We start from the raw sequence: 144,179 nt of genomic DNA on the forward strand, positions 1-144,179 counted from the left end.
TAATTTATAGGTTCAATGCCATCCCCATAAAGCTACCAATGACTTTCTTCACAGAATTGGAAAAAACTACTTTAAAGTTCATATGGAACCAAAAAAGAGCCCGCATTGCCAAGTTAATCCTAAGCCAAAAGAACAAAGCTGGAGGCATCACGCTACCTGACTTCAAACTATATATACTACAAGGCTGCAGTAACCAAAACAGCATGGTACTGGTACCAAAACAGAGATATAGACCAATGGAACAGAACAGAGCCCTCAGAAATAATGCCTCATATTTACAACCATCTGATCTTTGACAAACCTGACAAAAACAAGAAATGGGGAAAGGATTCCCTATTTAATAAATGGTGCTGGGAAAACTGGCTAGCCATATGTAGAAAGCTGAAACTGGATCCCTTCCTTACAGCTTATACAAAAATTAATTCAAGATGGATTAAACACTTAAATTGTAGACCTAAAACCATAAAAGCCCTAGAAGAAAACCTAGGCAATACCATTCAGGACATAGGCATGGGCAAGGACTTCATGTCTAAAACACTAAAAGCAATGGCAACAAAAGCCAAAATTGACAAATGGGATCTAATTAAACTCAAGAGCTTCTGCACAGCAAAAGAAACTACCATCAGAGTGAACAGGCAGCCCACAGAATGGGAGAAAATTTTTGCAATCTACTCATCTGACAAAGGGCTAATATCCAGAATCTACAATGAACTCCATCAAATTTACAAGAAAAAAGCAAACAACCCCATCAAAAAGTGGGCAAAGGATATGAACAGACACTTCTCAAAAGAAGACATTTATGCAGCCAAAAGACACATGAAAAAATGCTCATCATCACTGGCCATCAGAGTAATGCAAATCAAAACCACCACAATGAGATACCATCTCACACCAGTTAGAATGGCAATCATTAAAAAGTCAGGAAACAACAGGTGCTGGAGAGGATGTGGAGAAATAGGAACACTTTTACACTGTTGGTGGGACTGGAAACTCATTCAACCATTGTGGAAGCCAGTGTGGCCATTCCTCAGGGATCTAGAACTAGAAATACCATTTGACTCAGCCATCCCATTACTGGGTATATACCCAAAGGATTATAAATCATGCTGCTATAAAGACACATGCACATGTATGTTTATTGAGGCACTATTCACAATAGCAAAGACTTGGAACCAACTCAAATGTTCAACAATGATAGACTGGATTAAGAAAATGTGGCACATATACACCATGGAATACTATGGAGCCATAAAAAAGGATGAGTCCATGTCCTTTGTAGGGACATGGATGAAGCTGGAAACCATCTTTCTTAGCAAACTATCGCAAGGACAAAAAACCAAACACCACATGTTCTCACTCATAGGTGGAAATTGAACAATGAGAACACATGGACACAGGAAGGGGAACATCACACACCAGGGCCTGTTGTGGGGTGGGGGGAGCGGGGAGGGATAGCATTTGGAGATATACCTAATGTTAAATGACGAGTTAATGGGTGCAGCACACCAGCATGGCACATGCATACATATGTAACTAACCTGCACATTGTGCACATGTACTCTAAAACTTAAAGTATAATAAAAAAAAAAAAGAAACTTAAAATTTTTTTAAAACAATCGGCTGGGCCTGGTGGCTCATGCCTGTAATCCCAGCACTTTGGGAGGCCAAGGCAGATGGATTGCCTGAGCTCAGGAGTTCATGACCAGCCTGGGCAACATGGTGAAACCCCGTCTCTATTAAAATACAAAAAAATTTGCCTGGCATGGCAGCGTGCACCTGTAGTCACAGCTACTTGGCAGGCTGAGGCAGGAGAATCGCTTGAACTCAGGAGGCGGAGGTTGCAGTGAGCAGAGATCGTGCCACTGCACTCCAGCCTGGGTGACAGAGGGAAACTCTATCTCCAAAAAAAAAAAAATCTTGCACTTGCCCACAATTGTTCTGTGTTCAGCACGGTGAAGTTCTGTGTGTAGTTCCAAATTTCCTTCTATTTTCCTTCTGACCCAAGAACTTCCTTTAGCATGTTTTGCAGGACAAATGTGTTGACAGTGACTTTTCTCCCCATTTTTGTTTGTTTACCTGTTTGTGTAAACATGTTTATATCACCTTCATATAAAAAAATTGTTTGTGCTGATTAGAAAGTTCTGGGTTGCACAGATTCTGATGAGAAGTCTGATGGATGACTTCAAAATTATTCTTCTGTATGTAGTGTGTCTTCTTTTTCTGCCAGGGTGTTGTTGCTGGGGTTTGAATCAATCTTTTCAGTAGCTGAACTGGCCTTCAGTTGTGTTGTTGCTGTAGTTATTCTCAAAATAACACCATACTTCAAATTCAGGGTACATGATACCATTATGCAAATATCAATTGTATTTCTTCTTTATTTTCATTTTTAAAATTGGCAGAATAATTGTATATATATATACACATACATATATAAATATACATACATATATGTGTATATATGTATGTGTGTGTGTGTGTGTGTGTGTGTGTATATATATATATATATATGGGAGAAGTAGTGATATTTCCATACCTATGATGTATGGTGATCAAAGCAGAGTAATTAGCATATGGATTGTCTCAAACATTCATCATTTCTTTGTGTTGGGAATATTCAATGTCCTCCTAACTATTTGAAACTATATAATATATTATTTGTTTACTTTTTCAAGTCAGAGTCTCACTCTGTCACCCAGGCTGGAGTGCAGTGGCACGATCTCAGCTCACTGCAACCTCCGCTTCCCAAGCTCAAGCGATTCTCCTGTCTCAGGATCCCGAGTAGCTGGGATTACAGGCAACCACCACCACGCCTGGCTAATTTTTGTATTTTTAGTAGAGACGGTGTTTTGCCATGTCGACCAGGCTGGTCTCAAACTCCTGACCTCAGATGATCCGCCCGCCTCAGTCTCCCTAAGTGCTGGGATTACAGGTGTGAGCCACCATGCCCGGCCTATATAATATATTATCGTTCATTATAGTTATCCCACAATGCTGTGGAACACTATAACTTACTTCTCCTATCAAACTGTAATTTTGTATCCTTTAACAAATCTCTCTCTATCTCCACCACCCCTTACCCTTTCCAGCCTCTAGTATCCTCTGTTCTACTTTTTATTTCTATGAGATTAGCATTTTTTAGCTTCCACATATGAATGACAACATGTGGTGTTTAAGTCTCTGTTCCTGGCTTATTTCACTTAACATAAAGTCCTCCACTTCCACCCAAGATTGCTCAGAATGACAGAATTTCATTCTTTTTTAGGGCTGAAAAGTATTGCATTGTGTACGTGTACCACATTTTCTTCATCCGTTCATCTAGACTGATTCCATAGCATGGCTGTTGTGCATAGTGCTATAAACAATGTGGGAGTGCAGATGTCTCTTTGATATGCTGATTTCCTATCCCTTGAATAAATGCCCAGTAGTGGGATTGCTGGATCATATGGTGGTTCTATTGTAGTTTTTGGAGGAACCTCCCTTCTGTTCTCCATAGTGTCTCTACTAGTTTAAATTCTCACCAATAGGGTATGACAGTTCCCTTTTCTCTGCATCCTTGCCAGTGTTTGTTATTTTTTGTCTTTTTGAGAATAGGCATTCTAGCTGAGTGAGATTGCCAGCATTTGTTTGTTTGTTTGTTTGTTTTGTCTTTTTGATAACAGGTATTGTAACTGTGTGAGACGATAACTCATTGTGGTTTTACTGTTATTTCTTTTCTTTTCTGGAGACAGGGTCTCACTATGTTGCCCAGGCTGGTCTCGAAGTCCTGAGCTCAAGCAGTCCTCCTCCCTTGGCTTCCTAAGTAGCTGGGACTACAGGCCTGCTCCATCCCAGCCAGCTCTCATTGTGGTTTTGATTTGCATTTCCCTGATGATTAGCGATGCTGAACATTTTTTCATACATTTCTTGGCCATTTGTAGGTCTTCCTTTGAGAAACATCTATTCAGATAATTTCCCTATTTGAGCTTGGATGGGTTTTTTGGCTGTTGAGATGTTTGACTTCCTTGTATATCATGGTTATTAACACCCTGTCTAATGAATAGTTTGCAAATCTTTTCAATCTTTTGTAAATAAACATACGGGATTTTACTTTTTTAATTATATTTTTTGGAGACAGGATTGTGCTCTGTCACCCAGGTTGGAGTGCGGTGGCGCGATCAAGGCTCACTGCAGCCTCAACCTCCCAGGCCCAAACCTTCCTCCCACCTCAGCCTCCTGAGTACCTGGGATTCCAGGTGCTCACAACCCTGCCCAGCTCATTTTTAATTTTTTTTTGTAAAGACAGGGTCTCGCTATGTTGCCCAGACTGGTCTTGAACTCCTGGCCTCAACTGATCCTCCCACTTCAGCCTCTGAAGAGCTGGGATTACAGGAGTGAGCCATCGTGCCCAGCCTAAATATGGGATTTTAGGCATTAAGCAGGGACAGGTGTTTGGGTGAGCGTAGCTAAGAGCTGGGTTCTTCAGTCAGAGAGCATCCCACCAGGCATTGATTAAGCCCGGACTGTGTTCAGAGCGCTGGAGGAAATGCTGAAGATGCGACACTGGGCTCCTGTGGTCCTGCGGGAGTGCACGTCCACCAGGGAATCAGAGATGGGCCACTGAGTGTGTCCGCCAGGAGGATCAGGCCTACCGGCCAGGCCCACCTGGGCCTCAGTCCCCGAATTCCACAGCCTTACAGCTGTTTTCATCCATGAGCAAATAGCCCTGCCCTAGGGCTGGTCTAGAGGAGATGGGGCAGGGAGATGTCTGGGCTCCTTCCGTTTGCACAAAGCCCTGCAAGAAGCATGGATACCCTCATGTGCTGTCTCCTGTAAAGCAGAATCAGGCATTTAGAGGTAGGGAGTGGGGTCGGGGGGACGGGTCTCTCATGGCACAGGGAGGATAACTGGGGAGGGACAGCTGCACCCCTCAGTGTCAGCTCTTGGTCTGTGCCACGGATCCTCAGCACAGCACGGCCAGCTACTTCAGTCTCCACTTTAGCTGCCTCTGCTTCACTCCCTTGCGAAAGATCTGCAGGTGCCCTTCTGTTCAGGGCCACAGAGGGCAGAGAGAAGCCAGGTGGCCGCCGTGCCTCCTGAGTGCACTTGCCCAGGAGGCTGAAGCAGACTTGCTCAGGGCGGATGAAGAGGGTGTGGACAAGCAGTCCCAAGGTTGGGGGAAGCTTCCAGCACTTTCGTAAGCAGCACAGGTTCATGCTCTTATTCCACCGGGGCAGAGACACCCCTTCCCCACACCAGGACAGCAGCACCTCAGCAGGAGGGCAGCTGGGGCCTTAGGGGCACAGGGTTCCACCTCATGATGGCATGAACCCTCCAAGCCTAGAATGGATCCCCATTTTGATGGGTAAAGGGCTCCCCTGTGTGCCTGGGCCAGCTCCTGCCCTCCTGGATGTGGCCTAGGCCCAGAAACAGCCTCTGAGGGCAGAAACCGGGGTCTCCCTTTCACCTGGAAAACAAAAGGTTACTCGGCTGCCTGGGCCCGGGTCCTGAGATCGAGGCTAACTCCGTGAGGACAGAAGGTGTCCAGAAATGCTCTCCCTAATCCTCAATCCCTCCCCCACCTCATTGCTCCCTTTGTCTGTCTCTGTCTCCCTGTGTCTCCATGTCTGCCTCATGAGCCTGGGTGATCTCTTGCTGTGACTGCATCTGACACGTGTCCTGTACCAAGTGACTTTTTAGGTGTCTCCAAGGCAAGATGTCATTCTGCTGAGCTTTTTCAGGCTCTGTGCCCAGATTCTGAGGCCTCTGACCAATTTGGAGGGTAGCGTCCCAGGTCGGCAGGTCTCTGAGCTGTGGAGGGCTTGTGTCTGGGGTGACAGTCCTCTGGGCTGATCAGGGTTCTCTCCCAGCATGTGAGGTGTCTGATCTGCTTTAGGTATTGTGTCTAGAATGCAAGGCATGGGAGCAGTTCTGATTTCAGGAAGTAGGGTTTGAGCTCTCCCGAGTGTCTGTGTCAATGATAGGACACAATAGCGCCCCTTGGGGCTCCATATCCTAGGTTGTGAGAACACTGAGGTTATTCCAAACTCACGAAAGGTGTCTGATCCTTTTGGGGTCCTGCGTCCTGAGTGTGTCCTCCCTACCCGGTTATGAGTCTGCACCGCAGGGGTTGAGGCTGCTGACATGTTGAGGAGTTGCTGTGTCTCAGGTTGTAAACTCTGTGCTGTGTGGGAATGGTGTGTCCCACACTCTGAGGTCTCCTAGGTGTTTGTTGCAGGGAACATTGTGCCCAAGGCCTCTGTGTTCCCTGTCCCGGTCCCCTCAACTGTTTCTGTGTCCGCATCTCAGGGTGTGCGCACTATGGTTTTGTGGGCTTCTGGGTCCGGGCTGTGAGGTCCGTGAGGTAATCCGTTTTCTACATCACAGGTTCTAAAGTTGCTCACACGCACGTGGGTCTGAATTTTAGAATCTGATGTCTCTGAGCAGGTTTAGTGTCTGTGTCCTCCTTCACTGAGTTCTTGGAGGGGTCTGAGTTCTGCGAACTGTTCAGTGTTGTGTGTCCAGGGTTGAGGTCTCTGAGCTGCTTGTTCCTGGGTTGTTGTCTGGGTTTTCTATGTCATTGGGGTCTCTTGGGCTTTGTGACCCAGGCTGTGAGGTCCCTGAGGTATCTGAGAGTGTGTGTGTCCAGGATAGGACGTTTCAGAGCTGGTAGGAGATGTATGTTTTGGAGGGAGGCCTGTTCTGTCTTTGGTTCCGTGTTCCAGGGATTGAAACGTCTGAGCTCTTTGGGAGATCATCTCAAGCATGAGAGACACTGTCACATAGCAAAGTTCAGACATGAGTTGTTTGTGACCTTCTCCTGATATTTGGGTCTCACCCTGTACAGTCAGTGAGAGGTTGTCTCGAGTTGACTTTCCCAGACTCGTCCACTCCAGCCTGCCACAGCCACGCTTACTTATCTAGACCCCTGAGTTTACACGGCCAGCTTCCTTCACAGCTGCCCCTGGGGTTGGAGTCATGCGACTGCTTTGAGAGTCACAGGTCCCCCTCAGCACCACTTGTGGAGATCTCACTGTGCGGAGGAGTTTCTTCTGTGTCTCTGATAAAAGACACAGAGCAGGGACCCTCTCTCTCAGCGATGAACAGGACCTGCCCATGTGTTCCTGGGTCATGTGGTCTGTCTCCTGCAAGATGTCACTGACACCCAGAAAATAACCTGGACACAACATCCCTCTTGCAGCTCTCCCAGAACACATGCATCAAACCCGGGATCCCCTGTGCCCTGGTGGGATGGCAGGAGTCTCTAGCTGTTTGGATCATCTTCCCAAACCTTAACTTCACCTTTACATGATGAGGATCTACAGAGCGGCATCTCAGCCCTTTCCTGCAAATGCACGGTGCTTCTGAATGCAGAATTCGGGGCTAGGGAAGGGAGGGGACACAGGTAGATGCCATCTGTGGTCAGGGGGAGGTGTGGGCCCGAGACCGTCTCAGCTGAAATGTAGGAGTAATGGGCACAGACCATTCAAGAGAAATGTGTGTTGGGCTGAAGAAAGTAGAAACTACCTCCAGAGTATCTCCTCCATCTCTAAGACATGCACGGTTTAATTCTGTTATTTTGTGAGGCTCTTTGCACCATGACACAAGCATGCATAGAGGGCTCCATCATACAGGGGAGAACGAGACCCTGAATGGTCTCACAGTCTAGTGGGGGAGGCATATGTGTTCCTTCAGGCAACAAATATGTATGAAAGTCTTCTACGTGCCAGGCACTGCTTGAGGTGTAGGGATACCTCAGGGAACCAAATCAACAGAAATCCCTGCCCTGGATCTGACATTCCCCGAAGAGGACGTGGTAGGTGGCAGACAGTAAACCCTCCACAAGGGAATCTAGGAAACGTTAGAAGTTATGAACCAAAACGTACCCGAGACAGGTCTCAATCAATTTAGAAGTTTATTTTGCCAAGGTTAAGGACGTGCCCCTGACACAACCTCAGGAGGTCCTGACGAAACATCCCCAAGGTCGTCAGGGTACAGCTTCGCTTTATACACTTTAGGGAGACATAAGACATCAATCAATGCATGTATGACATACATTGATTCCTTCTGAAAAGGCGGGACAACTACAAGTTGGCGGGTGGTGGAGGGGCGGTGGGGTCTTACAGGTCATAAGTGGATTCAAAGATTTTCTGATTGGCAATTGCTTGAGTTTATCTAAAGACCTCCAATCCATAGGAGGGAGTGTCTGGGTTAAGATAAGGGGTTGTGGAGATCAAGGTTCTTATTATGCCAATGCCTGTCCCGAGGCAGCCGGCTTCAGAGAGAATAGACTGTAAGTATTTCTTATCAGACCTTAAAAGTTGCTGGACTCTTAGCTAATTCTCTCCTAGACCAGGAAAAAGACCTGGAAAGGGAAAGGGATTCTCTACAGAATGTAGACTTCCTCACAAGAGATGGCTTTGTAGGCCTATTTCAAAATGTGTCAAAGAAATGTATTGTTGGATGAAACACTTTGACTTCTTTCAGGGCCTATTTGTTATGTGATGCTATACTAGTCAGGCTGGAACTTGGTGTCTTATTGCCACAGTCTTAAGATCTCTCCCTTAACATAAATGCTGGTCAGTTGTGCCTGAATTCCATAGGGAGAAGGGTGTAATGACGCATGTCTGACCCACCCTTCCCATCATGGCCTGAACTACTTTTTCAGGCTAACTTTGGAAAAGCTTTGGCCGAGAGGAAGGGTCCATTCAGATGGTTGGGGAGTGGGGCTTAGAATTTTATTTTTAGTTTACAAAGATGATGGGGGCTGTGTTAAAAAGAAAAAATATACAGATCACGGTACAGGGATTGGGAATTGGGGGAGGCACTGGGTTAGCTGCAGGTAAATTATAACAGAGTGACTAGGGTAGGCTGGGTTGAGAAGGTGACAATTTGACAAAGATGTGAAGGGGGAGGAGTCAGTCAAGCAGATATCTGTGGTGAAGGCCTTCCAGACAGAGGGAGCAGTTGGAAAAAAGTCAGAGGCTGAGTCGTTCCAACATGGCGCAGATGCCACAAGGACACTAGCACACCAGCAGGAAGCTGAACAGAAGGCTGGAGGTGCCACGGTGACAAGGACGGGATCCTGTCAGGCCAGGTAAGCTTCTGCTCTGCCAGTGACACGGAAAGGGACAATGAAGGGCCACGGATACAGAAAGCATGTCTGTGCAGCCTGCAGAGTTCAGGTGAAGGAGGGACCCAGGCAGGAGCAGTCAGAACCAGGAGGGCTTAGGCAAGAGACAGGACAGGCAAAGGCACTGATGCAGCCCACCCAGACTTGACAGACGCGTTCATCCAGGTGTTCATGTCCTTGTCACTGTGGACATCTGTGTTGCAGCCACAGAACCACATACTCGATTAGGACGCCTGAACCCAATCAATAGTCGTTTTTCCCTACAGACCCTGGGGGAGGCGCACATGCACTTGCCCTAGGGTACTCTGACATTTTGGTAAACCCATCACTGCAGTCCCACTGGGAGGCCACATGGAGTAACATACTGGCCAAGACATATTTAAAAATTCTGGCAGGGTGCGGTGGCTCACGCCTGTAATCCCAGGACTTTGGGAGGGCAAGGCAGGCAGATCACTTGAGGTCAGGAGTTCAAGAACAGCCTGGCCAATATGGTGAAGCCCCATTTCTACTAAAAATCCAAAAAAAAAAAAAAAAAATCCCGGGTGCAGTGACGCACACCTGTAATGTAATCCCAGCTACTTGGGTGGCTGAGGCACAAGAATCACTTGATCCCAGGAGGTGGAGGATGCAGTGAGCTGAGATTGTGCCACTGTACTCCAGCCTGGGTGACAGAGCTAGTCTCTATCTAAAATAAACAAATAATTTTGTAGCCTCTTTTACTAGGAGTTCTGGAATTAGGGAAAAGAGGAAAGGTACAACCCTCCTCCCGAACTCCAGGGGAGGAGAATCTCATTGCACAGATGTCCTCTGTTCACTCGATTCTCCTGGAGCATTTCTAAGGCACACAGAGCTGCTACCATCATAGCCATTACTGACCAAGTACTCTGGGTGAAATTCCTTTATTAACTGAATAAACTTGTTCTGAAGTGCTGACCGGACACTCTGGGGACAGGGGGAGGTTTCGGCTGTATCCTTGCTGGCAGATGACCCCCACACTTGGGGGGTAAGGAGAGCCATGGCAGAATTCAACCCACGGTACCCTAGGAGTACACAGGAGACCACCCTACCCTCACCTGAGGGATGTGTGTGTGCAAGGGTTGGGTCAGGGCAGACTCTTCAGAAGAGGGGAGGTTTGTGCGGCAGGCACTTTGATTCTGCACAGCTTACAGTCCAGAGAGCCGAAGAACAAGAGGAACTAGATTCCCATTCTCAGTCTGTTGATTTCCACACCACATTTGGAGTCTGATCAACTCCACAGCTGTGTTGCAGCCGCTAACGCTGCCTCTGCTCTGTTTGCCTCTAGATTCTTCTTATCTGTTAAATAAAGTGAGGCTGATGGAGATGTAATTTAGGGCGGGGGTGGATTGCAAGTGTCTCTGTGATAGGGCAAAGCGCCTCCCGGTGGAGGCGCAGAAGCTAAACTCAACTGGTAGCTGTGAGGCAAGGGACGCCAGGGCAGCTCCTGTGGACTGTGTTAGAACTTTTCAGGGTGGCTTTGCCCTGCCAGGGGCCTGGATCTCACAGGGGGACGTCGTGTTAGGACCAAGCTGACTGTCCCATCACAGAATAATATCTGCAGCTCAGCATGGGGAGCATAAGCAAAGTACGTTGTCGTGAGTTTAAAGAGGCCTGGCTTTGGAGTCTGACAGAACCCGCGTGTGAGTCCCAGATCCAGCCTTTTCTGCCTCAGTGCCCTGACCTCTTTCAGCTTGGTTCCTTATCTGTAGATAGGAGTTTGATACTTACCTCTCTGGGTCTTTGGGAAATCAACACTGTACATGAGTAGCACACAGTAGGTCCTCAACAACCAGGCTCCAGGGAGAGCCATTCACACTGGGCCATGTTAGAGGCACATCAGTGTGCAGGCCAGCGTGCCAGGACAGTGGGAGTCCAGTCTACCCTCCAGCCAGGGTTTGGGCTTGGGCTGATGGTGGCAGGACCAGGGCCATTTCCATCTTTTCTCTTTTATTGTCCATATGTCCAAAGCAGACACTTCCATTCATATTCAGGTGTGCAATGCTAGGAGCTGAAATAACAGGCTGTAGTGAATGAAGCGAAGCCTCACAGTTCACTCTATGGCAGGAAGAACCAGCTGTGAGGCAGGTCCTCAGCCCACATCACTTCATGGTACTGAACCTGGGGCCACAATTCCAAACTCCATGTTCACACATGATGAGTCTATAGGAATGAAGGAGAGATCTATGTTGTGTATCTTTATTATTATGTTTTATTGTATATATTTAAGGTATAAAACATGTTGTTATACACACACACAGTGAAATAATTGCTACAGTCAGGCAAATGAACCTGTCACCTTCCTCAAGTTACCTTCCTGCATCCTATTTTTGCAAGTAAACTTTTCCTAAAAACCCTACTCTCACGTGACATTCCAGTTGGTTGGCCCATTGGGGGAATTTTCATGAATCTCCATCATGTGCTATTCAGTAAAAATATCAAACCCACTAAGCATGCCTTTTCATCCAGTTGCTCCCTAGGTAAAGTATAATTTGCTCTCCTTCACTTGAGAGCTGAAGGTAAGGAGCAATCAGGCAGCGGTTGATGGAGCAAGTGCAGGCCAGACAGAGGGAAGGGCGGTTGTGAGGCGGCAGACACGAGAGAGAGACAGCGAGAGAGCGAGCGTGCACGCTAGAGAGAGAGAGGCCTGGTAGTAGCTGGGGCCTGATACCCCTAATCCAGGAGGCTGGACTTTATCCTAAGGGCAGCTGGCAGCCCTAGTAGAATTTGAAAAGGTTTGACATGACCAGATTAGCAGTCAAGAAAGGTGCCCCACTCACTGGGACACAGAATGCGTGGGAAGGGGTCAAGACTGGCAGCAAGATGAGCTATGAATTGTTGGTGGTCATCGAGGAGGGAGATGAGGGTGACTGGACTAGGGAACTTCCTGTGGTGATGGAGAGGAGTCAGTGTCAAGGTCTCACTTAGAAAAACTTGGGAGGTCTAACTGGCCAGGCTCGGTCAACTGTGGGGGTGGTAAGAGGCAGCAATCAAGGATGGCTTTCAAGATCTTTGGCCCAAGCTGCTCGGTAGAGGGTGGTGCCTGTCACTGAGTCAGGCAGCACAGGAGGAGGGGCAGGCGTGCTGAGAGTGGGGATGGGTGCGTTCACTTTGGGACATGCTGAGCAGTACTTGCTATGGGACTCAACGACTTATGACTTGAAGACTTCGCAGAGCTGACCTAACCTCCCTGTGCTTACCGTGCCTCATCTGTAATAGGAGAATAAGAATAATTAGAACAAATAACTAATTAGTTTCATTTGTTGAGTCTAGGAGAATGTTCTCCTTTTATACTGCAGAGTGGTATTTTCTTGTCAGGTCTTCCCAGGTAAAATGGGAATGTCTCGACTTGCCCATACAGTGGCTTGATTTTACCTGTCTGCTTTGGGTATCACCACCATTCGGCATGTATTGCCAATACTAAACAAATAAGTAAATACATAAATTCAAAGTAACAGGTGTTTATTATCACGTGTGTGCTGTAATAGCCCATCAGCCTGTCCCTCAGACAAATAAACTCTCTTTAAATCTTCTAAACTTCCTCTTGAAGCCCACCTCTCCCTCCAGGGGCTGGGTAGGGCGTTTGGGACCCAGGATCTCTAACACTCTCTTCTCTGGGAAGCCATCTCCCACTGCCCAGGATGCTGGATGGGAGGTGAGTGCAACGGGCCTGTGGGGTTGTCAGTTGGCGGAAGAAATCTGTAGATCCAGGGAGAGAATCGAGCCACATGTGTGGATTTGGAAATGACAGTGTATGGCTGCACAGCACGAAGGGGATGAAGTCACAGACACCTGGATTTAAATCAAGACTCCACCATTTATTTCTTGTATGACTTTGGGGAGGTTACTTAATCTCTTTGTGGCTCAGTTACTTCATTTGTAAAATGAAATGATAATATTCTGGGAGAATGGTTCATGTTTCCTTCCTTCATAAACTGCTGTTCACGAGGCGGCTTCTTCCAGGGTTAAAAAGGAATCTACTATCCATGTATCTGCTAGGACAGACATTGTTGCGTGTCACTTGACTCCTGAAATACGCCACGGTAAAGAAATCTCTGTACACTTTCGTGTTCTGGGAAGTCACTGACCACACAGGACCAATTATTCTCCATGAGACTTAGATAAGGGATGCTGTCTGCCCACTCTGTGCCGTGACTCCCAGATGGCAGACACCACCAGTCCTTGTTCTTTTGTCTCATGAATGTGTTGTAACCAAGCGAGTTATAGAGAAACGCCACACTTTTGAGACAAATTAAGGGGACCTTTATTAGCTGGCGACCTACAGGCAGCTAACGCTCAAAATTCTCTCGGCCCCAAGGAAGGGGCTAGTTTTGTTTTTATACCGTGGTCTAAACAGGGGAGGGGGGAGTTTAGCTGAAGCAATTTTACAGAAGCAGAATAGGCAAAAAGTTAAAAAAAAAAAATTGGTTATAGAAGCAGTTACAAAAAAATAAACAGTTCCAGGTGCAGGGGCTTAAACTATGATTAAGAGATAAATGCAGGGGCTTTTAGGTACCTTCCACCGAGCACATTCCCGAGCTGTTGGTACAGCCTGCCTCAATATCTTACCAGCAGGTGTATTCTTGGATGTGCTTGGAGTCAGCTTGCACTAGTTATTCCCTTAAGGGGGATAAAGGGGGCTGCAAGTGAAGAAACTAAAATGGAGTCTGTCCGGCTCTCTCTGCTAGGAAAGAGTCACTCAGGTTAAAACAAGGTAGGGTATCACAAATGATTCACTTAGACGGGAAGTCTGTCCTCCTAAAAGTAGCTAGGCACAGAGAGAAACATTCCCTGTTCAGCTGGCTGAGACTTCCGCTGATTAAAAAAAAAAAAAAAACCCTGCCCCATAAATCTCCCCACTGAAACCGGTGTACTCCTTCCTATGAAAGTAAAAGACACCCCCGCCCCCCCCCGGTTACCCCAACAGTGTGATTTCCACTTCTGGGGCGCTCTCCCTAAGGCAGTAGCCTGAATAATTTCAATGTATTGGATTGTTTGGTTTCTGTCTTTACCAAGGTGCATTTATCATTCATGCAAAAACAGTAAAAAAAAAAAAAAAAAAGAAACAGCACGTGTCGGTTCTCAGCGGCGCGTCCTAGCTCAAAACTCCCAGCCAATCACAGGAGAAGTCGGCCGCCTCCCAACCCTCCAGCCCAGTTCCCACGTCCCTCGCCCGGGAAGTCACGTCCGCTACAGGGAGTGTCTTCCCATGGCCTCCGGAAGCATTCGGCAGTCCACAAGCCACGCTTCAGAGAAGCCGCTCCGGGAACGCCGCGGCACACCTCCGGAAGGGATGACCTCCACGCCTTTTCCCCTCGCAGTCCACCCGAGCGGCGTGGGTCGCGAGAAGCCACCCAACCGCTCCGTCTTCCGGCTCCGGCGGTCCGCGGCAGCCAATCAAAGGTTCAGTTTCTCAGCGGCGTCGCATCCCTGTGACGTGAGCACATCCTCGCCGACGCCCCCTTCCGCGCTGCGGCGCCTCTAGCCCGCCGGAGGGCGGCTCCTCTCGATGGTCTTAACCCTTCAATTACGAGCGGGCGGCGCTGCGTTTCCAGGGCAGAGGAAACGAGGCGCCGCGTTGGCGCTTGGACGGTGGGAACCGGCTCCGGAGCGAGAACGCGCGTGAGAGAGCCCGAGAGAGACGGAGAGCGAGCGAGCGCGCGGGAGAGACTGAGAGCGGGGGGGTGGGAGAGAGACTTCCAGAGAGACAGAGCGAGAGGCCGAGACCGAGGCTGTCCCTAGCACAGGCCAGGGTGTCTTGGGACTCGAATCCCTGGGTTGGGCTGGCCGGGAGTGGGGCTTTCGAAGGAAGCGGGTGATTTTCCACGTCGTCCATATCTCCCCGGTGTGGGAATGGCGGTCGTGCACTCTGGGGGTGGCGTTGTTCTCGTTCCCTACTTGGGGGTGGCCTTTTTCAGCGGAGAAAGAGGATGCCGCGGGCATTGGTAGCCGGCGGGACTACACTTGGGCTAGGATCAGTGTTCAGCGGGTTCAGAAATCACCGTGTCCTTGGCATCACCTCCCTCCCCACCTCCTCTCCCATCGCACAGCAGGAGACAGTGACTGGAGGGTTTTCAAGGAGGACTGCATTGCCCCTATTGAAACAAACCGTCCGACAAACCCTTTCTCCGACGTGTGACAGAGGGACGGTCGTAATGTGAAATACGACTAGACATGCGTTTAATGGGCGGTGTGATTGCTGCATTCGTGCGCAATGAATGGTCCAGGCCATTTGTGTCCAGTAGCCGCACAAACTGCAGGGTCTCATGTTTAGAGAAGGAGGGCCTCTCCGCCGTCCACCTTGCTGGAGTACAGGCGACCCTGGGCGGTAGCCCTCTCCGCCATCAGAAATGTGGTGCTCTGAGTAGCCACAGATTCCCATCTGCATTTCCAATACCATTTCCCTCTACTCACTGACCCGTTGGGTGCGTTGGATTTGTGCGTGGGTGTGAGGGTAGTTTGGTGTGTTTGCTTGCAAATGGAAAAGCGAATGGCCTTGGTTGGCTGAGCTTATCAGGGCACTAGCAGTGGAGAGAGAAAGGACTACTGTATTCTTAGGAGCAGAATCTCAACAACTTCCTATAAAACGGGCAGTGTGTCTTACCTGGAATGCTTTGGCATTTAATAAAATGTCCTGTGAATACTTTTCATAGGGAAGCACTGTTTTTACTGTTTCTGGTTGGACAGTGGTTACATTTCAAATCGTAGTTCAGAATTCGTGAAATACCCAAATTAAATCTCTACGTGGCAGTAATCCATTTTCTTTCCTTGGTGTGTGGTTGGAAGATTAATTTGAGATAAGTGTTCAGTTCTGGGCTGGGCAATCGTGCCGGGCACGGGAAATTCAGGTTCTTTAAGGGAAAGGCCTGATGTGCTAAAACGAAATCTATACCGTGTGTAGCCGCTTATGAGAATATGAAACTAAGGAGAGCCACAGGTAAGTATATGTCTATGAATGCGAATTAAAACGGGTGACAATATAAAGAGAGATTGGTGTCACAAATGGTGGAGTGACTTTTGTATTTCAGCAGACCTCAGTGAGAAATGGTCACCACCACTCCCTAGATGTGTGACCTTGAGTGAGTTGCTTAACCTCTCTGATCCTGTTACCTCATCTGCAACTGGGGATGAGAATATATATCATAGCATGCCCTGGGAGAAGCTGTTCCTGACCACCTGGGCTATGGTGATTTTGACTTCCTCTGTGTCAGAAGTACCCCCGTCTCATGCCTGCCATAGTTGTCTTTTTGTTTTGTTTTGTGATTTCAGATGGACTCACCCTGTCACCCAGGTTGGACTGCACTGGCCTCAACCTCCTGAGTTCAAGTGATCGTCCCACCTCAGCCTCCCCAGTAGCTGGGACCATAGCTGTGCAGCATCATGCCTGGCTAATTTTTTAAGTTTTTTGTTGAGATGGTGGTCTTGCCCTGTTGCTCAGGCTGGCCTCAAACTCCTGGGCTGAAGCAGTCCTCCCACCTCAGCCTCCCAAAGTGCTTGGATTAGAGGCGTGAGCCACCATTCCTGGCTCCTTGGACAATATTTTATTCCTCAGATTAAGACACGTCCTTGGGATGGGGCTGCATTGGATAATTCACCGAAGGCACCGCTGAATGGAGTGGGCCCTCAGTAAATACCTGGAGGAATGTGACCTGGCCAGTGAGGTTATTTTCTTTTGTAGGTGAAAGGTGTAGCAGTCACTCGGCCTACACCCACAGCATCGACCTTGTGAACCCAGCGACCTGACTGCCTTGGGTGAGTCTAGGCAAGCTCCATTCTCGCCAGAGCGGACTTGCTCCTTGTCTTCCTCTTGCTGCTCTGGCCACTCTTCTTGGTCCCTCCCCTGTTCCCCTCCCTGGACTCCCGGTTGTACTCCCGCTGCTTTTCTGTGTACTCACCTGCTGGGAGACCCCTGATGCCAGCACCACGCTTCACTGCTGTCTTCATTTTCTTCTTTCTTTCTTGAAAGTGGGCATTGCTGGCTTTACTGACTACCTGTTCTTTTGTTACAAAGCTGCTAAAAATTGTATCTCTTCCGCTCCAGACCCAGTAGGATAGAGATGATCTGTGTAGGCATCAAAAATGTAGAACATCTGCAAGTCATGTGTAGGACAGACTCTTTCCTCAATCTGTGTGGCGTTGCGTGGCTAGGAGTTAGATTCCTTTGCCATGACATGGCACAAGACTAGGAGCACGGTTTTCAGCACCCAGAGAACTTGCACAGACCTTAGACATTTTGCTGTAGGATTTTGCCACTTCTAGAAAAAAGTCCATGTGGCCGGGCGTGGTGGCTCACGCCTGTAATCTCAGCACTTTGGGAAGCCGACGTGGGCAGATCACAAGGTCAGGAGTTCGCGGCCAGCCTGGCCACCGTGGTGAAACCCTGTCTCTACTAAAAATACAAATGTGAGCCGGGTGTGGTGGCGGGTGCTTGTAATCCCAGCTACTCCGGAGGCTGAGGCAGGAGAATTGCTTTAAACCAGGAGACGGAGGTTGCAGTGAGCTGAGATCATGCCACTGCACTCCAGCCTGGGCGACACAGTGAGACTGTCTCAAAAAAAAAAAAAAAAAAAAGTCCATATTTAATTGGGATTATTAAATGAAATCTGTATCTTTAAACTGAAATAAATGCATTTTATTATCTCATATTATTGTGGAAGATTGAAAAAAGCATCACATGGGACTGGCTTAATTTTGAAAAGAAACACAAAGCTCTTCCTGGCGCTCATCTGCAGGGTGTAGTCTGGATTCACTTGCTTAGCTGTCCTCTTTCTCCTTCCGCACAGGAGAATTGAAGCGAATGAGAGTGGGGAGTGTGAGAGGTGCGTTTGGTGCGGCATTTCTGGCATGGGAACAGAACTGGCCAGGAGGAAGTGACGGTAAGGATTCGCAGCATTGCACCCGATCCCCGGGCAGCTGTGGACATGCGGGTCAGCCCCTAGGACTCTGCTGTCTGAACTCTTCCCTCAGGATTACTTTCTCGCTTAGGTATCAGGGGAGGCTGAACACCCAGAGAGGCAATGCCACCAGGGGTGTGTTCATCTGCAGTCAGGGAGACCTGGGAGGGAATTCTGTCCCTGAGTGGTTGTGTGATCTGAGGGAAGTTACTTGACCTCTCCATGCAGGAATTTCTGCCTTTGCAACGTGGGAAAATATGGATTCTGCAGGGTTGACTTGACATTCTCAGTGAGATGTTTATCACGGGCCCCACATCCTTCTTGTTTCATTTGATAGATATTTGTGAATGTCCACTGGGCTCAAGGCTCTGTGATGGGTGAACAAGACAAAGTCCCTGGCCTCTGTCAGCTCCTGGGCTAGTGGGTTGACAGAGAAATAACCATCTGTTGACAGCTGAGTGGGATTGGGGCTGGGACAGGGGAAATACAGGGCGTTTTAGGAGCTTGGAGAAGGCTTCCTGGGAGAAGTGCTATCTCAGCTGAGTCATGCAGGGTGAATGAGAGGTGAAAGTCTTGCCAAGGGCCATGGCAGTCCCAAACTACAGGCACCCATCACTATACCCGGCTAATTTTTATTTTTAGTAGAGATGGGGTTTCACCCCGGTGGCCAGGCTGCTCTCGAACTGCTGACCTCAAGTGATCCACCCGCCTCAGCCTCCCGAAGCAGGGATTACAGGCGTGAGCCACTGTGCCTAGCGTGATTGTAAATGTTAATCATGTCCACAAATACCTTCCCAGCAACAACTAGAGTAGCATTTGACCAAAAGGGACCAGGCACCAAGCCTGGCCGAGTTGACCGATAAAACCATCACAGTGAGGGATTGGTACCCAGAGACACCACCTCTCATGCTGAAGGTCTGACCGGTGAACTGTCTGGGTTCCCTGTCTCCAGTAGTCCTTCTCTCTCTTCGGTAGCTGCATGACATGATGCAGGAAACTTGAGGCTGTGGTGTTTCATGCAGAGATTTTTGATACAAGGTCTTTTACCTGGGGGCAAGTGCCTGTTGAAGAAATGACATTGGTGAGATGATGAAGGTAGGGAAGTCACATGTATTGCTGCAGCTGCTCCCCTCCGCACACACAACGGACTTCTCTAGGCCTCACTGTCCTTAATGCCTCTGTCAGGGATCATGAGCAACTCCATGGGTGTGGTTTGAGAATCTCTGGATGAACCTACACATAGGACGGTAAAATGTTTCATTTCACAAAATTGCTGGAGGGAGAAAGAGAGAAAAGAGAGCGATGACTATGCAGGCCAGTTGTCAGTTGATGTCTCCAGAATCTTCCTATTTCTTTTTTTTCTTTTTTTTTTGAGACAGAGTCTTGCTCCGTTGCCCAGACTGGAGTGCAGTGGTGCAATCTCGGCTTACTGCAACCTCCGCCTCCTGGGTTCAAGTGATTCTCCTGCCTCAACCTCTCTATTACCTGGGATTACAGGTGCCCACCACCACACCCAGCTAATTTTTTTGTATTTTCCGTAGAGATGGCGTTTCGCCATGTTGGCCAGGCTGGTCTCAAACCCCTGACCTCAGGTGATCTGCTTGCCTCGGCCTTCCAAAGTGCTGGGATTGCAGGCATGAGCCACCACACCCGGCTCACATTTCTTCTCATAAAAGTGTTTCTGGCTGGGAACAGTGGCTCACGCCTATAATCCCAGCACTCTGGGAGGCTGAGGCATGCAGATCATGTGGAGCTCAGGAGTTCCAGACCAGCCTAGGCAACATGGCAAAACCCCGTCTCTACAAAAAATACAAAAATTAGCCGGGCATGGTGGCTCACGCCTGTAGTGCAAGCTGCTCAGGCGTCTGAGACTGGAGGATCCCTTGAGCCCAGGAAGCAGAGGTTTCAATGAGCCGAGGTTTTGCCACTGCACACCAGACTAGGTAACAGAGCGAGTCCCTGCCTCAAACAAACAAACAAAACAACAAAAGAAACGTGGGGCGTGGGGGTCGTAAGGTCTTTTCTCTCTCTGAGAATTGGCTTTCTACATGTAGAAATAGATCCTGAGAGAGTCCTTGTGACACATGAGAATTGGCTGGGAGATAATTGGGTTAAGATCATTTTCCAAACGTTTCACACATTAACTGTTTGTGTCAGATAGTGGTGGCCCAAAGGATGTCAGGGAACTAACTCGTAGGAAAGATAGATTGCAATTTCTGAAAAGTTAAGAACTCTTTCTGGGATGTGTGTGTGTGTGTTTATATATGTTTGTGTTCAGTACATATTCAAACTGTTCCTGATACGGTTCTGTCTTTCTTGCCCCAGTGTGTGCTGATAGCCACGATTTGGTGAATAAACATTCAGAGGACCAGTATCCTCTGAAGAAAACTAGTGAATTCTTGGTTTCCACGTTTGTCAAAAGAATAGAGCCTGGGAGGCTGATCTAAAGTTTCCATTTAGCATTTAATGTCAATTTTTGGTTGCACTCATCCAAGATGTATTTATCAAAACAATACAGAGAGATACCCTTATCGCAAAATATGCCATTGGGTTTTTCCACTTAACCTACAGCAAGATTGACTTTTTTCCCTCAGGAGTACAGTTCTGTGAGCTTTGACACGGGCATACATTCTTGTCACCACCACCACAGTCGGGATCCAGAACAGTCCCATCACCCCAAGACACTCCCTGGAACTGCCGCACCATTGCGGTTACCTCTTCTTCATCCATCATCCCTGGTGTAAAGTGATCTGTTTCCTTCCCTCTAGTTTTGTCTTGGGGAGAGTGTTATGTCAATGACACCATACAGTTTGTGGCCTTGTGAGGCGGGCTTCCTTCTTTTGGCCCGATGAACATCTCGGATGAGTGTCAGATGCCTCTGTCACAGGCTGTTGTTTTTTCATGAAGGCAGTTTCACGGTGTGGAAGACCACAGGTGTTCAGCCATCCTTCTACTGAATGACATTTTCCTCTGTCCAGTGTGGGGCAGTTTCGCATCGAGCTGCTTTTACAATTCAGTGTGGGCTTTTTTGTGAACCTAAGTTTTCATTTCTCTAGGGTAGATACCCAGGAGTGGGATGGCTGGGTCCTATGGTAAACATCTGTTTGACTTACAAGAAACTGCCAAACTGCTTCTCAAAGTTGCTGTGCTATTTCGCCCTCCCAGCTGCAAAGTGTGAGAGTTCCAGTCACCCAACATGTTCTTGCTTGGCCTTGCCAGTCTCCATGGTGTTAATTTGCATTCCCCTAATGCTGAATGATGTTAAATATGGTTTCTTGCGCTCCCATTCAAGTCTTTCCCCCATTTTCTAGTTGGGGTGTTGATTTTCTTATTGTGGAGTTTTGAAAACGCACCATGTATTTTGGATATAAGATCTGTCAGGTTGGTGATTCTCAAACATTTCCTCCTAGTGGTGCAGCTTTGATTTTCATTCTCTGAACACACTGGCTCTTACACAGCCAAAGTTGTGTTGTATTGTATTGTGTTGTATTGTGTTGTATTGTATTGTATTGTATCATATCATCGTATCGTATCGTATCGTATCGTATCGTATCGTATCGTATCCTATTCTATTCTATTCTATCCTATTCTATTCTGTTCTATTTATTTATTTAGAGACAGGGGCTCGCTATGTCGCCCAGACTGGAGGGCAGTGGCTCGATCTCGGCTCACTGCAGCCTCTGCCTCCTGGGTCGAGCAATTCTCCTGCCTCAGCCTCCCCAGTAGCTGGGGACTACAGGTATGTGCCACCATGCCAGGTAATTTTTGTATTTTTTGGTAGAGACAGGGTTTCACCATGTTGGCCAGGCTGGTCTCGAACAACTGAACTCTAGTGATCTGCCCACCTTGGCCTCCCGAAGTGTTGGGATTACAGGCAGGAGCCACCACGCCCGGCCAGAGCCAGAGTTTTAAATTTTGCCAAACTCCTATCCATCCATCTTTCCTTTCCATGGATCATGCATCTCAGGTCATGTCCTAGCCTCCCCTCACAAAGATGTCCTCCTACGGTTTCTACCAAAAGTCATAGTATTGAACTTTGGCGTGTAGGTCTCTGAACCCTTTTTCCTTAATTGCGTGTAAAGGTTGAGGTTGAGGTGCATCTTTTTGCGTAAGGATAGGCCACCTCATGTATTGAAAAGCTTATCCCTTCTCCATTGGATTCCCTCTCACACCCATGTCAAAACTCATTGGACACATTTCTATGGATGGATTCATGGACTCTATTTTATTCCATGGATCTACTCGTCTACCCCTGTAAGCCAGCAATCTCGATTATTACAGCTTTAGAGCAAATCTGAAAATCTGATAATATCATCTCTCTAAAATACCTTCTGCTTTTTGAAACATCAGATATTCCACGTGAATTGTAGAATCTGCTTGTTTATGCATGCAAATGTCCCTCAAGGATTCTGATTGGCAGGCACTGCATTCATTCTACAGATCAAGTTGGGGACAATGGACTGTTAACTTTTTTGGGTCTTTAAATATGGGAACACATTGTTTCTCTCCATTTAACTAAATCTTCTTTGATTTTTTCATTACCGTTTAATAGTTATGGGCATACAGACCCCATCCACGTATTTTAGCTTTATACATAACCATTGCATTGTGTTTGTAGCTTTTGTAAAACAGTATTATTTCTTAAATTTAGGTTTCCAGTTACGCATAGGATTGTTTTCCGTGTGTTGAGTTTCTCTCCTGTATCGCTGCTAAGCTCTCATTAATGAGCACTAAGCTCTTATTAGCTCTGAGAGTCTGGGGGAGATACATTGGTTGTTTCATGTAGACGATCACAGGACCCATGAAAAGGAGTACTTTGGTTTCTTGCTTTCTCCGGTGTGTGCCGTGATTCTTCTGGCATTATAGCACTGACTGGGCCTCAGCGTGACGTTGAATAGCTGTGGTGAGAGTGGACGTCCTTGCCTGGTTCGCATCCTTAGGCAGAAAGCATCCAGTCGTTGACCATTAAGTGGCTTGTTAGTTGTAGGTTTGACTGTACACGCCCTTTTTCAGGTTGAGGAAGTTGTCTTGTGTTCCTAGTGTGCTAGAGCTTTTATATCACCAGTGGACTTTGAATCTTATCAAAGGGTTTTTCTGCATAGCTTGATGTGATCCTGTCATTTTTGTTCTTCATCTGATCTCTCAATCTGTGGGTTACATTGATTGATTTTCAGGTGTGGGAAGAACAACCCTTGCATTCCCGCTATAAAACCCACTTGATCGTGGCTTATTATTCTTCTCACATATTGCTCAATTCAAACTGCTAGGTTTTGTTGAATACTTTGGTGCCTGTACTAGGAAAGAATACTGGTCTGTCCTTTTCTTGGTATCCCTGCGGTGCTGGCCTCATAAAATCAGTGGGGCGCATTCCCTCTGCTTTGTTTCCTAGAAGAAGTTGTGTAAGTTGGTGATATTTCTTCATTAAACGTTTGGTAGACTTGGCCAGTGAAACTGTCTTGGCCCAGAGATCTTTTTGCAAATGTGTTTGCCTGTGAATTCAACTTCTTTAAAACATATAGGACTGTGCACACAGTTCAGTGTTTGAAATCCATCCTGTGTGAGTTTCCGTAGCTTGTGGTTTTCAAGTATGTGCTACATTTCCTCTGACCTGTGGAATGTGAATCTGTAGAGTTGCGTGTATTCTTACCATATTGACCCTTTTATGTTTTCTGGGTCTGGAGTGAAATCTCTTCTTGCATTCCTGATATTGGTAACTTGTTTCTTTGCCCTCTTTTTTCCCAGCCAGTCCTGCCACGGGTGTATCAATTTCATTGATCACTTCAAAGAACCAGCTTTTTTTTTTTTTTCTGGATTAATTGAATTCATCTATGTGTTTTTCTGTTTGAAGTCTCCTGGGGGTTTATGCTTCTGTTGTTTAGCAAAATAAATTCTTATCCACACTAGGAATTTGGAAACGATTTCCATAGGCATGAGCAGCCTTTTCGACTAGATGCAAACCCAGTGGTCAGGAAGGCGAACATACAAAAGGGTGTGTCCCCATGGTGCAAACGCTTACAGTTGAGTAAAAGTCTCCCTTGTGAGTGGATGAAAATGAACGCTCATGGGCAGAGCACCTGTGAGTCACACATTGATTATTCTACAAATGATGCTTGGGAAGGGGTTGGAAAATGTCAGCAGGGAATTGACATCGTCGAACTGCATTGCATCCTTTTGCACCCCGTGTCACGTGGATGCATTAATTGGTATCATTTCTAAATCCTTTATTAGATGGCATTAATATTCTAAGCTGGTGAGATGTATGATCTCACGTCATCCTCAGAAGAAGCCTAGGACAGGGTCTCTCTATAATCCCCATTCTACACACAGGAAGTGGAGGGACAGAGAGGTTGAGTAAGATGAATAATTCTGTGTCTTCTTGTCTTATCACCTTGCGTTGCAGTCTGGGTTCTGCCCGCACACATTCCTCGCCACCTTCTTGGTGTCTGAGAACCTCCAGCTTCACCTCCTTTTCTGGACCCGAGGGCCTGGCAGAGCTTCCAGCTGGGACCAGACCTCCATGGATCCACTCCAGAAACGGAATCCAGCATCGCCTTCCAAATCTTCCCCGATGACAGCTGCAGAGACTTCCCAGGAAGGTCCAGCGCCCTCTCAGCCTTCGTACTCAGAACAGCCGATGATGGGCCTCAGTAACCTGAGCCCCGGTCCTGGCCCCAGCCAGGCCGTGCCTCTCCCAGAGGGGCTGCTCCGCCAGCGGTACAGAGAGGAGAAGACCCTGGAAGAGCGGCGGTGGGAGAGGCTGGAGTTCCTTCAGAGGAAGAAAGCATTCCTGCGGCATGTGAGGAGGAGACACCGCGATCACATGGCCCCCTATGCTGTTGGGAGGGAAGCCAGAATCTCCCCGTTAGGTGACAGAAGTCAGAATCGATTCCGATGTGAATGTCGATACTGCCAGAGCCGCAGGCCGAATCTTTCTGGGATCCCTGGGGAGAGTAACAGGGCCCCACATCCCTCCTCCTGGGAGACGCTGGTGCAGGGCCTCAGTGGCTTGACTCTCAGCCTAGGCACCAACCAGCCCGGGCCTCTGCCTGAAGCGGCACTCCAGCCACAGGAGACAGAGGAGAAGCGCCAGCGAGAGAGGCAGCAGGAGAGCAAAATAATGTTTCAGAGGCTGCTCAAGCAGTGGTTAGAGGAAAACTGAGACGTGCACCCCCATGGGATGGAGACCCGAAGGGGCTCAGGCGGAGCCGCCGTGTTGGCAGCGCCTGGGTGTGGGCCCATTTTGGGGACCAAACAGCAAGCTGTGGTCGGATGAGTGCCAGGACCTGTGTACCGGGACACGTGGGAATCCTCCCAGCATGATGCTTGACCGACCCGAGGAAGGTCCTCATGTTTCGTGCCTGTCATTCTCGGATGGCTGTGAGGCATTCCTTGGCAAGGGACGCTGCGTACCAGCGGTACTCGCCGCATCTCACATGGCTCCTGTGATGCATGTTGTCGCTTTCCCACCCGGGATCTCCATCTCTCTTCCCTTCCTGCTGTCAGTAAGAGATCACATGTCTGTGTAGTGTGAATGCCTTGTCGCTGTCCTGTGCTTTTGCACCATTGAGTTGACTGCCTCTGAGAAGCAGCACTAGGCCTGTTGAAATGCAGTGTGCTGCCCTGAGATCCAGTTTCAAGAATGGGCAGGTAAACGCAGTGTGGGAAAGGAATGTGGAGTGAGAACTTGGTGGTTCACCGCTGTACTATTTGTGTAAATGTTTACGTATGTGATAAGCTACATGTATGTAAATGTTGCAATACCCCTAACAGTCGAGTAGTAGTCTCCCTTACAGGAATTTTTGACGGGGTTCCTCATCATCAATACCAAATAAATATATGTAGGAATGGAAAATGGGTGTAGAATTCAGGTTTGTTCCTCAGTATTGGTTTGTTTCTCATTAGATCTGAGCTGGTTACCTTGAAATCTCCCAGCAGGGTATCCGGGTTTATTGAGGGAAGCTCTGTGCTGTGGAGACTGGGAACGGGGGAGGGAGGGCACCAGAGAACACAGCCCAGTCACTGTTTGAGCCCTGCAGCGGGACCAGCATCGAGACCGGCGAGGCAGGGCCATGGCTTTGAAGAGAGGCTTCCTGTGCACAGGAGACGTGGAAGCAGAGTCCGCCGCCCACGGTGAGAGCCCTGCGTGTTGGTGCTGGTGCCCTGGCTTAGGGGCTGCGGCGCCATTGCTTGTTGTGTGGTGGGCCCGGGTGGGTGAAACTGAGCAGCAGTTTGCACCTGCTTTGTGAGAACCAGAGCATCCTTGGGTTCTTCCAACATCTTATTGGGATTTAGACATGTGTGTCTTTTAATTTCAGGAGGCACAAATGACTAAATCTACCTTTTTTTTTAACCTCTGCAGAATCCTGAGATGTGAACCCAGCCAGTACCCATGTGACTCCTCTGAACTGAAAACAAATTCTGCTTTGTGTCAGTCTGTTTTAGGTAGTCCCCAGAGCTGTCTTGCTGCAAAAGTCTACACATCTCCTGCCGACAGAAGTGGCTTGAAAACAGGTAAGTGTCTTGGATTCTGATGCTGAGATCTCATGAGAGAGTCGACAGTTGAACTGACCTAGCTCCAGGGGAGAAGGGAAAAAAAAGCAGGGCTATTCCTTCTTGAAACACAAAGGCCTAAATGGAGACCAGTGAATCCGGGAGGGTTTCAAAGGGGTTCGAGGCGTTGCCCTTTGGCTGATGTTTCCTAGGGTTCTGATGGTATTTTCCCCATTTCCATATGTCAGCTGCCTTCCTCCACTCCCACACACCCATCCTCTAGCAACATTTTCAGTTCCGCTTTATGAATTTCGAAAGCAGAACACCAGAGAAGTTAGGGAACTAGCCCACGGTGGCACAGGCAGTAAGAGGTAGAACTAGCACCCGAACCTAGGTAGGCTGGGATCGGAGCTGGCCCCCCTTCAGCAGTTCACCTCTGTGAAGGCTGTGGGTGAAGTGCCTAGAGCCGGGCTTTGGTGCTCATTTCATAGCTGGTAGCACCAAGTCTTGGTGAGATCCATTGCTGAATCCTCCACACAGTGCCGTGGGCCAGGTACAATCATCCCCACCTTGTGGAGAGTTTGTGCAGGTCCTAAAGTGGTGGCCAGAGATGCATGCCTTTGTCTCACTCCCCAACCACTCAGATGCTCTCTGCGGACCTTCTCAGTCAGCCCAGCAAGCACACCGGGTCCGTGCTGCCAGTGACAGTCATCATTTCAGCAATCATCAGGGTTTCCATTTTCTCACCTTGCCTGTCTCCCTTCTGGGCTACGTCGACTGTCGTGGTGGGGAGGTGAGGAGGAGTTGCAGAGGTAGCCCCGCTCCGGGGGATTGAGCGATTCATCAGGGAGAGAGATCCGACCCCATCTTAGTCTGTGTCCTTCCACTATATCATGAAATACAACAGGTTGGGTGCTCTGGACTGGATATGGTGTGTTTATCCCCACCAAGAGTCAGGTTGAAGTTGAATCCTCAGTGCTGCAGTGTTGGGAGGTGGGTCCTAGTGGGAGGTGTTTGGGTCGTGGTGGGGATCCCTCATGAATGAGTCAGTGTCCTGTGATGCCATCCTGCTGGGCTGAGTTCTTACTCTCACAGGTATGGATTAGTTCGCAGGAGAGTGGATTGTTCACAAGATTCTGGCCTCCCTCGATTCTCTCTCCCTTCCTTCTTTCCATGTGATCTCGTTGCACACGCCGGCTCCCCTTCCACTTTCCACCATGAGTTGAAGCAGCCCGAGGCCCTCACCAGATGCAGTTGCCCAAAAATGAATGTTTCAGCCACCAGAATTGTGAGCCAGATAAACCAACTTTTTCTTTTTAAAAGATTTATTTATTTTAATTTTTTTTAAGAGACCGGGTGATGCTCTGTTGCCGACGAGAGTGGAGTGGCACGATCATGGCTCACTACAGCCTTGAACTCAGGTGGGATCCTCCCACCTGAGCCTCCCAAGTAGCTCAAGGATGTACTGCCATGCCAGGCTGATTTTTAAATGTTTTGTAGAGATAGCGTCTGGCCGTGTTGCCCAGGCAGATCTCGAACTTCAGGCCTGAAGGTGTTCCTCCTACCTTGGCCTCCCAGAATGCTGGGATTAACAGGCATGAGCCACCGTGCCTGGCCTCCCATTTTCTTTAGAAATTACTGAGTCTCAGGTATTCTGTTATAGCAAAGCAAAATGGACCAAGACAGCTGGCAATTTGTAATGGAAACAAATTTATTTCTCGCGACCCTGGATGCTGAGAAGTCCAAAACAAAGGTACCAGTATCTGGTATCTGGCAAGAGTCTTCCTGGTATTTCCTCACGTGGCAAAAGGTGGAAGGACAAGCCGGGGAGAATGTTATGTCCTCACATAGCAGAAGAGGAAAAGAGAGAGCAAACCCACTTCTGCAAGCTCTTTTCATAGCAGCATTCATTCACGAGGGCTCTGCCGTGATGGCCTAAACACCTGCTGTTATTCCACACCTCCCAACACTGTTGCAGTGGGGATTCATTTCACTGTGAGTTTTGGAGGGAACACAAATATTGAAATGCTAGCAGATACGCATCGTTGTGTCAGAGAACAGGTGGTTGATCCCATGTGGTCCCAGTCTCAGGAGATGAAAGGAGTGAGAAGGATCTCAGTTGGAAAAAGCAGGCATCAGGGGCTTGCTCAGGGAGGTCACAGATGCACAGTGCCACAGGGTCTCCAGGAACAGACATGGAAGGTGGGTGGGTGGAGGTAACTGAGGCACTCGGCACACCCTCCACATCCTCACCTCCAGGTCTTTGTCCCTGTACCTGTGTATGGGGGGTGGATGGGACTTGGGGGTCATGCCTGAGACACCATACTATCCCAAGTTACAGACTAGGATCTGCAGTCCTGTGATGTCCACAGGTGTCCAGCATGCGACATTCTAGAGTAGAGACCAAACCAAAGGCACCAGCAGGCGAGAGAGGATTGGGACAGAGAAAGGTGCAAATGCAGTGATCACATGGGACATCTGAGTAGACCCGGAGAATGTAAGGAAATAGAAAGACTACATTAAAAATCTTCCCACTAGGGACAGTCTAGGCTCCACTGCCTCATTGGTGAAGGCTATCCAACATTTACAAAATACATAATGCCAACCCTTCACAGATTCTTTTAGACTATAGAGGAGGGAACATTTCCCAACTTATCCTTTGAAAATTGTATTACCCTGCTACTAAAGGCAGATAGAGGCTGGGCGTGGCGGCTCACGCCTATAATCCCAACATGTTGGGAGTCTGAGGTGGGCGTACCACCTGAGGTCAGGAGTTTGTGACCAGCCTGGCCAACATGGTGAAACCCCAACTCTGCTAAAAATACAAAAATTAGCTGAGTATACTGGTGGGCACCTGTATTCCCAGCTACTCGGGAGGCGGAGGCAGGAGAATTGCATGAACCTGGGAGGCAGAAGTTGCAGTGAGCCCAGAGCGCACCACTGCACTCCAGCCTGGGTGACAGAGCAAGACTTGTCTCAAAAACAATAATAAAATAATAATAATAATAATAGTGCCAGAGACAGCAGAAGAATACCATAAACCAATATCCGTCATGAATATGCGTGCAAAAATCCCCAACAAAATATTAACAAACCCCAATCCAGCGACACATACAGTGGGTTATGCAACATGACCAAGTGACATTTATTCTAGGAATGCAAGATTGGCTTAACATTCAAATTTCAGTCAAGGTAATCCACCCTGTTAATATAATAGAGGACAGGAACTATATCATCATCTTCATAGACAGAGAAAAGTATTTGACAATATCTGACACCCATTAGTGATAAAATCATGTCTACACAAAGACATGTGCTCAGATGTTCACTGCAGCATTTTGCAGGAAGGCCCCAGGGTGGAAACAAGCCAAATGTCTACCAATCAGTAAAGGGATAAAGAAGTGGTATATCCGTACAGCCGAATGTTACTGAGCCGTGACAAAGAACACACTACTGATGCACGTTTGAGCCTCCAAGACATTATGCTAATTGACAGATGTCAGACATAGAAGACCACTTATTGCACAAGTCAGTTTATAGGAAATGCCCAGAGAGGCAGCTCTAAAGAGAGAGAAAGGAGCTTGCTAGTTGCCTGGGTGGGCCTGGAGGTAAAGTAATGGGGATTGACTGCTGCTAGTGGGTACCAGCGATCTTTCTGGGGTGATGGAAGTATTCTGAAACTGGATAGTGGTGAGGGCTGCAAAACTGTGTAAATTTACTAAAACTCACTGTGTTATTCCCTTTAGGTACGTGAAGTTTGTGGCAAGCAAATTATACCTTAGTAAAGCCATTTAAAAAATGTAGTGCAAGTGTGACCGTAAGTCACGGAGGAAAGGGTATGCAGTCATTTTTTTCTACAACAGTAAGCAACATCCCCTCTCTTTCCCTGTTCCGCGTCCTGCCTACATGTCCTGCCTGGTCGCCTGGCTCCTCCACGTGCACTTGATGCTCCAGCCAGATAGACTGTGCACACCTGGGCAGAGGGAGTGCTGGTGAGTGCACATGTCTACGTGTGTGTCTGTGTGCGGTGTGCACGCGTTCCTGCACAGGCACCCTGTGGGTGCATGCACTAGTGACTGTCAATCCTCTGTCTGTGGGCTGGCTCCCATAATCCATGCTACGTCCTGAATTCCACTGCCGGTTTTTCTGTTCACCAATCTCAAGGACCTGGCTTCAGTTTCCCTGGTAACCAACCTCAGCCCTTAGCTTCAACCTCTGAGCACAGGAAGACAGCCAGAGTGGGGAGGGGTGTTGTCTCACCCACAGGGCCCCTGCCGGAGCTGAGCACCCCAATGGGATGAGTGGCAGCACGGTTACCAAGACAACAGAACTCTCGACCCCTTTCCACCTGCAAGGCTCTTCTCCCTCTCCTGGGCCTGCCGAGCATCAGGTCGGAAAGGTAAAGCTGTGGCATAACCACCCTCCTAAGTCCTTGAAATTGCTCTAGACGTGGCTGTAGAATAAATATGTCAAAAGATGCTCTTGAAAGAGAAGGCAACCCCTACCTTTTTTTTCCCAATTCATTAACTACAAACAAGGCTATGAAGTCCAAGGTTATATTTAAAAATCAGGGCAGGTGAAAGGGAGTGTGTGCTTATGTCTCTCAACGTCAGCTGTGCATCAGGTCTCTCGTGGAGCATTTGTCCAAGAGCAAATGCCGGACCCCATCCCCAGAGAGTCTGACTTAGCAGGTCTGGAATGTGGCCCCAGCATGAGTATCATTTTATAACTCCTCTTATGAAAGACGAGGTGGCAGCTGCAGAAACGGAACCATCCTCATAGGAAGTAAAGCATATCTGAAACACAAGGTCCCTCGCCAAAGGGAAAGCAGGACGTCTTTGCTCCCTGCTGTGCTGGCAGTTTCTAGGGCTAATAGATTTCCCGGGCTAAGGAAAGGTCAAAAACATTCAAAGTAATGTGAGTGCGTGTTTTACAGCTGACACTGTGCTCGCCTTCCTCTATATTCCTGAAATCAAAATTTTCACGTTAACATGCTGCATTTGCCAGTGAAATTTATTGTTGTTTCTAGTGAGGGTCTCCTATGCTCGAGTAATTTTCTTTTCTTTTTTTTTTTAACTTTCCACATACCCTCTTTTTTATTACTATTATTATTATTATTATTATTGTGTGTGTGTGTGTGTGTGTGTGATAAGAACACTTAGCCAAAAATCTACTCTTTTAGTAAATTTGAAGTATACAATACAGTGTTTTTAGCTATAGGCATTATGCTATGTAGTAGATCTCTAGAACTTCTTTATCTTACATGACTGAAACTTTGCAACTTTGACCATCAACCCTCCATTCCCTGCCCCAACCAGCCCCTGGCAACCACCATTCTACTCTCTGTTTATATAAGTTTAACTATTTTAGATTCCACATATAAGTGAGGTCGCACAGTATGTGTCTGGCATATTCACTTAGCATAATGTTCTCAAGGTCCATCCATGTTGTCACAAATGTCAGAATTTCCTTCTTTTTAAGGCTGAATAATATTCCATTGTATGTATATACCACATTTTCTTTATTCATCCATCAATGAACACTTAGGTTGTTTTTATATCTTGCTTATTATGAATAGTGCTGCAAAGAACATGGGGAGTATCTGGACTATCAATACCCAGAAGTGAGATTACTGGATCATATGGTAGTTATTTTCAAGGTGAGTAAAACACTGCATAGATACGTTCACGAGACATTGCACAATCATTCCTTGAATCTAGAGATGGCTCAGATTTGTATTAGCTGATGTGGATGAATCAGCTCCCAGGCTTACTTATTGTGTTGAGATGCATTTTTCACATGTTGTTATAATTAGTGATATCAGATTAATCCTTCTGCTTAAAGGGCCATATAGGACTAGGAAATGTACGATGAAAAATACAATTCAGCAGTCCCTTGTTTCATGTGGTGCACCCGTGGAGACCCACCTCCGCAAACTTCTCTTTTTTTTCTTCAGCTATTTCTTCTGAATATTAACCTCTGTGTCTCTAAATGATGGGCTCCTACTGCTATGTCCCGATTTAGGGATTTGGAGGTTATCTGCTGAGTTCTCGGAGGAGATGAGCATTTCGGTCTCTGAGATACATTACAGGGCCCGGGTCTGCTCTTTGGCCTTCCCTGTGGGGGCCACCCAAGCCAGGGTCTGGGCCTCCACTCGGATGCCTGTAGAGAGTCTCTGCCAATACAAAGCCTTCACGGGAGACTCTTTGCTCATCTGTGGCAATGTGGAGGTCATGGTTGGCTTTTTCCAGAGGCTTGCAGCAGAGTCACGGGGTGATCTGCAGCCAACCTGGCAGTATTCCTAGGTTCTGGGGTTCAGGAACTGAGTGGATGGCGGTGCCAACCCATGAGACAAGGGACACAGTTGGGGGTCATCCGCTGATTTGTTGGGCTTGTGGGATATCTGAGTGGACATGCTCCTGAAACCATGCCCTGTGGGGGCTCTGGGGCTCAGCTGGGATTTTCCTGGTGGAGTTCGTGATGCAGGAATCCATCAGCACACAAGCGGAGAAGGACGGAACCAAGTCTGGGTGGCCATGTGGGCACCCAGGGTCACCTACAGAATGAGGAGTGTCCAGGGCAAAGGTCGCAAGAGGGAGGAGGAGTCCTGCTGGGGGAGCACAGAGCAGTCTTGTGATGAGAGTGGTGGACCTATGGGGCTTGGAGTTGGGGTGATGGAAGGGGCTGGGTACATGGGGGCACTTGGTCTGGAGATTCACACCGAATGCCTGGTGTGAGGAGGTTTCTTTGCTTGGGACCATAGAAGCACGAGGAGCCATCAGAAGCCAGAAGAGGTTGTTCGTGTCTGTGGCCCTGGCCAGGATGGATTTCCAGCCTCTGTAAACCTAAGCCCTATCGTGAGAGTGGCCTCAAAGTGTTATCCCTCGTGGTGAGGAGGCTGTGCTTTTGGGCCCTTCAAGGGAGGATCAGAGAGACTTAGCCACAGGGTGACACAACAGAACTCCCCTGGGAGTTCTCCATGGGAGCTGCGAGGGGCCCCGTGTTCCAGTATTCTTTGCAAATGCAAGGAGAGCCCCGAGTCTGGAGGTTCAGATATCTTGCAGCGAGCCACCTGTACCAGGCCGCCATAAATAATGGTGGGGTATGTTCCCCAGTGAAGGAGCAGGTGCGATGCAAGAAAGATTCCGGCCATCACTACCTGGCCACAGCCCAGGTGCCATCAGGAACTGAAGGTCTTTGTCAAGGAAACTCGTCATTGCAAAGCTCCTTAAACTCTCTTTGGGCGGTGGGGGCGGGGGCGGTCTCCGGGTGTCTACCTGGGTGGTACCCCCTATAAGAAAAGGGGACCACATGAGGCATGAATGTGACAAGAGGAGAAGCACGCCCTTCCTCCAAATTGACCCCTTTAGAGATCCCAGGATGAGACACAAGGGCCCCGGGAACCTCTCTGGGTCTGGTTCCTGGTGTGCATTTGCCAGACTCTTCGGCCTCAGAGCGCTGCTGGGGCGTGAAGAAGTGCTGTAGAAGTCATGATTTTCTCAGCGTCAAGAGCCCAATCAGGATCTGGAAGTGGTGGAGTGGCCTCGGAGTTCCAGGTACTCGAGAGGCTGAGGTGGGAGGATGGCTTGAGCCGAGTTCAAGGCTGTAGTGATGTATGTTTGCACGACTGCACTCCAGCCTGGGTGACAGAGCAAGACCTTATATCAAAAAAAACAAAACCGAATCAGGCAATGCGTATATAAATGTTTTCTAAATCTTACAGCTCCACGTGAAGTAAGAGTGCTATTACTGATTTTGTTTTTGCTGCCTAACTGTGGCGGCTGCTTCTATTAGTAACCGAGTTCTATTATTAAATGAAAACACTCAATGGGGCCCAAGACAGCTGACTCGCCCCGGGGTGGAGAAGCGAGACCTGCCCAAAGGGCCATGCCAGTGCACTAGGGCGCATGGCGTCTGTGAGAAATGAGGAGGTTCTGCCTTGGAGAATGAGTTTCTGCCAGGATACAACAATGGGAGACAATTCTTGGGTCTGTCAGGAGCCACTGAAGTTCTCCCCTGTACCTTTCAACTCGGGAGGAAACTGGCATTATGTACATTTGAAAGAGATAGGAAGGAAAAAAGCCCTCCTTCTTTTAATAAGAAATTTTGGCTTGCTGCATTTGCTCCAGGCGTCATTCTCTGTCTGTAGAAACATTGTTTCACTCCACCCTCCAGGGCTCAGGTCCTGGGAAGTGGGGTCTATCTTAATAAAGAACACTGGAGCCCGGCATGGCTGGGGATGTCAATGATGGCCCTCAAGGAGGCCCTGCTCACCTCGGTGACACGCTCATTGGCTGCTCCACTCTCTCTGTGTGTCTGGTTTTCTCCTCTTTCTGTGCTCTGTTTGGGGAGGGTCTATTTATGGGGAGTTAATATCATCTCAGATGATTAAAGAAGAGGTGGCAGCCATGCACACTGGTACACACCAGTAATCCCAATCATTTGGGAGGCGGAGGCTGGAGGATGCTTGAGCCCAGGAGTTTGAGACCAGCCTGGGCAACATAATGAGACCTCATCTCTACAAAGAATAAAAACATTAGCCGGCTGTGGTCGTGCAAGATTGTACTCCCAGCTACTGGGGTGGTTGAGGTGGGAGGATCTCTTGAGCCCAGGAGTTTGACGCTGCAGTGAGCTACAATCATGCTACTGTACTCCATCCTAGGTGACAGAAAAAAAAAAAAAAAAAGAAAAGAAGGGGAAAAAAAACCCTTCTTTTTATGAGAATCTTTGGCTTACTGCTTTTTCTCTAGGCATCCTTTCCTGGCTCTCGACACATGTTTTGACTCCAAGCTCCATGGCTCAGGCCCTGGGAAATGGGGTCTGTCTTAATAAAGGACAGTAGAGCCTGGCCTTGCATGGGGAGGGGAACGACAGCTTCTCTCTTCTGTGTGTCTGTCAGATTCTTTGCTCTTTCTGTGTCCTGTTTTGGGAGTCTGCTTATGAGGGGTTAAAATTGTCCTGGGTTACAGTAGGGAAGACAAGTACGTCCCATTCCCTTGCTACTGTGGACTGATAAGACGGTGTGCGGAGGAGGAGTCGCAGGGAATGGTATGCAGAGAGCAACAAACTCACTCAAGCCCCTCACACCCCACAAGCACGCTGGCTTATTTATTCTCTCTGACTGATTTGACATTTGTCTTGCTTGTCCACCCTCTGGACTGGATAGTAAGGGGAAACAAACGCACTGGATTTTCGTCTAATCTGGTGTCATCTGATGCTGTCATGTAACCGGTCCATTTGTATAAATGCTCAATCTGTTTTGGCGAAAATGATCAGTCTCTTGGATTGCCACCCCACCTCCCTACTCTTGTCCAAGATGGGGAAGGGGCATATATGGCTTTTGAGTCTCCATGGTGATGTGGGAAGGGGCCTATGACATTGTCTGTTGGCTGCAGTGTCCTCGGTGGGTTCTGAGGGAAGGCTCACTCTTGTCCCCAGGTCCTGCTGGCGACGCTGCCCTGCTCACCCATGCGTGAGGCTGGCGTAACTTGCATTTTTGTCTCTCTCTCATCTTGATCAGGACCTTGTGCTCCCTGGCTGACTTGACCTCAGCCCACCTGTGCTGGCATCTAGCAGACCCTTCTGAGTCAGGGCCTCATGCTCTCCCCGACCCCTGACCAGTGCTGTCCACTCCACAGCCTCAGCTGCAGGGTCTCCTAGCCCCTATCTGGCTTATGCTTGCTTCATGGTAGCACCGCTGGGTTTTGAATCAGCCACTTCCACATTCCCCTCTCAGAGAATGTAGAGTGCTGAGGTCTCCCCAAACAGCAGGAACCAAGATCAGCTCTACAAAGTGAAACTCCTCAACTCCAGACATCCCTCTGCCCAAAGAGGCTACTGGGCCATTCTGCAAAACGAGCTCCAAATTTGCATGAGGTAAAACCCTCTTTTACTCGAAGCTTCTCTCCACTCCCTTGTCACACCTTCCTGCTCTGAGATGTCTGACTCTGTCACTGCCTCTGGGGACCTCCTACCCCCTGTGACCAGAACAGGACACCTTCTTTGGCTTGTCTTTCATGTTCACCTCAGACTTGCCCTGTTATATCCAGGTCAAGAAGGTCACAGTTGGGAATTTGTACTTGGTTCAGAACAACAGTAGAATATGTTTCCAAGGGCCTGAGCCATGGAGCTTGGATTCAAAAAAATGTGTCCAGAGCCAGGAAAGGACGCCTAGGGAAAAAGCAGTAAGCCAAAGGTTTACTGCTTCTTACTTATAAGAAGAAGGGGAGATTTTTCCCTCGTTTCTCTCTCTTTTTTTTTTTTTTTTTTTTTTTTTTTGAGACACCCTCTCGTTCTGTCACCAAGGCTGGACTATAGTGGCACAATCATAGCTCACTGCAGCCTCAAAATCCTGGTTTCAAGAGATCCTCCCACCTCAGCCACCCCAAAATACAGATTAGGGACAAAAGCCCTATTGAAGGGAGTTGAGGAGGCCGTGGCCTCAGAACTCCAGGCAGTTTTTGTTGAAGGGCAGCACATTCTGTGCCAGCAGCTGCTGAAGGACATGTGGGGAGAGGGTGGGTTTTTCCTCCTTTGCTTGTGGAGTGCTCCAACGTAGAGGGGGCAGTTGATGACTTTGAAGGGAGGAGGGATCATTGCAGGAGCAAAGCCCCTGAGAAGGTGGGAGGTATGGGATCCTGAGCTGAGGTGAGGAGCTGGCTTCAGTTAGGAGCACTGTATGCAGAAGGGCGGCAGAGAATGCCAGGGCAGGCACGGGTAGACCGGGCTTGGGAAGCCCTAAGAGTTCCCAGTGGATTGCTTCTGTCTTCTCGATGAATCCTTAGGGTAGGCCACTGAAATGGAAGAGGGTTCCTAGCATTGTTGGGGGGTATGTTAGCAATGGAGGTAGGATGACAGTGAAAGAGAGAAGCAATCTCTCTTGGTCATGGAGAAAGGTACAATAATTTGTAAGGCTTGTTAAGGTTTTTCTCATCAGTGCTCAGACAGGCAGGACGCCCGTGCATTCCTGCACATCGTGGAGGGGTGCGGTCTTTCTTGAGGCCCAGGGCATGACCGCTGGCAGAAGAGACTTAGGTGGGCAGGAGGAGACCCGTGAGGACGGAGAGGTTCTGGCGGTGGCCTGGTCAGCCCCTGGGGGCGCTGAGATCGCCAGGGAGGATCGGCGGATTAAGGGCTGCGGGGAAGACGGGGTGTGCCACGTGGGAAGCGTGTTCAAAGGCTGGCTGGATGGGAGGAGAATGGCTCTGGGACTGGCACAGGTCTCGAACGCGGGGCGGCTGGGCAGTCGTGTCCCTCAGCCGTCAGCTCCTAACCGCAGGGAAGGAAGCCTGCGGCGAACCCCGATGAGACGAGCCGACCTCCCCGGACTCCGACGCGCAGGCCCAGAGCTCGTCAATCCTAGGCCAGCCCCGCCCTCCGGACTGCGTTTTTCCGGCGGCGCAGGAACTTTCTGTCCGGATGCTATGGTTCCGAGGGCGGGACTAGTGGGGGTGTCTGGCGCCGCAGGAACTTATTGCGCAGTTGCTGTGGTTGCGAGGGCGGGACTAGGGGAGGCTTTTGTGTAGGGGTGAGTCCCTCTTCCCTGTTCGCCGGAGCCACCGCGGCCCGTTCCAGTCCCTTCTCTGTTCGTCGCTCTCCTTTCCTGCCGCAGTGGAGCTCTCAGGGCTTGGTGCCGAAAAGTAGTGGAGAAGATGGAATTTCCTCTGCGGTTGGTGGCGTTCGGTTTCTTTCGCCGGCAGGTGGCAGTGTTGCACTGTGGAGTGGCCCTGCTCGCCTCCCGCCCCGCCCTTCGCGAGCGAAAAAACGCTGCCCATCGTTTTCCGATGGAAGAGGCCGTTTTTTTTTTTTCCTCCTTCCCTGGCGTGTGAACCGGCTGGTCCTGGAGCCTGAGTTGCCACTGGGTGTCCCTCGCTGAAACTCAGCACTGGTGGACAAAGCCTTTTTGCTTTTCAAATCGGCCTGTCTCCCGCGGACCTGCCCGCGTCCCTTAGCAACCCTTATTCTGCTGCTCTGAATGGTCTTTCCCCCACGTCGTCCTGGAATCCGTTGGCCTTCATCACTGTATTCTTTCATTAGGTAGGGCGTTCAGCCTTGCTGGAGAACATGCGAGGCGAGATAACGCAGAATAAAGAAAACGAATCTTAGCCACCGTCCTATCACACAGCGGTGGCCATTCATTATGCTTTGTGAAATTTCTTCCTTAAGAGGGTTTTTCATCCATAAAGGTGCATTTTCCACATACTGACATTCCTACTTGCGTCACGACTTCAACATCCTTATTTTAAAACTCGGTTTCACATTTTTGAAAAACGGTTTTTGTGATTTTTGTCGTTTTGATTGAAATAATGCAAACGTTTTCTGGAATGTTCAGTGTTCCTGTAAAACTCCAGTGCACAATTCATTAACTCGTGATCCAAAGACAGCTGTCACCGTGTTCTCTTATGAGGGCAGGAGCTGTGGTCTGTGTGTGTGTGTTTCAGTCTTTTGTCCTCAGTACCTGCAACGACACTTAGAATTTACTGGGTGCCTAATAAACATTGTGAAATAAAGTATTTATATTTCCCGTCATTTTTGTTTATACGTGTAGAAACAATCTTTTCATAGCACTGAGAGATAAAATATAGTGAAGAAAACTATCCACAGTTCCATCAACGTGCCATCATCACTAATCATATTTTTTTATTTCCTTAGCGGTTTTCCATCTATAAAGGTACATTTTAAACATACTGAGATTGATGTTTGCGTCATTTCTTTCGAAAATTTTTAAACTATTCTATTTAGCATTAAGGTGTCCCACAAATTATTTCAAAAAGACTCGAAAATTTTTTATTCATGTCTTTTGCTAATACAATATGTAGTATAGAAGAGCAAAAAAAAAATTAACAATTAAGCTGGACAACAGAAATAACCCCTGACTCCCTATTTCAAAGGTTAATATCAGAAAGTGATCATTATAAGGACAGAAACTATATTTGTTTTGCTTTGTTTTTGCTCACGAATGTATTTTCAGCACATTACCAGAACAGTGCCTAGCTTTGTCTTGTCAATATAGACATTTGTTGAATACAAATACAAGTGTCTAATTTCTTCCAGGTGATTAAAAAAAAAATAGGCCAGGCGTCATGGCTTAGGCCTGTAATCCCAGCACTTTGGGAGGCCAAGGCAGGAGGATTGCTTGATCCCAGGATCAAGTTGGAGGCCAGCCTGGGCAACATAGTGAGATCCTGTCTCTACAAAACATAAACAATAAAATTGGCAGGCTGTGGTGGTGTGTACCTATAGTCCCAGCTTTTGGGAGCCACAGGGGGCTGAAGTGGGAGGGTCGCTTGAGCCCAGGAGGTCAAGGCTGCAGTGAGCCTTGATTGCACCACTGTACTCCAACCTGGGCCTTGTCTCAAAAAAAAAAAAAAGGTATCATTTCATAATACTTAGATCCTACTCTTTGAACAATTTCCTTCATGGTTTATTTTTTCTTTCCATTTTGCACTATTTCTGTGAGCAGTGACTGCCATGATTTTTTTAAAAGTTTTGCTGGCTCTTTTACACACTTCCCCAGTGTGTCTTTTATTCTTATACTGGGGGCAGGAAAGCATTCTGCAAGCCAGTGTGTAATATAGAGTCTGACAGACCAGGGACAACTGACTCCACATCTGTGTGCCTATTTCCACAAGTATAGATTAAGGGTGGTAACAGCATCTGCTTCAGGGGGTGGTGTTCATCATAAACAGCCCAACATGTTCTTGGCTTGGGTCCTGGCAGTTGTAGATGTCATACTACTGTTGTTGTGTCTAATATTTTCTATTACGTGTGTAGTAGGTACAGATTTTTTTTTTTTTTTTTTGGGACGGAGTCTCGCTCTGTCTCCCAGCCTGGAGTGCAGTGGCACGGTCTCGGCTCACTGCACCTCTGCCTCCCAGGTTCAAGCGATTCTTGTGCCTCACCCTCCTGAGTAGCTGGGATTACAGGCATGGGCCACCACGCCTGGCTGATTTTTGTCTTTTTAATAGAGACAGGGTTTCACAATGTTGACCAGGCTGGTCTCGAACTTCTGGCGTCAAACGATCCACCTGCCTCAACCTCCCAAAGTGTTAGGATTACAGGCGTGAGCCATGGCGCCCAACCGGATTTTTAAGCCAGATTTTTTTAGAGTGCATGTAGTAAAATCTAGTCTTGAAATTTAGTTATAGCTGCTATGTGTTCTTTCATTTTCCATTTTTGCCTTCTGGTAGAAAATGCACTCTACTAATCACTAGGGAAATTCATGCAAGGAAATGTGTAGGAGGAAAGCATATTGATACATTCCTCAAAGATATTCCCTCCATAAAATGTAAAGAATATTTTTGTACATATATATTTTTCACTATCTCTGATGATGATGATGATGATTATTATTATTATTATTCATGGAGTTTTGCTCTTGTTGCCCAGGCTGGAGTGCAATGGCGCAATCTCGGCTCACTGCAACCTCTGCCTCCTGGGTTCAAGCAATTCTCCTGCCTCAGCCTCCCGAGTACCTGGGATTACAGGTGCCCACCACCACGCCCAGCTAATTTTTGTATTTTTAGTAGAGACAGGATTTTACCATGTTGGCCAGGCTGGTCTCGAACTCCTGACCTCAGGTGATCCGCCTGCCTCGGCCTCCCAAAGTGCTGGGATTACAGGCGTGAGCCACTGCACCTGGCCACCCTGAGTTCCTTGATCTGCCTGAGCTCCTTGACCTGTATCATTTAGCACACCTTTTAGTAAGACCAGGAGATCCCTGAGCCTGGTTTGACAAGGCCACCATAAATGAGGATTTAGGTAACACTCCTAGAAATAACACCTGCTCTGCATATGTAGAAGCCCCAGAAATAGGATAGTGTCTTTTAAAGGCTATCCCTGAAGTTTACCCCCTCACAATTACTAGAGAACAATCCAATCCTGTTGACAAAGGTAGGATGAATCTGTCTCTAACTATAGAGACCAATTAGATACTACTATCAGGAATGCTAGAGGTTGGGCATTAACGCTGATGCCGCCAGGGAGTTCTCCACCTTTTTTGTTAATGGCCCTAAGCCTGAAATATCATCTGCTGTTCAGAAGCAGAAAATAGGTGGGCAGGTCATACCCATCCATGAGTTACAACACTTAGCTCAGTATTTTGAAGAAAGTATGATAAATGAGGAGAAAACTGCATGCACAGTCTTATGGCCCTCAACTTCACCTAAGGGAAACACAAGGGCCTCTACAAATACAACACAGCTAGACAAGCATGTGTGCCGATGCTGTGGTTTATAATTTTGGTATTCTACAGAAACAATAGGGTTTCCTACCTGCTGCTGGTACTTATATTAAGTATGGTGAGCAAGGTCGAGCTTTACTAGAAACCTTGCTCCAGGAATTGGCTGTAAGTGTGGTCAAAGCTCCTACTGGGAAATAAACCTGTGAAACAAAAGGAAAGTCCTTGACTGGTATGCTAAACAATTCGCTCTCATTCATATTCAGCAAACTAATGATGGTCTGGTTCCTCCAGACCACTTATTTATTTATTTATTATAATTTAAGTTCTGGGTTACATGTGCAGAACGTGCAGTTTTGTTACATAGGTATACACATGCTATGGTGGTTTGCTGCACCCATCAACCCATCACCTACATTAGGTATTTCTCCTAATGTTATCCCTCCTCTATCCCCCCACCCACCACAGGCCCTGGTGTGTGATGTTCCCCTCCCTGTGTCCATGTGTTCTCATTCTTCAGCTCCCACTTATGAGTGAGAATATGCGGTGTTTGGTTTTCTGATCTTGTGATAGTTTGCTGAGAATGATGGTTTCCAGCTTCATCCATGTCCCTGCAAAGGACACAAACTCATCCTTTTTTATGGCTGCATAGTATTCCATGGTGTATATGAGCCACGTTTTCTTAATCAAGTCTATCATTGATGGACATTTGGGTTGTTCCAAGTCTTTGCTATTGTGTATAGTGCCGCAATAAACATACGTGTGCACGTGTCTTTATAGCAGAATGATTTATAATCCTTCGGGTATATGCCCAGTAATGGGATTGCTGGGTCAAATGGTATTTCTAGTTCTAGATCCTTGAAGAATAGCCACACTGTCTTCCACAATGGTTGAACTAATTTACACTCCCACCAACAGTGTAAAAGCATTCCTATTTCTCCACATCCTCTCCAGCATCTGTTGTTTCCTGACTTTTTAATGATCGCTATTCTAACTGGCATGAGGTTAGAAAACCCATCGTGGTTTTGATTTGCATTTCTCTAATGACCAGTGATGATGAGCATTTTTTCATATGTCTGTTGGCTGCATAAATGTCTTCTTTTGAGAAGTGTCAGTTCATACCCTTTGACCATTTTTTTATGGGGTTGTTTTTTCTTGTAAATTTGTTTAAGTTCTTTGTAGATTCTGGATATTAGCCCTTTGTCAGATGGGTAGATTGCAAAAATTTTGTCCCATTCTGTAGGTTGCCTGTTCACTCTGATGATAGTTTCTTTTGCTGTGCAGAAGCTCTTTATTTTAATTAGATCCCATTTGTCAATTTTGGCTTTTGTTACCATTGCTTTTGATGTTTTAGTCATGAAGTCTTTGCCCATGCCTACATCCTAAATGGTATTGCCCAGGTTTTCTTCTAGGATTTTTATGGTCCTAGGTCTTACGTTTAAGTCTTTGATCCATCTTGTGTTAATTTTTGTATAAGGTGTAAGGAAGGGGTCCAGTTTCAGTTTTCTGCATATGGCTAGCCAGTTTTCCCAACATAATTTATTAAACAGGGAATGTTTTCCCCATTGCTTGTGTGTGTCAGGTTTGTCAAAGATCAGAGGTGGTAGATGTGTGGTAATATTTCTGAGGCCTCCGTTCTGTTCCATTGGTCTATATCTCTGTTCTGGTACCAGTACCATGCTGTTTTGGTTACTGTAGCCTTGTAGTAAAGTTTCAAGTCAGGTAGCGTGATGCCTCCAGCTTTGTTCTTCTTGCCCAGGATTGTCTTGGCTATGCGGGCTCTGTTTTGATTCCATATGAAGTTGAAAGTAGTTTTTTTCCAATTCTGTGAAGAAAGTCAGTGGTAGCTTGATGAGGATAGCATTGAATCTATAAATTACTTTGGGCAGTAAGGCCATTTTCACGATATTGATTCTTCCTATCCATGAGCATGGAATGTTTTTCCATTTGTTTGTGTCCTCTCTTATTTCCTTCAGCAGTGGTTTGTAGTTCTCCTTGAAGAGCCTCCAGACCACTTCTATGAAACCTTGGGAAAACTGCAGTCACAAGCATTCGATTCTATAAAAGAGATAAGGGAGAATGGCAGTTCCTCAAAAAATTAAACATAGAATTACCATATAATCCAGCAATCCCAGTTCTTGGTATATACCCAAAAGAACTGCAGTCAGGGACATGACCAGATATTTGTACACCCATTTTCATAGCAGCATTATTCTCAATAGCCAAAATGTGGAAGCAACCCAAGTGTCCATTGACAGATGAATAGATACACAAAATGTGGTATATAAATACAATGGAGTATTATTCAGCCTTAAAAAAGGAATGACATTCTGACACATGCTACAACATTAAAAAACCTTGAAGACATACTAACTGAAATAAGACAGTCACAAAGACAAACATTATATAATTTCACTTATATGAGGTATTTAGAGTAGTCACATTCATAGAGACAGGGAGTAGAATGGTAGTTGCCAGGGGCTGGAAGGAGGGGGAATATGGAGCTATGGTTCAGTGTGGACAGAGTTTCAGTTTTGCAAGATGAAAAGAGTTCTGGAGATGGATGGTGGTGGTGCCTGCAGAACAATGTGAATGTATTCAATGGAACTGAACTGTATACTTAAAAATGGTTAAAATAGTAAATTTTATGTTATGTATATTTTACCACAGTAAAATAAGATATTGGAAGAAACCCAATGTTCCCTCCTATCAGATGGGCAATGGAGATACCAAGACTGCTGTTTGGCCTCTCCAGTCTGAATTGGAGCTTGATGAAAAATTTGTAGGCTATGATCCATCACAGTAAACCTTGAAAACTCCTCTGGGCCAACACTGGTGGGGAATTTTATTTGAGTAGCAGATGATGTCCCCAGGGTATGTTCCACCTGCAATACTTTATAATCCTGGACAAACTGTAAATGTGGGACATGGACAGGAACCACAGCTCCAGGGACCTTTTGAAGATTTACAGATGGACTTTATATAACTCCCTGCATCACAAAACGTTTAATTTCCTTAATTCCCTTGCTCTAAGGCAACAGCTCTTACTATGACTTTTAAGAACATTAGAATTTGTACTTCCTATCTGGGGAATCTCTACTTACTCATTTTACTGAAATTATAATTAAGAAACTTTGTAAGGTGTTTCCTGTTAGCCAAAAATTATACTATCGCTACCAACTTGTATCCTCACTCTGCTATTTCTGTTTCCTCTCCTTGTTCTCCCCATTTCCTTCTCCCTTTCTCCTCTGCCCTTACTCAATACCTCAAATCTTTCTCATTTTCTTGCTCAGGCTTATGAAGCTAATGTCACCTATTGGCTCTGCTCACCTTTTCCTGTCAATTGTATTTTACAACTCCTCCATTTCCTACCCTGGAAGAAATCTCTCCACCAGTACGGCTGCCATTTGAGGCATATTCCCATACAAACTGGACCTCTGATGACTCTAAAAAAGGAACACACCCTACCCAGGATACGCACCAAAGGAGATGAACTTGTTTTTATCCAAAGGAAGTGTTTGTTTGTAATCATAAATTTGTGAGCCTAAGCTACTGCAAAGGAAACCGGCCAGGTTATTAGCCCAAATGAAGGCAGTGGGTATCTTGGGTTTAGCCCCAACATCAGCCGCACCTAGGAAAGTTACATGATAAATTGTGACAATTGTTTTTTTCCCCCCCCGGAGAATACCAAAGCAATTCATACTTTGTTGTGGGTTCACTGCCTTTTTTTTTTTAACCAGCCAATTGGATAGTCATGTTATCTTACCCATCTCTTTCTCCCTTTCTGATTATACATTTGCATAGAGTTATGACAACTTATCACCTTTTCAGAAGTAGAGTAAAACTCTCACTCCTAGACAAAACAATCCATTGTCAGGAGTGAGAACATCCCTCTGCAAAACAGCCATTCTCTCCAGGAAAACAACAGGAACTGTCTGAAGAAGCTAAAAGACTTGGAATGGTTTTAGATGTGTTCGCCCCCAACAGGGACAGGTCTCAGGTTGCAGGCTTTTCTGGCAATCCAGCTCTGTGGGTTACTGAAGAAGCTCAACCCAATGCCTGAGTTTTCCATGCTCTCATTCATGAAGCCAACCAAGTCACCAGTGATGTCACGAAAAATATTAACACAATCACTCAAGAAATGCAAGAACTCCAGAGGCTGTTGTCCATCATCAACTGGCATTAGCCATCATCCGGGCAGATCTAGGAGATGGATGCGCTTGTGCAGTTGTCAATGACGACTGCTGTACATATATCCCCCAACACCTTTCTGATGTCTTTTTGATGAATTGCCACCTAGTCCTGATCTCTGGGACCTCTGGGTTATCATTGGGTGGCTGAGAATATGACTTTTTCCCTTGAATATTCCCAACAGGGATACAGTCCTGGGGATGCACTGCTTTTCCAAGATATAGTGATAATTTTTCTTTTTATTCTCATAGGAATACTCCTCATGAAGTCTATCCAGTCACATCTAGTTAAGACCAGCAGCACTCTCCTGTCCAAATGGATGACCCATGTTACGACTAAGGAACAGAAGACCAAATAACAAACTGCTCCTCAGATCCATTATGGAGGCCTTCTTGGCTCAATTCCTGCATATGATATATCCTTATAATTTTGTTTTCTCTCCAAAAAAGAATATGCTGGCAATGAAAGGAGTTCATCTTGTCTAAGAGGAGGGACTGGAAAAATAATTTATTTTGAGATAGGGTCTCACTCTGTTGCCCAGGCTGGAGTGCAGTGGTGCAATCTCGGCTCACTGCAACCTCTGTCTCCTGGGTTCAAGCGATTCTTGTGCCTCAGCCTCCACAGTAGCTGGGACTACAGGCACGTGCCGCCACGCCTGGCCAATTTTTGTATTTTTAGTAGATACGGGGTTTCACCATGTTGGCCCAGCTGGTCTCGAACTCCTGATCTCAAGTGATCCTCCCACCTTGGCCTCCCAAAGTGCTGGGATTTGTTTTTAATTTTTAAAAATTAGCCAGGTTTTGCCAGGCACGGTGGCTCTCACCTGTAATCCCAGCACTTTGGGAGGCTGAGGCAGGTGGATCACGAGGTTAGGAGATCGAGACTATCCTGGCCAATATGGTGAAAACCTGTCTCTACTAAAAATACGAAAAAATGAGCTGGGTGTGGTGGCACGCACCTGTAATCCTAGCTACTCAGGAGGCTGACGGAGTAGAATCGCTTGAACCTGGGAGGCGGAGATTGCAGTGAGCCGAGATCGTGTCACTGCACTGCAGCCTGGTGACAGAGCGAGACTCCGTCTCAAAAAAAAAAAAAAAAAGCCAGGTATGATTCCAGCTACTTGGGAGGCTGAGGTGGGAGGATCTCTTGAGCTCAGGAGGTCGAGGCTGCAGTGAACCATTATTGCACCACTGCACTCCAGCCTGGGTGATAGAGACCCTGTCTCAAAAAAAAAACAAAAAACGGCAGGTACAGTGGCTCATGCCCCCCGTCTCTACTAAAATACAAAAGATTAGCTGGGCATGGTAGCGTGTGCCTGTAATCCCAGCTACTCGGGAGGTTGAGGCAGGAGAAATGCTTGAACCCAGGAGGCGGAGGTTGCAGTAAGCTGAGATCACCCCACTGCACTCCAGCCTGGGTGAGGGAGTGAGACTCCGTCTCAAAAAAAAGAAAAAAATAATATGAGGAAATCTGTCCCTTGAGTCATCATAGGGTTTACATTATACAAACATCTTTAGCATCATACACCTGAGCATTGATGTCTCTTTAAGTAGCAGTTTTCTCATCTGTTAAACAGGAATAATTATAGTAACCAATAACAAACTTCAAAGGTTTCTATGATCAATGAGACTAATAGTACATGTAAAGGACTCAGTATAGTACCCAACACATAGTATATGCTCAATAAATCTTATCCACATGATTTGAAATAGATAAGAATACAGTCTCTGGAATCATAATTTTAGGGAGAGTAAAGACTTTCTTTACATCTTTTTTTTCGAGACAAGGTCTCACTCTGTTGCCCAAGCTGGAGTGCCATGGTGTGATCACAGCTCACTGTAGCCTTAAACTACTGGGCTCAAGCAATCCTGCCACTTCAGCCTCAAGTAGCTGGAACCACACCTGGCTAATTTTAAAAAATTTTTTTTGTAGAGACGGGGTCCCTACATCTTTAAAATACAAACGAAGGGTGTCTGTGCCAAAATAATACAACCTAAGATGCCACTGGGAAACAAATATAGGAAAAACTGTGTTTTGCTGTTTGGAAAAGATATTGAAAAACTCACTAAATTGAAAAAAAGGACTGAAATTTCTATAGAGTTTAGTTTTCAGTGATGCTACAGTCTATGCTCTTATATGCCTATTATTATTATTATTATTATTACTATTTTGAGACAGAGTCTCTGTCACCCAGGCTGGAGTGCAGTGGTGCGATCTCGGTTCACTGCAACCTCTGCCGCCCGAGTTCAAGCGATTCTCCTGCCTCAGCCTCCCAAGTAGCTGGGATTACAGATGCCTGCCACAGCGCCTGGCTAATTATTTGTAGTTTTAGTTGAGACGGGGTTTCACCATCTTAGCCACGCTGGTCTTGAACTCCTGACCATGTGATCCACCTGCCTCTGCCTCCCAAATTGCTAGGATTACAGGCATGAGCCACCGTGCCCGGCCCTTATATAACTATTTAGTTAGGAAACAGGCTAATCTATTTAATGAGGCAGCAAAAATATATTAGCTTTAACAAAAGATAAAAGTTTATCTTCAAATAGTCTTGATTAAGCCAAGGGCCAGTAGAGTAACTTGACAGTGCTGGAGACCTAAGCAGAGCGATTGCTTGGTAGTAGCCGCTACTCCTATGGATAGCTGTACTTACTCATTTTCATAACTTCATTTCTGTCCAATCTTCCTTCATCTGTGGGTGACTAAGCACATAGGAAATCTTAGACTATCACGTAGACCAGTGGATTTCAGTTTTTGTTAAAGTAAAAGCATGTTTCTTGAAAAAAAAAATCCAATGCATAAGAGAAAAAAGAGGAGCTGTTGGGCTGCGAACAGGGGCACTCTCACCACACCCCTCCCTGGATGTTGCTGCAAGCCCAGAGAAGCAAAGTGACTCAGTCAAATAGGTAAGGCTGGCAGGGCAGGAACTATTAATAGAAAGGGACTTCTCTTGAGGCCTGGCCCAAGGCCCTGCATGAGGCCCTGTGAGAGGAAGTGAATATTAGTGAAGAACTTCTTGTCCAAATCAAACCGCAGCTTTAGGGTAAAGAAGCTATCTGCATAAATTAACTCCGATTATTTGTGTACAGTACTGTTTACGGTGAGCCCCCTCCCCCTTTTTGGAAAGAAGTATGTGATTTTTTTCAGTTATTTGAGGCATGCCTAAAGCAGCTTCACAAGTATTAGCTAGACATGGAGAAAGACCACTGCAGTCAGATGAGCCTTGGCTCACATATGGTGCTTCCAGTCAAGTGATGGTGTCCCTGACTCCAATGACACGTTGGGAATTAGGCCCCTAAGTTCATATTTAGTGCATTTTTCTTTATGCCCCCAGTACGTCATTACATGACTATATCAATGCAGCAAGCTAAGCTGACTGTAGCTTCTTACCACTGGGCCAGATAACCTTAGCATGCCATCCAGAATCTCAGTTCTATGAATTGACTTGATCTAGGGCAGTGTCCTGTGGAAGACAGCCAATATATTGAAAGCTGATTAAAACACAGAATAAAAGATCCGTCTCTATCAAGGCAATTCTAGGCTACAACTTACTCAGTTAAGCTTCAGTGAGATTATTATTTTTGGAGACGGAGTCTCACTCTTGCCCAGGCAGGAGTGCAGTGGTGTGATCTTGGCTCACTGCAACCTCCACCTCCTGGGTTCAAGCGATTCTCCTGCCTCAGCCCCCCGAGTAGCTGGGATTACAGGCGCACACCTCCACGCCCAGCTAATTTTGTATTTTTAGTAGAGACGGGGTTTCAACATGTTAGCCAGGCTGGTCTCAAACTCCCGACCTCAGGTGATCTGCCCACCTTGGCCTCCCAAAGTGCTGGGATTACAGGCGTGAGCCACTGCGCTGGCCGGCTTCAGTGAGATTTTTATGGAATTAAGGAGAGTGTTTTACATGCAAAGCCCTGAATTCTTTCCTGAATATCATAAACAAGTAAAATTATCTTCTGTAAGTGAATTGACCTGACTGATGCAAGACAAACATTTAAGAAATGTTAACGACAAAGGCAAATGCTCGCTACAAAATGTGAAACGAAAAAATCATGTAGAAAACCGGTGCTATATTATAATCCAGGGTTATGAAAAGATTAACTCTGCATATATAAGGAAAATTGACTGGAAATGTAAATATCAGTTTAATTCACAATGTTTATTAGGCACCTAGTAAATTCTAAGTAGTCTTCCAGGTGCTGAGGACAAAAGACTGGAACACACACATACCACAACTCCTACCCTCATAACACAGTGACAGCTGTCTTTGGATATCGAGTTAATGAATTGTGCACTCAAGTTTTACAGGAACTTTCAACGTTCCAGAAAACGTTTGCATTATTATTTCAATCAAAACCATGAAAGTTACAAAAAGAATTTTTCAAAAATGTGAAACCGAGTTTAAAAAGAAGGATGTTGAAGTCGCGACGGAAGTAGGAATCTCAGTATGTGGAAAATGCACCTTTATGGATGAAAAACCTTCTTAAGGAAATATCACAAAGCATAATGAATGGCCACCGCTGCGTGATGGGACGGTGGCTAAGATTCGTTTTCTTTATTCTGCGTTATCTCGCCTCCCAATGTTCTCCAGTGAGGCTGAACGCAGTCCCTAATGAAAGAATACATTGATGGGCCGGGCGGTGGCTCACGCTTGTAATCCCAGCACTTTAGGAGGCTGAGGCGGGCGGATCACCTGAGGTCAGGAGTTCGAGACTGGACTGGCCAACATGGTGAAACCTCGTCTGTACTAAAAATACAAAAATTAGCCGGGTGTGGTGGCGCCTGCCTATAATTTCAGCTACTCAAGAGGCTGAGGCAGGAGAATCCCTTGAACCCAGGAGGCGGAGGTTGCAGTGAGCCTCGCAACACTGCACCCCAACCTGGGCAACAAAGCGAGACTCCGTCTCAAAAAAAAAAAACGTTGATGAAGGTCCACAGGCGCCAGGACGGCGTGGGGGAAAAGAAGGATGAGACCAGGCCGGGCCCGGTGGCTCACGCCTGTAATCCCAGCACTTTGGGAGGCCGAGGCGGGTGGATCACGAGGTCAGGAGATTGAGACCATCCTGGCTAACAGGTGAAACCCCGTCTCTACTAAACAAAACACAAAAAATTAGCAAGGTGTGGTGGCGGGCGCCTGTAGTCCCAGCTATTCGGGAGGCTGAGGCAGGAGAATGGCGTGAACCCGGGAGGCGGACCTTGCAGTGAGCGGAGATCGCGCCACTGCACTCCAGCGTGGGCGACAGAGCGAGACTCTGTCTCCAAAAAAAAAAAAGACGAGAGCATTCAGCGCAGCAGAATGAGGGTTGCTAAAGGAAGAGGGCAGCCTCGCGGGAAACAGGCCGATTTGAAAACCAAAAAGGCTTTGTCCACAGGCTCTGAGTTTTAGCGAGGGGGCCCCTCAGAGGGCGGAATCTCAGCCTCCGGGACCTACGGGCGCAGACCCCAGGGAAGGGAAAAAAAAAAAAAAAAAGCCTCTTCTCTCGGAAAAGATTCGGCGGCCTTTTTTCGCTCGCGAAGGGCGGGGCGGGAGGCGAGCAGGGCGGCTCCATGGTGCAACATTGCCACCTGCCGGCCGCAAAAACCGAACGCCGCCAACTGCAGAGGAAATTCCATCTTCTCCTCTGCTTTTCGGCCCCGAGCCCGGCTGGGGCAGGCTAGCGGGAGGAGAACTACGACCGAGAAGGGAATGGTACGGGCCGCAATGGCTCCGGCGAACAGGGAAGAGGGACCCACCACTGCACAAAACTTCTAATCCTGCCCTCTCAATCACAGCAACCGCGCAGAAGTTCCTGCGGCGCCGGAACCCCCCCCCCCAGTCACGGCCTCGCAACCATAGCAACCGCGCTAGTCCCGTTCCCGCAACCACAGCAGCCGAGCAGGAAGTTCTTGCGGCGTCGGTAACCCCCACTTGTCACACCCTCGCAACCACAGCAACCGCGCAGGAAGTTCCTGTAGCGCCGGAAAACGCAACCCGTGGGGCGTTGCTGGCGTAGGATTGACGGGCTCTGGGACTGCGCTTCGGAGCCCGGGGAGATCGGCTCCTGTATCCTTCACGGGGTCCGCCAGGGCTTCCTTCCTTGCTGTTGGGAACTGACGGCTGAGGGACGCGACTGCCCCAGCCGCGCCACGTTCGAGACTTGTGTCAGTCACCAGGCCATTCTCCTCCTACCAAGCCAGGCGCTTTTTTTTTTTTTTTTTTTTGAGACGGAGTCTCGCTCTGTCGCCAAGGGTGGTGTGCAGTGGCGCGATCTCGGCTCACTGCAACCTCCGCCTCCCAGGCTCAGGCGATTCTCTTGCCTCAGCCTCACGCATAGCTGGGACTACAGGCACCCGCCACCATGCCCGGCTAATTTTTGTATTTTTAGTAGAGGCGGGGTTTCACCATATTGGCCAGGCTGGTATCGAACTTCTAACCGTGTGATCCCCCCGCCTCAGCCTCCCAAAGTGCCCAAGCCAGCCTTTGCACACACTTCCCACGTGACACACCCCCTGTACCCTCGCAGCCCTTACTCTATAAATCCTCTCTGGCGATCTCAACGCCCACCCCCGGGGCTGACCAGGCCACTGCCAGAACCCCTATGTCTTCAGGGGTCTCCTCCTGCCCACCTTCATGCCCTTGGCCTCAGGAAAGACTGCGCCCCTCCACGATGTGCAGTAAAGGATGGGCGCCCTGCCTCTCAGGAGCTGAGCACTGATGAGAAAAAATGCCTTACTTATTATTGTACCTTTCTCCATGACCAAGAGAGATTGCTTCTCTCTTTCACTGTCATCCTACCTCCATTGCTAACATACCCCCCAACAATGCTAGGAACCCTCTTCCATTTCAGTGGCCTACCCTAAGGATTCATCGAGAAGACAGAAGCAATCCACTGGGAACTCTTAGGGCTTCCCAAGCCCGGTCTACCCGTGCCTGCCCTGGCATTCTCTGCCGCCCTTCTGCATACAGTGCTCCTAACTGAAGCCAGCTCCTCACCTCAGCTCAGGATCCCATACCTCCCACCTTCTCAGGGGCTTTGCTCCTGCAATGATCCCTCCTCCCTTCAAAGTCATCAACTGCCCCCTCTACGTTGGAGCACTCCACAAGCAAAGGAGGAAAAACCCACCCTCTCCCCACATGTCCTTCAGCAGCTGCTGGCACAGAATGTGCTGCCCTTCAACAAAAACTGCCTGGAGTTCTGAGGCCACGGCCTCCTCAACTCCCTTCAATAGGGCTTTTGTCCCTAATCTGTATTTTGGGGTGGCTGAGGTGGGAGGATCTCTTGAAACCAGGATTTTGAGGCTGCAGTGAGCTATGATTGTGCCACTATAGTCCAGCCTTGGTGACAGAACGAGAGGGTGTCTCAAAAAAAAAAAAAAAAAAAAAAAAAAAAAAAAAAGAGAGAGAAACGAGGGAAAAATCTCCCCTTCTTCTTATAAGTAAGAAGCAGTAAACCTTTGGCTTACTGCTTTTTCCCTAGGCGTCCTTTCCTGGCTCTGGACACATTTTTTTGAATCCAAGCTCCATGGCTCAGGCCCTTGGAAACATATTCTACTGTTGTTCTGAACCAAGTACAAATTCCCAACTGTGACCTTCTTGACCTGGATATAACAGGGCAAGTCTGAGGTGAACATGAAAGACAAGCCAAAGAAGGTGTCCTGTTCTGGTCACAGGGGGTAGGAGGTCCCCAGAGGCAGTGACAGAGTCAGACATCTCAGAGCAGGAAGGTGTGACAAGGGAGTGGAGAGAAGCTTCGAGTAAAAGAGGGTTTTACCTCATGCAAATTTGGAGCTCGTTTTGCAGAATGGCCCAGTAGCCTCTTTGGGCAGAGGGATGTCTGGAGTTGAGGAGTTTCACTTTGTAGAGCTGATCTTGGTTCCTGCTGTTTGGGGAGACCTCAGCACTCTACATTCTCTGAGAGGGGAATGTGGAAGTGGCTGATTCAAAACCCAGCGGTGCTACCATGAAGCAAGCATAAGCCAGATAGGGGCTAGGAGACCCTGCAGCTGAGGCTGTGGAGTGGACAGCACTGGTCAGGGGTCGGGGAGAGCATGAGGCCCTGACTCAGAAGGGTCTGCTAGATGCCAGCACAGGTGGGCTGAGGTCAAGTCAGCCAGGGAGCACAAGGTCCTGATCAAGATGAGAGAGAGACAAAAATGCAAGTTACGCCAGCCTCACGCATGGGTGAGCAGGGCAGCGTCGCCAGCAGGACCTGGGGACAAGAGTGAGCCTTCCCTCAGAACCCACCGAGGACACTGCAGCCAACAGACAATGTCATAGGCCCCTTCCCACATCACCATGGAGACTCAAAAGCCATATATGCCCCTTCCCCATCTTGGACAAGAGTAGGGAGGTGGGGTGGCAATCCAAGAGACTGATCATTTTCGCCAAAACAGATTGAGCATTTATACAAATGGACCGGTTACATGACAGCATCAGATGACACCAGATTAGACGAAAATCCAGTGCGTTTGTTTCCCCTTACTATCCAGTCCAGAGGGTGGACAAGCAAGACAAATGTCAAATCAGTCAGAGAGAATAAATAAGCCAGCGTGCTTGTGGGGTGTGAGGGGCTTGAGTGAGTTTGTTGCTCTCTGCATACCATTCCCTGCGACTCCTCCTCCGCACACCGTCTTATCAGTCCACAGTAGCAAGGGAATGGGACGTACTTGTCTTCCCTACTGTAACCCAGGACAATTTTAACCCCTCATAAGCAGACTCCCAAAACAGGACACAGAAAGAGCAAAGAATCTGACAGACACACAGAAGAGAGAAGCTGTCGTTCCCCTCCCCATGCAAGGCCAGGCTCTACTGTCCTTTATTAAGACAGACCCCATTTCCCAGGGCCTGAGCCATGGAGCTTGGAGTCAAAACATGTGTCGAGAGCCAGGAAAGGATGCCTAGAGAAAAAGCAGTAAGCCAAAGATTCTCATAAAAAGAAGGGTTTTTTTTCCCCTTCTTTTCTTTTTTTTTTTTTTTTTCTGTCACCTAGGATGGAGTACAGTAGCATGATTGTAGCTCACTGCAGCGTCAAACTCCTGGGCTCAAGAGATCCTCCCACCTCAACCACCCCAGTAGCTGGGAGTACAATCTTGCACGACCACAGCCGGCTAATGTTTTTATTCTTTGTAGAGATGAGGTCTCATTATGTTGCCCAGGCTGGTCTCAAACTCCTGGGCTCAAGCATCCTCCAGCCTCCGCCTCCCAAATGATTGGGATTACTGGTGTGTACCAGTGTGCATGGCTGCCACCTCTTCTTTAATCATCTGAGATGATATTAACTCCCCATAAATAGACCCTCCCCAAACAGAGCACAGAAAGAGGAGAAAACCAGACACACAGAGAGAGTGGAGCAGCCAATGAGCGTGTCACCGAGGTGAGCAGGGCCTCCTTGAGGGCCATCATTGACATCCCCAGCCATGCCGGGCTCCAGTGTTCTTTATTAAGATAGACCCCACTTCCCAGGACCTGAGCCCTGGAGGGTGGAGTGAAACAATGTTTCTACAGACAGAGAATGACGCCTGGAGCAAATGCAGCAAGCCAAAATTTCTTATTAAAAGAAGGAGGGCTTTTTTCCTTCCTATCTCTTTCAAATGTACATAATGCCAGTTTCCTCCCGAGTTGAAAGGTACAGGGGAGAACTTCAGTGGCTCCTGACAGACCCAAGAATTGTCTCCCATTGTTGTATCCTGGCAGAAACTCATTCTCCAAGGCAGAACCTCCTCATTTCTCACAGACGCCATGCGCCCTAGTGCACTGGCATGGCCCTTTGGGCAGGTCTCGCTTCTCCACCCCGGGGCGAGTCAGCTGTCTTGGGCCCCATTGAGTGTTTTCATTTAATAATAGAACTCGGTTACTAATAGAAGCAGCCGCCACAGTTAGGCAGCAAAAACAAAATCAGTAATAGCACTCTTACTTCACGTGGAGCTGTAAGATTTAGAAAACATTTATATACGCATTGCCTGATTCGGTTTTGTTTTTTTTGATATAAGGTCTTGCTCTGTCACCCAGGCTGGAGTGCAGTCGTGCAAACATACATCACTACAGCCTTGAACTCGGCTCAAGCCATCCTCCCACCTCAGCCTCTCGAGTACCTGGAACTCCGAGGCCACTCCACCACTTCCAGATCCTGATTGGGCTCTTGACGCTGAGAAAATCATGACTTCTACAGCACTTCTTCACGCCCCAGCAGCGCTCTGAGGCCGAAGAGTCTGGCAAATGCACACCAGGAACCAGACCCAGAGAGGTTCCCGGGGCCCTTGTGTCTCATCCTGGGATCTCTAAAGGGGTCAATTTGGAGGAAGGGCGTGCTTCTCCTCTTGTCACATTCATGCCTCATGTGGTCCCCTTTTCTTATAGGGGGTACCACCCAGGTAGACACCCGGAGACCGCCCCCGCCCCCACCGCCCAAAGAGAGTTTAAGGAGCTTTGCAATGACGAGTTTCCTTGACAAAGACCTTCAGTTCCTGATGGCACCTGGGCTGTGGCCAGGTAGTGATGGCCGGAATCTTTCTTGCATCGCACCTGCTCCTTCACTGGGGAACATACCCCACCATTATTTATGGCGGCCTGGTACAGGTGGCTCGCTGCAAGATATCTGAACCTCCAGACTCGGGGCTCTCCTTGCATTTGCAAAGAATACTGGAACACGGGGCCCCTCGCAGCTCCCATGGAGAACTCCCAGGGGAGTTCTGTTGTGTCACCCTGTGGCTAAGTCTCTCTGATCCTCCCTTGAAGGGCCCAAAAGCACAGCCTCCTCACCACGAGGGATAACACTTTGAGGCCACTCTCACGATAGGGCTTAGGTTTACAGAGGCTGGAAATCCATCCTGGCCAGGGCCACAGACACGAACAACCTCTTCTGGCTTCTGATGGCTCCTCGTGCTTCTATGGTCCCAAGCAAAGAAACCTCCTCACACCAGGCATTCGGTGTGAATCTCCAGACCAAGTGCCCCCATGTACCCAGCCCCTTCCATCACCCCAACTCCAAGCCCCATAGGTCCACCACTCTCATCACAAGACTGCTCTGTGCTCCCCCAGCAGGACTCCTCCTCCCTCTTGCGACCTTTGCCCTGGACACTCCTCATTCTGTAGGTGACCCTGGGTGCCCACATGGCCACCCAGACTTGGTTCCGTCCTTCTCCGCTTGTGTGCTGATGGATTCCTGCATCACGAACTCCACCAGGAAAATCCCAGCTGAGCCCCAGAGCCCCCACAGGGCATGGTTTCAGGAGCATGTCCACTCAGATATCCCACAAGCCCAACAAATCAGCGGATGACCCCCAACTGTGTCCCTTGTCTCATGGGTTGGCACCGCCATCCACTCAGTTCCTGAACCCCAGAACCTAGGAATACTGCCAGGTTGGCTGCAGATCACCCCGTGACTCTGCTGCAAGCCTCTGGAAAAAGCCAACCATGACCTCCACATTGCCACAGATGAGCAAAGAGTCTCCCGTGAAGGCTTTGTATTGGCAGAGACTCTCTACAGGCATCCGAGTGGAGGCCCAGACCCTGGCTTGGGTGGCCCCCACAGGGAAGGCCAAAGAGCAGACCCGGGCCCTGTAATGTATCTCAGAGACCGAAATGCTCATCTCCTCCGAGAACTCAGCAGATAACCTCCAAATCCCTAAATCGGGACATAGCAGTAGGAGCCCATCATTTAGAGACACAGAGGTTAATATTCAGAAGAAATAGCTGAAGAAAAAAAAGAGAAGTTTGCGGAGGTGGGTCTCCACGGGTGCACCACATGAAACAAGGGACTGCTGAATTGTATTTTTCATCGTACATTTCCTAGTCCTATATGGCCCTTTAAGCAGAAGGATTAATCTGATATCACTAATTATAACAACATGTGAAAAATGCATCTCAACACAATAAGTAAGCCTGGGAGCTGATTCATCCACATCAGCTAATACAAATCTGAGCCATCTCTAGATTCAAGGAATGATTGTGCAATGTCTCGTGAACGTATCTATGCAGTGTTTTACTCACCTTGAAAATAACTACCATATGATCCAGTAATCTCACTTCTGGGTATTGATAGTCCAGATACTCCCCATGTTCTTTGCAGCACTATTCATAATAAGCAAGATATAAAAACAACCTAAGTGTTCATTGATGGATGAATAAAGAAAATGTGGTATATACATACAATGGAATATTATTCAGCCTTAAAAAGAAGGAAATTCTGACATTTGTGACAACATGGATGGACCTTGAGAACATTATGCTAAGTGAATATGCCAGACACATACTGTGCGACCTCACTTATATGTGGAATCTAAAATAGTTAAACTTATATAAACAGAGAGTAGAATGGTGGTTGCCAGGGGCTGGTTGGGGCAGGGAATGGAGGGTTGATGGTCAAAGTTGCAAAGTTTCAGTCATGTAAGATAAAGAAGTTCTAGAGATCTACTACATAGCATAATGCCTATAGCTAAAAACACTGTATTGTATACTTCAAATTTACTAAAAGAGTAGATTTTTGGCTAAGTGTTCTTATCACACACACACACACACACACACAATAATAATAATAATAATAATAGTAATAAAAAAGAGGGTATGTGGAAAGTTAAAAAAAAAAAGAAAAGAAAATTACTCGAGCATAGGAGACCCTCACTAGAAACAACAATAAATTTCACTGGCAAATGCAGCATGTTAACGTGAAAATTTTGATTTCAGGAATATAGAGGAAGGCGAGCACAGTGTCAGCTGTAAAACACGCACTCACATTACTTTGAATGTTTTTGACCTTTCCTTAGCCCGGGAAATCTATTAGCCCTAGAAACTGCCAGCACAGCAGGGAGCAAAGACGTCCTGCTTTCCCTTTGGCGAGGGACCTTGTGTTTCAGATATGCTTTACTTCCTATGAGGATGGTTCCGTTTCTGCAGCTGCCACCTCGTCTTTCATAAGAGGAGTTATAAAATGATACTCATGCTGGGGCCACATTCCAGACCTGCTAAGTCAGACTCTCTGGGGATGGGGTCCGGCATTTGCTCTTGGACAAATGCTCCACGAGAGACCTGATGCACAGCTGACGTTGAGAGACATAAGCACACACTCCCTTTCACCTGCCCTGATTTTTAAATATAACCTTGGACTTCATAGCCTTGTTTGTAGTTAATGAATTGGGAAAAAAAAGGTAGGGGTTGCCTTCTCTTTCAAGAGCATCTTTTGACATATTTATTCTACAGCCACGTCTAGAGCAATTTCAAGGACTTAGGAGGGTGGTTATGCCACAGCTTTACCTTTCCGACCTGATGCTCGGCAGGCCCAGGAGAGGGAGAAGAGCCTTGCAGGTGGAAAGGGGTCGAGAGTTCTGTTGTCTTGGTAACCGTGCTGCCACTCATCCCATTGGGGTGCTCAGCTCCGGCAGGGGCCCTGTGGGTGAGACAACACCCCTCCCCACTCTGGCTGTCTTCCTGTGCTCAGAGGTTGAAGCTAAGGGCTGAGGTTGGTTACCAGGGAAACTGAAGCCAGGTCCTTGAGATTGGTGAACAGAAAAACCGGCAGTGGAATTCAGGACGTAGCATGGATTATGGGAGCCAGCCCACAGACAGAGGATTGACAGTCACTAGTGCATGCACCCACAGGGTGCCTGTGCAGGAACGCGTGCACACCGCACACAGACACACACGTAGACATGTGCACTCACCAGCACTCCCTCTGCCCAGGTGTGCACAGTCTATCTGGCTGGAGCATCAAGTGCACGTGGAGGAGCCAGGCGACCAGGCAGGACATGTAGGCAGGACGCGGAACAGGGAAAGAGAGGGGATGTTGCTTACTGTTGTAGAAAAAAATGACTGCATACCCTTTCCTCCGTGACTTACGGTCACACTTGCACTACATTTTTTAAATGGCTTTACTAAGGTATAATTTGCTTGCCACAAACTTCACGTACCTAAAGGGAATAACACAGTGAGTTTTAGTAAATTTACACAGTTTTGCAGCCCTCACCACTATCCAGTTTCAGAATACTTCCATCACCCCAGAAAGATCGCTGGTACCCACTAGCAGCAGTCAATCCCCATTACTTTACCTCCAGGCCCACCCAGGCAACTAGCAAGCTCCTTTCTCTCTCTTTAGAGCTGCCTCTCTGGGCATTTCCTATAAACTGACTTGTGCAATAAGTGGTCTTCTATGTCTGACATCTGTCAATTAGCATAATGTCTTGGAGGCTCAAACGTGCATCAGTAGTGTGTTCTTTGTCACGGCTCAGTAACATTCGGCTGTACGGATATACCACTTCTTTATCCCTTTACTGATTGGTAGACATTTGGCTTGTTTCCACCCTGGGGCCTTCCTGCAAAATGCTGCAGTGAACATCTGAGCACATGTCTTTGTGTAGACATGATTTTATCACTAATGGGTGTCAGATATTGTCAAATACTTTTCTCTGTCTATGAAGATGATGATATAGTTCCTGTCCTCTATTATATTAACAGGGTGGATTACCTTGACTGAAATTTGAATGTTAAGCCAATCTTGCATTCCTAGAATAAATGTCACTTGGTCATGTTGCATAACCCACTGTATGTGTCGCTGGATTGGGGTTTGTTAATATTTTGTTGGGGATTTTTGCACGCATATTCATGACGGATATTGGTTTATGGTATTCTTCTGCTGTCTCTGGCACTATTATTATTATTATTATTTTATTATTGTTTTTGAGACAAGTCTTGCTCTGTCACCCAGGCTGGAGTGCAGTGGTGCGCTCTGGGCTCACTGCAACTTCTGCCTCCCAGGTTCATGCAATTCTCCTGCCTCCGCCTCCCGAGTAGCTGGGAATACAGGTGCCCACCAGTATACTCAGCTAATTTTTGTATTTTTAGCAGAGTTGGGGTTTCACCATGTTGGCCAGGCTGGTCACAAACTCCTGACCTCAGGTGGTACGCCCACCTCAGACTCCCAACATGTTGGGATTATAGGCGTGAGCCGCCACGCCCAGCCTCTATCTGCCTTTAGTAGCAGGGTAATACAATTTTCAAAGGATAAGTTGGGAAATGTTCCCTCCTCTATAGTCTAAAAGAATCTGTGAAGGGTTGGCATTATGTATTTTGTAAATGTTGGATAGCCTTCACCAATGAGGCAGTGGAGCCTAGACTGTCCCTAGTGGGAAGATTTTTAATGTAGTCTTTCTATTTCCTTACATTCTCCGGGTCTACTCAGATGTCCCATGTGATCACTGCATTTGCACCTTTCTCTGTCCCAATCCTCTCTCGCCTGCTGGTGCCTTTGGTTTGGTCTCTACTCTAGAATGTCGCATGCTGGACACCTGTGGACATCACAGGACTGCAGATCCTAGTCTGTAACTTGGGATAGTATGGTGTCTCAGGCATGACCCCCAAGTCCCATCCACCCCCCATACACAGGTACAGGGACAAAGACCTGGAGGTGAGGATGTGGAGGGTGTGCCGAGTGCCTCAGTTACCTCCACCCACCCACCTTCCATGTCTGTTCCTGGAGACCCTGTGGCACTGTGCATCTGTGACCTCCCTGAGCAAGCCCCTGATGCCTGCTTTTTCCAACTGAGATCCTTCTCACTCCTTTCATCTCCTGAGACTGGGACCACATGGGATCAACCACCTGTTCTCTGACACAACGATGCGTATCTGCTAGCATTTCAATATTTGTGTTCCCTCCAAAACTCACAGTGAAATGAATCCCCACTGCAACAGTGTTGGGAGGTGTGGAATAACAGCAGGTGTTTAGGCCATCACGGCAGAGCCCTCGTGAATGAATGCTGCTATGAAAAGAGCTTGCAGAAGTGGGTTTGCTCTCTCTTTTCCTCTTCTGCTATGTGAGGACATAACATTCTCCCCGGCTTGTCCTTCCACCTTTTGCCACGTGAGGAAATACCAGGAAGACTCTTGCCAGATACCAGATACTGGTACCTTTGTTTTGGACTTCTCAGCATCCAGGGTCGCGAGAAATAAATTTGTTTCCATTACAAATTGCCAGCTGTCTTGGTCCATTTTGCTTTGCTATAACAGAATACCTGAGACTCAGTAATTTCTAAAGAAAATGGGAGGCCAGGCACGGTGGCTCATGCCTGTTAATCCCAGCATTCTGGGAGGCCAAGGTAGGAGGAACACCTTCAGGCCTGAAGTTCGAGATCTGCCTGGGCAACACGGCCAGACGCTATCTCTACAAAACATTTAAAAATCAGCCTGGCATGGCAGTACATCCTTGAGCTACTTGGGAGGCTCAGGTGGGAGGATCCCACCTGAGTTCAAGGCTGTAGTGAGCCATGATCGTGCCACTCCACTCTCGTCGGCAACAGAGCATCACCCGGTCTCTTAAAAAAAATTAAAATAAATAAATCTTTTAAAAAGAAAAAGTTGGTTTATCTGGCTCACAATTCTGGTGGCTGAAACATTCATTTTTGGGCAACTGCATCTGGTGAGGGCCTCGGGCTGCTTCAACTCATGGTGGAAAGTGGAAGGGGAGCCGGCGTGTGCAACGAGATCACATGGAAAGAAGGAAGGGAGAGAGAATCGAGGGAGGCCAGAATCTTGTGAACAATCCACTCTCCTGCGAACTAATCCATACCTGTGAGAGTAAGAACTCAGCCCAGCAGGATGGCATCACAGGACACTGACTCATTCATGAGGGATCCCCACCACGACCCAAACACCTCCCACTAGGACCCACCTCCCAACACTGCAGCACTGAGGATTCAACTTCAACCTGACTCTTGGTGGGGATAAACACACCATATCCAGTCCAGAGCACCCAACCTGTTGTATTTCATGATATAGTGGAAGGACACAGACTAAGATGGGGTCGGATCTCTCTCCCTGATGAATCGCTCAATCCCCCGGAGCGGGGCTACCTCTGCAACTCCTCCTCACCTCCCCACCACGACAGTCGACGTAGCCCAGAAGGGAGACAGGCAAGGTGAGAAAATGGAAACCCTGATGATTGCTGAAATGATGACTGTCACTGGCAGCACGGACCCGGTGTGCTTGCTGGGCTGACTGAGAAGGTCCGCAGAGAGCATCTGAGTGGTTGGGGAGTGAGACAAAGGCATGCATCTCTGGCCACCACTTTAGGACCTGCACAAACTCTCCACAAGGTGGGGATGATTGTACCTGGCCCACGGCACTGTGTGGAGGATTCAGCAATGGATCTCACCAAGACTTGGTGCTACCAGCTATGAAATGAGCACCAAAGCCCGGCTCTAGGCACTTCACCCACAGCCTTCACAGAGGTGAACTGCTGAAGGGGGGCCAGCTCCGATCCCAGCCTACCTAGGTTCGGGTGCTAGTTCTACCTCTTACTGCCTGTGCCACCGTGGGCTAGTTCCCTAACTTCTCTGGTGTTCTGCTTTCGAAATTCATAAAGCGGAACTGAAAATGTTGCTAGAGGATGGGTGTGTGGGAGTGGAGGAAGGCAGCTGACATATGGAAATGGGGAAAATACCATCAGAACCCTAGGAAACATCAGCCAAAGGGCAACGCCTCGAACCCCTTTGAAACCCTCCCGGATTCACTGGTCTCCATTTAGGCCTTTGTGTTTCAAGAAGGAATAGCCCTGCTTTTTTTTCCCTTCTCCCCTGGAGCTAGGTCAGTTCAACTGTCGACTCTCTCATGAGATCTCAGCATCAGAATCCAAGACACTTACCTGTTTTCAAGCCACTTCTGTCGGCAGGAGATGTGTAGACTTTTGCAGCAAGACAGCTCTGGGGACTACCTAAAACAGACTGACACAAAGCAGAATTTGTTTTCAGTTCAGAGGAGTCACATGGGTACTGGCTGGGTTCACATCTCAGGATTCTGCAGAGGTTAAAAAAAAAGGTAGATTTAGTCATTTGTGCCTCCTGAAATTAAAAGACACACATGTCTAAATCCCAATAAGATGTTGGAAGAACCCAAGGATGCTCTGGTTCTCACAAAGCAGGTGCAAACTGCTGCTCAGTTTCACCCACCCGGGCCCACCACACAACAAGCAATGGCGCCGCAGCCCCTAAGCCAGGGCACCAGCACCAACACGCAGGGCTCTCACCGTGGGCGGCGGACTCTGCTTCCACGTCTCCTGTGCACAGGAAGCCTCTCTTCAAAGCCATGGCCCTGCCTCGCCGGTCTCGATGCTGGTCCCGCTGCAGGGCTCAAACAGTGACTGGGCTGTGTTCTCTGGTGCCCTCCCTCCCCCGTTCCCAGTCTCCACAGCACAGAGCTTCCCTCAATAAACCCGGATACCCTGCTGGGAGATTTCAAGGTAACCAGCTCAGATCTAATGAGAAACAAACCAATACTGAGGAACAAACCTGAATTCTACACCCATTTTCCATTCCTACATATATTTATTTGGTATTGATGATGAGGAACCCCGTCAAAAATTCCTGTAAGGGAGACTACTACTCGACTGTTAGGGGTATTGCAACATTTACATACATGTAGCTTATCACATACGTAAACATTTACACAAATAGTACAGCGGTGAACCACCAAGTTCTCACTCCACATTCCTTTCCCACACTGCGTTTACCTGCCCATTCTTGAAACTGGATCTCAGGGCAGCACACTGCATTTCAACAGGCCTAGTGCTGCTTCTCAGAGGCAGTCAACTCAATGGTGCAAAAGCACAGGACAGCGACAAGGCATTCACACTACACAGACATGTGATCTCTTACTGACAGCAGGAAGGGAAGAGAGATGGAGATCCCGGGTGGGAAAGCGACAACATGCATCACAGGAGCCATGTGAGATGCGGCGAGTACCGCTGGTACGCAGCGTCCCTTGCCAAGGAATGCCTCACAGCCATCCGAGAATGACAGGCACGAAACATGAGGACCTTCCTCGGGTCGGTCAAGCATCATGCTGGGAGGATTCCCACGTGTCCCGGTACACAGGTCCTGGCACTCATCCGACCACAGCTTGCTGTTTGGTCCCCAAAATGGGCCCACACCCAGGCGCTGCCAACACGGCGGCTCCGCCTGAGCCCCTTCGGGTCTCCATCCCATGGGGGTGCACGTCTCAGTTTTCCTCTAACCACTGCTTGAGCAGCCTCTGAAACATTATTTTGCTCTCCTGCTGCCTCTCTCGCTGGCGCTTCTCCTCTGTCTCCTGTGGCTGGAGTGCCGCTTCAGGCAGAGGCCCGGGCTGGTTGGTGCCTAGGCTGAGAGTCAAGCCACTGAGGCCCTGCACCAGCGTCTCCCAGGAGGAGGGATGTGGGGCCCTGTTACTCTCCCCAGGGATCCCAGAAAGATTCGGCCTGCGGCTCTGGCAGTATCGACATTCACATCGGAATCGATTCTGACTTCTGTCACCTAACGGGGAGATTCTGGCTTCCCTCCCAACAGCATAGGGGGCCATGTGATCGCGGTGTCTCCTCCTCACATGCCGCAGGAATGCTTTCTTCCTCTGAAGGAACTCCAGCCTCTCCCACCGCCGCTCTTCCAGGGTCTTCTCCTCTCTGTACCGCTGGCGGAGCAGCCCCTCTGGGAGAGGCACGGCCTGGCTGGGGCCAGGACCGGGGCTCAGGTTACTGAGGCCCATCATCGGCTGTTCTGAGTACGAAGGCTGAGAGGGCGCTGGACCTTCCTGGGAAGTCTCTGCAGCTGTCATCGGGGAAGATTTGGAAGGCGATGCTGGATTCCGTTTCTGGAGTGGATCCATGGAGGTCTGGTCCCAGCTGGAAGCTCCGCCAGGCCCTCGGGTCCAGAAAAGGAGGTGAAGCTGGAGGTTCTCAGACACCAAGAAGGTGGCGAGGAATGTGTGCGGGCAGAACCCAGACTGCAACGCAAGGTGATAAGACAAGAAGACACAGAATTATTCATCTTACTCAACCTCTCTGTCCCTCCACTTCCTGTGTGTAGAATGGGGATTATAGAGAGACCCTGTCCTAGGCTTCTTCTGAGGATGACGTGAGATCATACATCTCACCAGCTTAGAATATTAATGCCATCTAATAAAGGATTTAGAAATGATACCAATTAATGCATCCACGTGACACGGGGTGCAAAAGGATGCAATGCAGTTCGACGATGTCAATTCCCTGCTGACATTTTCCAACCCCTTCCCAAGCATCATTTGTAGAATAATCAATGTGTGACTCACAGGTGCTCTGCCCATGAGCGTTCATTTTCATCCACTCACAAGGGAGACTTTTACTCAACTGTAAGCGTTTGCACCATGGGGACACACCCTTTTGTATGTTCGCCTTCCTGACCACTGGGTTTGCATCTAGTCGAAAAGGCTGCTCATGCCTATGGAAATCGTTTCCAAATTCCTAGTGTGGATAAGAATTTATTTTGCTAAACAACAGAAGCATAAACCCCCAGGAGACTTCAAACAGAAAAACACATAGATGAATTCAATTAATCCAGAAAAAAAAAAAAAGCTGGTTCTTTGAAGTGATCAATGAAATTGATACACCCGTGGCAGGACTGGCTGGGAAAAAAGAGGGCAAAGAAACAAGTTACCAATATCAGGAATGCAAGAAGAGATTTCACTCCAGACCCAGAAAACATAAAAGGGTCAATATGGTAAGAATACACGCAACTCTACAGATTCACATTCCACAGGTCAGAGGAAATGTAGCACATACTTGAAAACCACAAGCTACGGAAACTCACACAGGATGGATTTCAAACACTGAACTGTGTGCACAGTCCTATATGTTTTAAAGAAGTTGAATTCACAGGCAAACACATTTGCAAAAAGATCTCTGGGCCAAGACAGTTTCACTGGCCAAGTCTACCAAACGTTTAATGAAGAAATATCACCAACTTACACAACTTCTTCTAGGAAACAAAGCAGAGGGAATGCGCCCCACTGATTTTATGAGGCCAGCACCGCAGGGATACCAAGAAAAGGACAGACCAGTATTCTTTCCTAGTACAGGCACCAAAGTATTCAACAAAACCTAGCAGTTTGAATTGAGCAATATGTGAGAAGAATAATAAGCCACGATCAAGTGGGTTTTATAGCGGGAATGCAAGGGTTGTTCTTCCCACACCTGAAAATCAATCAATGTAACCCACAGATTGAGAGATCAGATGAAGAACAAAAATGACAGGATCACATCAAGCTATGCAGAAAAACCCTTTGATAAGATTCAAAGTCCACTGGTGATATAAAAGCTCTAGCACACTAGGAACACAAGACAACTTCCTCAACCTGAAAAAGGGCGTGTACAGTCAAACCTACAACTAACAAGCCACTTAATGGTCAACGACTGGATGCTTTCTGCCTAAGGATGCGAACCAGGCAAGGACGTCCACTCTCACCACAGCTATTCAACGTCACGCTGAGGCCCAGTCAGTGCTATAATGCCAGAAGAATCACGGCACACACCGGAGAAAGCAAGAAACCAAAGTACTCCTTTTCATGGGTCCTGTGATCGTCTACATGAAACAACCAATGTATCTCCCCCAGACTCTCAGAGCTAATAAGAGCTTAGTGCTCATTAATGAGAGCTTAGCAGCGATACAGGAGAGAAACTCAACACACGGAAAACAATCCTATGCGTAACTGGAAACCTAAATTTAAGAAATAATACTGTTTTACAAAAGCTACAAACACAATGCAATGGTTATGTATAAAGCTAAAATACGTGGATGGGGTCTGTATGCCCATAACTATTAAACGGTAATGAAAAAATCAAAGAAGATTTAGTTAAATGGAGAGAAACAATGTGTTCCCATATTTAAAGACCCAAAAAAGTTAACAGTCCATTGTCCCCAACTTGATCTGTAGAATGAATGCAGTGCCTGCCAATCAGAATCCTTGAGGGACATTTGCATGCATAAACAAGCAGATTCTACAATTCACGTGGAATATCTGATGTTTCAAAAAGCAGAAGGTATTTTAGAGAGATGATATTATCAGATTTTCAGATTTGCTCTAAAGCTGTAATAATCGAGATTGCTGGCTTACAGGGGTAGACGAGTAGATCCATGGAATAAAATAGAGTCCATGAATCCATCCATAGAAATGTGTCCAATGAGTTTTGACATGGGTGTGAGAGGGAATCCAATGGAGAAGGGATAAGCTTTTCAATACATGAGGTGGCCTATCCTTACGCAAAAAGATGCACCTCAACCTCAACCTTTACACGCAATTAAGGAAAAAGGGTTCAGAGACCTACACGCCAAAGTTCAATACTATGACTTTTGGTAGAAACCGTAGGAGGACATCTTTGTGAGGGGAGGCTAGGACATGACCTGAGATGCATGATCCATGGAAAGGAAAGATGGATGGATAGGAGTTTGGCAAAATTTAAAACTCTGGCTCTGGCCGGGCGTGGTGGCTCCTGCCTGTAATCCCAACACTTCGGGAGGCCAAGGTGGGCAGATCACTAGAGTTCAGTTGTTCGAGACCAGCCTGGCCAACATGGTGAAACCCTGTCTCTACCAAAAAATACAAAAATTACCTGGCATGGTGGCACATACCTGTAGTCCCCAGCTACTGGGGAGGCTGAGGCAGGAGAATTGCTCGACCCAGGAGGCAGAGGCTGCAGTGAGCCGAGATCGAGCCACTGCCCTCCAGTCTGGGCGACATAGCGAGCCCCTGTCTCTAAATAAATAAATAGAACAGAATAGAATAGGATAGAATAGAATAGAATAGGATACGATACGATACGATACGATACGATACGATACGATACGATACGATGATATGATACAATACAATACAATACAACACAATACAACACAATACAATACAACACAACTTTGGCTGTGTAAGAGCCAGTGTGTTCAGAGAATGAAAATCAAAGCTGCACCACTAGGAGGAAATGTTTGAGAATCACCAACCTGACAGATCTTATATCCAAAATACATGGTGCGTTTTCAAAACTCCACAATAAGAAAATCAACACCCCAACTAGAAAATGGGGGAAAGACTTGAATGGGAGCGCAAGAAACCATATTTAACATCATTCAGCATTAGGGGAATGCAAATTAACACCATGGAGACTGGCAAGGCCAAGCAAGAACATGTTGGGTGACTGGAACTCTCACACTTTGCAGCTGGGAGGGCGAAATAGCACAGCAACTTTGAGAAGCAGTTTGGCAGTTTCTTGTAAGTCAAACAGATGTTTACCATAGGACCCAGCCATCCCACTCCTGGGTATCTACCCTAGAGAAATGAAAACTTAGGTTCACAAAAAAGCCCACACTGAATTGTAAAAGCAGCTCGATGCGAAACTGCCCCACACTGGACAGAGGAAAATGTCATTCAGTAGAAGGATGGCTGAACACCTGTGGTCTTCCACACCGTGAAACTGCCTTCATGAAAAAACAACAGCCTGTGACAGAGGCATCTGACACTCATCCGAGATGTTCATCGGGCCAAAAGAAGGAAGCCCGCCTCACAAGGCCACAAACTGTATGGTGTCATTGACATAACACTCTCCCCAAGACAAAACTAGAGGGAAGGAAACAGATCACTTTACACCAGGGATGATGGATGAAGAAGAGGTAACCGCAATGGTGCGGCAGTTCCAGGGAGTGTCTTGGGGTGATGGGACTGTTCTGGATCCCGACTGTGGTGGTGGTGACAAGAATGTATGCCCGTGTCAAAGCTCACAGAACTGTACTCCTGAGGGAAAAAAGTCAATCTTGCTGTAGGTTAAGTGGAAAAACCCAATGGCATATTTTGCGATAAGGGTATCTCTCTGTATTGTTTTGATAAATACATCTTGGATGAGTGCAACCAAAAATTGACATTAAATGCTAAATGGAAACTTTAGATCAGCCTCCCAGGCTCTATTCTTTTGACAAACGTGGAAACCAAGAATTCACTAGTTTTCTTCAGAGGATACTGGTCCTCTGAATGTTTATTCACCAAATCGTGGCTATCAGCACACACTGGGGCAAGAAAGACAGAACCGTATCAGGAACAGTTTGAATATGTACTGAACACAAACATATATAAACACACACACACACATCCCAGAAAGAGTTCTTAACTTTTCAGAAATTGCAATCTATCTTTCCTACGAGTTAGTTCCCTGACATCCTTTGGGCCACCACTATCTGACACAAACAGTTAATGTGTGAAACGTTTGGAAAATGATCTTAACCCAATTATCTCCCAGCCAATTCTCATGTGTCACAAGGACTCTCTCAGGATCTATTTCTACATGTAGAAAGCCAATTCTCAGAGAGAGAAAAGACCTTACGACCCCCACGCCCCACGTTTCTTTTGTTGTTTTGTTTGTTTGTTTGAGGCAGGGACTCGCTCTGTTACCTAGTCTGGTGTGCAGTGGCAAAACCTCGGCTCATTGAAACCTCTGCTTCCTGGGCTCAAGGGATCCTCCAGTCTCAGACGCCTGAGCAGCTTGCACTACAGGCGTGAGCCACCATGCCCGGCTAATTTTTGTATTTTTTGTAGAGACGGGGTTTTGCCATGTTGCCTAGGCTGGTCTGGAACTCCTGAGCTCCACATGATCTGCATGCCTCAGCCTCCCAGAGTGCTGGGATTATAGGCGTGAGCCACTGTTCCCAGCCAGAAACACTTTTATGAGAAGAAATGTGAGCCGGGTGTGGTGGCTCATGCCTGCAATCCCAGCACTTTGGAAGGCCGAGGCAAGCAGATCACCTGAGGTCAGGGGTTTGAGACCAGCCTGGCCAACATGGCGAAACGCCATCTCTACGGAAAATACAAAAAAATTAGCTGGGTGTGGTGGTGGGCACCTGTAATCCCAGGTAATAGAGAGGTTGAGGCAGGAGAATCACTTGAACCCAGGAGGCGGAGGTTGCAGTAAGCCGAGATTGCACCACTGCACTCCAGTCTGGGCAACGGAGCAAGACTCTGTCTCAAAAAAAAAAGAAAAAAAAGAAATAGGAAGATTCTGGAGACATCAACTGACAACTGGCCTGCATAGTCATCGCTCTCTTTTCTCTCTTTCTCCCTCCAGCAATTTTGTGAAATGAAACATTTTACCGTCCTATGTGTAGGTTCATCCAGAGATTCTCAAACCACACCCATGGAGTTGCTCATGATCCCTGACAGAGGCATTAAGGACAGTGAGGCCTAGAGAAGTCCGTTGTGTGTGCGGAGGGGAGCAGCTGCAGCAATACATGTGACTTCCCTACCTTCATCATCTCACCAATGTCATTTCTTCAACAGGCACTTGCCCCCAGGTAAAAGACCTTGTATCAAAAATCTCTGCATGAAACACCACAGCCTCAAGTTTCCTGCATCATGTCATGCAGCTACCGAAGAGAGAGAAGGACTACTGGAGACAGGGAACCCAGACAGTTCACCGGTCAGACCTTCAGCATGAGAGGTGGTGTCTCTGGGTACCAATCCCTCACTGTGATGGTTTTATCGGTCAACTCGGCCAGGCTTGGTGCCTGGTCCCTTTTGGTCAAATGCTACTCTAGTTGTTGCTGGGAAGGTATTTGTGGACATGATTAACATTTACAATCACGCTAGGCACAGTGGCTCACGCCTGTAATCCCTGCTTCGGGAGGCTGAGGCGGGTGGATCACTTGAGGTCAGCAGTTCGAGAGCAGCCTGGCCACCGGGGTGAAACCCCATCTCTACTAAAAATAAAAATTAGCCGGGTATAGTGATGGGTGCCTGTAGTTTGGGACTGCCATGGCCCTTGGCAAGACTTTCACCTCTCATTCACCCTGCATGACTCAGCTGAGATAGCACTTCTCCCAGGAAGCCTTCTCCAAGCTCCTAAAACGCCCTGTATTTCCCCTGTCCCAGCCCCAATCCCACTCAGCTGTCAACAGATGGTTATTTCTCTGTCAACCCACTAGCCCAGGAGCTGACAGAGGCCAGGGACTTTGTCTTGTTCACCCATCACAGAGCCTTGAGCCCAGTGGACATTCACAAATATCTATCAAATGAAACAAGAAGGATGTGGGGCCCGTGATAAACATCTCACTGAGAATGTCAAGTCAACCCTGCAGAATCCATATTTTCCCACGTTGCAAAGGCAGAAATTCCTGCATGGAGAGGTCAAGTAACTTCCCTCAGATCACACAACCACTCAGGGACAGAATTCCCTCCCAGGTCTCCCTGACTGCAGATGAACACACCCCTGGTGGCATTGCCTCTCTGGGTGTTCAGCCTCCCCTGATACCTAAGCGAGAAAGTAATCCTGAGGGAAGAGTTCAGACAGCAGAGTCCTAGGGGCTGACCCGCATGTCCACAGCTGCCCGGGGATCGGGTGCAATGCTGCGAATCCTTACCGTCACTTCCTCCTGGCCAGTTCTGTTCCCATGCCAGAAATGCCGCACCAAACGCACCTCTCACACTCCCCACTCTCATTCGCTTCAATTCTCCTGTGCGGAAGGAGAAAGAGGACAGCTAAGCAAGTGAATCCAGACTACACCCTGCAGATGAGCGCCAGGAAGAGCTTTGTGTTTCTTTTCAAAATTAAGCCAGTCCCATGTGATGCTTTTTTCAATCTTCCACAATAATATGAGATAATAAAATGCATTTATTTCAGTTTAAAGATACAGATTTCATTTAATAATCCCAATTAAATATGGACTTTTTTTTTTTTTTTTTTTGAGACAGTCTCACTGTGTCGCCCAGGCTGGAGTGCAGTGGCATGATCTCAGCTCACTGCAACCTCCGTCTCCTGGTTTAAAGCAATTCTCCTGCCTCAGCCTCCGGAGTAGCTGGGATTACAAGCACCCGCCACCACACCCGGCTCACATTTGTATTTTTAGTAGAGACAGGGTTTCACCACGGTGGCCAGGCTGGCCGCGAACTCCTGACCTTGTGATCTGCCCACGTCGGCTTCCCAAAGTGCTGAGATTACAGGCGTGAGCCACCACGCCCGGCCACATGGACTTTTTTCTAGAAGTGGCAAAATCCTACAGCAAAATGTCTAAGGTCTGTGCAAGTTCTCTGGGTGCTGAAAACCGTGCTCCTAGTCTTGTGCCATGTCATGGCAAAGGAATCTAACTCCTAGCCACGCAACGCCACACAGATTGAGGAAAGAGTCTGTCCTACACATGACTTGCAGATGTTCTACATTTTTGATGCCTACACAGATCATCTCTATCCTACTGGGTCTGGAGCGGAAGAGATACAATTTTTAGCAGCTTTGTAACAAAAGAACAGGTAGTCAGTAAAGCCAGCAATGCCCACTTTCAAGAAAGAAAGAAGAAAATGAAGACAGCAGTGAAGCGTGGTGCTGGCATCAGGGGTCTCCCAGCAGGTGAGTACACAGAAAAGCAGCGGGAGTACAACCGGGAGTCCAGGGAGGGGAACAGGGGAGGGACCAAGAAGAGTGGCCAGAGCAGCAAGAGGAAGACAAGGAGCAAGTCCGCTCTGGCGAGAATGGAGCTTGCCTAGACTCACCCAAGGCAGTCAGGTCGCTGGGTTCACAAGGTCGATGCTGTGGGTGTAGGCCGAGTGACTGCTACACCTTTCACCTACAAAAGAAAATAACCTCACTGGCCAGGTCACATTCCTCCAGGTATTTACTGAGGGCCCACTCCATTCAGCGGTGCCTTCGGTGAATTATCCAATGCAGCCCCATCCCAAGGACGTGTCTTAATCTGAGGAATAAAATATTGTCCAAGGAGCCAGGAATGGTGGCTCACGCCTCTAATCCAAGCACTTTGGGAGGCTGAGGTGGGAGGACTGCTTCAGCCCAGGAGTTTGAGGCCAGCCTGAGCAACAGGGCAAGACCACCATCTCAACAAAAAACTTAAAAAATTAGCCAGGCATGATGCTGCACAGCTATGGTCCCAGCTACTGGGGAGGCTGAGGTGGGACGATCACTTGAACTCAGGAGGTTGAGGCCAGTGCAGTCCAACCTGGGTGACAGGGTGAGTCCATCTGAAATCACAAAACAAAACAAAAAGACAACTATGGCAGGCATGAGACGGGGGTACTTCTGACACAGAGGAAGTCAAAATCACCATAGCCCAGGTGGTCAGGAACAGCTTCTCCCAGGGCATGCTATGATATATATTCTCATCCCCAGTTGCAGATGAGGTAACAGGATCAGAGAGGTTAAGCAACTCACTCAAGGTCACACATCTAGGGAGTGGTGGTGACCATTTCTCACTGAGGTCTGCTGAAATACAAAAGTCACTCCACCATTTGTGACACCAATCTCTCTTTATATTGTCACCCGTTTTAATTCGCATTCATAGACATATACTTACCTGTGGCTCTCCTTAGTTTCATATTCTCATAAGCGGCTACACACGGTATAGATTTCGTTTTAGCACATCAGGCCTTTCCCTTAAAGAACCTGAATTTCCCGTGCCCGGCACGATTGCCCAGCCCAGAACTGAACACTTATCTCAAATTAATCTTCCAACCACACACCAAGGAAAGAAAATGGATTACTGCCACGTAGAGATTTAATTTGGGTATTTCACGAATTCTGAACTACGATTTGAAATGTAACCACTGTCCAACCAGAAACAGTAAAAACAGTGCTTCCCTATGAAAAGTATTCACAGGACATTTTATTAAATGCCAAAGCATTCCAGGTAAGACACACTGCCCGTTTTATAGGAAGTTGTTGAGATTCTGCTCCTAAGAATACAGTAGTCCTTTCTCTCTCCACTGCTAGTGCCCTGATAAGCTCAGCCAACCAAGGCCATTCGCTTTTCCATTTGCAAGCAAACACACCAAACTACCCTCACACCCACGCACAAATCCAACGCACCCAACGGGTCAGTGAGTAGAGGGAAATGGTATTGGAAATGCAGATGGGAATCTGTGGCTACTCAGAGCACCACATTTCTGATGGCGGAGAGGGCTACCGCCCAGGGTCGCCTGTACTCCAGCAAGGTGGACGGCGGAGAGGCCCTCCTTCTCTAAACATGAGACCCTGCAGTTTGTGCGGCTACTGGACACAAATGGCCTGGACCATTCATTGCGCACGAATGCAGCAATCACACCGCCCATTAAACGCATGTCTAGTCGTATTTCACATTACGACCGTCCCTCTGTCACACGTCGGAGAAAGGGTTTGTCGGACGGTTTGTTTCAATAGGGGCAATGCAGTCCTCCTTGAAAACCCTCCAGTCACTGTCTCCTGCTGTGCGATGGGAGAGGAGGTGGGGAGGGAGGTGATGCCAAGGACACGGTGATTTCTGAACCCGCTGAACACTGATCCTAGCCCAAGTGTAGTCCCGCCGGCTACCAATGCCCGCGGCATCCTCTTTCTCCGCTGAAAAAGGCCACCCCCAAGTAGGGAACGAGAACAACGCCACCCCCAGAGTGCACGACCGCCATTCCCACACCGGGGAGATATGGACGACGTGGAAAATCACCCGCTTCCTTCGAAAGCCCCACTCCCGGCCAGCCCAACCCAGGGATTCGAGTCCCAAGACACCCTGGCCTGTGCTAGGGACAGCCTCGGTCTCGGCCTCTCGCTCTGTCTCTCTGGAAGTCTCTCTCCCACCCCCCCGCTCTCAGTCTCTCCCGCGCGCTCGCTCGCTCTCCGTCTCTCTCGGGCTCTCTCACGCGCGTTCTCGCTCCGGAGCCGGTTCCCACCGTCCAAGCGCCAACGCGGCGCCTCGTTTCCTCTGCCCTGGAAACGCAGCGCCGCCCGCTCGTAATTGAAGGGTTAAGACCATCGAGAGGAGCCGCCCTCCGGCGGGCTAGAGGCGCCGCAGCGCGGAAGGGGGCGTCGGCGAGGATGTGCTCACGTCACAGGGATGCGACGCCGCTGAGAAACTGAACCTTTGATTGGCTGCCGCGGACCGCCGGAGCCGGAAGACGGAGCGGTTGGGTGGCTTCTCGCGACCCACGCCGCTCGGGTGGACTGCGAGGGGAAAAGGCGTGGAGGTCATCCCTTCCGGAGGTGTGCCGCGGCGTTCCCGGAGCGGCTTCTCTGAAGCGTGGCTTGTGGACTGCCGAATGCTTCCGGAGGCCATGGGAAGACACTCCCTGTAGCGGACGTGACTTCCCGGGCGAGGGACGTGGGAACTGGGCTGGAGGGTTGGGAGGCGGCCGACTTCTCCTGTGATTGGCTGGGAGTTTTGAGCTAGGACGCGCCGCTGAGAACCGACACGTGCTGTTTCTTTTTTTTTTTTTTTTTTACTGTTTTTGCATGAATGATAAATGCACCTTGGTAAAGACAGAAACCAAACAATCCAATACATTGAAATTATTCAGGCTACTGCCTTAGGGAGAGCGCCCCAGAAGTGGAAATCACACTGTTGGGGTAACCGGGGGGGGGCGGGGGTGTCTTTTACTTTCATAGGAAGGAGTACACCGGTTTCAGTGGGGAGATTTATGGGGCAGGGTTTTTTTTTTTTTTTTAATCAGCGGAAGTCTCAGCCAGCTGAACAGGGAATGTTTCTCTCTGTGCCTAGCTACTTTTAGGAGGACAGACTTCCCGTCTAAGTGAATCATTTGTGATACCCTACCTTGTTTTAACCTGAGTGACTCTTTCCTAGCAGAGAGAGCCGGACAGACTCCATTTTAGTTTCTTCACTTGCAGCCCCCTTTATCCCCCTTAAGGGAATAACTAGTGCAAGCTGACTCCAAGCACATCCAAGAATACACCTGCTGGTAAGATATTGAGGCAGGCTGTACCAACAGCTCGGGAATGTGCTCGGTGGAAGGTACCTAAAAGCCCCTGCATTTATCTCTTAATCATAGTTTAAGCCCCTGCACCTGGAACTGTTTATTTTTTTGTAACTGCTTCTATAACCAATTTTTTTTTTTTAACTTTTTGCCTATTCTGCTTCTGTAAAATTGCTTCAGCTAAACTCCCCCCTCCCCTGTTTAGACCACGGTATAAAAACAAAACTAGCCCCTTCCTTGGGGCCGAGAGAATTTTGAGCGTTAGCTGCCTGTAGGTCGCCAGCTAATAAAGGTCCCCTTAATTTGTCTCAAAAGTGTGGCGTTTCTCTATAACTCGCTTGGTTACAACACATTCATGAGACAAAAGAACAAGGACTGGTGGTGTCTGCCATCTGGGAGTCACGGCACAGAGTGGGCAGACAGCATCCCTTATCTAAGTCTCATGGAGAATAATTGGTCCTGTGTGGTCAGTGACTTCCCAGAACACGAAAGTGTACAGAGATTTCTTTACCGTGGCGTATTTCAGGAGTCAAGTGACACGCAACAATGTCTGTCCTAGCAGATACATGGATAGTAGATTCCTTTTTAACCCTGGAAGAAGCCGCCTCGTGAACAGCAGTTTATGAAGGAAGGAAACATGAACCATTCTCCCAGAATATTATCATTTCATTTTACAAATGAAGTAACTGAGCCACAAAGAGATTAAGTAACCTCCCCAAAGTCATACAAGAAATAAATGGTGGAGTCTTGATTTAAATCCAGGTGTCTGTGACTTCATCCCCTTCGTGCTGTGCAGCCATACACTGTCATTTCCAAATCCACACATGTGGCTCGATTCTCTCCCTGGATCTACAGATTTCTTCCGCCAACTGACAACCCCACAGGCCCGTTGCACTCACCTCCCATCCAGCATCCTGGGCAGTGGGAGATGGCTTCCCAGAGAAGAGAGTGTTAGAGATCCTGGGTCCCAAACGCCCTACCCAGCCCCTGGAGGGAGAGGTGGGCTTCAAGAGGAAGTTTAGAAGATTTAAAGAGAGTTTATTTGTCTGAGGGACAGGCTGATGGGCTATTACAGCACACACGTGATAATAAACACCTGTTACTTTGAATTTATGTATTTACTTATTTGTTTAGTATTGGCAATACATGCCGAATGGTGGTGATACCCAAAGCAGACAGGTAAAATCAAGCCACTGTATGGGCAAGTCGAGACATTCCCATTTTACCTGGGAAGACCTGACAAGAAAATACCACTCTGCAGTATAAAAGGAGAACATTCTCCTAGACTCAACAAATGAAACTAATTAGTTATTTGTTCTAATTATTCTTATTCTCCTATTACAGATGAGGCACGGTAAGCACAGGGAGGTTAGGTCAGCTCTGCGAAGTCTTCAAGTCATAAGTCGTTGAGTCCCATAGCAAGTACTGCTCAGCATGTCCCAAAGTGAACGCACCCATCCCCACTCTCAGCACGCCTGCCCCTCCTCCTGTGCTGCCTGACTCAGTGACAGGCACCACCCTCTACCGAGCAGCTTGGGCCAAAGATCTTGAAAGCCATCCTTGATTGCTGCCTCTTACCACCCCCACAGTTGACCGAGCCTGGCCAGTTAGACCTCCCAAGTTTTTCTAAGTGAGACCTTGACACTGACTCCTCTCCATCACCACAGGAAGTTCCCTAGTCCAGTCACCCTCATCTCCCTCCTCGATGACCACCAACAATTCATAGCTCATCTTGCTGCCAGTCTTGACCCCTTCCCACGCATTCTGTGTCCCAGTGAGTGGGGCACCTTTCTTGACTGCTAATCTGGTCATGTCAAACCTTTTCAAATTCTACTAGGGCTGCCAGCTGCCCTTAGGATAAAGTCCAGCCTCCTGGATTAGGGGTATCAGGCCCCAGCTACTACCAGGCCTCTCTCTCTCTAGCGTGCACGCTCGCTCTCTCGCTGTCTCTCTCTCGTGTCTGCCGCCTCACAACCGCCCTTCCCTCTGTCTGGCCTGCACTTGCTCCATCAACCGCTGCCTGATTGCTCCTTACCTTCAGCTCTCAAGTGAAGGAGAGCAAATTATACTTTACCTAGGGAGCAACTGGATGAAAAGGCATGCTTAGTGGGTTTGATATTTTTACTGAATAGCACATGATGGAGATTCATGAAAATTCCCCCAATGGGCCAACCAACTGGAATGTCACGTGAGAGTAGGGTTTTTAGGAAAAGTTTACTTGCAAAAATAGGATGCAGGAAGGTAACTTGAGGAAGGTGACAGGTTCATTTGCCTGACTGTAGCAATTATTTCACTGTGTGTGTGTATAACAACATGTTTTATACCTTAAATATATACAATAAAACATAATAATAAAGATACACAACATAGATCTCTCCTTCATTCCTATAGACTCATCATGTGTGAACATGGAGTTTGGAATTGTGGCCCCAGGTTCAGTACCATGAAGTGATGTGGGCTGAGGACCTGCCTCACAGCTGGTTCTTCCTGCCATAGAGTGAACTGTGAGGCTTCGCTTCATTCACTACAGCCTGTTATTTCAGCTCCTAGCATTGCACACCTGAATATGAATGGAAGTGTCTGCTTTGGACATATGGACAATAAAAGAGAAAAGATGGAAATGGCCCTGGTCCTGCCACCATCAGCCCAAGCCCAAACCCTGGCTGGAGGGTAGACTGGACTCCCACTGTCCTGGCACGCTGGCCTGCACACTGATGTGCCTCTAACATGGCCCAGTGTGAATGGCTCTCCCTGGAGCCTGGTTGTTGAGGACCTACTGTGTGCTACTCATGTACAGTGTTGATTTCCCAAAGACCCAGAGAGGTAAGTATCAAACTCCTATCTACAGATAAGGAACCAAGCTGAAAGAGGTCAGGGCACTGAGGCAGAAAAGGCTGGATCTGGGACTCACACGCGGGTTCTGTCAGACTCCAAAGCCAGGCCTCTTTAAACTCACGACAACGTACTTTGCTTATGCTCCCCATGCTGAGCTGCAGATATTATTCTGTGATGGGACAGTCAGCTTGGTCCTAACACGACGTCCCCCTGTGAGATCCAGGCCCCTGGCAGGGCAAAGCCACCCTGAAAAGTTCTAACACAGTCCACAGGAGCTGCCCTGGCGTCCCTTGCCTCACAGCTACCAGTTGAGTTTAGCTTCTGCGCCTCCACCGGGAGGCGCTTTGCCCTATCACAGAGACACTTGCAATCCACCCCCGCCCTAAATTACATCTCCATCAGCCTCACTTTATTTAACAGATAAGAAGAATCTAGAGGCAAACAGAGCAGAGGCAGCGTTAGCGGCTGCAACACAGCTGTGGAGTTGATCAGACTCCAAATGTGGTGTGGAAATCAACAGACTGAGAATGGGAATCTAGTTCCTCTTGTTCTTCGGCTCTCTGGACTGTAAGCTGTGCAGAATCAAAGTGCCTGCCGCACAAACCTCCCCTCTTCTGAAGAGTCTGCCCTGACCCAACCCTTGCACACACACATCCCTCAGGTGAGGGTAGGGTGGTCTCCTGTGTACTCCTAGGGTACCGTGGGTTGAATTCTGCCATGGCTCTCCTTACCCCCCAAGTGTGGGGGTCATCTGCCAGCAAGGATACAGCCGAAACCTCCCCCTGTCCCCAGAGTGTCCGGTCAGCACTTCAGAACAAGTTTATTCAGTTAATAAAGGAATTTCACCCAGAGTACTTGGTCAGTAATGGCTATGATGGTAGCAGCTCTGTGTGCCTTAGAAATGCTCCAGGAGAATCGAGTGAACAGAGGACATCTGTGCAATGAGATTCTCCTCCCCTGGAGTTCGGGAGGAGGGTTGTACCTTTCCTCTTTTCCCTAATTCCAGAACTCCTAGTAAAAGAGGCTACAAAATTATTTGTTTATTTTAGATAGAGACTAGCTCTGTCACCCAGGCTGGAGTACAGTGGCACAATCTCAGCTCACTGCATCCTCCACCTCCTGGGATCAAGTGATTCTTGTGCCTCAGCCACCCAAGTAGCTGGGATTACATTACAGGTGTGCGTCACTGCACCCGGGATTTTTTTTTTTTTTTTTTGGATTTTTAGTAGAAATGGGGCTTCACCATATTGGCCAGGCTGTTCTTGAACTCCTGACCTCAAGTGATCTGCCTGCCTTGCCCTCCCAAAGTCCTGGGATTACAGGCGTGAGCCACCGCACCCTGCCAGAATTTTTAAATATGTCTTGGCCAGTATGTTACTCCATGTGGCCTCCCAGTGGGACTGCAGTGATGGGTTTACCAAAATGTCAGAGTACCCTAGGGCAAGTGCATGTGCGCCTCCCCCAGGGTCTGTAGGGAAAAACGACTATTGATTGGGTTCAGGCGTCCTAATCGAGTATGTGGTTCTGTGGCTGCAACACAGATGTCCACAGTGACAAGGACATGAACACCTGGATGAACGCGTCTGTCAAGTCTGGGTGGGCTGCATCAGTGCCTTTGCCTGTCCTGTCTCTTGCCTAAGCCCTCCTGGTTCTGACTGCTCCTGCCTGGGTCCCTCCTTCACCTGAACTCTGCAGGCTGCACAGACATGCTTTCTGTATCCGTGGCCCTTCATTGTCCCTTTCCGTGTCACTGGCAGAGCAGAAGCTTACCTGGCCTGACAGGATCCCGTCCTTGTCACCGTGGCACCTCCAGCCTTCTGTTCAGCTTCCTGCTGGTGTGCTAGTGTCCTTGTGGCATCTGCGCCATGTTGGAACGACTCAGCCTCTGACTTTTTTCCAACTGCTCCCTCTGTCTGGAAGGCCTTCACCACAGATATCTGCTTGACTGACTCCTCCCCCTTCACATCTTTGTCAAATTGTCACCTTCTCAACCCAGCCTACCCTAGTCACTCTGTTATAATTTACCTGCAGCTAACCCAGTGCCTCCCCCAATTCCCAATCCCTGTACCGTGATCTGTATATTTTTTCTTTTTAACACAGCCCCCATCATCTTTGTAAACTAAAAATAAAATTCTAAGCCCCACTCCCCAACCATCTGAATGGACCCTTCCTCTCGGCCAAAGCTTTTCCAAAGTTAGCCTGAAAAAGTAGTTCAGGCCATGATGGGAAGGGTGGGTCAGACATGCGTCATTACACCCTTCTCCCTATGGAATTCAGGCACAACTGACCAGCATTTATGTTAAGGGAGAGATCTTAAGACTGTGGCAATAAGACACCAAGTTCCAGCCTGACTAGTATAGCATCACATAACAAATAGGCCCTGAAAGAAGTCAAAGTGTTTCATCCAACAATACATTTCTTTGACACATTTTGAAATAGGCCTACAAAGCCATCTCTTGTGAGGAAGTCTACATTCTGTAGAGAATCCCTTTCCCTTTCCAGGTCTTTTTCCTGGTCTAGGAGAGAATTAGCTAAGAGTCCAGCAACTTTTAAGGTCTGATAAGAAATACTTACAGTCTATTCTCTCTGAAGCCGGCTGCCTCGGGACAGGCATTGGCATAATAAGAACCTTGATCTCCACAACCCCTTATCTTAACCCAGACACTCCCTCCTATGGATTGGAGGTCTTTAGATAAACTCAAGCAATTGCCAATCAGAAAATCTTTGAATCCACTTATGACCTGTAAGACCCCACCGCCCCTCCACCACCCGCCAACTTGTAGTTGTCCCGCCTTTTCAGAAGGAATCAATGTATGTCATACATGCATTGATTGATGTCTTATGTCTCCCTAAAGTGTATAAAGCGAAGCTGTACCCTGACGACCTTGGGGATGTTTCGTCAGGACCTCCTGAGGTTGTGTCAGGGGCACGTCCTTAACCTTGGCAAAATAAACTTCTAAATTGATTGAGACCTGTCTCGGGTACGTTTTGGTTCATAACTTCTAACGTTTCCTAGATTCCCTTGTGGAGGGTTTACTGTCTGCCACCTACCACGTCCTCTTCGGGGAATGTCAGATCCAGGGCAGGGATTTCTGTTGATTTGGTTCCCTGAGGTATCCCTACACCTCAAGCAGTGCCTGGCACGTAGAAGACTTTCATACATATTTGTTGCCTGAAGGAACACATATGCCTCCCCCACTAGACTGTGAGACCATTCAGGGTCTCGTTCTCCCCTGTATGATGGAGCCCTCTATGCATGCTTGTGTCATGGTGCAAAGAGCCTCACAAAATAACAGAATTAAACCGTGCATGTCTTAGAGATGGAGGAGATACTCTGGAGGTAGTTTCTACTTTCTTCAGCCCAACACACATTTCTCTTGAATGGTCTGTGCCCATTACTCCTACATTTCAGCTGAGACGGTCTCGGGCCCACACCTCCCCCTGACCACAGATGGCATCTACCTGTGTCCCCTCCCTTCCCTAGCCCCGAATTCTGCATTCAGAAGCACCGTGCATTTGCAGGAAAGGGCTGAGATGCCGCTCTGTAGATCCTCATCATGTAAAGGTGAAGTTAAGGTTTGGGAAGATGATCCAAACAGCTAGAGACTCCTGCCATCCCACCAGGGCACAGGGGATCCCGGGTTTGATGCATGTGTTCTGGGAGAGCTGCAAGAGGGATGTTGTGTCCAGGTTATTTTCTGGGTGTCAGTGACATCTTGCAGGAGACAGACCACATGACCCAGGAACACATGGGCAGGTCCTGTTCATCGCTGAGAGAGAGGGTCCCTGCTCTGTGTCTTTTATCAGAGACACAGAAGAAACTCCTCCGCACAGTGAGATCTCCACAAGTGGTGCTGAGGGGGACCTGTGACTCTCAAAGCAGTCGCATGACTCCAACCCCAGGGGCAGCTGTGAAGGAAGCTGGCCGTGTAAACTCAGGGGTCTAGATAAGTAAGCGTGGCTGTGGCAGGCTGGAGTGGACGAGTCTGGGAAAGTCAACTCGAGACAACCTCTCACTGACTGTACAGGGTGAGACCCAAATATCAGGAGAAGGTCACAAACAACTCATGTCTGAACTTTGCTATGTGACAGTGTCTCTCATGCTTGAGATGATCTCCCAAAGAGCTCAGACGTTTCAATCCCTGGAACACGGAACCAAAGACAGAACAGGCCTCCCTCCAAAACATACATCTCCTACCAGCTCTGAAACGTCCTATCCTGGACACACACACTCTCAGATACCTCAGGGACCTCACAGCCTGGGTCACAAAGCCCAAGAGACCCCAATGACATAGAAAACCCAGACAACAACCCAGGAACAAGCAGCTCAGAGACCTCAACCCTGGACACACAACACTGAACAGTTCGCAGAACTCAGACCCCTCCAAGAACTCAGTGAAGGAGGACACAGACACTAAACCTGCTCAGAGACATCAGATTCTAAAATTCAGACCCACGTGCGTGTGAGCAACTTTAGAACCTGTGATGTAGAAAACGGATTACCTCACGGACCTCACAGCCCGGACCCAGAAGCCCACAAAACCATAGTGCGCACACCCTGAGATGCGGACACAGAAACAGTTGAGGGGACCGGGACAGGGAACACAGAGGCCTTGGGCACAATGTTCCCTGCAACAAACACCTAGGAGACCTCAGAGTGTGGGACACACCATTCCCACACAGCACAGAGTTTACAACCTGAGACACAGCAACTCCTCAACATGTCAGCAGCCTCAACCCCTGCGGTGCAGACTCATAACCGGGTAGGGAGGACACACTCAGGACGCAGGACCCCAAAAGGATCAGACACCTTTCGTGAGTTTGGAATAACCTCAGTGTTCTCACAACCTAGGATATGGAGCCCCAAGGGGCGCTATTGTGTCCTATCATTGACACAGACACTCGGGAGAGCTCAAACCCTACTTCCTGAAATCAGAACTGCTCCCATGCCTTGCATTCTAGACACAATACCTAAAGCAGATCAGACACCTCACATGCTGGGAGAGAACCCTGATCAGCCCAGAGGACTGTCACCCCAGACACAAGCCCTCCACAGCTCAGAGACCTGCCGACCTGGGACGCTACCCTCCAAATTGGTCAGAGGCCTCAGAATCTGGGCACAGAGCCTGAAAAAGCTCAGCAGAATGACATCTTGCCTTGGAGACACCTAAAAAGTCACTTGGTACAGGACACGTGTCAGATGCAGTCACAGCAAGAGATCACCCAGGCTCATGAGGCAGACATGGAGACACAGGGAGACAGAGACAGACAAAGGGAGCAATGAGGTGGGGGAGGGATTGAGGATTAGGGAGAGCATTTCTGGACACCTTCTGTCCTCACGGAGTTAGCCTCGATCTCAGGACCCGGGCCCAGGCAGCCGAGTAACCTTTTGTTTTCCAGGTGAAAGGGAGACCCCGGTTTCTGCCCTCAGAGGCTGTTTCTGGGCCTAGGCCACATCCAGGAGGGCAGGAGCTGGCCCAGGCACACAGGGGAGCCCTTTACCCATCAAAATGGGGATCCATTCTAGGCTTGGAGGGTTCATGCCATCATGAGGTGGAACCCTGTGCCCCTAAGGCCCCAGCTGCCCTCCTGCTGAGGTGCTGCTGTCCTGGTGTGGGGAAGGGGTGTCTCTGCCCCGGTGGAATAAGAGCATGAACCTGTGCTGCTTACGAAAGTGCTGGAAGCTTCCCCCAACCTTGGGACTGCTTGTCCACACCCTCTTCATCCGCCCTGAGCAAGTCTGCTTCAGCCTCCTGGGCAAGTGCACTCAGGAGGCACGGCGGCCACCTGGCTTCTCTCTGCCCTCTGTGGCCCTGAACAGAAGGGCACCTGCAGATCTTTCGCAAGGGAGTGAAGCAGAGGCAGCTAAAGTGGAGACTGAAGTAGCTGGCCGTGCTGTGCTGAGGATCCGTGGCACAGACCAAGAGCTGACACTGAGGGGTGCTGCTGTCCCTCCCCAGTTATCCTCCCTGTGCCATGAGAGACCCGTCCCCCCGACCCCACTCCCTACCTCTAAATGCCTGATTCTGCTTTACAGGAGACAGCACATGAGGGTATCCATGCTTCTTGCAGGGCTTTGTGCAAACGGAAGGAGCCCAGACATCTCCCTGCCCCATCTCCTCTAGACCAGCCCTAGGGCAGGGCTATTTGCTCATGGATGAAAACAGCTGTAAGGCTGTGGAATTCGGGGACTGAGGCCCAGGTGGGCCTGGCCGGTAGGCCTGATCCTCCTGGCGGACACACTCAGTGGCCCATCTCTGATTCCCTGGTGGACGTGCACTCCCGCAGGACCATAGGAGCCCAGTGTCGCATCTTCAGCATTTCCTCCAGCGCTCTGAACACAGTCCGGGCTTAATCAATGCCTGGTGGGATGCTCTCTGACTGAAGAACCCAGCTCTTAGCTACGCTCACCCAAACACCTGTCCCTGCTTAATGCCTAAAATCCCATATTTAGGCTGGGCACGATGGCTCACTCCTGTAATCCCAGCTCTTCAGAGGCTGAAGTGGGAGGATCAGTTGAGGCCAGGAGTTCAAGACCAGTCTGGGCAACATAGCGAGACCCTGTCTTTACAAAAAAAATTAAAAATGAGCTGGGCAGGGTTGTGAGCACCTGGAATCCCAGGTACTCAGGAGGCTGAGGTGGGAGGAAGGTTTGGGCCTGGGAGGTTGAGGCTGCAGTGAGCCTTGATCGCGCCACCGCACTCCAACCTGGGTGACAGAGCACAATCCTGTCTCCAAAAAATATAATTAAAAAAGTAAAATCCCGTATGTTTATTTACAAAAGATTGAAAAGATTTGCAAACTATTCATTAGACAGGGTGTTAATAACCATGATATACAAGGAAGTCAAACATCTCAACAGCCAAAAAACCCATCCAAGCTCAAATAGGGAAATTATCTGAATAGATGTTTCTCAAAGGAAGACCTACAAATGGCCAAGAAATGTATGAAAAAATGTTCAGCATCGCTAATCATCAGGGAAATGCAAATCAAAACCACAATGAGAGCTGGCTGGGATGGAGCAGGCCTGTAGTCCCAGCTACTTAGGAAGCCAAGGGAGGAGGACTGCTTGAGCTCAGGACTTCGAGACCAGCCTGGGCAACATAGTGAGACCCTGTCTCCAGAAAAGAAAAGAAATAACAGTAAAACCACAATGAGTTATCGTCTCACACAGTTACAATACCTGTTATCAAAAAGACAAAACAAACAAACAAACAAACAAATGCTGGCAATCTCACTCAGCTAGAATGCCTATTCTCAAAAAGACAAAAAATAACAAACACTGGCAAGGATGCAGAGAAAAGGGAACTGTCATACCCTATTGGTGAGAATTTAAACTAGTAGAGACACTATGGAGAACAGAAGGGAGGTTCCTCCAAAAACTACAATAGAACCACCATATGATCCAGCAATCCCACTACTGGGCATTTATTCAAGGGATAGGAAATCAGCATATCAAAGAGACATCTGCACTCCCACATTGTTTATAGCACTATGCACAACAGCCATGCTATGGAATCAGTCTAGATGAACGGATGAAGAAAATGTGGTACACGTACACAATGCAATACTTTTCAGCCCTAAAAAAGAATGAAATTCTGTCATTCTGAGCAATCTTGGGTGGAAGTGGAGGACTTTATGTTAAGTGAAATAAGCCAGGAACAGAGACTTAAACACCACATGTTGTCATTCATATGTGGAAGCTAAAAAATGCTAATCTCATAGAAATAAAAAGTAGAACAGAGGATACTAGAGGCTGGAAAGGGTAAGGGGTGGTGGAGATAGAGAGAGATTTGTTAAAGGATACAAAATTACAGTTTGATAGGAGAAGTAAGTTATAGTGTTCCACAGCATTGTGGGATAACTATAATGAACGATAATATATTATATAGGCCGGGCATGGTGGCTCACACCTGTAATCCCAGCACTTAGGGAGACTGAGGCGGGCGGATCATCTGAGGTCAGGAGTTTGAGACCAGCCTGGTCGACATGGCAAAACACCGTCTCTACTAAAAATACAAAAATTAGCCAGGCGTGGTGGTGGTTGCCTGTAATCCCAGCTACTCGGGATCCTGAGACAGGAGAATCGCTTGAGCTTGGGAAGCGGAGGTTGCAGTGAGCTGAGATCGTGCCACTGCACTCCAGCCTGGGTGACAGAGTGAGACTCTGACTTGAAAAAGTAAACAAATAATATATTATATAGTTTCAAATAGTTAGGAGGACATTGAATATTCCCAACACAAAGAAATGATGAATGTTTGAGACAATCCATATGCTAATTACTCTGCTTTGATCACCATACATCATATGTATGGAAATATCACTACTTGTCCCATGTATATGTACAATTATTATGCCAATTTATAAAATAAAAACAAAGAAGTAATACAATTGATTTTTGCATACTGATATCTTGTACCCTGAATCTGAGGTATTGTGTTATATTGAAAATATCTACAGCTTTTAGACCAATATCCCTGATGAGCATTGATGCAAAAATCCTCAGTAAAATACTGGTAAACCAAATCCAGCAGCACATCAAAAAGCCTATCCACCATGATCAAGTGGGCTTCATCCCTGGGATGCAAGGCTGGTTTAACATACGAAAGTCAATAAATGTAATCCAGCATATAAACAGAACCAAACACAAAAACCACATGATTATCTCAATAGATGCAGAAAAGGCCTTTGACAAAATTCAACAGCCCTTCATGCTAAAAACTCTCAATAAATTAGGTATTGATGGGACGTATCTCAAAATAATAAGAGCTATTTATGACAAACCCACAGCCAATATCATACTGAATGGGCAAAACCTGGAAGCATTCCCTTTGAAAACTGGCACAAGACAGGGATGCCCTCTCTCACCACTCCTATTCAACATAGTGTTGGAAGTTCTGGCCAGGGCAACCAGGCAGGAGAAAGAAATACAGGGTATTCAATTAGGAAAAGAGGGAGTCAAATTGTCCCTGTTTGCAGATGACATGATTGTATATTTAGAAAACCCCATCGTCTCAGCCCAAAATCTCCTTAAGCTGATAAGCAACATCAGCAAAGTCTCAGGATACAAAAATCAATGTGCAAAAATCACAAGCATTCTTATACACCAATAGCAGACAGACAGAGAGCCAAATCATGAGTGAACTCCCATCCACAATTGCTTCAAAGAGAATAAAATATCTAGGAATCCAACTTACAAGGGATGTGAAGGACCTCTTCAAGGAGAACTACAAACCACTGCTCAATGAAATAAAAGAGGACACAAACAAATGGAAGAACATTCCATGCTCATGGATAGGAAGAGTCAATATCGTGAAAATGGCCATACTGCCCAAGGTAATTTATAGGTTCAATGCCATCCCCATCAAGCTACCAATGACTTTCTTCACAGAATTGGAAAAAACTACTTTAAAGTTCATATGGAACCAAAAAAGGGCCTGCATTGCCAAGACAACCCTAAGCCAAAAGAACAAATCTGGAGGCATCACGCTACCTGACTTCAAACTATATATACTACAAGGCTATAGTAACCAAAACAGCATGGTACTGGTACCAAAACAGAGATACAGACCAATGGAACAGAGCAGAGCCCTCAGAAATAATACCACACATCTACAACCATCTGATCTTTGACAAACCTGACAAAAACAAGAAATGGGGAAAGGATTCCCTATTGAATAAATGGTGCTGGGAAAACTGGCTAGCCATATGTAGAAAGCTGAAACTGGATCCCTTCCTTACACCTTATACAAAAATCAATTCAAGATGGATTAAAGCCTTAAACGTTAGACCTAAAACCATAAAAACCCTAGAAGAAAACCTAGGCATTACCATTCAGGACATAGGCATGGGCAAGGACTTCATGTCTAAAACACCAAGAGCAATGGCAACAAAAGCCAAAATTGACAAATGGGATCTAATTAAACTCAAGAGCTTCTGCACAGCAAAAGAAACTACCATCAGAGTGAACAGGCAACCTACAGAATGGGAGAAAATTTTTGCAATCTACTCATCTGACAAAGGGCTAATATCCAGAATCTACAAAGAACTCAAACAAATTTACAAGAAAAAAACAAACAACCCCATCAAAAAGTGGGCAAAGTCTTCTCAAAAGACTTCTCAAAAAGTCTTCTCAAAAGAAGACATTTAGGCAGCCATCAGAGAAATGCAAATCAAAACCACAATGAGATACCATCTCACACCAGTTAGAATGGCAATCATTAAAAAGTCAGGAAACAACAGGTGCTGGAGAGGATGTGGAGAAATAGGAACACTTTTACACTGTTGGTGGGACTGGAAACTAGTTCAACCATTGTGGAAGACAGTGTGGCGATTCCTCAAGGATCTACAACTAGAAATACCATTTGACCCAGCCATCCCATTACTGGGTATATACCCAAAGGATTATAAATCATGCTGCTATAAAGACACATGCACATGTATGTTTATTGTGGCACTATTCACAATAGCAAAGACTTGGAACCAACCAAAATGTCCATCAATGATAGATTGGATTAAGAAAATGTGGCACATATACACCATGGAATATTATGCAGCCATAAAAAAGGATGAGTTCATGTCCTTTGTAGGGACATGGATGAAGCTGGAAACCATCATTCTCCGCAAACTATCACAAGGACAAAAAACCAAACACCGCATGTTCTCACTCATAGGTAGGAATTGAACAATGAGAACACTTGGACACAGGAAGGGGAACATCACACACCGGGGCCTGTCATGGGGTGGGAGGGATAGCATTAGGAGATACACCTAATGTAAATGACGAGTTAATGCATGCAGCACACCAACATGGTGCATGTATACATATGTAACAAACCTGCATGTTGTGCACATGTACCCTAGAACTTAAAGTATAATAAATAAAAATTTAAAATTTTTAAAAAAATAAATTCACATTTATAGCTGCTGCTGCAAAAAAAAAGAAAGAAAATAACTACAGCAACAACACAACTGAAGTCCAGTTCAGCTACTGAAAAGATTGATTCAAACCCCAACACCAATGCTCTGGCAGAAAAAGAAAGGAAGACACACTACATACAGAGGAACAAATTTAAAGTCATCCATCAGACTTCTCATCAGAATCTGTGCAACCCAGAACTTTCTAATCAGCACAATTTTTTTAAATGAATGTGACATAAACATGTTTACACAAACAGGTAAACAAACAAAAATGGGGAGAAAAGTCACTGTCAACAGATTTGTCCTACAAAACATGTTAAAGGAAGTTCTTGGGTCAGAAGGAAAATAGAAGGAAATTTGGATCTACACACAGAACTTCACAGTACTGGACATGGAACAATTGTGGGAAAGTACAAGATTTTTTTTTTTGGAGACGGAGTTTCCGTCCGTCGCCCAGGCTGGAGTGCAGTGGCACGATCTCTGCTCACTGCAACCTCCGCCTTCCAGGTTCAAGGGATTCTCCTGCCTCAGCCTCCTAAGTAGCTGTGACTACAGGTGCACGCCGCCACGCCTGGCTAATTTTTTTGTGTTTTAGTAGAGACGGGGTTTCACCATGTTGCCCAGCCTGGTCATGAACTCCTGAGCTCAGGCAAACCACCCACCTCGACCTCCCAAAGTGCTGGGATTATAGGCATGAGCCACGGGGCCCGGCTGATTTTTTAAAAACTTTTGAAGTTTCTTATTTAGAAAAAAGGTCTCCCTATGTTGCCCAGGCTTCTCTCAAACCTCTGGGCTCAAGCAATCCTCCTGCCTCAGCCTCCCAAAGTGCCAGGATTACAGGCATGAGCCGCCATGCTCAGTCAAGACTTTTTTCTTGTAGCTAATCTCTTAATTTAAAAGAAAATTGACTGTCAAATAGTAACAATGTATTGTGGGGTTCTGACATAGGTAGACATATAATGTAAGACAACAATAGCAGAAAGCTGGGGAGAAAGGAAATGGAAGTATACAGCTGTAAGAGTCTCACAGTGTACATGAAGTGGTAGGACATTACTTGAAGTCTGGCAGGAATTTTTGCATTTTTTGTGTGGGATCAGTAGATTGACCATTATCCTACAATTTGACATAAACTCCATGAGGGCGGGGATGTGTCTTTTTTTATTGTATGTCCCAGACACTCAGCACAGTACCTAGAACATAGTTGGGGCCTGGCAAATGACTGTTCAACAAATTAAGTTTTTTTTTTTGAGACAGGGTCTCACTATATTGCCCAGGCTGGAGTGCAGTGCCCTGATCATGGCTCACTGCAACCTCCACCTCCTGGGCAGAGAAAAGTGACTTTATTTCAGACAGCCAGCAAGCCAAGACGATGATGGACTAATGTCCTATGGAGCCATCTTAAGGGGCATGAATCTCAAGCTTCTTTTTACAGGCAAGGGAGAATCAGGAAAGGGTGAGGTCAGGAGGAGAATGGTGACCACAGACATCTAGGTGTCAACGGGAGCCCAGGGAGGTTGCAAAACATCTTTGTCCTTGGTCAGGTCACAGTGCTCCCATAAACCTTTCACACAACATTGCTGCTTGTGTGTACACCCTTCTCATCTCCTCGGGGCTGGGCTCCGAAAGGGACTATTATCATCTTTGCTTTGAAGTTAAACCCTACACTAAATTCCTCCCATAGTTAGCTTGGCCTACGTGCGGGAATGAGCAAAGGCAGTTAGCTCCTCAGGTCAGAAGCAAGACAGAGCAAGCCCTGGTCGATTTCTCTCACAATTTCAGGTGCGCCCTCCCTCTCTGTTAAATACATGCACACACACACACACACACACACACACACACACACATTCCCTTGACACTGATTCAGATCAGTGGGCAGCTTCTGGGCAGCCACCTGACCTGCATTAGGAGGCTGAAGGGCACCAGAACTTTAGCTCGAGGGTGGCCTCAAAGCTTCCCGTGGCCTCAAAGGTGCCACGGCATGATGCACAGCCAGGCTGAAGAGCTTTCTGGGTCTGTGGGTGCTAAGAGCCAGGGGCCTTCATAGCTTTATGCGGGCAGTGCCCCCTTGTCACAGCTTTTGGCGAATCTTCAGAATGCTCATCAGTAGGTGCAGTCATTCCCGCACACACCTCAGGCCAGGGCAGCTTCTCACCACAGTAACGGAGCACGCCATTGTCTTAGCAGAAAAACAAACTTAGGAAACAGAAGCTTAGCCACTTGTGCACTAGTAATGTAATAGATCACACTGGCATTCACTCCCCCAATTCCTCTTTCAGGGAATGACCCAACCCAGCCCTGCTCATCCCAAACTAATGACCACAACAACCTATATGTGCCTCTCGCTTTGCACTGATGGCGTCACTGGGGGAGCGTTGAGTCTAACTATTGCACTATGTGTTTTCTCCGTTTCCCTGATCTGAAACTGTAGGCTTCCAGATACCAAGACAGGTGCCCCAGGCCAGTCTCTGAAGTGATGATGCTGCAGGTGGGCCGGGCCTTGACCTCAGCACAGCTCACCAGCAGCAGCGCCTTGCCAGGGCCATGTGCTGCCAAATTGCGCCACTGGAGCCGAAGGAGAGGAAAGGTCTAAGGAGACGTCATAAAGATCTCCATCTCGATAGCACAGCAGCCTCCTCTTATGGACATGCGGGTGTTTTGGTTTCTTTCAACATGTACCCACTGTGGCATTTTTCAGGATGCCTGGGGTCTTCAGCTAACCTTCCATCCACACCACCCTGCCTCCCCCACTGCCCCTCTCTACCCTACCCCAAACCTTCCTTCTGTTTGAAATGCTGCCCCCGAGGGTCACTGACTGGTTTGCCTCCTGATAAGGATATCAAAACACCTTTTACCCCTAATCCTCAAGATACCTAAAAGAATGAGTCTTCAGAACATCTATTTTAAAAATTATTGGCCAGGTGCGGTGGCTCACGCCTGTAATCCCAGCACTTTGGGAGGCTGAGTCGGGCGGATCATGAGGTCAGGAGTTCGAGACAAACCTGGCCAACATGGTGAAACCTGGTCTCTACTAAAAATACAAAAATTAGCCAGGCATAGTGGTGCATACCTGTAATGCCAGCTACTCGGGAGGCTGAGGCAGGAAAACTGCTTGAACCTGGGAAGCAGAGGTTACAGTGAACCAAGATCGTGCCACTGCACTCCAGCCCGGGCGACAGATCAGGACTCCATCTCAAAAAAAAAAATTATTAGAGAAACAGTGGCTGAGTAATAATAAGGAAGAAAACGCAAGTAAAACAGTGAAAGGAATGTTATTTCAAAATGATTGAGTTTCCCACTTAGAGAACAACACTTCAAATGTGGTGCATTCCCTTACAGGCTTTTTTCTATGCATGTTTTTTAAAATTATGAGATTGGAGAACAAGTAGTGTGTTTATAATACTGCATCTGTTGTTTTGTTTAATATTATACCAAAGCTATTTCCCATAATGACAGTGACAAGGATGCTGCTGCTAACATCCATGGTAGCAAACACATACAGAAAGCTTGATATGGAACAGAGATCATCTTTATGCTTTCCTGGTATTGACTCATCACCCTGTATTATCGAAATATGACTATATTTTTACATTATATAAATATGTATATATAATAAGTCACTTAGTGTGTTGCTAATGTTATCATCCCTTATTACAGAATAGGAAACTGAGACACATAGGTTAAGAGACTAAGGAACTTGCCAAAAGTCACATTGCCTGCAAGGGCAGGGACAGTAGAGTTTTCACGATGCCTGTGGCACTATATATATATATATATATATATATATATATATATATATATACACATACACACACACACATATATACATATACATATATACATATATACACACACACACATATATATATATATATATCTTGATACGTATATATATAAATGAAGAGAGAGAGTGCACTAAAAACATCTGGCCCAGAGTAAGTATCCAGAAGTATGAGTCTTTATTCTCACATCTCTGAACTTCTGCTTTCTGCTCTTCCCCATTATTCCTTGCCCCGTCTGCCCTAGACCTCTCTCCCTGCCCCGCACACCTTCACTTCCCCTCCACACTCCACTCTCTTCCCCCATTGCCCATTTCCTCTGACTCTGGATCTGAATAAATTGATACCATCTTCTCATGATTTAGCTCAGAAAATATTAGTACCATAAGTCTTTCATTAGATCAAAAATGAATTTACTTTTTTGAGACAGGGTCTCACTCCCATTGCCCAGGCCAGAGTGTAGTGGTATGATCATGGTTCACTGCAGCCTTGACTTCCTGGGCTCAAGTAATCCTCCCACCTCAGACCCCTGAGTAGCTGGGAATACAGGTATGAACCACCATGCCCAGCTTATTTTTTTATTCTTGTAGAGACAAGGTCTCACTATATTGCCCAGGATGATCTCGAACTCCTGGGCCCAAGCAATCCTCCTGCCTTGGCCTCCTAAGATTCTAGGATTATAGGTGTGAGCCATCATGCCTAGCCAACAATAAACATTAATGGTAGAAGTAATCAACACAAGATACAACAGACGAGGTGAATACTATACAAAAAATAAAATGCCACTAATAAAAATTCAACTGCTAATAGCTTCATATCTCCATCAGATTCAGATCTTCACAATTTGATGGAGGAGAGTTGGACTTAATAGAACTAATAGCAATAGAATAATCCATATGATAATAATTTTTGGCCTTTAAATTTCACTCTTTAAATTATTTCTAAAAATTTATATGCTTTTGTGCTATCATTATCCAGTGACCACTTGCTTGTCCAAGCATTATACAAGTTACATGAAGAGGTCACTAGAGTTCTAATTTCCTAGAGAAATTTCCATTCAAATTTTCCATACAAGCTCATGATGATGAAACTCCAGCATTGCATTTAGGCTCCACGATACCCTGTAAGGAAAGCTGAATATTCATTATGCTAATAAAATGTGCCCTCCCCCTGCCCCAAAGACTCAGACCTTGAGTCCCAGAAGAGCTGAAGAGATAATCTAAACATCATCCAAGGGGTCAAAAGTAGACTTGACATCTGTCTCTCCAGAACATGCCCCAGGGAAATGCGGGAGCAGCAACAATAACAGCTTAGAATTTATTGGAAACTGACCATATGCCAGGGACTGTCCAGACAACTGTACATGTCTTCACACAGTCAGTGCTCTAAACTGCCCCAAGAAGTAGATGACATTACTAGTAGTATTTCCATGGTACTAATGGAGAAAGGAAGCACAGAGATGTTAAGGAACTTTCTCAGTGTCACCAGCAGTGAGTGCTGGAACCAAGAGCCACGGGCATCGCGAAAACTCTACTGTGCTGCATATTAGTGCAATCAAGAGTAAGATCCAAAAGCTACTGCAAAATATTTAGAATTTTATAGCATGGGACTGCACAGGCAATAGATATTTGATTTCTTCAGAAATCTTTAAGAGATGGAGACTTGAAAGGACTGGTCTGGGTATCATTTGGAAACGGTGTCCTGAGTGTGTCATTACCATACCAGGCAGCATGTCAGTGTCGGTCTCCTCAGCTGAAGGTCTTGGGTTTGTACATCAGAGAACACACCAAACCTATCCCTTCCATACCTTCACAAAGGAGAAAGAAGCTGTGTCACTGGGAAAGGAGACTATTCTCCTGCTCTAGTATTGCTCAGACACGTTTCCATGAAAGTTAGAACCTAGGATCTTTTAAAAGTGCAGATTCCAGAACTCACACCCAGTGAGTCTCATGTAGTCCAAGGGAACTTTGCTGGCCAGCCTAGGGAACTTTCAGAAACCTTATTAAATCCCTTTGGTAGCAAGACTGTCTGCAATATACCCAGAAAAATATTCCCAGGACAGACATGAGGTTGAGAAGAGCAACCTCAGAGCAAAGTAACACAGGACAAGATGAGCGCAGTGTGAGACTCACCGTAAGGGTAGGGCAGAGGGACTTTTGAGAAGGCCTCACAACTCCTACTGGCCTTTCTCCTTGAAGGCCTCAGTTTATCTCAAATCCCTTCTCTTCATGGGCAGTGAATGAAGGGGTCCCAGTAAATGACCTTTTAGATCCCAAAATGGCATGGGCTCCTCTCAGGGACCACTGAACACATAGGATGGGAGGAGATGCAAGCTGTTGTCCCCCTCCCACCAGCCTTGGTTTCCTTCTTGCACCGTCATTTCCTTCAATGGGAGCCTAGAGCAATGTCAGGACTTAGGACCAATGTCTTCCCTTCACCAACAGACACCTGCCCCTCACCTAAGGAGTTCATCTCCCCTCTCCTCCCTCCAGCTGTCCTTCTCCTTCTCCCACAGCACACACCTGTCCCTGGCAGCCTGATGACCTAGCCTGGCCTGTTCCTCCTATGTCGCAGCCTGGAGAGGGCTGTCCTCGCTGAGAAGAAGGACACCAGTCCCAGGATCCCAGAGCCATGACTACCACAGAACCATCCTGAGCATCAATGTCCCATGGCAGTGGTTGACCTTTGAAATGAAGCTTCACCACACACCCCAGATGGCTCTGAAACACTTTCTTATCACAAGAAAGCAACACAGAGGAACAAGGTTCCCGCAACCCCTCCTGGGGAACATTGTGTCCTTCTCCATGTTACTGTGCTGTTTCCTCTGTACCGACTGCGACATTCCTAAACTTTTGATGTTATTAAGAAGTTCTAGGATTCTCCTTTTAAATCCTAAACTTGTGGTTTGTAGTCAGAATATCATCGCCCATTTTGGGGCATTTTGGAAATTTCCAAGGGCAGCTTTGGGTGTTCAAATGATTGGAAGCGGCTACTGGCATTTGTGGAGTGAAGGTTACAGGGAGGCAAACAACTTTTCCCAGAGTCTTAAATAAACTGGATTTTTTTCCATATATATCACTTCCCTGTAAACTGGGTGGCGGGGGCCGGGGCTTGTATGTTGCTTCACCTGGAAACTTACAAAGACTTATTGACTGCTTTAGAAATCACATCACTGCAGGGCATTCCATTCTTGGATTCCACTCTGACACAACATACCAGTATCAATTTGCTTTGTAGTACTGCATGCCTGGGGGAAACAATGAGGGGAATCCAACTTACCTACCAAAGGGATCATTTCCATGATAAGCTGTTAGTTGATGGGGAAAATCAAGCGGGAGATGTTGGTAGTGTGATCTCTCATTAGTTGGTGAACACACCGGCTATGCCCATTGCTGTTACTACACTGAACTTCTCTTTGCAGGTGTATTTCCCTCACCAGGCTCTGTGGTCTCTCCTGGAAGGTTGGAAACATGCCCAGTAGATCCCTGTGTCCTCAGGATGGGATAGAGGACCTCACAGACAGAAAGAGGGCAGGGAACACTTATGGAATTGTAGTGATCTCTACATGGTTGGATGACCAAACGCTGAGTCACAGTGATGAGCCCCATGGCTGGCAGTCTGCAGAGGGTGGGAGGAGAATGCCAGAGGCCTCTGCCTTAGGAGCCATGCAACAGAGTGAGACCAAAGTACTGATCTCAGCTATGCCCTTTAAGGGTCCCAGATGTAAGCAGCCTTTTGGTTAGGGTTCGTGTGTGTGTGTGTGTGTGTGTGTGTGTGTGTGTGTGTGTGTGTGTGTGTGTGTGTGTGTGTGTAGAGGGAGAGAGAGAGAGAGAGGCTGTGGGGGCTGGCAAGTCTAAATTGTGCAGAGCAGAATGTCAGGCTGGAGACCCAGGGAAGAGGCAATGTAGCTCGAATCCAAGGGCAGTCTCGAGGCAGAATTTTTTCTTCATGGGGGGATCCCAGTCTTTTTTTTTTTCTTTAAGACTTTCAAGTGATTGAATGAGGCCCAGCCACATCATGGAGTATAATTTGCATTACTCAAAGTCTACTGATTTTAATGTTAGTCTCATCTTAAAAAACACCTTCACAGAGACACCTAGTCTGGTGTTTCAACAAATACCTGTGTACTGTGGCCAAGCCAAGTTGACACATCAAGTTTACCATCACAGCCAACTAATACAAATCCCAGTAACCATGAAGGTCTATCTTAGAAAGGCAGGTGACTTCCTAACTAAGATTGTGTATGAACCTTTTTTTGTCCAGCCCAAGTCTCCATTTCAGGCTCAGCACCAATCTGGACAGGAAACTGAAGCTGACATGAATGCCTTCCAGGGATGAGGCAGTGATGGAATAGGGCGCACGTGCAAGTACAATCCCAGAAGGCACACGTGGTACCCCTGGACACCAAGACTTTACCCTTGTTAGGGCACCCCCAGCAGGACATACATTAGTCAGGCAGGAGCTGGCCAAGGCCCCCAGTGTGGCTTCCCACTGTGGGACTTTTCCCTCTAGGGTTCCTCGTCCATCCAAACAACTCATTTGTGTCCTTGGTTTCTGAGGGACTGACAGAAGGCAGTCAGTCCAGGTTCTGTTAACCATTGACACCAGTTCCTCCTCTTCACAAGCATGGATGACATCTGTAGATGTTCTGCATGGGATGCTCAGGAGCTGGGTTGCCCCTACTGTCCCCTAGTTGCAGCTCTGCCAGGTGCAATTGTGCACTCGGCAGTCAGTATGATTTCAACATACTCACAGAAATTTAGGAAGGCTGAATGAGGAGCTTTTTTTTTTTTCAGGAAAAGGGGAAGGTTTTCATGAACCATTTGAAAACCAGAGATCACTAATGTCCCCTCTCTCTGGCTTGACTCTTTCCACGTGTCAGGTTTTGTGTTTTCTTCATTGTTAGAAAACCAGTGTGTACTAATCTGAAATCAAAACTTTCCACTTCTTACAAATCAAAACTACAATGAGATATCATCTCAGTGGATCATGCCTGTAATCCCAGCACTTTGGAAGGCCTAGGAAGGAGGACTGCTTGAGGCCAAGAGTTCAAGACCAACCTGGCCAACATAGCAGAACCCATCTCAAAAAATAAATAAAATTTTTAAAAACTTATATTTTTAAAAGGCTGGGCATGGTGGCTCATGCCTGTAATCTCAGCACTTTGGAAGGCCAAGGTGGGTGGATCACTTGATGTCAGGAGTTCAAGACCAGCCTGGCCAACATGGTGAAACCCCATGTCTACTAAAAATACAAAAATTAGCTGGGCATGGTGATGAGCACCTGTAATCCCAGCTACTCGAGAGGCTGAGGTGGGAGAATCGCTTGAGCCTGGAAGGCGGAGGTTATAGTGAACCAAGATCAAGCCACTGCACTCCAGCCCGGGTGATAGAGTGAGACTCCATCTCAAAAATAAATAAATAAATAATTTTTAAAAAGAAAGTCAATTAATGTAAGTAACGATATATTAATCAGTTAAAGTAAAAAATAATAATCTCAATAGATACTATAAAGACACTCAATGTAATTCAATATATACTTTAAATAAAACCAAGTATCTCTTTAAAAAAAAGACCTTCCCATTTCTTTACTTATCATCTACTGTCCTCTAGATCTTTTCTCTGAAATGGTCATATGCAAGAGGGAAAAAAGAATTTTCAGAGAAAAAAATTTTAATAAATCAACCAATAATACACATCATGTTCAGAAACTGATCAGGATGAAATTCCAGATTTAAAAACAAATTTATGTAGGTTTGCATAACTTCTTATCCCTTTTGTCTCTATCATTTATTTCACGAGCAGGCTGGAAAAGTTCAATGCTTTGCTGGTGACAGCTCTGCATTGAATGGTCAAAGTGCCTTACCAAGGTGTGTACACCAGGAGGAAAGTTAGGGAAGCAAAGCCAGGCTATTAGTCCTTTGTTGTGTAGGAGCTGAGGGCTTTGGCCCTTTACAGGTTCACTGGAAATGACTAACATAAGGCAGATTGAGCCCAGGAATTAAAGACCAGCCTAGACAACACAGAGAAACTCCATCTCTACAAAAAGATAAGAAAATTAGCCTGGCATCCTGGCACATGCCTGTGATCTCAGGTACTCGTGAGGCTGAGATGGGAGGATTGCTTGAACCCAGAAGGTCGAGGCTACAGTGAGCCATGATTGCACCACTGCACTGCAGCCTAGGCAACAGAGTGAGACCCTGTCTCAAAATAAAAAAGAAAAAATATTTCCCCTCCAGCCTTCCCTGAAGGGGATGGTCCCTCTAGCATTTATTACATTATAAGTATATAGCATTTCACATCAATTTTATCATACATCCAGATGCAGCAGCCATAAAACAAAAAAAAGCTATTTTTAATTCCTTTTTTTGGCTTTCATTGCAATTATAGGGTTAACATCATAGCTGCCAGGGGAGATTCTGTCTGGAAGGCTGGGAGGGGCTGCAGTAGCAGCAGCAAAGCTGAAGAAAAGGCTGGAGAAATTTTTCTTTTTGTTCCCTTTGGTTTATCTAAGCTTTGCTCCAGCCCAGAGAACTGATATAATTTTTTCCCTCCCGCCTGGAGGAGAGAGAAACCCAAATTTTTAACATTTTTCATCCACCCCAGCATTACTTTTGTGAATTCCCAGTCCCTTTCTTTTGTTTGGAAGAGAGGACAAAAACCAAAATTTGACCTGGCTGTGCTCCCACCCCCCAATCTCCGGCATGGCAAAAGACGCCAAGGAATGCAGTGATCCAAGTCTCCAAGAGTTGGATGTGTTCTTTTTAAATTCTGTAAGTAACATTTACCTCTCACAAGAGACAACAGCTACCTGCTGTTTCACAGCGTGTGTGAGGCCATAATCGCCCGAGCACAAAAGGTTCATCACCCATTACTCCTTCATCCTTTCTTTACTTAAACAAGGCTTTCACCATATTTTAGTGAGTCAGGCTCATTCTGGCAAATCCCACCACTGTCACAACTGTGTCAGGGGTCCCCAAGACCACTCCCATTTTCGATTATTTGCTGGGAGGACTCACAGGACTCACAGTCAGCATATAGCTGGACTCATGTTGGTGAAGATTCATTACAATGGAAGTATACAGCAATATCAGCACAAAAAAAAAGTGTATGGGGCAATGTCCCGAGGAAACCAGCCCAAGTTTCCAGGAGTCCTTTTTTAGGAAAGTCACAGAATTCGTTCCTCCAGAAATCAATTGTGACATGTGTGATGTGACATATTTTCTACCAGAGCAGCTCACTAGAGATTCAGTGTTGAAGACTTTTACTGGGGGCTGGTCACACAGGCACCCTCTGCCTAGCATGTGCCAAGATTCCAGACTTCCAGAATGAAAGCACCTATGCAGCATAAACTACATTTTGTACAAACAGTTTAGGCAGAGTAAGGGAATCATGGGAAACCTTCCCAAATCCAAGTTCCCTGATGCCTGGCAAGGGCCAACATGGTAAGCAGGCCCTTCTAAGGGAAGTCTCAGGCTTCCTATATTATTAACCCTTTTCTGCCAGCACCGAACAACAGACCTTCGAAACACAAAAGCAGGCTGGGCACAGTGGTTCACGCCTGTAATCCCAGAACTTTGGGAGGCCGAGGCAGGTGGATCACCTGAGGTCAGGAGTTTGAGACCAGCCTGGCCAACAGGATGAAACCCCATCTGTACTAAAAAATACAAAAATTAGCCAGGTGTGGTGGCACATGCCTGTAATCCCAGCTACTCAGGAGGCTGAGGCAGGAGAATCGCTTGAACCTGGGAGGCGGAGGTTGCAGTGAGCTGAGATTGCACCACTGCACTCCAGCCTGGGTGACAGAGTGAGACTCTGTCTCAAAAAACAAAAAACAAAAACAAAAAAAAAACACAAAAGCAAAATCACACATAGAGGAAAAGGTGAACAAATTTATAATTATAGTTGGAGATTTCAATTCTCTCTCAGTAATATATAGAAATAGTTGAAAGAAAATTAGCAAGGATATAGAAGAACTGAATGACACCATTTACCCACTGAATCATATTTACATTTACAGAACCATCTACATAACAACATGAGGATATACATTCTTTTCTAGTACATATGGACACTTCACCAAAATAGCCCATATCTTGGGTCACAAAATAAATCTTCCCAAATGTAAAATAATTGAAATCATACAGAGCATGTTCTCTGATCAAAATAGGAAAAAAAAAAAAACAAGGAATAAGAGAAAGTAAACAGGAAAATCTCCAAACTTAGAAATTAAACAATCCATATACTTCTAAATAATCCATGGGTCAAGGAGCAATACAAGGGAAATTAGAAAATATTTTAAACTGAATGAAGATGAAAATACAACATATTAAAATTTGCAGGATGCAGCTAAATCAGTGCTAGGGAGTAAATTTATACCATTACATTATCATATTGGAAAAAATAAAGGACCCAAACCCATTATGAAACTTTCCACCTTAAGAAACTAGAAAAAGAAAATAAAAATAACCCAAAGTAAGCAGAATGAGGGAAATAAAGATTGGAGCTGAAATCGATAAGACTGAAAACAAAAAAAAAGAACAGACAAAATCAATGGCCCAAAAGCTCGTTCTTTGAAAACTTTAATACAAGTTAGAGACCCCACAAAAATGAAAAGGATACTATGAATAACTAATGAATACTAATTCACAAATATATGAATGCATATACATTAAGCAACTTAGATGAAAATGGAACAATTGTCTGAAAGACACAAACCACCAAAACTTACTCAAAAATAGATCATTGGCCAGCTGTGGTGGCTCATGCCTGTAATCCCAGCACCTTGGGAAGCCAAGGTGGGTGGATCACTTGAGGTCAGGAGTTCAAGACCAGCCTGTACAACATGGCAAAACTCTGTCTCTACTAAAAAAAAATAATAATAATAATAAAATAAACCAATAATAAAATAAACCAATCATCTAAATAGATTCCATCTATTAAAAGATGGAATTTTCTTAATCCAGTCTATCATTGTTGGACATTTGGGTTGGTTCCAAGTCTTTGCTATTGTGAATAGTGCCACAACAAACATACATGTGCATGTGTCTTTGTAGCAGCATGATTTATAATCCTTTGGGTATATACCCAGTAATGGGATGGCTGGGTCAAATGGTATTTCTAGTTCTAGATCCCTGAGGAATCGCCACACTGACTTCCCTAAACTTAAAGTATAATAATAATAAAATTAAAAAAATAAAATAAAAAAATAAAATCACTGCAGAAAAAAAAACATAGAATTGATGGTTGAAATATTTACCAAATCATGTTATAAGATCAGCATTACACTGACACCAAAATCAGACAAAGACAGCATTAAGAAAAAACCAACTATAGTGTAATCTCCCTCATGAACATAGATTCAGAAAATTCTCAACAAAATATTATCAAGAAAATATTTGGTTAATATTAAATCCAATAATATATAAAAAGGATAATGCACCAAGACCAAGTGGGATTTATCTTGGGAATGCAAAGCTGGTTCGATATTCAAAAATGTGTCAATGCAATCTACCATATTAATATACCGAAAAAAAACTGCAAACTCCAACCACATGGTCACAACAGTTGATACAGATAAAGCCTTTGACAAAATTCAACAGTCATTCATAATTAAAGAAAAAAAAAACAGCAAACCAGAATTAGAAGGAGGCTTGCTTAACTTGATATGGAGCAACTAAAAAAATCCTACACCTTATATTATACTTAATAAAGACTAACTACTTTCTCCATAACATCAGGAACCAAACAAGGTTGCTCATTCTCACCTCTGTTATTCAATATTGTACTGAAAGTTCCAACCAGCTTAAAAAGGAAAGAAAAAGAAATAAATGGCTTACAGATTGGAAAGGAGGGACTACAACTACTCCAACTCACAGATATTATTATAATCTACATAGAAAATCTTGTCAGATTTATACTTCTCGAATGAACAAGGGAGTTAAGCAACATTATAGGATATATGTTCAACAATAACAAAAAGTAAAGCACTTCTATAGACTAGCAATGAACTGCTTGGAACATTTTTAAAAATATACAATACCATTTACAATAGCTGCCCCTGAAAACCTAACAAAACATGTGCAGGAGCCGTATGCTAAAAACCATCAGAAGCTAATGAAAGAAATAAAGGAACAATTAAATAAAGAGAGGGACGTACTGTACTCATGGATTACAGACTCATTATAGGAATGATGTCCCCAAATTGATGTACAGATTTCATGCAATTCCAATTAAATTCCCAGCAGGATCTTTTATAGATACAAACTGATTCTAAAATTTATGTGGAAAGGGAAAGGAGCTACAACAGTCAAAATGACTTTGAACTTTGGGAAGCCGAGGCAGGATGGCTTGAGCCCAGAAGGTCGAGGCTGCAGCGAGTCATGATCATGCCACTGCACTCCAGCCTGAGTGACAGAGTGAGACCCCATCTCTGCAAAAAATAAGAAAACTTAGCCGAGTGTGCTGGTGTACACCTGTGGTCCCAGCTACTCAGGAGGCTGAGGATTGCTTGAGCCTGAGAGGCCAAGGGTGCAGCAAACCGTGATTGTGGCACTGCACTCTAGCCTGGGTGAGAGAGTAAGACCCTGTCTCAAAAAAAAAAACAAAATCTATTTGCCTTATTTTTGTGGATAGTTCAACAGAAAGAGAACAGTCTTTTCAACAAATGTTGTTGGAAACATTGGACATCCAGGATATTTATCCTAGAAGAAGGAAAATTTATGTTTACACAAAAATCCATGCACAAATGTTTATGGCAGCTCTATTCATAATTGTACCAAACTAGAAATGACCCAAATGTCCTTCAATGGGTGCATGGATAAACAAGATCTGCTACACACATACAATGGAATATTATTCAGAAAAAAAGAAGGAACTATTGATATATTCAACGATTTGAATGAAACTCAAGGGGTCGAGCGCAGTGGCTCATGCCTATAATCCCAGCACTTTGGGAGGCCAAGGCGGGCAGATCAGAAGTTCGAGACAACCCTGGCCAACATGGTGAAACCCCGTCTCTACTAAAAATACAAATATTGGCAAGGCATGGTGGTGCGTGCCTGTAATCCCAGCTACTCAGGAGGCTGAGGCAGGAGAATAGAATCGCTTGAACCCGGGAGATGGAGGTTGCAGTGAGCCGAGATCACGCCACTGCACTCCAGCCTGGGCAACAGAGCAAGACTCTGTCTCAAAAAAAAAAAAAAAAAAAGAAAAGAAAAGAAAAGAAAGGAAAAGAAAAGAAGAGAGACTATGCTGAGTGAAGAAGCCAGTCTCAAAAGACTACAGACTGTATTATTCCATTTCTATGATATAGTATAGTGATAGAGAACAGATCCGTGGGTGCCAGCGCTTAGGGGTGGGGGAAGGAAGTGACTATACAAGGGCAGCACAAAGAACCCAGGAAGTTCTTTGGGGTGATGCATATGTTCTGGATACTGACTGTGATGGTGGTTATATCTATCTATACATGTGTTCAAATTCACAGAACTATACCTCAAGTGTCCATTTTACTGTATAATTTCAAAAATTAAGAAAATTTGCCCACCAGACAGGTTAGAATCCTTGCTTTCTGTAAAACTGTTATAATACAGACATATGTATGCCTAAACACTATTGTTATTTGCTTTTGAGCCATGTAGAAAGGGAATCACATAGCATATCCTCTTTTGTATCTGGCTTCAGTCACCTAATGTTATGTCTCTGTATGGTCTAGCTCATTCCTTCTCATAGCTGTGCAGTAATTCATAGTGTGAATCTGGCAGAATTTATTTATGCAACTTCTTATTGGTGTGTAGTTGGGTTGTTTCCAGTTTTTAGCTATTACAAGTAGGGTTACTCTATGAACATCATTGCATGTACAAGAATTCTCATCACACGTCTGGATGGTCAAAAAGTAAATCAAACACTAATTAACGATCCAATAGGAGAATGACTGAATAAACTATGGCTACAATAAATGATGGCATATCATCCAAATCAAGTCAGAACAGGTGAGTCATTATTTGGATAAATTACCCAAGTGTTAACCTGGTGGCTGTTGTGATGATGACGCATGGCTCTAATGACTGCAATGTGGGTCGCAGTAACTCACAGTGAGCTCACTGGGCTCGTCTCGGGGCACCCATAGGCAGAGATGACGACAACAGGAAGGAACAGTGACAAAGCAGGTGGCCACCCCAGAACACTATAGAGAAAATCTCACCTGGTCCCCAGACCATGGTTCTGCTCACAACCTCAGAACTTCCCTCGCCTGACTGTCCTGAGCACTTCCAGGAAGGCAGCCCCTGGCTGTCCCTGAGGTGGCCGCATCTGTCCTTCCCCACCAACCCTGACCCACCCCTCCTCCTCTTGGGCCAAATCTGCTTTATTAACGCCTCAGCTCCCCTCCATTCATGAGCATCCCCTGCATGTTGGGGGTATAATGATGCTCACTGCGCAGGTGAGGAGACTGAGTGTCGTAGAGGGCAGCAGCTGGGCCTGCAGCTGCACAGCAGGTCAGTGGGCCTGTGCTGGGTGGGCCGTGCCTCACCCCACAGCTGTGCACCCCCTCAAGCTGTATGGAGATTGTCTGCTGCCTCCTCTTCTGAGGGATCCTCCTGGTCCCTGTCTCCCCCAGACCACCAGGCCTGGAGCTTCTAGACCCAGAGTTCAGGCCCTGGGAGAGGACAGGGTGGAGGCGGAGCCGGCAGCTGGCCAGGATCTAGCTGGGGGGTTGGTGGCCTTTTCCTGAGCCCCAGGCTCTGTTGGAGCCTGCCCCCAGTATCTTCAGGATCCAGGCTGGTGCCCTCAGGACTCGCCAACCTATAGCCTGACCTGCCTCAGAGCCAGTGCATCTTGTAGAAGAAAGCATATAATGCAATCATTAAATAAGAAAAGGAAGACAAAATTATATGAGAATTTTCCTTTAGCCATGGAAATGAGCTTCTGGTACAAGGAGAAGTAGGAAGGAGTGAAAAGCCATCTGCAGATGACCCCAACAGCACTAAAACCTGGCCCTAGGCTGCCCCTACCTGTCCACATGCAGAGAGGGAGGCTCCAAGAGACACCCAGCCTGGAGCTCATGCACCCTGAGGCCTCTGACCCCACCAGGAGTGAATGTTTAAGACTGTTCCTCTGTCTTCTCTGAGGCTTTCCCGGTCTTGGAGATGAGATGCCCCCTGCTGGCAAAGGTGGATATCACTGCAACGTGGCTGCACTGTGCCTGGAGACACCAAGACCTCACCGTGGGACCACAGGCTTCAGTCAGGCTTCCCTGACTGAAAGGAAACGGTCACTTTGACTTAGCAGGAAGCTCAGGTTTGGACTTGGTCCCACCCTGGACAACAGACACGGAGAAGAGGAAGTGGAGGGGTTGTAGGATGTGGGTGGGTGACAGCAGGGCTGAGGGCTGAGGACAGAATGAGCAGAGGCCACTGTGAGACTAAGATGCTAGCTCTGGCCAGGTACGGTGGCTCATGCCTGTAATCCCAGCATTTTGGGAGGCCAAGGCGGATGGATCACTTGAGGTCAGGAGTTCAAGTCCAGCCCGGCCATCATGGCAAAACCCCATCTCTACTAAAAATACAAAAATTAGCCATGCATGTTGGCGGGCACCTGTAATCCCAGCTACTCTGGAGACTGAGGCAGGAGAATCGCTTGAACCTGGGAGGTGCAGGTTGCAGTGAGCCGAGATCGCTCCACTGCACTCCAGAGTGGGCGATAGAGTGAGACTGTCAAAGAAAAGAAAAGAAAAGAAAAGAGAAGAGAAGAGAAGAGAAAAGAAAAGAAAAGAAAAGAAAAGAAAAGAAAAGAAAAGAAAAGATGCTGGCCCTGGTCAGAAGGAGGAGGAGGAAGAGGAGGACCAGGAAGGCCTCTGCAAAGGACTGTGCTCAGAGATGGGGCTGATGAGAATACAGAAGGCCTTCACCTGTGAATGGGTGATAGAAGTAGAGTTGACAGTCGTGGAGTTGGGTGAGAAAAGCATGATTCATGTTAGGTGGTCAGCCAGTGTCTGGTACAGAATCACGGTGAGGTGAATACTGATAGTATTGGTCAGGGTTCTCCCAAGAAACAGAACCAAAGAGGGGACGTGTTATGGGAATTGGCTCATGTGACTGTGGAGGCTGAGAAGTCCCGCCATCTCCATCTGCAAGCTGGAGAGCCAGGGAGGTGGATGGTGTGATTCAGTTTGAGTCCAAAGGCCCGAGAACCAGCAGAGCCAGAGGCATAATTCGTGGAGTCTGAAGGCTTGAAAACCCGGAGTTCTTATGTCCAAAGGCAGGAGAAGACGGGGTGTCCCAACTCCAGAAGACAGCAAATTCCCCTTTCCCCCGCCTTCTTGTTGTACCTGTGCCCTCGAGGGATCGGACAATGCCCACCCACGCCGATCTTCCTCCATCGGTTCACTGATTCAAAGGCCAGAAACACCCTCACAGACACACCCAGAGATAATGGTTTGCCAGCTATTTGGGTTTTTCTTAACCCCGTCAAGCAGACACCTAAAACTAACCATCACAATAGTGATATAAAAGGCATCACTCTGTGAACTGCCTGCGACATGCTGTTCTCCTCTACAGGGTGGGCACTCACTCTCTTGGAGGCTAAGGTCCATCTGTCTACCTCTGTGGTCCCAGTATGGGGACAATGACAGTTACCATCAAGGCTTGCCAAGGAAGAGGGTAAGTGGTAGGCAGAATAGTGGCCCCCCAAACACATCCATGTCATTATTGCTAGAACCTATTCCAGCCAGGGAGATGACAGTGGGCCTGTACTCAGCCTTGCCCTGTGCCCGGCACTGCTCTCGGTGACTGACCAGTTGTCTCACCTCTCCTTCACATAACCCTGTGAGGAGGGAAAGTTAGTACCCTGATGACAGACGAGCAAAGGGAGGCAGAGAGAGCTGAAGCCACTTGCCCACCGTGTGACCCAGGGCAATTTAGTCCCTGCCAGTGTCACTTCAGCCCCTGCTCCTACCCTGCCTCAACTACTAGACCCATCTAACATGGGCTAGGGAGGAGGGCAGTACACACGTTTTCCCCAAAACCTGCACCTACCCTGCTTGGCGGGCATTAGCCTCCTTTACGAATGGGGAACTGAGGCTGGTCAAGGACAGGTGACTTGCCCAAAGTCACACCACCAGGGCTTGGGATTCCAGGCTTCTATGAAGCCTGCCAGGCCCCAAAGCCCACGTGTCCTGGGCTATTGTGGGTGTAAATGAGGCCTGAGGGGAGATGGATCCCAACATCTGAGGACAAAATGGGCAGATCCTGTCTATCCCCTGAGAGGTGGTGTTCCTGCTCCATGGCTGGCGTCAGGAGCACAGGATAGAGGATTTCCCACCAGACAATCTCCACAAACAGGCCTGAGGGAGCCTCTGGAGCCTCCAGGATAGAAGGCAAGACCTGGAGCCCAGGGGAGGTTCTGCAGGAAGGAGGCCGCCTATGCTGTGTGGTCCACACCAGCAGGCCGGGGCACTGCGAGCCTGTGTGCAGGAGTCAGGGACACTCACGCTACTCCCACTTCCCACAGCACTCTGCTTCACTTGTGAGTCTTTTTTTTTTTTTTTGCCTGAGAGTGTATAAAACGTTAAGTGTATGTTTTAATGACAAGCAATAAGCTGCACATTCATGTAACAACCATATAGTTCAAGGTCGATCACCTTCCCAGAAGTCCCCAGGGTCCCTTCTCAATCAGTGTGTTTTTCCTCACTGTCCCCCACCTTCCCCTTCTGCCTCTCTCTTCCATCCCAGTTCCTTTCTCATTCCTAAAGTCCTGCCTTCCCATTGGAAGTAGAAATGTCATGCTGGCCATGGTTCCCGTATTATCATAAATAATTTCTACTGGCTGGCTGGCTGACATTCAGTGTGGATGGCACCTTCCCCCCAGCTGTGGGTTCAAGCCCTATGTCTCCCGTGGCACAATAGGAGGTCATCCCTCTTTTAGGAATTTCAGGTGTGAGCAGGAGAGCAGGCTCAGGGCACTTCCCTGAGCCTCAGGTCCTTCATCTGTGACATGGGAGAACCCCACCTCCCTCTCAGGTTGTGGGAGAAATAGAGATGGGGACACCAGGCACCTGTCAATGAGTGCCACATGTCAAAACCTGGGATGAGCCTTTCTTTACCATCACACATCCTTGAGATCCCAGACCCACCAGGTGCTTCCCCTGCTCCAGGGCTGTTGCACTTGCTATTCCTTCTGCCTGGAATGCTCTTCCCTCAGGTAATCGCAAGGCCTGCTCCTCACTGCCTCCAGGTCTCTGCTCAGTCATCACCTCTCCAGGGATGCCTTCCCCACACACCCTGAATAAAATAACATCCTGCCCACTTACCCATTTACCTGACCCTGTCTTAACTTTTTTTTTTTTTTTTTTTTTGAGACAGAATCTCACTCTGTCACCCAGGCTGGAGTGCAGTGGCGCGATTTTGGCTCACTGCAACCTCCGCCTCCCGGGTTCAAGCAATTCTCATGCCTCAGCCTCCCAAGTAGCTGGGATTATAGGTGTCTGCCACCACGCCTGGCTAATTTTTGTATTTTCAGTAGAGACGGGGTTTCATCATGTTGGCCAGGCTGGTTTCGAACTCCCAACCCCAGGTGATCTGCCCGCCTCGGCCTACCAAAGTGCTGGGATTACAGGCATGAGCCACTGCGCCAGCCACTGTCTTAACTTTCTACGTAGCACTTACCACACTGTGATGTGCTATATATTTACTGACCAACTCTATGCAATCAGGGATGTTCTTGGTTTTGGTCTCTGTTGTATCTGCAGAACCTAGAACAGTACTCAAATATACAGCAGACGCTCAGGAAATTCTTGTTGAAGGATGGCTGGAGTGGGGCCCTTTACACACATTGCTAAGATGCACAGATGCCCTCCAAGATGGATATTGGCCCCATTTTACTGATTATGATACATACTGAGGTTCAAGGAGACAAGTGACTTGCCCAATGTCACACAATCAAGACTTGGGGGCTCCAGGCTTTGAAATCATGTCTGCCAGCCTCCAAAACCCATAGTTCCTGGACCGAGACCTCACAGCCAAAAAGGTAAGAAATTTCACTCCTGAGACACAGACTCCCAAACAGCTCAGATACTCAAAGACATCAAAAAGAGCTCACTAATCTCACAACCTGAAACAGACTCCAAAATCCCTGCACAGAGACCCCACAACTTGACACAGACCCCCAAACAGAACAGAGACCACACATGCTGTGACAAAGACCCCCACACACAACAGACCAAAGTTCTCACTCCTGGGAAACAAATTAAAACCATTCAGATATCTCACACCCTAGACAGAGACCCCCCCAAACCACTCAGACACCTCCCAACCTAATACAAAACAGAAACAGAAGTTCAAGTACCTCAGAAACATCACATAATCTTCAGATAAAGTCCCCAGACAAATCAGAGAACCTACATTCTGGGCAGAGACCCCTCCCTCTTCCAAACAGCTCAGATACTTTATACCTTAAGCAAAAGTGTCCTCACCAACACCAGCTGGGAAACATCACAACTTGGGACCCAGAATTGCAAACAGCTCAGAGACTTCACATCCTGGGGTGCAGACACCTACATAGAGCTCTCACACCCAGGGACACAAATGTCCAAAAAGCTCAGAAGATGCACACCCAGGCCAGGCGTGGTGGCTCATGTCTGTAATCCCAGCACTTTGGGAGACCGAGGTGGGAGGATCACTTGAGGCCAGGAGTTCAAAAACAGCCTGATCAACATAGCGAGACTCCATATCTACAAAATAAAAAATAAAAAACTTAGCCGGGCATGGTGGTGAGCACCTATAGTCGCAGCTACTCGGGAGGCTGAGGCGGGAGGATAGCTTGAGCCTAGGAGTATGAGGCTGCAGTGAGCCATGATCAGCCACTGCACTCCAGCCTGGGCGACAGAGTGAGACTCTGAAAACAAACAAGAGAAAAGAACAAAAGAAGGCATATCCAGACACATAGGCACACAAAATCCACTGAGATAAAATATCCCATTCAGACACAATCTGGACCCCAAACGGCCCAGAGTGATCGAATATACCCAAACAGCATCTGAGATGTCATGCCTAAAGATACACATCCCCAAAACTGCTTCACCCGCATTACTTCCTAGGCAAACACCAAACAAGCTCAGAGACCGCTCCCTGGAAATTAATTGAGTGTAGCGGGAGGAACGATGGTGCCGTGCCAAAAGCGCCAGACTAGGCTTGTCACCGAGTTAAGGGTAAACAAGACTGAAAGAGCTCACGTGAAGCAAATGACTAGGGCGAACTTTGCCGGGGTGGCATCTCCAGCCCCTTTGGGACTGTCAGTTGGTGAGTAGGCCAAAGAACTCTACTGTATCAAAAGCCACACACCCTCCTCGCTCCCGCTGCCTGAACTTCAGCTCCGCAATCATCGTGCCTGTCACAAACTGAAGGCCAATGGGAACCAGAGATGCGAAGAGGGAGGCAGGGGCTAGCCGGTCCATCCGGAGCCACTCCGCGCCCCGGAAAAGCTTAGTCGGGGCACTCTCGCAGTAACCAATCACCTCCCGGGACGGCCCTCGACCCCGCCCTTCACATCTTGGAGCCAATCGCTTGCCCCTTTGCGGTCCCCGGCGGGATTTGACTATGTAGAAACGAAGGGGTGGAGGTAAAGTGAAAATGATGCCTCGAACAGGCTGGGAGAACCGAGTGGTGCGAGTAGGGACGGACCTAACGGGGCAGAACTGTGGCGGATGCTACACGTGGGTTTAAAGAGACCCTTAGTGCTGTCGCACACAAGGGATTATTCCAAAATGGACAGGCGGAGTGGACTGTCCTTCCTCTGCGCCCCTCAGTGGTACATCCCAGGACAGAACTGTTCCATCCCGCGCGCCCCTTGGTGGTGCAAACAAGGAACAGCTAGTGGATGCAGATACCCAAGGACCATTCCGGGCTGGTCCCCAGAGGGTGAGAGGGCAAAGTCAGGACAAAAACTGACTGTATACTCACTGCAATCTTGAACAGGAGAAAAGTGTTTCTAAGCAGCAGACTTCCATTACCTTCCTGCAGCGTCCACCATCAAACGTTTACCACGTGCTGGGCATTGTGCTCACTTGTCCCTCCCTGGGTAATGCAGAATAGATCTAATGGGGGGCCTGCTGGCCTGGGAACCCAGCCACAGTCCCCCAAGGGGCAGGAGGGATGGAACTCCTGACTGGGCTCAGAAGGCCTGATGCGGGCCAGGTGTCTGTCCTTGACTGTCAGTAATGGGTGAGAGGGACAGCAGGACCTTCAAGCTCTGTTAGGGAAAGGGCCATCTCTCAGGGGCCCCCAAGGAGAATGAGTAGGCCAAATAAATCCTGTCACACCTGAATATGTGCCCTAGCAGAATCCTCAACCTGTCTAGCTATATCTCTCACCAGAATTTTGCATTGGTTTATTCATTTGCTAATTTATTCATTCTGTCCAAATCATGTGCCAGGCACTGTTATAGGTGTTAGGAATACAGCTGTGTGGAAAGAGACAAAAACTGCTGCCCTCGTGGAGCTTACATTCTATTGGGATCATATGGCACAAAAATGTAAGCATGTAATTTGTCAGGTGGTGGTAATTGCTGTAATGAAAATTAAGTCAGGGTAGTGAAATAGAAGAGGGGAGGATCCTATCTAGAAAGAGTGGCCAAGGAAGATCTTTCTGAGAACGTGAAATTGACATTTCAATAGGAGATGAATATCTGAGAGAAGCATTCTGGGCAGAGATAAGAACCAGTGCAAAAGTGTTGAGGTGGAACTCTGCCTAGCATGTGTGAGGCACAGTGAGGAGGCCAGTGTTGCTGGAAGAGGTGGGAGATGAGCTCAGAAAGGTAATGAGGACCAGATTATACAGGACCTTCTGGGCCATGGCAAGGACTTTGACTTACTCTGAGTGAGCCATGGGAAAGTTTTTAGCAGAGAAGCTCCTATGCTTCTTTCAGAGGCCGGAGGCCCAGGTCACTCAAAGTGTAGGGAAGAGCTCCTGGTTTTGCCAAGGGACTCCTCCAGCCCCTCTGCAGCCGAATATGCCTTTCCTGGACAATCCCTTAGACTCAGAAGGTATCCTCCCAACTGCTCCCCAGAAAAATCCATATCAGAGGATGATACCCTTAGAAGAAGCTGATCAAGGGCCCTGATAGCATGAGTGAGGTCACACCTAGCCCCATGTCTGAGAGAGAAAGTAACAGACACAGAGAAGATAGAGGGAAAGAAAGAGAGTAATAGAGAGACAAGGGCAGAGAGACTACTTCTGGCAGCTGGCTGTCCCTGCTGAATTAGATCCACAGCTCTGGACCCCTATGCATGCTACTAGGTGCTGTGCCTGTGTCTGCAGAGGAAAGGAAGCCTCTCCCCAGAAACTGTGTCTAGGGACTGACTCACCTGCCCTTGGCCTGGGCCTCAGTCATGAGGGAAGACCCGCCCCACTTCCTTGACACACATTGGGACCCTCTACCCATCAGGATAAGGACACGTTCCAGTTATGGGGAGGCTCATGCTGTATACAGAATCCCCCATACCCCCTCCAGCCCTTGACTGCCGTCCTGCTGACTCTCAGTGCTGAAAAAATTCTTTTTTTTTTTTTTTTTTTTTTGAGACAGAGTCTCGCTCTGTCACCCAGGCTGTAGTGCAGTGGCACAATCACGGCTCACCGCAGCCTCAACCTCCTGGGCTCAAGCAATCCTCCTACCTCAGCCTCCCAAGTAGCTGGGACTATAGGTGCACGCCACCATGCCCAGCTGATTTTTTTGTTTTGGTTTTGGTTTCTTTGAGACAGAGTTTCCCTCTGTCACCGAGGCTGAGTGCAGTGGTGTGATCTCGGCTCACTGCAACCTCCACCTCCTGGGCTCAAGCGATTCTCATGCCTCAGCCTCCCGAGTAGCTGGGATTACAGGCATGCACCACCATGCCCGGCTAATTTTTGTATTTTTAGTAGAGACAGGGTTTCGCCAGGTTGGCCAGGCTGGTCTCAAACTCCTAGCCTCAAGTGATCCACCTGCCTTGGCCTCTCAAAGTGCTGGGATTACAGGCATGAGCCACCATGCCCGGCCTGATTTTTTTTTTATATGTTTTGTAAAGACAGGGTTTTGCCATGTTGCCCAAGCTGGTTTTGAACTCCTGGGCTCAAGCCATCTGCCTGCCTCGGCCTCCCAAAAGTGCTGGGATTACAGGCGTGAGCCACCATGCCTGGCCTGAAAAAAATTCTTTCAAGGGGGAAGAAGAGGTAGGAATCTCTACATTTGCTGGTGGACCTCATGCCAATGGATGAATCTGTGGTATTTCCCCACTCTTTACCTCACGCCACCACTTCCACAGGTAACGTGAGGATTGCATTCTCGACATCCATTACCAAGCAGGGTGTGTGACAGAGAGACAGAGAGGCAGACCTCCCACCAGTGAGTCAGTGATGGGGCCCTTGAGGCCCTGGGCAAACCTCTTCCTTTCCCCTTTCCTTGTCATCTCCCATTGACCCCGGCTGTGCCTGAGCCTTTCCCTGACTCCTCCAGTGAGTCCAAGTTACAGCCGGTTCCTCCCTCTTCATGAGGACTGTGTGAGCACAGGCCCTACCTTCACTTGGCTTCAGCCTCCTCATCTGCAAATGGTGAGCTCCTCATTGGCAATTTGGCAGATTGAGTTAACATGGGTTACATGGGTTTGTTACAGGGGTCGGCCCTGAGCAAGGATGGGGTTAATGTCTGCAGACATTGTCATTAGTATTTGTACCACTGGCTCCTACATGCTACACTGAGGACTTGCCCTCCCTAAGGATAAGGATCCTATGTTTTCATCTCTCTGATACCAGGGCACCTTGTTCTACCCCTGTGAGAGAAAGGACCATCCTGCCTTCCTCACAAAAATATCCTGATATATGAGCAGCTCGGAGACCTAACCTTCTGGACAAAGACCTCCCACAAAAATGTTCAAAGATCTCATGCCTTAGGACAGTGCCCACAAGCAGTTCAGAGACCTCTCACCCTAGACACCAACCACCAAACAGCTCAAAGATGCCACACCTCAGGACACAGACCCCCAACCAGCTCAGAGAATTCCTACCTCAAGGTAACAGCTCACAATAACTCAATGACCTCACACACCAACCCACAAAGAGCTTACCAGCTACACCCTGGTACACATACCCACAAAGAATCAGCTCAGGGCTGCTGTGTGATGCTGAATCTCTGTGCCATCCAACACTGTTATGGAGAGGCCTTGGATCTTGTAGTTCCCCACAGTCTGCAGTCACCACCGTTGTTGTCATGAGGAAGGCAGGTTCACACCAGGGATGGGGAAGGACCCTCTGGGACTGAGGGGATCAGAGAGTAAGCTCTCATATCTGGCTTCCAGGAATGGCCATCGTCTGACCAACCCTGACCACCTTTGTTCCTGGTGACTTTTGTATCTTGCCCCATGGGGGCTTCAGGGTAAATCCCAGAACACAGTAGGAGACCCCTAGACCCCATTATCTTTGCCATCTCTCAGCACCCACTGTGGGGAACTGGATCTTGGAGAGAGAGTAGAGGTCTTCCCTTCACACTGCCAATGGCAACCCCCATTATGGCCCTTCTGAGCATTCTGGTCCTTTCTCCCAAACTTCCTCTCCAATTGGCAGCTGCCACACCTCCTCTCTCTCCCCAGCTCCCCACCCTTGTGAGCCACCAGGGCTCCCCTTCCACCACGGACCTCTACCTCCCTACCCCAGCCCTAGTCATGGGGCCTCAGTTATACCCTCTCACGCCCACTTCGGTCCTCTCACCCGGCACCTAGGCCTACCTCAGAGGACCCCCTCAGGACCCTCCCTGCACTTCCTGAAAGTGCAGACCATTTTGCAGGACAGATATCTCTCCTGCCCCCACACAGGTTTCTGTCACAACATCCCTGTTAGGGCAGAACTGGAAATGTCTCCCAGATCCAGATGAAACTCCAGACCCAGACTGAGAGTCCAGGGCAATTCGCCTAGGGCTGGAGGGGGCGGGGTGAGATTCCTGAAGGAGGCGCTGGGGTGAGTGTCACCTCAGGAGATGGGAGGACACTGCCCAGCTGGGTCTGTGAGGACAGAGAAGGGACCCTGGGAGGGACAGGGGCAGCATGAGCGCTGGGAGTGTCCCAACTGCAGTCCTCCGGGAATTGTCATCTGGCCCCAGCTCTGCCCCACCCTGGTTGGAGGGCCCCAGCCAGGGATCTGCCTTCTTGGCGCTCCAGTGTCCTCATCAGCGACAGAGGTGACAGGGCTTTCTTCCAAGGGTGCTAGTGGGGATTAAATGAGATGGCACATAAGAAAGAAGTGCTTGGGACACTGCAAGTCAGATCTGTGATGACCCAAAACTTAGAGCCCTGCGCACTGAGCGCCAGATGACCCCTTGTGAGTGGTCTCACTTAAGCCCTGCCTGTGACTTGGGAAGCATCTTTAGCCTCATACTGAACAACAGTCCAAGTCTTGAAGACTGGATCCCACTGGTCATCCAGTCCTTAAAGCCCAGGCTCCGCTTTACGAACTTCCGCCCATCAACCACTGTGCCTGACCGTGCGCGAGCGCGAAGACCCAGGGACCCGGCTTTACGAGTGCATCCCGCTGTACTCTGTAAGAGCCGCACTCTCCAGGTGAGCTTCCCAGAGCGGTCCTTGATGCCTTCCTGCCTTGATCGTCCCACAACCGATCGACTGCCCCTTTGCAGGTTCCTAATTTATTCAGATCTGTAGAACGGAGACGGGCGTGGCCAAAAATGGGACTAGAGGTGTCTCCGAGAAGTCGGAGAATGGGTGTCAGCCTGGGCCTGGGTGGAAACCAGGAGGACGGATTGCCGCCTGGGGCGCTCGCCGCCGCGCCCGCCCTACTGTCGAAAGGTGGGGCTGATTTCGTTGGTGGGCGGGGGTGGGCTTTATTGTCCCTCCACACACAGCATTTGTATTCTTACAAAATAGAACCTCCCTTCCCCTATGGTATCTCGCATAATGGTGTGTTCATTTCCGGTACCCGCAATGGTATGTTACATCCTCCACGCCTCATCCCCAGCTGCACACTCACAGGAGGTGAGATCCAAGAGGGGCCAGCTATTTCATACTTAGGTCCTGTGGATTACTCTAATGGTTCTCAAACTTTAGTGTGCATCAAGAATCACCTAGAGAGCTTGTTAAAACACAGATTGCTGGGCCTCACCTTTCAGAGTTTCTGATTCAGTGGGTCTGGGGAGGGGCCCAAGACTTTCATTTCTTTGTTTTCTTCTTCTTCTTTCTTTCTGTTTTTGCTTTTGAGACGGAGTCTCGCTCTGTTGCCCAGGCTGCAGTGCAGTGGCGGAACTCGGCTCACTGCAACCTCCACCTCCCAGGTCAAGTGATTCTCATGCCCCAGCCTCCGGAGTAGCTGAGACTACAGGCGCACACCACCACACCCGGCTAATTTTTGTATTTTTAGTATTTTTAGTAGGGACGGGGTTTTACCATGTTGGCCAGGCTGGTCTAGAACTCCTGACCTCAGGTGATCCGCCCGCCTCAGCCTCCCAAAGTGCTGGGATTACAGGCATGAGCCACTGCACTCGGCCAAGACTGCATTTCTAACTGTGCCCAGCCACTCTTCCACACAGCTAAGTAGACTTTTATTCCCACCTTCCTCCACTGTATTACTAGTAGACCAGCCCTTCCCCATCTTTTTCTCCCTCTCTCCCCAACAACACACCCAGATAAAGTCTTATCACCAGACCCTGAAGATCTTAAAGGGAGCAAAGGTCCAAGCATCGAGTCCACTGCCACAGAGCTCCTGCCCCATGAGTGGTGTGACTATGCCAGTCAACAAACTTTTCTTCTCCTGCACCACTGATGAATAACATCAGAGCAGCATCTATCAAAATGAAAAATCCTTATATGTAAGCCCTTAGAATGTTACATCCATGAGGGCAGGGGCATTTTCCTATCCAGTTTCCTCAGTCTCTCCAGTGCCCACCACACAGCAGGCACTCACTGCATGGTTGTTGAATGGCTGAACTCTTTTTCCCTAGCAATTCCACTTAAAAGAATGTATAATGAAGAAACATACACATAGAACAGAGCTTAGTATACAAGGAAGATAGTAGCAAACAATCAGGGAAAACCTCTAAATGTCCATTCATAGTCAGTGATCACTGGATGGTAAATGAACAATGAGAGACTTGTATTATATCAGGGAGCAGTCACTGGCCACGGAACAGAATGAGGGGACCAGACTATACTGGTCAAAGGAATCTTCTTCAGGACATGCTCTTAATGGGGGAATGTGGAAAAGTTCATAGTGGGACCTGGGGTGTGTGTGTGTGTGTGTGTGTGTGTGTGTGTGTGTGTGTGTGTGTGTGTGTGTGTTTAAACACAGAGAAATGTATTTGAAGAAAACAAGGAAACACCCAGATCCTCACCCCAGTGGTAAGCTGGGAAGGGAGAGAATGTGGAGGAAGGGGATGGCCTATGTAGTCCGTGTACTGATGTACTAATGGAGTCTTTTATTCTTTTTTTGAGACAGGCTCTCACTGTGTCACCCAGGCTGAGTGCAGTGGTGTGATCACAGCTCACTGCAGCCTCAATCTCCTGGGCTCTAGGGATCCTCCCACCACAGCCTCCCAAGTAGCTGGGGCTACAGGCATGTGCCACCACACCTGGCCATTTTTTAGTTTTTTGTAGAGACAGGGTCTCACTATGTTGCCCAAGCTGGTCTTAACTCCTGAGCTCAAGTGATCCTCCCACCTTGGCCTCCCAAAGTTCTGGGATTACAGGTATGAGCCACTGTGCCCAGCCTAATGGAGTCTTTTACACCAGGCCCATATTCGAGTATTATTTGAGTAACTATAAAGCAAAGTCATGTGATGAAAGCAATCCCTACACCACAGAGGAGTTTTGTGTGAGGGTATCTGGAGGGTGTCCAGGAATAGGGTTATCAAAGTTACATGCCCGAGGGGCTAGACAATGTGCATAAGAGAACCCAGCTCATCTCAATGTAAGGAAGATCAGCGTAATGAGTATGCTAAATGTTCCCTGCCAATCAGCCTCTGGAGTGAATACAAACAGAGAAATTGGAGCTGGTGCAGATCCCAGCTTCTCCTCCTCTTATTAGCTGTGTGACTGGGGATCATTCCCTTGCCTTCTGTGTGTCTCAGTCTTCTCCACTGTGAAACAGAGTCAATCCCCATAGATTGTAGTGAAGAGTAAATAAGGTGATCCCAGTAAGAGTTATATTGGCTGTGAAGTGAGTCCTTGGTTAAAATATATATACACACACACACACACACACACACACACACACACACACGAGTTCTCTCAAGACCTGGCACAGAATAAACGTGAGATAAACATTAGCCAGTACTATTGTTTTTGTCTTTCGGAGTCTCCCTCTATTGTTCAAGCTGGACTGCAGTGGCGTGATCTCGGCTCACTGCAACCTCTGCCTCCTGGGTTCAAGCAATTCTCCTGCTTCAGCACCCCCCACCCCCACCCTGAGTAGTTGGAACCACAGGCGTCTGCCACCACACCCAGCTAATTTTTGTATTTTTAGTAGAGACAGGGTTTCACCATGTTGGCCAGGCTGGCCTTGAACTCCTGACTTCAAGTGATTTGCCAGCCTCAGCCTCCCAAAATGCCGAGATTACAGGCATGAGCCACTGCACCCGGCTGCTTTTGTCATTATTTTTTCCAGAGATGCTCTATTTTAATGGTCAGTTAACTCCTTTAATACTGATAACATCCCTGGGTGGTTGTTATTATTATTAATCACTGTTTTACAGATGAGTAAACTGAGGCACTGTTCATCAACTGACTTAAGCTTACCAGGGCCAGAGGATAAAAGCTAGTACTTATGCCCAGGTCTAGTCTGGCCCCAGAGCTCCTGCCCATATGCCTGGCTGTGCCTTATTCCATAGCAATATCAGTGACAGTGGTAGCCACTGTCATAAAGGTCATAAAGGTAGCCAAAGCTGAGCAAAGACCCCTGAAAGAAATTCGATCCTCACAACGTGCTGAAGAAAGACTAGACATTTGAAGTACTCTCAGTCTCAGCGAGTCACTCCTCCCTGTGCATGTCCTGGGAGCTGGGAGAATCCATCCTGTGGGTTCTGTCTTCAAGGGACATCCCAGCTACCTACAGGATCATGTCCAAAGCTGACCTGAGCAACACCCATCTCTTTCTGCACCGCTGGGCAGGGCATGCTGATGGCATCTGTTCTAGGGACTTTCTACCCCTGGGCCCAGCTGACCCATCATGACCTCCTTCCTGGCACTCTCTGCTTCGAGTGGCTGCAACAGCCCACATTCACCCCTGCTTCTATTAATAGACCAGTGAATAAGGAGACCTAGATACAAAGGGGTTAGACAGCTTGTCCAGGATCCCACCAAAGCCTGGATTTACACACTGCGCTTTCTGATGCTAGGTGTCCTGTCCTAAAACAACATTCTATTCTGCCTCTAGTAGCAGGTGCTCTTTAAATGATGACCTCATGTCGTGTACTTTACACACGATACATCCTCATCATCATAAATGGTAACTGTCATGATAGCAACAGCTGTTAAATTTTTACACTGACAGAACGTGGGGAGTTTCCTTCAACCTCTTCATCACAGGTCACACACATACATATCATATGAGAAAGATTGCCAACCCTCTGAACACAGCATTCCAAGCCTAATTCAAGACTTACCTAGGAATCACTTCTGGCTTGCTACTCCATGATAAAGTAATGGGGTCTAAATTTATCTTCCCACTCTAAATAACTAAAAAAATTGGAAGAAGCAGTTTTAGGATATGGTACAACAGGCAGTGCAGGCATTGATACATGAGAGAAGGGGGGAAATGAGGTAAGTACTAAAATTGTTCCCAATTTACTGCCTGGAGAGTTTCCAGACATCAGTGCAGGGAAAGGGAACCCAAACAGAGGCCAGCATTCTCCCAGAGTTGAGGAAACAGAGCTGATTATTCTGGGAGGCCAAGACAGCTAGAATTCACAGAGCAGAGGTCCTGAGAAAGAGAGCTGCATGGAGAGGAGAGAGCTGCAGAGACGGAGAGAGAGAGTTCTGGAAATCTGCCAAGGGTCCCGTTGAGTCTTCAGCTGAATTTTGATCAGCATAAGTGTGTGAGGAAACTACCCAAGCCTGGAAAAACAGTCGCGGAAAAGGAGTGGGTGGAACAACCCCAGAACTCACAAAGGGATGGAAATAGTTTATCTCCTCACCTGCCAGAGTGGGAAAAACTTCATAACATGCAGGCTTCTGGGTAGAGTACTCAAAAAGATACTACCTCATGTGTTAAGCCATTCTTGTATTGCTGTAAAGAAATACTTGAGGCTGGGGAAAAGAGGTTTAATTGGCTCACAGTTCTGCAGGCTTTACAGGAAACATTGTGATGGCATCAGTTTCTGGTGATGCCTCAGGAAAGCTTTCAATCATGGCAGAAGGCAACGGGGAGCCAGCATGTCACATGGTGAGAGTGGGAGCAAGAGAGAGAGGGGGGAGGTGCCACACACTTTTAAATGACCAGATATCTTGGGAACTAGCTGAACCAGAACTCACTTATCACCAAGGGAATGTTGCTAAACCATTCATGAGGGATCCACCCCATGATCTAACCACCTCCCATCAGGCTCCACTTCCAACATTGTGAATCACATGTCGACATGAGATTTGGAGGGCACAAACATCCAAACCATATTATTCTGCCCCTGGCCCCCCAAATCTCATGTCTTTCTCACACTTCAAAATACAATTATGCCTTTGCAATAATTTCCTAAACTCTTAACTTGTTTCAGCATTAAATCACGTCTCAAGTCTCATCTGAGACTCAACTCCTTCCACCTATAAACCTGTAAAATCAAGTTATTTACCTCCAAGATACAATGGTGGTACGGGCATTGGGTAAACATTCCCATTCCAAAAGGGGGAAATCAACCAAAAGAAAAGGGCAACAGGGGCTGGGCATGGTAGTAGATGCCTGTAGTCCCAGCTACTCAGGAGGCTGAGGCAGGAGAATCGCTTGAGCCCAGGAGTTTGAGGCTGCAGTGAGCCATGATTGTGCCACTATACTTCAGCCTGGGCAACAGAGTAAGATCCTGCCTAAAAAAATTAAATTAAATTAAAATAAAGGGGCAGTAGGCCCCAAGCAAGTCCAAAACCCAGCAGGGCAGTTGTTAACCCTTAAATCTCCAACATAATCTTTGACTCTATGTCCTGCATCCAGGCACACTGGTGTGAGGGGTGGGCTTCCAAGGCTATGGGCAGCCCTGCCCCTATAGCTTTGCAGGATACAGCCCCTGTGTCTGCTGTCACAGGTCGAAGTTGAGTGCCTGCAACTTTTCCAGGCTCAGGGTACAAGCTGCCCATGGCTGTGCCATTCTGGGGTCTGGATGACAGTTACCCATTCTCACAGCTCCACTAGGCGGTGGCCCAGTGGAGACTCTATGTGGGGGGGCCTCTTATGTGGGAGGCTCTAAACCCACATTTCCCCTCTGCACTGACCTAGTAGAGGTTCTCTGTGAGGGCTCTGCCCCAGGCTTTCTCATATATCCTTTAAAATCTAGAGAGAAGCTGCCAAGCTTCCTTACTCTCACATTCCATGCACCTACAGAGTTAACATTATATAGAAACCACCAAGGCTTATGGCTTGCACCCTTTGAAGCAGCAACACAAGCTGCACTGGGGGCCCCTTGAGACACAGCTGGATCTAGAGCTGGAGCAGCAGGGATGCAGGTAGTAGTATCCCAAGGCTGCATAGGGCAGCAGGGCCCTGGGCCTGGCCCCCCAAACCCTTTCCTTCTAGGCCTCTGGATCTGTGATGGGATAGGCTGCCACAAAGATCTCTGAAATGCCTTCAAGGTCTTTTTCCCATAGCCTTAGATATTAATACTTGGCTCCCCTTTTGTCATGCCAAGTCTCTCTAGCAAATGGTTACTCCACAGCCCTCTTATAGTCCTCTACTGAGAAAACTTTTTCTTTGTCTGCCACATGGCTAGGCTGCAAATTTTCCAAACTTTTACACTCTGCTTCCCTTTTAAATATAAGTTCCAACTTTAACTCATTCCTTTGCTCCCATATCTGATCACACATTGCTAGAAGCAGCTAGGCTGATTTTTGAATGCTTTACTGCTTAGAAATTTCTTCTGCCAGCACCTGTAGTCCCAGCTACTTGGGAGGCTGAGGCAGGAGAATCACTTGAACCCAGGAGGCGGAGGTTGCAGTGAGCCAAGATCACGCCACTGCACTCCAGGCTGGCGACAGAGCAAGATTCTGTCTCAAAAAAAAAAAAGAAAGAAAGAAATTTCTTCTGCCAGATACCCTAAGTCATCACTCTTAATTTCAACCTTCCACAGATACCTAGGACATGGACACCATGCAGCCAAGCTCTTTGCTAGGGCATAACGCAGGTGACCTTTACTCCAGTTCCCAATAACATCCTTCATTTCCAACTGAGACCTCTTCAACCTGGCCTTCACTGTCTACATTTCTTTCTTTCTTTTCTTTCTCTTTCTTTCTTTTCTTTCTCTTTCTTTCTTTTTCTTTCTTTCTTTCTTTTTTTGAGACAGGGTCTTGCTATGTTGTCCAGGCTGCTCTTGAACTCCTGACCTCAAGCAGTCCTCCCACCTCAGCCTCCTAACGTGCTAGGATTATAGGTATGAGCCACTGTGCCTGACCTGTCCATATTTCTGTCAGCATTTTGGACATGACTACTTAACAAGTCTTTAAGAAGTTCCAAGCTTTCCTTCATCTTCCTGTCTTCTTCTAAGCCATCCAAACTCTTCCAACCTGTGCCTGTTACCCAGTTCCAGAGTCATTTTCACATCTTCGGGTATCTTTCTAACAATGCCCCACTCTTTGGTACCAATTTTCTGCGTAAGGCCATACTTACATTGCTATAAAGAAACATCTGAGGCTGAGTGATTTACACAGAAAAGAGGTTTAACTGGCTCATGGTTATGCCAACTGTACAGGAAGTATGGTGCTGGCATCTGCTTCTGGTGAGGCCTCAGGAAGCTTACGATCATGGCAGAAGGCAACAGGTAGCCAGCATGTCATATGGTGAGAATGGGAGCAAGAGAGAGGGAGAAGGTGCCACACACTTTTCGGCAACCAGCTCTTGTGTGAACTAACTGAGCAAGAACTCACTTATCACCAAGGGGATAAACCATTCATGAGGAATCTTCCCCCATGATTCAACCACCTCCCACCAGGTCCCACTTCCAACACTGGGAATCACGTTTCAACATGCGATTTGAAGGGAACAAACATCCAAACCATATCACCTCATAGTGAGGCAAATTGTCACTAAATACTGCTCTTGTTCCACCTAACAATGCTTGAAAGCAAGGCTCAGAAGGATTAAACTGTTTCTAAGTAGTTTAACTGCATCTGAGGACAAAGCCCAAAATCATGTAAATGAATGATTATTATTTAAAAAGATTTTTTTTGGAGACAGGATCTCATTCTGTCACTCAGGCTGGAGTGCAGTGGCACATGCATAGCTCACTGTAACCTTGAGCTCCTTGGGCTCTGCTTTGGCTCAAGTGGTCTTCTCACCTTATCCTCCCAAGGAGGCCATTTGGTGAAGGCTAAAGGAGGATCCCTTTAGCCCAGAAGTTCAAAGCTGAAGTGAGCTATGGTCATGCCATTGCACTCCAGGACTACAGGCATATCCCACCATGCCCAGCTAATTAAAAAAAAAATTTTCTTTTTAGAGACAGGATCTCACTATATTGTCAAGTCTAGTCTCAAACTCCTAGTCTCAAGCAATCCTCCCACCTCAACCTCCTAAAGCACTAGGATTACAGGTGCAAGCTACCATGCCCAAAACCCAACAAGGTAAATGTCACAATGTCTGGCATTCAATAAAAAATTATTAGGCATACACACAAGGAGGAAAATACAGCCAATAACAAGGAGAAAAATCAATCAATAGAAACAGACACAGAACTAGCACAGGTGATAAAGTTAACTGACAAGGACATTAAAACAGCTATTATATTGTTGTACATTATATTGTTGTACAATACATAGATGTATTCTATGTATTGAAGAAGATAAAGGAATGAGTTAGCATGTTAAGAAGAGACACAAAATTATAAAAAAGGACCAAATTGGACTTTTAGGGATGGAAAATACATGGTCTGAAATGAAAAATGCACTGGATAAGATTAACAGCAGATTAGACATCACAGAAGAAAAGCTTAGTGAACTGGAAGACATAATGAAAAATTTTAAGTATTCTAAATGAAATTTACAAAGTGGAACAAAAGCTGATAGAAATTGAATGACGTAATGATGTGATGAACTGTAGGACAACTTCCAGCAGCCTAACATACATATTATTGGAATTGCTGAAGAGAGGTGGACACAAAAAATATTTCTGGAAATAATAGCTGAAATTTTTCCAAATTTGAGGCAAAGCATAAACTCACATGTCCAAGAAGCTCAATGAATCCCAAGCACAAGAAACAAAGTAAAGCACCTGTTGGACATGGTGGCTCATGCCTGTAATCCCAGTAATTTGGGAGGCCAAGGTGGGAGGATTGCTTGAGGCCAGGAATTCAAGACCAGCCTGGGCAACATAGCAAGACCCCATCTCTATAAAAAATAAAAAAATTATCTGGGCATGGTGGAACACGCCTATACTCCTAGCCACTTGGAAGACTGAGGCAGGAGGATCCCTTTAGCCCAGAAGTTCAAAGCTGAAGTGAGCGATGATCGTGCCATTGCACTCCAGCTAGATGGCAGAGTGAGATCCTATCTCTAATTTAAAAAGAAAAGAAAAACACACCAAGTCACATTATAATCAAAATGTTTGAAAGCAGTAAAAAAGAGGAAATCTTAAAAGCAGCCAGATTTTTAAAAACCTCATTATATAAAGTAGAACAAAAATTAAAATGACAGCACATGTCTCTTCAGAAACAACAGAAACCAGAAAACAGTGGAGCAACATCATTAATGTAGTGAAAGAAAGGAATTGTCAAACTAAAATTGAAAACAGAGATAAAATAATTTTCAATAATGAAGACAAAATGGTGACTTTTTTAGAGTTATAAAGCTAAAAGAATTTATCAGCAAAACTGCACCATTAAAAAAATGATTTAAAAAGTCTGTCAGCTAGAGTGAAAATGATATTGTATCAGATGGAAATTAGGGCATGCAAAAAGAAATAAAAAGTGCCAGAAATGAGGCTGGGCATGGTGGCTCATGCCTGTAATCCCAGCACTTTGGGAGGCCGATGCAGGCAGATTGCTTGAGGTCAGGCATTCAAGACCAGTCTGGCCAACATGGTGAAACCCTGTCTCTACTAAAGAATACAAAAATTAGCTGGGGGTGGTGGTGCAGCTACTTGGGAGGCCGAGGCAGGAGGATTGCCTGAACCCTGGAGGTAGAGGTTGCAGTGAGCTGAGATCATGCCACTGCACTCCAGCCTGGGCAATGGAGAGAGACTCCGTCTCTCTCTCTCTCTCTCTCTCTCTCTCTCTCTCTCTCTATATATATATATATATATATATATATACCAGAAATGATGAATATGTGTGTAAATATAAAACACCCATTTTCTTATTTTTAAAATAAATTTTAAATTAATTTAATTTAATTAACATTTTGAGGCAAAAAAATAATATATTGTGGAGTTTATAACATAAGTAAAAGTAAAATGTATTCCAACGAAGGCAAAAACCTGGAAGAAGTGAAATAAAGTTATACACTTATAAATTTCTTATACTCTATTTGAAGTGGTATACTATTACTTAAGAGTGATAAATTGTAAATGTATAGTATAAACCCTGAATCAACTACTCAAACATAAAAGTACAGCAAATAAGCCAACAAATCAGCAATGGAGATAAAATAGAATTATAAAAATACTACATTAATCCAAAACAAAGAATAAAAAGAAGATCATAAGAACAAAGAGCAGATGGGACAAATAGAAAACAAATAACAAAATGGAATATGTAAATCAAAATATATCAATAATCACATTAAATGTAAAGGTTCTAAATGCCCCCATTAATAGACAAAGATTGCCAGATGGGTTTAAAGAGCAAAATTCAACTACAGTATATGCTGCCTAGAAGAAACCCAATTTGAATATAAAGACACAGATAGGTTAAAGTAAAAAGATGGACCACTCAGGGAATTCTGCTTGCAGGATGGCAATGCAAAGAGCTCTGTGGACCTGTTCACCAGTGAAACTAGTAAAAAGTATTTTCTTTCTTTTTTTTTTCTTTTTAACAGAGTCTCGCTCTGTCGCCGAGGCTGGAGTGCAATGGCATGATCTCGGCTCACTGCAAGCTCCGCCTCCCAGGTTCATGCCATTCTCCTGCCTCAGCCTCCCAAGTAGCTAGGACTACAGGTGCCCACCATCATGCCTGGCTAATTTTTTGTATTTTTAGTAGAGACGGGGTTTCGCCGTGTTAGCCAGGATGGTCTTGATCTCCTGACCTCGTGATCCACCCGCCTCGGCTTCCCAAAGTGCTGGGATTGCAGGCGTTGAGCCACCACGCCTGGCCTAAAAATATTTTCTTAGAAAATAAAACATTTAAAGTTTACAGAAGATGTCCTAAGGGCACATAATAAATAAACATGTGTTCAAGGAAATCTACTAAATCTCAGTAAAAGCAGTGACAGTCTGTGGCATTTAAGCCATGACCCACTCTCCCAGCTCAGCTAGATGGAAGCTCCACTCTAGGAGGATGTGATTAAAAATATCGGTCTCCTTCTCCCTTCAGCTCTCAATCTAGAGATACAGTATCTCACTGGAAGAGACAGGACACCAGCATTTCTTATCCCACCCAAATCCAAATTGCAGAGACTAAATTCCTTGTGAGGGTGTCTGAGGGCTCAGGAGCTGCCTTCCTCCACCCAACCCCCATTCGTAAAGTGGAAGCCTTACCCCAGGCCTAACAGGCTGAGAATACTAGAGCACTAACAGCCTTTGCCCCAGGTCACTCTAAAGAGGTGGTTTCAGTTGAGAAAAGCAGAGGCTACTACCCCCACCCAGTGTTTGGAGCAGATAGATCAGAGATTTTGCCCAGGGAGTGAGGCAGTGCATAGGAAGATAAAACTCTAAAGTTATCTTCAAAGGAATCAACTTTATTTGAAACAGTGTGAGAGAGTTCAAACTTAAGAGAACTCTAAAAAACTATAGATTTTGCTAGTAAACAACTAAAAAGAGGATGGTAACTCTATGAGACCAACAAACAAAACTGACTGGGAGTTCCAGACAGAGCAATTAGGCAAGAAAAAAGAAATAAAAGCTATCTAGATTGGAAAAGAAGAATCAAAATGACTTCTATTTGCAAATAGCATGCTCTTATAAATAGAAAGTCCTAAGGACGCCACTAAAAAACTATTAGAGCTTACAAATAACTTCAGAAAGTTTGCAGGATAAAAGGTCAACATACCAAAATGAAGTGTTATTTCTATATACTAACAATAAACAACCCCAAAATTAAATCAAAGAAACAATTCAATTTACAATAGCATTAAAAATACTTAGGAGTAAATTTAACAAAATAATTGCAAGACCATACACTGAAAACTACAGAATATTATTGAAAAAAAAATTAAAGAAGACCTAAATAAATGGAAAGACATTCCATGTTCATGGAACAGAAGATTTAATGCTGTTGAAATGGAAATACTCCCCAAACTGATCTATTATTTCAATGCAATCTCTTTCAAAAATTTAACTGCATTTTTTGGTAGAAATTGTCAAAATGATTATAAAATTCATATGAAGTTGAAAGGGAACTAGAATAACCAAAACAATCTTTAAAAAGGTGAACACAGTCAAAGGATTCACACTTTTTGTTATCAAAACTTATTATGAAGAAACAATAATCAGGAGAGTGTGGTACCGTTAACAGTGGCGAATCTGTATGGGTCTGCAGCAACCTCAGTTCTTGCCTCCTCAGAAGCAAGAATTTGACCAAGGGGCATAAGGCAGAGTGAGAGACTGAAGCAAGTTTTAGAGCAGGAGTTAAAGTTTATTAAAAAGTTTTAGAGCAGGAATGAAAGAAAGTAAAGTACACTTGGAAGGAGGCCAAGCAGGTGACTTGAGAAATTAAAGTGCACTGTTTGGCCTTTGACTTGGGGCTTTATATGTTGGCATGCTTCTGGGGTAGGGCAGGGCGTTGCATCCCTTCTCCCCTGATTCTTCCCTTGGAGTGGGCTGTCCACATGTGCAGTGGCCTGCCAGCACTTGGGAGGGGCCGTATGCACAGTGTGTTTACTGAAGTTGTATGCATGCTCACTTGAGGCATTTTTTCCTTACCAGTCCAGTGGTCCTAGAGGAAGGTCATATACCAGTTAAACTCTGCCATTTTGCCTCTTAGTGTGCATGCTTGAGCCCACTCATCCAACTCCTGAGAGCTTATTGGGAAGCTGCTGATCACCAGTTTCAGGTATTTTCTGTCTATTGGGAGACTGCTTTTCCCTGGCACTGGCTGCAACTAATTATTATTTTAGAGAGACAGTTTAACAACTCCCTGACCATCACCTTGATGGTCACCTGAAATTCCTGGTTGTGGGGGAGGGGGGCGGTCTCCTGCTCATGTCTACCTGACTGCCTACTGTAACAATATTGGCATAAGGGTAGATATGGAATAGAACTAAAAATCCAAAAATAAACACTCACGTTTCTGGTCAACTGATTTTGGACAAGGAGGCCAAAACAATTCAATGGCAAAGAATATTCTTTTCAACAAATGGTGCTGGGACAACTGGATATCCACATGCAAAACAATGAAGTTAGACCTCTATCTCACACCTGTGGAGGCCAAGGCCCTTGGTCCCCTAAAAGCTCACTGAAAAAAAAAATCACTGACATGAGGCAAATTAACTAAAAGGAGAAAAGGCATACACATTTATTTAATGTGTATATACAGGAGCCTTCAGAATGAAGACCTAACCTCCCAATGAGGTTCAGAAATTTATATACCATCTTCAGATTCCAGAAAGAATGCAGGCTCAGAGCATGGCCAAAAACAGATTTTACTGGCAAAACAGGTTATGAAAAGGAGAAAGGAAGAGGCCTGGCTAGCAAAGGGAATCTTGTTATGTAAATGAAACCTCACAGTAGTCCTCAGAGAGAATAGATGGTGAATGTCTCTTTTAAGACCTTTAGGCCAGGTGTGGTGGCTCATGCCTGTAATCCCAGCATTTTGGGAGGCTGAAACGGGCAGATTGCTTGAGCCCAGGAGTTCAGGACCAGCCTGGGCAATATAGTGAGACCTTGTCTCTACAAAAAATACAAAAAATTAACTGGGCGTAGTGGTGCACGTCTGTAGTTCCAGCTACTCGGGAAGCTGAGGTAGGAGAACCACCTGAGCCAGGGAAGTCAAGGCTGCAGTGAGACAAGATCACGCTGATGCACTCCAACCTGAACGATGGAGTGAGACCTTGCCAAAAAAAAAAAAAAACGAAAGAAAGAAAGAAGGAAGGAAGGAAGGAAGGAAGAATCTTTAAAGGTGTCAGACCCTCAGTTAATCGCTCCTACATCCAAGAAAAGCCTACAAAGGGAAGGCCTGTTAATGGGGATTCTCTACAGATATAAATTTCTCACACAAAAGACTGCTTTGCAAGGCCATTTCAGTCTGTGGCAGCCACTTCAAATTATGCCAAAGAAATATAATTTTTGGGTAAAATATTTTTATTTCCTTCACACCATATACAAAAATTGGCTCAAAATGGATCACAGATTAAAGAGCTAAAACTCTTAGAAGAAAACATAGGCATGAAACTTTGTGACCATGGCTGATCATGATGTAATTACGCGTCTATAATCCCAGCTCTTTGGGAGGCCAAGGCGGGAGAATCACTTGAGGCCAGGAGTTCAAGACTAGCCTGGGCAACATAGTGAGACCTCATTTCTAAAAAAAAAAAAAAAAAAAAAAAAAATAGCTGGGTGTGGTGGCACTCACCCACGGTCCTAGCTACTCAGGAGGCTGAAATAGGAGGATCACTTGAGCCCAGGAATTTAAGGCTGCAGTGAACTATGATAGTGCCTCTACACTCCAGCCTGGGTAACAGAGATAGACCCTGTCTCAAACAAACAAGGTCACAAAAAACCTTTGTGACCATGGATTAGGCAATGGTCCCTTAAATGTGACAGCAAAAAGCCTAAGTAATAAAAGGAAAAAAATAGATAGATTGGTTGTCATCAAAATTAAAAGGACACCATCATGGACGTGAAGAAGCAACACAGAATAGGAATTTTTTGCAAATTGTATACAGATGCTCCTTGACTTGCAATAAGGTTACATCTCAATACATCCATTAAAAGTCAAAAATATCATAAGTTGGAAATGCATTTAATTCACCTAACCTACTGAACATCATAGCTTAGCCTTGTCCACCTTAAACATGCTCAGAACACTTACGTTAGCCTATAGTTGGACAAAATCATCTAACACACAAAGCCTATTTTATAATAAAGTGTTGAATATCTCATGTAATTTATGGAATACTGCACTGAAAGTAAAAAACAGAATGATTGTATTCTACTGAACATGTATTGATTTTCCATAATTGTAAAATCAAAAAATCATAAGTTGAACCATTTTAAGTCGGGGACCGTTCTGTACCTGATATCTGTATTATAGAGAAAACACAACTCAATAATAAAAAGATAAATGACCTCATTTAAAAGTGGGCAAAATATATTAATAGATATTTCTCTAAAGAAAATATACAATGACCAATATGCACATGAAAAGATGCTCAACATCAACAGTCATCAAGGAAATGCAATAAAAACCACATGAGGCTGGGAGTGGTGGTTCACGCCTGTAATCCCAACACTTTGGAAGGCCGAGGTGGGCAGATCACCTGAGGTCAGGAGTTTGAGACCAGCCTGGCCAACATGGCAAAACCCCGTCTGTACTAAAAATATTTTAAAAATTAGCCGGGCGTGGTGGCGTGTGCCTGTAATCCCAGCTACTCAGGAGGCTGAGGCACGAGAATCACTTGAACTCAGGAGGCGGAAGTTGCAGTGAGCCAAAATTGTGCCACTGCACTCCAGCCTGGGTGACAGAGTGAGACTCTGTCTCAAAAAAACAAAAACAAACACCGCATGAATTACCACTTTATGCCCACTAGAATGACGATAATCCAAAGAGAGATTAAAAACCAGCAATGGCAAGGGTGTGGAGAAATTGGAACATTCATATACTGCTGGTGAGAATGTAAAATGGTATAGTTGTGCTATGATATGAATGTTTGTGTCCCCCCAAAATTTATATGTTGAAAACCTAATCCCAAAGGTGATGATGCTATTAGGAGGGGGGGTCTTTGGGAGGTGATTAGATCCTAAGGGTGGAGCCCTCATGAATGGGATTTGTGCCCCTATAAAAGAAGCTCCAGAGAGCTGTCTTCCCCCTTCCACCATGTGAGGACAGATAGAAGATAATCATCTATAAACCAGAAAGTGAAACTTCATCAGACCCAAATCTGCTGGCACCTTGATCTTGGACTTCCCAGCACCTAGGGCTATGAGAAATAAATTCTTTGTTTATAAGTGATTTAGTTTGGGTATTTGTCCCTCCAAATCTCATATTGAAATGTAATCCCCATTGTTGGAGGTGGGGCCTGGAGGGAAGTGATTGAATCATGGGGGCAGATTTCTCAGGAATGGTTTAGCACCATCCCCGTGGTGCTGTCCTGATAATAACGAGTGAGTTTTCATGAGATTTGGTTATTTAAGAGTGTGTAGCACCTCCCCTCCTCTCTCTTCCTTGCTTCCACTCTCGCCATATGAAATGTCTGCTCCCTCTTCACCTTCCACCATGATTGTAAGCTTCCTGAGACCTCCCCAGAAGCTGAGCAGATGCCAGCACCATGCTTCCTGTAAAGTCTGCAGAACCGTGAGCCAATTAAACCTTTTTTCTTTAAAAATTATCCAGCCTCAGGTATTTCTTTATAGCAATGCAAGAATGGTCTAATACAATAAACTACCTAGTTTATAATATTTTGTTATAGCAGCCCAAAAAGACTAAGATACGATGCTTTGGAAAACAGACTGGCAAGTCCTCAAATCCTAAGTAAAAAGTCACCATAAGACCCAGCAATACCCAAGAGAATTGAAAACATACGTATGTATATATATATACATATGTATGTGTATATATATGTTTGTGTGTGTATATATATACACGTGTATATATGTATGTGTGTGTATATTTATACACATGCATATATATTATGAGTGTGTATATATATACATGCATATGTATGTATGTGTGTATATATATACACATGCATATATATGTATGTATGTGTGTATATATATACACATGCATATATATGTATGTATGTGTGTATATACGTATGTGTGTATGTGTATATATGTATATATATACTTGCATGCAAATGTTTATAGCAGCATTACTTTTATTATTTTTTTCTTTTTCTAAAAGACAGGATCTCACTATGTTGCCCAGGCTGATCTCGAACCCCCGGACTCAAGAGATCCTCCCACCTCCACCTCCCAAGTAGCCAAGATTACAGGCATGTTCCACCAAACTCAACTTAGCATTATTTTTAATAGCCAAAAAGTGGAAACAACCCTAATGTTTATTAACTGATAAATGAATAATATGTTATATATCCACTTAATGGGATACTACTTGGCAATAAAAAGGAATGAGGTACCGATACATGCTACAACATGGAAGAACCTGAAAACATTATCCTAACTGAAATAACAAAAGCAACCAGTCAAATCAATGACCTCAGCTTCTGACATAATAAACCAGAAAAAGAAGAGCAAATAAGATCCACAGTAAACAGAAGAAAGGAAATTATAAAAATAAGATCAGAATTCATTGAATAAAGAAAAAATAATAGAGAAAAATCAATGACATTAAGAGTTGGTTCCTCTAGAAGATTATTAAAATTGATAAACTCTTTGGCAGCATGATCAGGAAAAATGATCAGGGAAAAGAGAGAAGACACACATTACCAATATCAAGAATGACTACAGATGCCACAGATTTGAGAAAATAACCAGGAATATTATTGTGTTACTGTGATGTATATATTTGGTTTTGTTCGTGATTCCTGGCTTTCACCTTCTGAAAGCCTTATTGTTTCCTAAGTAATTAGAGTGATAAGAATATCTTTTGTTAAAGTATTGTATTTGGTCTTTTGTCTTTGGTTGCTGAAGTAGCACCTGAACTTAAAAATGAAAGACACTTTTTTGTTATTTACAGCAAGCCCTTCAAACACACCTGGACTTACGTGAATGAGACAGTTTTTGGAAAGCCTTTGGATACCATAGGATGGGGGCGTTGGTTGCCAGGGAAACTACCCAGGTGCTCAGAGGGTTGGAACTTTTAGTCTCATCCCCCAGCCCTCAGGGAAGGGGCAGGGGCTAAAGGTTAAATTGATGCCAATGGCTAGCGGTTTAATCAATCATGCCTATGTCATAAAGCTTCTATAAAAACCCAAAAAGGACAGGGTTCAGAGAACTTGCAGATAGACGAACACTTGGGGGCACTCCAACTCCAAAGGGACAGAAACTCCTGCAATTGGGACCCTTCCAGACCTTACCTTATGTATCTCTTCATCTGGCTGTTTATTTGTGTCTTTTAAAGTATCCTTTGTAATAAACTGGTAAACGTAAGTAAATGTTTTTGTGAGTTCTGTGAGCCACTCTAGCAAATTAATCAAACCCAAGGAGCGGAAACTGTGGGAACCCCAATTTATAGCCAGTTGATGAGAAGCACAGGTAAAATAACCTGGGGACTCAGTTTTGTGGGATTGCGTCCTCAACCTGTATGATCTGATGCTAGCTCCAGGTAGATACTGTCAGAATGGAATTGAATTAGAGGACACCCAGCTGGTGTCCACTGCAAAATTGAATTCTTGCTTGCTGGCGGGAGAAATCCCCGCAAATCTGGCATCAGAAGTGTGCTGTGAGAGTATGGTGGGAGAAACTGAGTTTAGTTTTTTTCCTATTCATTTGGTGTCAGTGAAGAGGGATTTGCTAGAAAGGCCCTGGTTCACAGAAACATTTGGTTTAGGAAGAGAAAGGATGAAAGGGTGGGGGATAAGAAACCTTCGATCCCTGGATAGCTACCTAGTCAGTCACCCATGGTATGAAACTGCAGCTAAAAAGTTACTAGTGGAATTTAGAGATGGATCCAACTCCCAGGGAGTTGGTTCACTGGACACATAAGGAAGTGCAAACTAATAAGAAAAAAAGCAAAATATTCAATCCCTTGGTTATTAATATCTGTAATAGCTAAAACGAAGTGAAAAGCCTGGGCATGGTGGCTCACATCTGTAATCCCAGCACTTTGGGAGGCCAAGGTGGGTGGATTGCTTGAGCCCAGGAGTTCGAAACCAGCCTGGGCAACAAGGCGAAACCTCATATCTACAGAAAATACAAAAATTAGCCAGGCATGGTGGCACACACCTGTGGTCCCAGCCACTTGAGAGGCTCAGGTGGGAGGATCACTTGAGCCCAGGAGTTCAAAGCTCCAGTGAGCTGTGATTGCACCATTGCACTCCAGCCTGGGTGACAGAGCAAAACCCTGTCTCCAAAAAAAATAGAAGAAGAAGAAGAAGAGGAAGAGGAAGAGGAAGAAGAAAAGGAGGAGGAAGAGGAGGAGGAAAAAGAGAGTGCTGAGTTGGACCTTGATGCTGGAATAAGACTAGATTTCAGTAAGCCTGAGCTTCAGCCACTAGCCTGAAAACTGACCTCCACGGTAAAAATTGTGCAGGGACAACAGAATGTACCTCTGAGACCTGTGGTTGCCAAGAAGGTAGTCAATGTGGGAGAAACCCAAGAAATTATTGAAACTAAAGGATGGTGTAAAGGAAATGTTTAATTTTGTAGATGGTATCATGAGCTTGCTGAGCAGCTTTTACTAAAATGAATTCTGAGAGTAACAAATTTAGGAGCAGTATCTTTGGTTTTAAATGCTGCAGGGTGAAAGAACATGTTTGAGTTGATGCAAGAACCACAGCTCACTGTTGAACAATCGTAGATAGCTATATGTGATCCAGACATGCAGGAGGCTATTCCTGAGAGCCAGCCAGCATGGTGGACTGGATAAAAGCCACTGTAAAGTATGTTTACCCTTTACAGATAGCCCCCATGAGATAGGCCCCATAAGAAGGGGGACTATGTGACTCCCTCTATTATAAATGCCAAGTGGAACATCCCAGGCGAAGCAGCTGACATACTTCATATGCAAGCTATGTGGGTTTATGATGCCTGGGATATTAACCTACTGAATATGCACATTACCCAGGTCATGGCAGATGCTGTGATTAAAGGGGGTACCTAAAGTATGGGCACCCCATGTGATGTTACTCCTGCAAAACTGAACAACAGTTGGAGAAACCTCATCTGATTTGCTGGCTCGACTTCCCCATACAGATCTCACTGATACCAAGGACATTAAAGTAGGGATTATATTTCCCACATAAAGGGAATGTGGGGAAAGACAGAGGGAAGAGTCAGGGAACTCACCCCAGCAGGGTAGAAATCTTTAGATGGTTTAGATGGGATCAATTTGGCAGACAATAGATGGTGCTAAAACAAATGGGACACCCCCCATCTCCCATCCCTCACTGCTGGTCCCCCAACTTTAAAAGGCTCCAAGCAAGTCCTCTACATTTATTCCAGTTTGGAGGAATTTTTAAGGCTGGAAGGCAAAGATTACATGAGGTATCCCATTTGGAATCACCTAGGGCAATGGTTAGATTAATTGGGGTGATGATTGACTGAGAGACTTAGACTTGGCTGGGTACCTGAAGTCATTTGCATACATATGGGTAAAATGTCCAGATTGGGGAGAAGAAACCTTCTGGGGACTCCTTGACACAGGAGCCCAATGCATTGTGATTCCAAAGCCTTTTGGGATTTTTTTTTTTTTTTTTTTTTTTTTTTGAGACAGAGTTTCACTCTTGTCGCCCAGGCTGGAGTGCAATGGCGTGATCTCAGCTCACTGCAATCTCCACCTCCTGGGTTCAAGTGATTCTCCTGCCTCAGCCGCCTGAGCAGCTGAGATTTCAGGCTCCTGCCACCACACCCGGCTAACTTTTGTATTTTTTAGTAGAGACGGGGTTTCGTCATGTTGGCCAGGCTGATCTCAAACTCCTGACCGCAGGTGATCCGCCCACCTTGGCCTCCCAAAGTGCTGAGATTACAGGCGTGAGCCACCGCACCCAGCCACCTTTTGGTGAAATCTTATAAAGGGGAGCTAAGCTTAAATTGGGAAGGTATGGAGAGGGAACAGTTTGGATGAAACAGTTTGGATACAAGTTTGGATGAAAAGTGCGATTATAATCAAAAAGCAGGTTAATTGCTTACCTCATGCAGAGTCCAATTAACAAGAGCAAGATCTGATACTAAGGAAGGAGACCACTACTACTCCTACTGCCCTCCTCCCCCCACCTTGCCTAGTTCACAAGACAGGAGGAGAGAAAAAGCAAAACGTTGGAAAAAAAACAAAAGTAAGATAAATAGCCAGATAACCTTGGCACCACCACCCAGCCCTAGGAGTTAAAAAAGTAATAATAATAACATCAACCCCTGACCTAAACTACTTGTGTTATCTGTAAATTCCAGACACTGTATGAAAAAAGCATTGTAAAACTTTTTGTTCTGTTAGCTGATGCATGTAGCCCCCAGTCACGTTTCCCAAGCTTGCTTGATGTATCACGACCCTTTCACGTGGACCCCTTAAATTTGTAAGCCTTTAAAAAGGCCAAGAATTTCTTTTTCAGGGAGCTCGGCTCTTAAGACACGAGTCTGCCGGCCCAATAAAAACCTCTTCCTTCTTTAATCCGGTGTCTGAGGAGTTTTGTCTGCGGCTCGTCCTGCTACAATGCAAAACAAGTGAATTAATTCTGAAGCTAGCTTAGGGGAAGGGGCACAAAGCGTCCTGTGTTTAAATGTGCCACTTCCCCTTTGGAGCAGAAAGCGGCCATTTTTTCAAGGTGGGAGAACGTGAACAAGGGCAGGGGTCCCCCTGCTAGTTTGGTGTCTTATCTATGGGACAGGTGAATTGGCACCTTCCTGGGCAGAAGTTAAGTCATAAAAGTGGCTAAGCCGGCATGCTTTCAATAAGCCCTCCTCGTGGATAAAAGTTCCAAGGCAATCCCTGGAAGATGGAAGTTCCAAGGCCACCCACTGGAGGTGAAAGTTCATGGCGGGGGTATGCTTTGGTCTGCAAATTGACTGTCACGTCTCAAGGAGAGATCGGTCTTGGAGCACACAGTTAGAAGAATTTGCCCTGCAGGGAGTGTCTGGTGAGAGGGATGTGAAAGGTTATATTCTGAAGGGCTAAGTAGGAAACAGGGAACAGGGGAAAAGGGGAGAGGAGAAGTGAAGAGACGATTTTTTTTTTTTTTTGAGACGGAGTCTCGCTCTGTCGCCCAGGCTGGAGTGCAGTGGCGCGATATCGGCTCACTTCAAGCTCCGCCTCCCGGGTTCACGCCATTCTCCTGCCTCAGCCTCTCAAGTAGCTGGGGCTACAGGCGCCCGCCACCGCGCCCGGCTAATTTTTTGTGTTTTTAGTAGAGATGGGGTTTCACCGTGTTAGCCAGGATGGTCTCGATCTCCTGACCTCGTGATCCGCCCGCCTCGGCCTCCCAAAGTGCTGGGATTACAGGCGTGAGCCACCGTGCCCGGCGAAAATAATTTTTAGAATAATAGTAATTCATTCCCTTTTTCTTAGAAAAAAATGGAGGCACTCAGATACAGGATTTTTTTTTCTTCTTTTTTGAGACGGAGTCTCACTCTGTCGCCCAGGCTGGAGTGCAATGGCGCAATCTCGGCTTATTGCAAACTTTGCCTCCCGGGTTCAAGCGATTCTCCTGCCTCAGTCTCCTGAGTACCTGGGATTACAGGCATGCACCACCCGGCTAATTTTTGTATTTTTAGTGGAGACGGGATTTCACCATGTTGGCCAGGCTGGTCTCGAACTCCTGACCTCAGATGATTCACCCGCCTTGGCCTCCCAAAGTGCTGGGATTACAGGTGTGAGCCACCATGCCCGGCCTTGGATACAGGATTTTTGAACAACCTTTTATATGAGGTGGTCACGTCTCCTTTACCTGAGTATATTATTGGGATAGATATTATGTCTGACTGAGGATTGTTTCCCCTACCTAATATTTGTTTTTTTATTTTGTTTTGCTTTGAGATAGGGTCTAGCTCTGTCACCCAGGCTGGAGTACAGTGGCACAATCATGGCTCACTGCAGCCTCGACCTCCTGGACTCAAGTGATCACCTAAGCCTCCTGAGTAGCTGGGACCACAAGCGTGTGCCACCACACCTGGCTAATTTTTTTTTTTTTTTTTGTAGAGACAAAGGTCTCCCTATGTTACCCAGGCTAGTCTTGAACTCCTGGCCTCAAGTGATCATCCCGTCTTGGCCTCCCAATGTTCTGGGATTACAGGGGTGAACCACAGCGCCCAGCCTCTACCTAATATTATAAAAACAGAAGGCATGTAAGTGATACCGACAGGAGGCAGCCAAATGCCTAGGCAGATGGGGCGGGTCCCCGGTGAAACCCAACCTCCAAGCTGAAGCCAGTCTAAAACCTAAAAGCCAAGCTATAAGTTAAATCTATGAACTGTACTGAGAACTTGTTTTTCCATTTGATGCACTTTCCTCTGATTAATCCTCACCCTTCACCTATATTACATATACCTGCCCTTTCCTAATTGGCTTTCCACACTGTTATGCCGACCTTTGAGTGGTGTCTTCGCTTTAACCTTTTTCCACACTCATAAACCAATCAGCACGCCCTCCCCATTCTGAGTCCATAAAAGGCCCCAGACCCAGCCGCATGGGGAGAAAAACCACCTGACTGTTGGGGTGGGGGACTGCCCCCCCTCCCCCGCTCCCTGCTCTACTGAGAGCTGTTCCATTACTCAATAAAACTCCCCACCTTGCTCACTCTTCGATTGTCAGCGCATCCTCATTCTTCTTGGCATGGGACATGAACTCAGGAACTGGTGCACGAGCCCGACTCGGCCAAGGTGGGACGAGTAGGCAGGCCATCTCCTGCAGCGGGTAGTGTAGCCAAGTGAGGCCTGAGTAGCTTGCAAAGTGACTGAGAAAAAATCCTGTGTCATAAGTCAACCTTCAGGCCAGTCTTGATTAGGCATGCTAAATGGGAACCACTAAAACTGCCTGAACCCACACCAGTGGTTAATTTAAAACAATATAGGCCGGGTGCGGTGGCTCATGCCTGTAATCCCAGCACTTTGGGAGGCCGAGGTGGGTGGATCATGAGGTCAGGAGATGGAGACCATCCTGGCTAACACAGTGAAACCCTGTCTCTACTAAAAATACAAAAAATTAGCTGGGCGCAGTGGCAGGCACCTGTAGTCCCAGCTACTTGGGAGGCTGAGGCAGGAGAATGGCGTGAAAACCCAGGAGGCGGAGCTTGCAGTGAGCCAAGATTGCGCCATTGCACTCCAGCCTGGGCAACAGAGCAAGACTCCGTCTCAAAAAAAAAAAAAAAAATATATATATATATAGAATATATATATAGAATATATATATATAGAATATATATTCTCTACAAAGGTCTATATATATATATAGAATAGCTGCTGGGCAGAAAGAGATTACTCTATAATCAATGACATGCTAGGAGATTATACCAACAAACTCTGTACAGTAGCCCTGCAAGGCCCATGAAAATGGTGGATGGCTCATGGAGACTAACAGTAGGCTATCCAGGCTTAAACAAAGTTGTACCTCCCATGGACTCAGCAGTCCTGGACATGATTTTGACCATACAGAAAATACAACAGGCTAAAGGAGAACAGTACTCAGAGGTTGATCTTGCAAATGCCCTTCTTCTCTATCTCAATTTCAGAAAAGAGACAACTGCAGTTTGCCTTCATGTAGGAAGGATCAGTTTATATTTACTGTGCTCCCACAGGGTTACCTGAATTCACCAACTTACTGTCATAATTTGGTCAGGAGGGATTTGGACTTGATGTTGGTCTCAAGTGTAATAATACACTATATTGAGGATGCTATGATAATATCAGAAACTGAAGAGCAGTCTAGGACTGATTTGAATGCAATGGTGGCTCACATGACCAACCAAGGCTGGTTAATAAATCCAGCAAAGATTTAAGGGCCTTCCCAAACTGTAAAATTCTCAGGAATAACCTGAGCAGGAGCTATCCAGGATATTCCACAAGTAACTAAAAATAAGTTGATGTTGCTCCCCACCCCTAGGATGAAACAAGAAGCCCGGCATTTGGTTGGTTTGCTTGGATTTTGGAGAAGGCATATACAACATCTGGGAATATTGCCAGCTCCTATCTATAAGACCATCTGAAGGAAAGCCCTGTTTGAATGGGGACCTGAACAAGAGCAGGTCATGACTAAATGACAAAAAGCAGTAGCCTTCTCAGCACTTTGGGGCCCATATAATCCTCACTGAGATATGATTTTGTAAGTGTCTGCCATCCACACTCATGTGGACTAGAGCTTGTGGCAAAAGCCCATGAACGCCCCTCAGCCTCAACCATTGGGATTTTGGACCAGAAAATTTCCAGATGCTCCCACCAGGTACATACACACCTTTTGAGAAACAACTACTAGCTTATTATTGGGCATTTATTAAGAGTGCCTCAATGACTGAAGGACATAATCATGAAAACTAATACCTGTAATGTTTTGGGTGATAAGAGAGACATTCAAATAAGGAAGGCAGTGCCCAGAAGAGTTCCATAATAAAATGAAAATGGTTTATATTGGAGCATGCGGCCAGAGAGATGCAAGGAAGCACCCACAGTATCCGTGAGCTGGTAGCCTCTTTTCTTTTAGGACCGACTTTAGAACCATCTGAGGAGCTACTGGAACCAATTGCCCTATGGGCAGTGCCCGATGAACAGCTCTCGATTGACCAACAAGGAGCTGCTTGGTTTACAGATGGCAGTTCCCAGGGGAATGGAAACTGCCTTGTTTGGAAAGCTGCTGCATTAAAACCAGGACACGGAAAGATGGATTGAAGAAGGTAAGAATAAATCAGCTCAATGGGCTGAGTTGCATGCTGTTTTCCTATAAGTTAGCAGTGATAAAAGCCACTGTGTTTGAGCTGGGTGCAGTGGCTCATGCCTGTATTCCCAGAACTTTGGAAGGCTGAGGTGGGAGGATTGCTTGAGACCCGTGAGTTTGAGGCTGCAGTGAGCTATGATCACACCACTGCACACCAACCTGGGCAACAGGGTGAGACCCTGTCTCTAAAAAATAAACATTAAAATAGCCACTGTATTCGGGTTTTTACTATTTATGGGTAGTAGCCAATAGCCTGGTCATATGGTCAGTTAGACAGACAATGGAGAACTGGACTATTAAAGGAATTTCTGTATGGGGCACAGCCCACTAGGAAATCACTCTAGGAATTTAAGGGGCACATTAAAGTAGGACGTGTCAATGCCTATCAGAAGAACCCTCTTCCAGGCTCAGAAGGTGATTGGAACTATAAAGTGAACTTTTTGGTGAGTTCCTTTGAGGTGGCCACCTGGGTCCATGAAATGAGTGAACCTTTAAGTCAGAAATCCTAAGGGCCTGATAGGGTGGGTTGTACTTTCACCCCATACGGCAAAGTTAAGGCTAACAGTATGTGCCATTATGTTGCCCAGTGGTTGAGGTAGCCCACTAGTTCTGTACTTATGTAATCCTACCTTATGTGAATGGGAATAGACTGAGTGGGAGGGATTAGTTAGAATGGTATTGCTGCTAGCAATCTGGACCAGCACAGTGGCCAAACCTAATGTCCCTTCCAACGGTAAAAAAGTTTGGGTAAAAATAAATGCAAATGGATCTCAGCACTTTGGGAGGCCAGGCGGGAGGATCGCTTGAGACCAGGAGTTCTAGACCAGCCTGGGCAACATTGCGAACACCCCATCTCTACCAAAAAAAAGAATTTTTTTTTAATTCCTCAGCCATGGTGGTGCATGCCTGTAGTCCTAGCTACTCGGGAGGCTGAGGCAGGAGGATCACTTGAGCTGAGGAGTTCAAGGCTGCAGTGAACTATGATCACACCACCGCACTCTAGCCTAGATGACAAAGCAAGACCCTGTCTCCAAAAAAACTTTTTTTTAAATGACAAATGGAGAGAAGGAGAAACAATAGCTGAGGGTAGAAGAATGAGTAAGTGGATGATGCAATGAGGGAAATCCAATATTGTATTAATACATCAAGAGAGGCTCAGAGCAAGAGAATAATGTTATCTCTTAGCACAACAATTACCAGATGCCCAGAAATGTGAAGCTATATGCTTTCCAAGACCACTCCTGCTTTTGGAAACTGACCAGGTTGAATGGCAACCTGCAAACTTGAGTGACAGTTTCCTGGGAGATGTTCTGGGAGATGTTCTG

At 46.7% G+C, this 144,179-nt stretch overlaps 2 protein-coding genes across 44 annotated transcripts; one reads left to right on the forward strand and one right to left on the reverse strand.

Moving 5' to 3' along the window:
- The first annotated feature begins 8,818 nt into the window (after nt 1-8,818).
- LOC100984122 (protein FAM156A/FAM156B) lies at nt 8,819-39,170 on the forward strand. 17 transcript variants are annotated; one of them, XR_010111240.1, is made up of 7 exons: nt 10,445-15,549; nt 16,803-16,876; nt 17,908-18,000; nt 24,419-26,148; nt 26,451-30,907; nt 32,087-32,167; nt 33,272-39,170. XR_010111240.1 is itself a non-coding variant. In XM_063601732.1 (4 exons), the coding sequence occupies exon 4, from the start codon at nt 24,536-24,538 to the stop codon at nt 25,175-25,177; it is 642 nt and encodes a 213-aa protein (XP_063457802.1). In that variant the 5' UTR covers nt 8,819-9,073; nt 16,803-16,876; nt 17,908-18,000; nt 24,419-24,535; the 3' UTR covers nt 25,178-25,870. The 17 variants fall into 17 exon arrangements, 12 of the variants coding, with proteins under 12 accessions (XP_063457802.1, XP_054962538.1, XP_063457800.1 ...); XR_010111239.1 differs by having other exon boundaries at nt 10,445-16,061; nt 33,272-39,169; XR_010111238.1 differs by having other exon boundaries at nt 10,447-14,716; nt 16,394-16,876; nt 33,272-39,151.
- Nucleotides 39,171-42,145: 2,975 nt separating this feature from the next.
- On the reverse strand, nt 42,146-112,257 carry FAM156A (family with sequence similarity 156 member A). Of its 27 annotated transcripts, XR_010111235.1 has the most exons (9): nt 112,091-112,173; nt 80,940-82,835; nt 73,137-73,210; nt 72,014-72,106; nt 63,862-65,591; nt 63,481-63,559; nt 59,103-59,547; nt 57,843-57,923; nt 54,326-56,738 (listed from the first exon to the last, which is right to left on the reverse strand). XR_010111235.1 is itself a non-coding variant. In XM_057301127.1 (4 exons), the coding sequence occupies exon 4, from the start codon at nt 65,472-65,474 to the stop codon at nt 64,833-64,835; it is 642 nt and encodes a 213-aa protein (XP_057157110.1). In that variant the 5' UTR covers nt 65,475-65,591; nt 72,014-72,106; nt 73,137-73,210; nt 112,200-112,257; the 3' UTR covers nt 64,140-64,832. The 27 variants fall into 27 exon arrangements, 21 of the variants coding, with proteins under 21 accessions (XP_057157110.1, XP_063457793.1, XP_063457792.1 ...); XR_008622809.2 differs by lacking the exon at nt 112,091-112,173 and having other exon boundaries at nt 54,394-56,738; nt 73,137-73,619; nt 80,940-81,293; XR_008955218.2 differs by lacking the exons at nt 80,940-82,835; nt 112,091-112,173 and adding an exon at nt 74,464-79,454 and having other exon boundaries at nt 54,394-56,738.
- Nucleotides 112,258-144,179: the final 31,922 nt, after the last annotated feature.

This window comes from Pan paniscus, chromosome X (assembly GCF_029289425.2).
Source record: "Pan paniscus chromosome X, NHGRI_mPanPan1-v2.0_pri, whole genome shotgun sequence".
In the NCBI taxonomy this organism is placed as follows: domain Eukaryota; kingdom Metazoa; phylum Chordata; class Mammalia; order Primates; family Hominidae; genus Pan; species Pan paniscus.

Coding starts and splice junctions, on each gene's coding strand:
- LOC100984122 (XM_063601732.1), top strand. CDS start 24,536: ATGGATCCACTCCAGAAACGGAATCCAGCATCGCCTTCCAAATCTTCC.
- FAM156A (XM_057301131.1), bottom strand. CDS start 65,474: ATGGATCCACTCCAGAAACGGAATCCAGCATCGCCTTCCAAATCTTCC.